Here is a 142,781-nt window from a genome sequence, read left to right as displayed (position 1 = left end):
AAAAAGCAAATAAAATGTGTAAAATGATCTCTAAATCCAAATATGGTGCTGTTTTGTTTTTTTAAGATTTGGTTGCTTGTCGAGTTGGTCTAAAAATTGATCTCAAATTCTTGAACATTTTTTAAAGTGTTGTTCTTAACCCTCCTTAAAGTGATAATTCGCCCAAAATTCAACTTTCACTAATTTTCTTCTCACCCTCTTGTTGACTAATGGTTGGGATTATTTTCAGAATAATCCCTTTTAGGAGTTTTTCGCAGAAAAGCATGTCAATTTTAATGTTGAAATCGGTACTCGGTTGTCGTCGTATTCATATTCGCTACAGACAAACTTAAAATATAGTTATATAACTTGTTAAATTTTTCGGGAGGTTTTTAAGTTCGTTAAAAACTGTGGTCATTTTCTATCCTTATCAGCTGGTTCTGTTTTTTGTTCTATTTTATTATATCTTTCTCTGGGTTTTATCGTTGGTTTTATTCCCTTTTCTACTGCACATGGTGGATTTGTGTTTTTATTTGTTGATGAATAAATATGGTATATTATCTTATTTTTGTAATGATATTAATATTCCCTTTTCTCATGATGTTTTCCAGGTGTCTTTAGAACAGAAGAATGCAACGGTCATGTATGACAGCGCCGCACATACTCCAGAGACTTTGTCGGAGGCCATTGAAGACATGGGCTTCGAATCGAGTCTATCTGGCTCCAGTCCAGTCACGCCAGTCTCCACGGACACTCAGCCAATTCTTACCTCAGGTCTAACAGCTGAGGCCCAACAGGAAGCTGTCGAGAGACTTTCCCAAAAGCCAGGAGTTCTGGATGCGAGGCTAAACCCAAACCAGGCTGGACTTGTGGTCACGTTCGTCCCATCTTTGACATCTCTGCAGCAGCTCACCGAAATCGCGGCGCCTTTGAACCCCGGCACGCCACACGACTCCCCTAAAACGCACGGACCCGTGTCTCCGTCTCACAAGACGGGAAGTGGAGTCTCGCTCCTGAAGATGTCCATTGAAGGAATGACCTGCCACTCCTGCGTCACCACCATTGAAGGCAAGATGGGGAAACTAAAAGGAATCCAGAAGATCAAAGGTGACTGTCATGTTTCAGTAACCTATTAGCTCAGTTCTGTTAAACCACTCTAAAGATCACCAGCAACTCGTGCTCACGAGTCAGAACACTTAATGATTCATGAATGTCATCTCACACCTGAGCAGATGTAGTACAAGATAAGAGTGATAACAAGCAGATATGTGGAGCTGTAAAAAGATTTAACCTGCATTGAAAAATAATAAAAAGAAATAGTGCAAGGTTTTCATACCAAATGTCAATTATTTCTCCACAGTTGTTCTGGACTCTCAGGAAGCAACCGTCGTGTACCTGCCCTACCTCGTCACTGTCCAGACCATCATCGATCAGATCGCCGCCGCGGGCTTCAAGGCGACGGTCAAGTCCAAACCGCGACTCCTGCAGCTGTCCCCGAGCGAGGTGGAGCGTCTAGCCGAGTCCCAAAACTCCACACCGTTGTCATCGGAGACTTCAGAGGAGACGGAGATATTTATCGACGCGGCTCCGGTCGCGCTCCGGGTGAAAGGGATGCACTGTCGCTCCTGCGTGGTCAACATCCAGGACAACATCTCCACGCTGCCGGGCGTGTCCTCCGTCGAGGTCTCGCTGGAGAAGGAGAAGGCCACGATCTGTCACGACCCCGAGAAGGTCACGGTGATGCAGCTGCAGCGGGCGATCGAAGCTCTGCCTCCGGGGAACTTTAAGACCCAGCTCTGGGGATCTACTTCCTCGCCGCCTTTGATCGCCCTGGCACCTTTTGAGGCCCTCCAGGCCAAACCGACCCCCTCGCAGCCTTGTTTCAGTCAGCCTCTGGCATCTGCGGTCAAAATCCACATCGAGGGGATGACCTGTAATTCATGTGTTCAAAGCATCGAAGGGATGATCTCTCAGAGGAAGGGTGTGATGTCGGCACGGGTGTCTTTGTCAGAACATCAGGGGGTGTTTGAGTATGACCCCCTCCTGACCTCCGAAGAGGAGCTGAGGGAGGCCATAGAGGACATGGGCTTCGACGCCTACCTGCCTGGTAAGAATCAAGTTTAAAATAAGAGTTGCTGATGGAATTAAATCATAATAAAGTAGGTTTATTAAACTCTAAAATCATGTCCTTACAGAGACCAACTCTCTGCTGCCTAAACCCGAGCCCAGTATCTCCAAGTCCTTAAGTCTCACGCCTGTCAAAGACAAGGAGTTCAGCGACTTAAAAAAAGACACCGAGGGCAAACGGTCGAAGTGCTTCATTCAGATCGGAGGCATGACTTGTGCGTCGTGTGTCGCCAACATCGAACGGAACCTCAAAAACGAACCAGGTCAGAACAAAACATAATGTCTCGAATATTCTCAAGCGTTTTTTTAACCATTATCTAAAATCTAAATGGCAAACTTCTCTCTCTGTGCAGGAATCTTTTCGGTTCTGGTCGCCCTCATGGCCTGTAAAGCAGAAGTGCGTTACAACGAGGAACTTATTGACCCTGCGAAGATCGCTGACTGCGTGAAGGACCTCGGTTTCACTGCCTCAGTGATGGAGAATTATGAAGGCTCTGATGGAAGCTTGGAACTTGTGGTGAGTCAGGTTCAATGTTCATTTCAATATCGCCAGCTCAGCCATTGGGTTTTTCATGTTCTGTACAGTTTCTATTTGAGTAGTGATTTTTATGCTCATTAGGTATCTCTTGAAGAACTTTGAAGTCTTTGCTTAAAAATAACCTTCACACCAGTTGTGTTTTTTTTATTTCAGATGGTGATGAGTTCTAATATGAACTTTATCGTCTTTGTTGTGTAGTTCTATCCTATGGATAATGGATTTTCTCTCTGTTTCTATGTTCCTCTTCATCAAAAGTTAGTTCTGGTAGTATTTATGGCTCTAAAAATAACCAACATTGTCCGTGCTATATACTGTAAGTAAACCTGACTCTCTTCTCAAACTATGGTTATTCCAGTATTTGTGTTTTCACAAACCTAATATAAAATATAATATTAGTGTTATATGCGCTTATTCATTCTACTGTATCTTGCATTTGTTCATTCTAACTACATTTGTTTTAATTTAATATGCTACATCGTGCATTCCTGTAAGTTGTTGTAGAATGTCAAGCAAGAAGCCAAAAATTCGCCTTACTGATGCTTGTATCTAACAATTTTATGTTCTCTTTGTTCAGTTAGGACCAGTTTCTGTCTAACCAATCCCAGACCCCATTTCCCTTTCTCTGTTCTGGTCGATTATTTGTAGAACTCCTTTGTATTGTAAATATAAGTCGAGAACAATTTGGGTCCCAGTACTGTGCCTTGTGCTACTCCCCACTATATTTTCTTCTTTTTGCTTTGTCTGCTTCCATATATTGTTTTCTGCGTGAACATTTTGTGGATTTGTTGGGAATGTAGGTTTTATAATTATTGTTTTAGCAAATATTTATTGGCTTCCAACTTGTGTTGTTATTGCGTAATTGAAAGATCTTTTTTACTTACCTGAAAAAAGGGCAAACATGCATCCATTTTTTTTATTTTTTATTTTTTACAAGATGTCATACCTGTACATCAGGTGTGTCCAACTAAACTTTTTTTTTTTTTGTTGACAACTGCCACTTTTCATGTCATAAAAACGAGCAGGAGGCCAAATGTATTCATTGACATTTACCGTCTAAATTTTCAAAATAAAATCTTTGTCCGTTAAAGGTTTTTCTGGTCCATCCAGTTCAACAGAAAACTTCTTGAGTGTTAAGAAATTATCTTCAACACTTCACTTGAGCAGCTTCACTTTGTGGTTTTTTTATTTGTCACTTTATAAAAGAGACCCTTTGTTATCTACTTAACGGCTGCAAATGGCCCCAGGGAAGAACTTCGGACATGTCTTCTGTAGATGTTGGTTTAGGAGCTTCATTGCAAATGTGTCTGTAAACTAGTTACTTTGGTGCCACTTCCTATCGCTGTGGTTGTTGCTAGGATCTAGAAAACCATCTTTTATACGAAACCTGACACCAACCTGCGAACAAGTTACTGAGTTGAAGTCTGAAGCACAGACATAAGGTCAGACATTGTTGTTGTTTTATCAGAACACATTTAAGGTGAGAAGCATATTTTGTGTTATTCTGGGCATTGATTGCACGACTCAAGAAACTCTGATTAACAACCATTAGGAGGCAAGAGCCACTTATCCTCTAGTCGACCTTCGTCCTCTCTTTTAATCAGACTATTTTAGATGAATCTGCTCTATATATGGAAGTCTATGGAAGATTGTTCTAAAACCACGACATAATCTTGATTTTTTTTTTTTAATCCTCTGGTCCCCTTGTTAATATCTCGACAGTTACCTGCCTAACGTCCGCTTCTCGTCCGCTCTCAGGTCCGAGGAATGACGTGTGCCTCTTGTGTCGACAAAATTGAATCCAACCTCATGAAAGAAAAGGGTATCATCTACGCATCCGTCGCCCTGGCGACCAACAAAGCGCACGTGAAGTACGACAGTGAAATCATGGGGCCGAGAGACGTCATCAAGCTGATCGAGGTATCTCAACTTTTAGAAATTAACCATGTATTGGAGGTAATTAATTGATCAAAAACGGATGTTAAATGTTTATATTTTCTTTTGCGTATCTACAGAATCTAGGGTTTGATCCATCTTTGGTGAAGAGGGATCGCAATGCAAGTCACCTGGACCACAGCAAAGAGATCAGACAGTAAATTAAATTTCTATAATATTCCTTTAAACTTCTGTGTCAATCGTCAATCGACCGTGTTTATAGGCTGAGATATCAACATGAACATGAATATACTTTTTTAGAGAAGTTAAAATGACTTGGTGGGCCAGTGTTTGCCTTAAATATTGCACAAAAGCTGGAGATCTAGGGGCTTGAGAGGAGAGGTGGAAGCAACAGAATTAGTCGAGTTGTGTTCGTCGTATTTTGGAGATATTTTTGTATTTTGTCAGTATTGTTCTGGGTTGTAATTGAAGCTTCTACTCTGCAAGGTGGAGGAAGTCTTTCCTGGTGAGCCTGTTCTTCTGCGTACCCGTGATGGGGATGATGATGTACATGATCATCATGGATCACCAGATGGTTTCGCACAAGCACAACTCGACCAACGAGGACCACAACATTTACCACTCCACCATGTTCCTGGAGAGACAGCTGCTCCCAGGCCTGTCGATCATGAACCTGCTGTCTTTCCTCTTTTGTGTCCCAGTACAGGTGAGCCTCGGATCACACGACCCGGCCTTTAAAACTGATGCAGAGTAAATGAGGAAGTTTATCGATCAGAATATTGGTTGAATACAATATTTCAAATGATAAAAATCTTAAGGTTACTTTTAATCATTTATTTTTATTTTTTTAAATAAAAGATTTATTGTGTTGAAAGGTGTTATTTTTTTTATTTTGATCATTGTATTCAATAATTTGTATATTAAAAGTTTTTTTAAAATATAATTATGTAGTTTTTAAGTATATTTAAGTAAAAACATTTTAATGTTTAATAAAATAATCTTTTATTTTACACATACAATTTCTTTGATTCAAATACAAATGTTCTAAACACAATATTTTTTAATCTTTTAATCAACTTTTTTATATTTAAAAGGCTATAATTAAAAAAGGAAGATAATATTTGTATTTATTATTTTAGAAAATTTATTTTTGAATTATTGGAATATAGATATATATTATATATATAAATTACCAAAAAATATTAATTCATTTTGAAAGTATTATGTTAAATTAAAAAATGAATTTATTATTATTAAATTATTTTTAATAAATGGTACCACTCATTATTCGCAGGCACTGATAATACTATAAATAAACGTTCACGATTATGTTCTTTTCTCAGTTCATCGGAGGTCGCTACTTCTACGTCCAAGCCTACAAAGCGCTGAAACACAAGTCCGCCAACATGGACGTGCTCATCGTTCTCGCCACCTCCATCGCGTTCACCTACTCCGTCGTCGTACTCCTGGTCGCCATGGTGGAGAAGGCCAAGGTCAACCCCATCACCTTCTTCGACACCCCGCCCATGCTCTTCGTCTTCATCTCGCTGGGACGCTGGTTGGAACAGATCGCCAAGGTAAAGACGGCTGGTCTGAAATGTACAAACTTGTTATTAATTTTTTTTTGCTTTTGATTTTCAGAGTAAAACATCTGAAGCTTTATCGAAGTTGATGTCTCTTCAAGCCACAGAGGCCACTGTGGTCACTCTGGGGAATGACCGATCGGTTCTAAGGTAGTAACGACTGCATATTTGTATGTTGTGTCTTAGTAGTTGTTTAATTTTTTTTAATTTTTTCATGGTGTTGTCTCTTATTTTGTTTATTGTATTTTACTTTTTTATTTAATTCCTATTATTTCATCTTTATATTTTTTAATGCCACCACAACAAATTGCTGTGTTGTGTTTACAACGCTTGAAATAAAAGTTTTTATTTATTTACTTTATAGACTAGATCAGAGGTGTCGAAGGGAATTGTCTTTTCATTGTCCTTTGACTAAACAAATTCAAGTTGTACTGCCTGATGAGGCGCTTCTCTTTACTCGAGGGTAAAATAACACATTATCATGTCCATAGTCAAGTATTTATAAGCATTCCATTTCTGAAAAGAAAGCTTCAGGGCAAAGACAACCTGTTTGGTTTCTTTTGGCTTGTAAGTTGAAACGCAAAAAAGCCAGTCATTTTTTTTGGTTGCAGTAACTCGCATGCCTAGAAAAAAAGAGGATTTGAAAAAAAGTCCTTGAGCGAATGAAACAAAGTCATAGGTCATATATATAATGATGTCCACGTCACCTTTGACCCCGAGGCCTTTGACCCTGAAATTCCTGCTAAAGAATTATTGAAACTATTTGTTAAACTTGTCCTTGGATGAAAGTCATGTTGACGGTTTATTGACATTGAGCTTTATTTTGCAGTGAGGAGCAGGTGGATGTGGAACTGGTGCAAAGGGGCGACGTCGTAAAAGTCGTACCTGGCGGGAAGTTTCCTGTCGATGGCAAAGTGATCGAAGGGCATTCCATGGCCGACGAGTCTCTCATCACAGGTTTGTGATCATTCTTTACTTAATTTTGGGTTCTTGTAATCCACAATAAAGTGATTTTAGGCGCCTTGTTGTAACTTTTATATCATTTTGAGAAGATGCATTGTACTCTAAATCAGGCTTACCAAACCTGTTTTGCTTTTCAATGTCTGCATCGGACCGAAGTCGTATAAAGTTTCTGTTTCACTTTTCTCACTAGTTTACAGGTTTTTTGAGTAATCTTGACTGAAAGTATAGAGAGTCAAAGGCTAATGTTATTTCAGATATAATGCCTTTCAGACGGTAATAATCAGTGGAACAGAAATTATAAAAATGATGCCTCATGCATCGATACAGTTACAGAGGCAACAATATGATATACAACCATGTATTGTGTACTGTAGGAATAAGGATATATGTGTAGTATTGTCGAGTACTTGACTCTGGTGTTGCAGAATTTACAGACCACATGACTCTTGACGAAGTCGTTACTGCTTTCATTTGTTTTGAAACCAAATTATGCCCGGACATCAGCTTTATAAGCTGCTGAAGTCCACTGTATCCTCTCGTCCTCAGTCTTCGCCGGAATCTTGCGGTATTTATTTGTTTCTTTAGTTGCCATCTAATGGCCGGAAGTTTAATTGCAACAGAAAACTAACCACTGCTTTGAGTATTTGCATGTTAATTGTAATTTAAACAACAAAGAAAAGTGTAAGCTGCCGGAATCGACTTTATCCTCTTGTCCTCAGTCATGGTCCTCCAGCGACTTGAACCCTGAACCCTATAAACCATAAAAAAAAACTATAGTAAAACTTAAAATATGATTTGCAAGCCAAAATGAAAAGATGAAAGATCGATAAAGTACTGTGGAATATAGATAGTATTGTGGAAAATAATAGAAAGTATATTTACGGCGATATATTGTGTCGTTGACTGGAACTCTTTTAATAGGAAGAGAAAAAACCTCTATTTGAAGTTTTCCAGATTAATAATGGACATATAAAGTCTTCACTTTCTATAAAAGCTGTCATATGAAGACTGTTTTTTAAGTTGTCCACCAGATCATCTGGTCTTTTATGTTCTGTAGATAAATATTAAATTAAATTTATACTTTCATCTCGTCTCAACGTCGAACTCAAACACATTTGTTAGACAAAATTAAATTTTTAACCAAGCTGTCTTTTACTGCAACTGTTTTTCTTCTTCACCAAAAAGTACTACCACAAAATGTATTTTGTAGCGCACAAAATAATCCTCCTCTTTCTACTTTTTTATTATTTTGAGAGTTTCTATATCATTGCTGAAATTGACTTGTCTTAGCTTAGCTTAAACACTAGCATCTCTGGATGTTACATGAACGTTAGTCATCTTTTCTTTTTAAGTTCCATTTTAAACCAACTTGGACGGTTGTAATGTAGATGTTTTCTCGCAGGCGAGGCGATGCCAGTGACCAAGAAGGCGGGCAGTCTGGTGATCGCAGGTTCAATCAACCAGAACGGCTCCCTGCTGGTCAGCGCCACTCACGTGGGCCTGGACACCACGCTGTCTCAGATCGTCAAGCTGGTGGAAGAGGCTCAGACTTCAAAGGTGCGATCTCAGCTCCGCCTCCGCTGCTGCTTCTCAAGCGTTTCATTGTCGTCTTCCGTCGTCTGCAGGCTCCCATCCAGCAGTACGCAGACAAGATCAGCGGATACTTCGTCCCGTTCATAGTCGGAATTTCTCTCCTCACTCTGGTGGCCTGGATCATCATAGGATTCCAGAACTTTCAACTGGTGGAAAAGTACTTCCCTGTAAGTCTTTTTTTTATTAATGGAAGTAAATCAGTGCCATCAGAATATTTAATTTTAAACTAATTTTTCATGGTTTTATATATTTTTTTGGATTGAATTTATTTTTTAATTCAATCATTTCTATTTGTATGTTGTTGTTTTTTTGTGAATTAAAAAAAAAGGTATATTTTCAAAATGAATGTATTAATTTACACCTAGAGTTTGATATTCGTAGTCCACTTATTTATTAATAAATTTTCTAATTTCAATATTAAAAAAAATTGTAGCCTGTTAAATTCAATATAAAAATGATATAATTACCAATTGAATACTGAGCTACTCACAGACGCACCGTGTGATTGGCTGAAAGTTTAAGTAGCTCGGTAATCGTTTGGTATTGTCTGGTGGAATTATTATAACAACATTTTTCTATTGGATTAAAAGGCTATTCATTAAAATGTATTGATTTTATAATATGTATATTTGAGCTAAAGGAGATAGAATATCAAACTCTATGTGTAAAAATAAAATGATTAATAATAATAATAATAGTTCATTTTTAAAATGTTCCAATTTCAAAATTAATTATTTAAAAAATCAACCTTTCAATATAGAAACAATTGATTTTTTTTTTAATAATAATTTAATGCTTAAAAAACACCCAACAGTTTTCAGTTTTTCATAAGAAAGTTAAACGTTTCAACATTTGAAATGTTTAACTAAATATATTGAATTTACTTCCGTACTAAGTCTGTATTAAGTCCTTCTTTCGTGTCTTCTCCGGACAGGGTTACGACAAAAGCATTTCTCGGATCGAGGCGGTCGTGCGCTTCGCCTTCCAAGCGTCCATAACGGTGCTGTGTATCGCGTGTCCCTGCTCTCTTGGCCTGGCCACTCCGACAGCCGTGATGGTGGGCACAGGAGTCGGCGCCCAAAACGGCATCCTGATCAAGGGAGGGGAGCCGCTGGAGATGGCACATAAGGTGCGACAACGACCATGATCCGATGCCTCGAACGGTTGTGAAACATGAAGCTGTCGTCTCACCTGCTCGTCTTCCACACACAGGTGCAGACGGTGGTGTTCGATAAGACGGGCACCATCACGTACGGCGCGCCCAAAGTCATCCAGGTCAAGATCGTGGTGGAGGGGAACAAGATGCCTCGGTCTCGCCTGCTGGCCATCGTGGGAACTGCAGAGAACAGCAGCGAGCATCCCCTGGGAGCAGCTATCACCAAGTACTGCAAACAGGTTAGTTGGACCAGACATTTGCTCACTTTTAATCCGTAAATAATTAAAACTAATACACGTTTATTACTTTGTCATTTAATTAGGATGCAGTTATTATTTCATAGTGTGTGAGAAACTCTCGCACTATGAGGGGGTCAAGATGAACGACCTCCACCACTGCACATGTATTTATGGAAGCCAGTGAGGTCGTTGAGCTTGACCCATAGGCAACACAAGGGATACCACAAACACATTTGTTTTCGGGCCCTCGGGTCACCTTGACCCAGAGACAACATAAGGGTTAAAATGTCTTAAATCAATGTCTTAATTTAAGAAATATATATAAATATTTAGTTTCAATTTTCATAATATCTGGTCAAAATTAATTTATTATTAATTTATAGAGGTACTAACTAATCAAATTTTATTTAAAAATCATGCTTGTATCAATAATGGCTATGGTGTGGTTTTTTCTCTTATTCTTTCAACTTTAATTTAATATCAAATGATCTTTAAAAGTTGAGAATTGAACTTTTCTTAAGCTGAAGGATGTGTGGGAACTGGTCGGTGAGAACCTGAGCGTCTGACAAGAACGTCAAAGTGAAATCCAGTTTTGCAAGAATTTTTGCCGCGTCAGACCTAAGAACACATAAATATATCAAAGGAATTTGTGCTAATTGTGAGGTGAATATGTTTTTTTGCAGAGCTGTCTGGATATATATATATATATATATATTATATTGTGTATATTCATTCATTCATTCATTCGATGCATTCTAATACAGTTTCCAAGTGAAATAATGCAAGAAATAGAATCAAAACATGGCTGCTTTTGTATTAATGTAAAATACATGACATTTTTAAAAGTTAGTTAAACACACTCTTCTAATTCTTTCATAATTACCATTGATATTGGGATAAGAAAACATGATTATTGAAAAAGAAATGGTGAAAGTCCCAAATGCTACACTGAGACCTAAACTTCTCACAGAGGTCAAGAGGTCAGAGATCATGTTTTAGTTCCGTTCTGAAAACACTGAGGGGAAGAAGAATATTGATCATTTTTTTTAGAAAACGAGTTCAACAGTTAAAAGGTCAAGTTATGCAACGTGTCTAAAAGCTTCGTGTCAAACGTAAAGAAGTGAATAAAGTCATGTCTAACGAGGGACATTCTGTCTCAACGTCAATCTCAACTTCTTTAGTCCTGTTGAACTGGATCAGGACGACCCTGAGCTCCTTCATAAGTTACATGTTGTCTTTCAAAGACATTCTCAGGATCCTTCAGCTCGTCTGTTTAGACTTAGAATGTTTCTTCTCAAGTGTGTCTCGACAGTTTGACGACGGGAATGTCGACCCGACATTCTTTCTCCGTCAGACAGTCACGCTCTCTGCTCTCTCCTGCCGTGTCATGTATTATCAGCGAGACAATATTGATCGTCGCTGTTAATCCGCGTGTTTCGCAGGATCTCGGCACCGAATCCCTCGGCACGTGCACCGACTTCCAGGCCGTGCCGGGCTGCGGCATCAAGTGCCAGGTGAGCAACACCGAGTCGCTGCTGAGACAAGCGGACAGCGACAGCGAGGACAGTAACCAGCGCGACAGTGTCCTGGTCCAGATCAGCGACACCCGCCTGTCCACCAGCGCTCACCCACTCATCATGGACCCGCAGCCGCTCAGTACGTCCCTCGTGGTTCCCTTTGGTTTCTCTCTGAGGCTGACATGTGTTCTGTGTGTGAAGGTTCAGTGCAGACCTCGACGTATGTGGTTTATATCGGCAATCGAGAGTGGATGAAGCGGAACTGTCTGCAGGTCAGGCCTGAACTAGATGAAGCCATGACCGAGCATGAGCGCAGGGGGCGCACTGCTGTTCTAGTAGCTGTGGACGGTGAGTTTGTCGCCATCTGCTGACCGTTTTAAGAAGTGTATTCATTTTTGACTGAAAATCTATTCGAATATTTTTCTAAATGTTTTTTTTTTTTTACAAATATTTTTATTTTCCCAATCCAATGATTCAAACGTAAATATTCTAAATTCAATATGTTTTTTTAATTGGTGGTCTTTTAAATTCAATAAACAAATCTATATTATTGTAATATTTTATATTTAATTTAAAAGGCTTCTTATTAAAATATATAGAATGTGAAGAAATAATTACTAGAAAAACATTTTTATGTTGAATACAAAAGGCTACATATTGATATTAAATGTTGAATTTAGAATTCAATTCAATTATTGGAATGAGAATGTTAAATGTATGTTGGCACTATTGTTATTCTAACATTTTTATATTTAATTTATGTTGAATTAAGTGGAACATTTTAACTTATTTAATTTGGATAAGAATAGTTAATGTATAAAGGAAAATAATTACATTATTCCAACTATTGTATTTCCAATTTTAAAAGGCTTTGAATTATATATATAATTAAAATGTAATTATTGGAATTATATTATTGATCTCATGCTGGAACTTTACCATCATTTCTTTATACAACCAAATACAAATATAGAGTTTAAAATATATATTTTTGGAATGTTTGAATTATTGTACCAACATTTTCATATAGAATTTAAAAGGCTATCAATTAAAAAATATAGAATTTATAAAAATCTATTCCTCAATTATTGCAAAAAAAGACAACATTTCAATAAAAAGTTTAAACATTTGAAGTATAAAATAAAAACTGCTCACTTCCGTACAGATATGTTGTGTGCCATGATCGCGATCGCTGACACGGTGAAACCAGAAGCCGAGCTGGCCGTCCACACTCTGACCGACATGGGTCTGGAGGTGGTTCTGATGACGGGCGACAACAGCAGGACGGCTCGAGCCATCGCCGCTCAGGTGAAGGATCTTCGGCGCCGTCGCCCTCCGGGTCACGTGACTTCACGTCCACTTTCCGCCGCAGGTCGGGATCAGGACGGTGTTCGCCGAGGTGCTGCCGTCACACAAGGTGGCCAAGGTGGAGCAGCTGCAGCAGGCGGGCAAGAGGGTGGCCATGGTGGGCGACGGCGTCAACGACTCGCCCGCTCTCGCCATGGCTGACGTGGGCATCGCCATAGGAACGGGGACGGACGTCGCCATTGAAGCGGCAGACGTGGTGTTGATCAGGGTGAGCCTTTGATTTGTCGTTTCTAACACGGAGAAGATTCACCTGCAAGTGAAGTAAACGCATAGTATAATAATAACTGAATAATAGTGTATGATAACTGTAAAATCAGCTAAATAGCAAAGCTACTGGGATGAGTTCATTGAGAGGGAATGAGACACAGCTCAGGAAAGCACATTTTCAAATTAAAGTACTTTTTTAATGCTTTTCTTTTGAGCCAAAGGCTACATTTAAGGACAGCACGTGAGTGTCTGGTCCCTCGTTTATAGCAGAGGTTACATTCTTACCAACGGAACAGATGTCGCGATGCTTTGCCGCCCAGCCAACCAATCACAGCGTTCAAATCAATTTTGAAATTGCAACATTGTCGTAGAATTAAAACAGTATTGTAGCGGTCAGCCGTCACTAAATAAAGAAGCGTGTAGAAAGGCATCATGGGAGTTCACCAGGAAAGTGGGTGAGGTAGTTGGTACCTCATTATATAATAAGTATGTGGTTGTGTTTAAGTGCTAGAATATTAATAAATATGCAGAGATATTTGTAAAACCAAAATATTCCAGATGAACCGCAATAATTACGTGGGACTACTATCTTAGCTTCTCAATATTAGCCGTGCTTTGCTTTCCTAAACATACATTTTCTTCTTCTTCCTGATGTGTTTCTCACCTTCTGTTGTTGCTTTGAGAGCCTCTGGCATGAACTGTCTTTCTAAACCCTGCGTACAGAACGACCTGCTGGACGTGGTGGGCAGCATCGACCTCTCCAAAAAGACCGTCAGGAGGATCAGGATTAATTTCGTCTTCGCCCTCATCTACAACCTGATTGGTATTCCCATCGCCGCAGGTCAGTGGCTCCTTCTTTAAAAAACCCTTGAACTTCATCGTCCTCGCTCTGATTGTGACGTCGTGCTCAGGTGTGTTCATGCCCGTGGGTCTGGTCCTGCAGCCGTGGATGGGTTCCGCCGCCATGGCCTTGTCGTCCGTGTCGGTGGTTTTGTCCTCGCTTCTACTAAAATGGTAAACACTCATGTCACCGTCATGATAGTTGGATGTTTCGCTTCAAAGTAGATGAACGTTCATGTTGATAACTTGATCTATAAAGCCGTCAGTGTTTAAGATAAGATGGAGGAACAAAGATTATGGATAATAGACTTCAAAAAGAGGTGATAGGAAAGACAAAAGATATTATTTACATTCCAAATGTAATTTATTTATTTTTTATTTAAAAAAATAATAATAATTTAAATACTTTATTTAATTTCTATATTAAATGATTTAATTTGTCTTTATTGAATTATTAAATTCAATAATGTGTATATTGAAAGGTTGATTTCAATTTTTTAAATAATTTTATTAAAAATGTTGAATATTTTCCAAATGTATGGATTTTTTTTAAAGAGTTTCATATTTTAATTCCAATATTTCAAAGATATTTTTGAAAAAAATTATAGCGTAGATAGATAGATACAGTATTGTCTAGTGGCACAGTTTTATATTGAATTTAAAAGCCAAGGAATTAAAAAATATAGAATTTAGAAAATTTATATTGAAATTATTGGAATTAGAAATCATACTGTTTAACTCTAGAATAATTGGATTGTTTTATTCAATAAAATCAAATTCAACCTTTTAATATTGAAATTAATTAATAATTCAATGCTTTAAAAAAAGAAGTGGGTAATGTTAAGAAAAATCAGTTTAAAACATAGTTTAAGAATTTATTTTTGTTTCCCCTCCAGTTACACTAAACCCAGCGCGGAGATGCTGGAGTCCCGCCTGAGCACCAGCAGGAGGCAGAGCAGCCTGTCCGCGGTCAGCGTCCACATCGGCATGGGCGACCTCCGCCGCCCGTCCCCCAAACTCGGCCTCTTCGACCGCCTGGTCAACTACAGCCGCGCCTCCATCAACTCGCTGCGCTCCGACAAGCACTCGCTCAACAGCCTGGTGCTGGTGGAGCCCGACAAACACTCGCTGCTGGTCGGGGAGGCGGCGTGCGACGAGGAGTTCTGCTGAAGTAAGTCGCGGGTCGCTCGCCATAATGACTCCACCTTACGCTGACGGCGCCCTCGGGGTCGTGTCGGAGAAAAGCGCTCTTCTTTTTTTTCCCCCCACCGCTTTTAGCGCGACCAGCATGCATTGCTGCGTTTTTCCGGGTCACTTCCTCTCCGTCGGCATCTTCCTTTTGTGGAGGTCGCCGCCCATGAGGCGCCCTCTTCTGTCCAGCTCTGTTACACCAGTGACTCCGTCGGTACAATCATCCAAAGATCGTTCTTAGGTTTTTATCTCCTCGTTGCTGATTATTTATATATTCTTCTTATTTATCCGGTCGACGTGGTGAAGTTTCTGAATCCAAATACACACGTTCACGTCGAACCCTCCACACCAAGTGCTCTATGGAACCCGGCCACACATTCCAAAGACGGCGCCGCTTCACGACCTGAAGTTTGAAGTCCAAAGGTCGGGGATCGGTCGCTGACGAAGCATTTCAGCTCATAAGTGAAGACATTGTTACGTCCCTAGAGGTCAAAGCCGGCGCATCACGAGGCCAACGTCTCGCGTGCGTCTCGAAAAACCAAAAGTGTCGATGTAGCTGTTTCTTGTTTTCGGGGGTCGGGAGCCGGAACCAGCGCCGGCGCCGCTTCAAACCTCAGAAGAAACATCATATTTGTATCTGTGTGTTCAAAGTTCACCGTGTTGTTCTTGTGCAACTTTTAAAAAGTTCTGCTGCGTCATCGTGCCTTGAAAATAGTCAAAAGAAATGCCTTTTTTTTGTAGTCACAAGTGCCGCGTCCACTGTCGACCTGTAGGGGGCGACAAAGAGCCGGACACCGTTGTTTCTCACTATCTTTATTGACATAAATTTGAAAAAAAAAAACGAAAAAAACTCTGGTTTCGTCAGATGTCGGCTGTGATTTAATAATTGACTGTCATGAAAGAGGAATTAAAAAAATAGGCTGATCATTTCTAACCGCAGGAATATTGTGCTTTTGTTCTGTGGAGAAAAGAAACGCAAGATGCTACATTCATGACCTTTTTAGCACGAAAATCAACCTCAGCGAGGGGGGTTTGGGGGTCACATCGATTGACAGCATATTTCACATGAATCACTTTACAGACCATCATGATCAGAACAACACTGGATGCATTTCTATCCGTAAACATTTGAATGAGTGAGTCAGACACTAAATCAATATCAAAACCAGTTTAATCTGGTCCCTGATTTTTTTTTTTTTTCCAAGTCTGGCCCGACATCATCGCGACTCGGTTCAGTCGTTCTAATGTTTAACCTCCGTTATCAGGTCAAGAGATAACCGACCGTTACGTCACCATCTTGAAGACTTTTTTTTTCAGAGCAGCACACGTTATACTGTGAATACTTTTCTACACGTTTGATGTCAAACATTTACCCACATTTGTACACAATACTGCGTGAAGGTCACTATACTACAGAAGTACGTCAGTGGCATCAGAATATATAGAATCATTTAACATTAAAAATGTTACTTATTGAATGTGTTCTGGTTTTTATTGAAAGGTTGTTTTTATTTCATGTATTCAATAGCTTTTAAATGTACTTATGTTTTTATATAGTTTTAAAAAATCGAATATTTTCAAAAATAAATAATAATTTCTAATTCCAATAATTCCAAAAAATATATATCTAAATTCAGAGCATTTTTAATTCAATATAAAATATTTCTGAATGTAAATGTAGTGCCAACTTGTTTATATTTATGCTAAAAATGCATGAAAAAACATTTTAAGTATTAGTTCATTTAAATGGGGAAAATGCAATTTAATAAAACACATGGTTAAAAAAGACAGAAAAGGCTTGTTTTCATCTGTATTCCCCAGAATTTGGTGAAATAATTGACTTAAATGATTTAAAAATATATGTATATTCAATCTAAAAAAACAAAACCCAACGATTCTCACTGAGAAGTTCCACATTTGAAATGTTAAATTCAACTTATAATATTCTGACGCCACTGATCGACTTCCACTCCAGCGTCTGAACGTCGTGACATTTTAATACTGCTGCTCAAAATATCACCTGAAACTCTCTAAACCCGAGTCTAATGTCAACTTTATTTCTCTGAGGGCTTCGCCCACAAGGGGGACCCGACGAGACGGATCAGGAACACGCCCCTTAATACATAGTCCTGGATGTTGCAGTGCATTATGGGACTTGTATTGCGAGGCGAGTGCATCAGCAATAAATAATCATCGACTCTCTTGTTAACAAACGGAGAGAGTTTTGAAATAAATTAAATGTGATTTAATCGTAGATCAAACATTTTAGTGCGGGGCCAAAAATTAATTTGTCTGATTTCAAGTCGTTTTTTGTTTCTTCAAAAAAATAAATATTAATCCAAACTGTTTCCTCTGCCAAGGAGTTCATGTTTTTGAGAAAAACTCGTTGATAACGGATGACGACATTTTGCTTTTTATCATTATGAGTTGTATTTGGTTTTGCCTTCCGTCTCGCTTCTATTTGAACTGCTGGTTAAAAACTACGGTGGCCTCGGAGGACGAAAATAAATAAACTGCTAAGGTCACAACATTTTGTCATTTTAAAAAAAACTGCTGTTAACCAGTAGATGTCATCAATCATGGGAGTTGTTTTATTCTGTTGATTGTAACGCTGTGTTTGAATGAAATAGTGGGAAATGAGGTCCTTGGCAGAGGTATGCACTGCGTCAGCGCTCTATCCATTTACGTCGTTATTCCACTGAAAACAAGCTTTTTTATTTTGTTCTAGATGTTATGTTTGAAAGCATCGTCAGTTGTTGTTTTTTTGGCAACAATTAAAACTTAAATTATTTTAAACATTTTTAAAGTGTAATTTTGTACCGTTGAGGTGGTAAGTAAAGGGGGAGGAGCTTCTCGTGGGTGGAGCTGATTGGGCGCCGACAGGAGTGGTGTGTTCATGCCTGAATAAATATGAGCGGGTTATTGACGTGAGAAATAGCACCATGTTCGCTGGAACCTCGCGTGGAACATGAAGTCAAGGTTTAGAGAATCACAAGATCAAATCGGACGTGATCGGACGAATGAAATGACTTCTGAGGGAACTGAAGACTTTGGCACATTGAATGAGGAAGGCCAGGGTCGGGGGGGGGGGAGGGGGGTCTGGCAGTGTTGGGACTAAGGGGTTCTCGGCACTCATAGACCTTTGTTGAAGTAGACCCTCTCCAATCCCGGGTGACTGGCCCGGATCTTCTCCTGCAGCTCCGGCTCTAGACGACCGACCGATATGGAGCTGCGAGGGACGAGGAGAACCACAGGGCTCAAGGTTTGGACACATGTTTTTTTACTTTTTTTTTTTTTTCACTCACCTCTTCTGAGGGAAGAGTGCGCAGCAGAGAGGAGTGGCGAACACAAGACTGCAAGAAGAAGAAAAAAGTGTAATGTAAAAACTACATTAGGTCATTAAATTTCATATGAATTATTTTTCTTTATCGGATATTCTGTTTTGTTTTCCTTATTTTATCTTATAGGAAATATAATGGAGCTTTTACATGTAATTGAAAACATTATTTTACCATATTGACCTTTTACATTTTTTCCTCTCCATCGGATTTCTTGTTTTTATCATCGAAAAATATATTTTGAATTGAGGTTTATGGATGTGCCAGGGAGAGGTGAAAGAATCTGATTAAATGTGTAATTTATTTTATTTATATTTGTGTTGTTTTGTTTCGTTATTGTTCAAATCAAAAAATGTGTTATTAAAATTTAAAAAATCTGGAAAAATAAAGATAATTTAAATCCAAAAAGATAATTTGAATGAAAAGAAAGTTGCTTCAATAAAATAAATGAAACGATAATAATAGATAAAAGTTTTTTGTTTAAGTAACATTTCTTATTGAAGCTTCTTTTTTATTGAATAATAAAGAAACAAATCTACATTTTATACATTTGGACTAATTTACTTAATCATAAAAACTATATTTTCACCTATTCCATCCTTTACTACGTTTATTCCTTATCTACGATTTTAATAATTATAATTTTTATAAAGTTTAATTTAACTACCCGAGTTCTACGTCTCACTAGAGAACCGAGCGTCAACCACCATCAGACTGTCTTCTGCGGTGAACTCTAGTAACCTGATGATTCAAACAGGAAGTACTTCCTGGTTGTGTCGCAGGTGGTTCTTCTAGTCGAGTCTATGACTGAGAAGTTACTCCAGACATGACGGTTCAGAAGGTTCTTGATTCATTCGTTCTCTCTTTCGATCTGAGTCACTCGGGTTCAAGATTAAGGAACTAAGTTTGCCAACAGAAGCTGAATCGTCGACTTCTTCCGAGCATTTAAACGTCGGTTCACTTCCCAGAATCCCTCTTGAACTATTTACGAAATACATCAGAAATACTTTGTGTCTTCTGTGTGCAGTGATTCCTGGAGTTCCACAGATTCCGGCGACTCACCAGAAGCCCACCAGGCCCACTTGAATGGGTGCACTCATCCATGGAAACCTCTGCGGAAAGAAGACCAAACGATGAGTTTCACGACTCAAAACCTCGAACTAAAGCTTTGTAGAACTGAACGGGTCATTCTGACCCACCTTCATAAATGCCTTCTTCTCCAAGTAATTCATCAGAAAGGGAGGGATGGCTGAGAAGAGAAAGATATGTTTAGCTTTGATAGGACTTTGATCTTCTTAATGAACTTAAATTAAATCCGAACTAGTCGGACCAGGTTCACCAGAGTCAACATTGACGTCGGATTTTAATATATTACTTTTTTTTCTCATGGAAACACATTTTAAACATTGAAAAAAATCGTACATTCGCTATTTAATTGTCCATATCTAACAAAACAGGCCCTTTTCAAGACTCAACACTTGTTAGCGCCCCCTGTAGTGGTTTATTGTTTGTATGTATGGAAGTACATCAGTGCCATCAGATTATTGAATGGTTGCATTATTTTTTTCTACAAATATTAAAAGGTTGAAATCATTTCAATTATTCTTTATTTGTTATATTTTAATTTCGATTATTCAATATTTGTTATATTTTAATTTCTTTTTTCTTTTTTTTTAATTCGAAGCATTTTAAATTCAATATTAAAAATAAATACAAATCCTTTAATATTCAGCAGTGCCAGCAGACAAAACCAAACGAGCACCGAGTTACTGGATCATACTTGCTGCATAAACGATCAAGTGACGTCATCACTGCTGCATCAGGTTAGATATTTTGATATTAGTGATCACCTGATCGTTTATGCATGTAAGTACTAAGTAACTCGGTACTCGTTTGGTTTTGGCTGGTGTTTTTCTTTTTTATATTGAAATTAAAATGCTTTGAATATTTTAAATTGATCATAAAAGGCTTAGATTGTTTCATATTGAATTTAAAAGTCTACAAATGAAAACCTATTGAACAATTGAAATTAAAATATAACAAATATTGAATATTTTTTATTATTTTGACCTTTCAATATTTGAAAAAATAAATTAAACTATTCAAAATCCTTATGGCAGTGATGTACTTCCATAGTCCTGGTCTTATTGTTAGCATTGAGCAGCAACTGTTTCAAGGGCCATCGATCTGGAGTTGAGTGAAGGCGTAACAAAGTAGTTTGAGATCAGTTCGACATGAATGATGTATTTCTAAGAAACATTTAAGAGATGTTTCCTCCACTTTCTGTGACGAATGGTGTCAGGAGTGGGATGTTGATCAACGTCTTTACGAGGGGGACACTTGATTGATCCGAGGGCTGAACCATTAATGGATATAATCGATTACATCTGATATATATTTATTTTGATTATAGTTCATTTGTTTTGAATTATCTTTATTGGCGAAAATGTTTTGTTCATTTTATGTTTGTGTTAAAACATATATTTAATGACAATGTTTTTTGAAACTTTTATACACATTATATTCAGATTTTAGTCACAAAAAGAAGAGAATTTTGAAGAAAATGAACAATGAAATTGAAAAATAAAGTTTTTACGGATTTACAGATTGATTGATTTAAAGATCGTTAAAAATGCATTGGAATGAAAATGTTCTTTATATATAAACAAAAACCTTTCAATTTCCAAAAATGTTTTCTTTTTCTAGAGATCAAAATTGAAAAATAATGTGAAGAAAGAAAAGATTTTTTTTATGTTTAACACATTGTGACCTGCTTGTTTTTTGGAGAACAATACAAAAAATTGAATGTTAAATGAACCTTTTCTTATATATATATATATATATATATATATATACACACATATAAAAAATGTACATAATATATATTTAGAAAAACTAAATTTATAATTTATATATATATATATATATATATTTATATATATATATAAATATATATATAAACCTAAAGTTTTGATCTATTTAAAATGATTTTTACTCATATTTTCTGAAGATCAAGACTCAAGCTTGGGATGACTTTCACAAATGTCTGTGACAAATGGTGTCAGAAGCAGGATGCGGACCATCATAAGGATGAAGGAACGATTTAGAAACGTTGTCAAAGGACGACATGATTGACAGAAAAGGTGTTTTTCGTACCCATTCCTGGAGACGCCATGAGGATCCTGGAGACCACGACCTGAGAGATGGCCTGTTGTGCAGCTTTGGTGGACTCCCCTAACCTGTTGTCGTTCTCGTCGGTGATGGGGATCCCGTGTTTGAGCTCCCTGGAATAAAAGAGGGTTGTTAAGTGAGCGGGGGGTGGTGGTGTGGGGGGGGGGCAGTAATAAAAGACTGTAATAGTCATTAACGGTGACATTCTGATCAAGTGCTTTATGACCAGCGAGGCGTGACCGAGTCCACTGTTACAGAAAAAACGCTGACCGCGTCACTTTTGCTTCTCACCGTTGCCTCATCAGCGGGATGTTGATACAGTTGGCCGCCGCCACGGCGGCGAAGGGAACAAAGCGTCCGATCAGTGGTGAGACGTGCTGGACAAAAAGGGGAAGGAAGTGAGTCTCGGGGAGCTTCTGCAGAATGTCTCATTTTTAAGAGAAGACGCCAAACCTTGGACAGAGAGTTCAGGCCCAGAGCGGTGACCACGGCTCCCGTGGTGGCCGACACGTATGCCGTGCCCAGCTGACTGCACACACAATGAGGTCAGGGGTCATCTGGGGGTTAGAGGGGGGGGGGGATGATGAATGAGAGACTCACCCCACTGTGAGGGGAGCGTCACCGCTTCTGTTGGTGTAGTTGACGATGGCGTTGAAAGACTGATTGATCCACTGCCAGAGGAGGACCGCCGGAGTCGACCTGAGGGCCAGAGAAAAGATCAAGTCATTGGTAATGACTGAGGACGAGAGGATACAGTCGACTCCAGCAGCTTTTAAAGCTGATGTTTGGACATATTTTGGTTTCAAAACAAATGAAAGCAGTTGCGACTTTGTCAAGAGTCATGTGGTATCATCGATACTTTACAAGGTAAAAGATTCAGACAGGTTTAACATGTGGTGTTGGTAATGAAATAAGGGTTCATAAGATAAGATAAGATGGCAGATAATTCTTCTTAAAATTAAAAAAGAATATACAGGGTACACTGAGAATATAAAGCCTATCATGTTTTTTTTTTAGTTCACTTTACTTTAAAAGGACAATCATAGGTTCTTTCTTTTGAAACAGCTGTGGAACAAATAAACACAGCGGTGTTCCTATAATGACTGAGGACGAGAGGATACAGTCTACTCCAGCAGATTTTAAAGCTGATGTTTGAACATATTTTGGTTTCAAAACAAATGAAAACAGTTACGACTTCGTCAAGAGTCATGTGGTCTGTAAATTCTGAAACACCAGAGTCAAGTACTCGACAATACTACAAATATATTCTTGATACTACAGTATCCCACTATACCGCATTTGTATCGTGATACCTACCAACTACTAAATAAACGTGTGAGAGTCTCACCGGTAAAACGTCATCATGCAGCCGGTGATGGTCATGTTCATCGGGACTTGCGCCGACATCCGACCGATCAGGATCATCTTCTCCCCGGTGTCCGGATGGAACGCCGAGTCGAACACGTACTTGGCCCTCCAGAGCTCGTCCTCCGTCAGCCCGGGAGAGACGACGCCTTTCCTGCCGGGTCAGAGGAATCGGCGGCCATCAGTCGGCGTTACCCAGCGTGGCCATGAGCAGGAGACTGCTACCGTATTTTCCGGACTATAAAGTGCACTTTAAGACATTTAATTTAATTTTTATAAATACAATACCTTGTAATCCAGTGCACCGTATAGTGCTGAGAATACGGTATATGGAATGGAATATATCTAATTTAGTTTAACGTATATTCTGAATTGAAGTGTTTTTAAATATACAATATATATATTATTTATATGTAGCATTTCACAACAAAATTATCAGCAAAAAAAATTACATTTCCTCAATAATGGCCAGTAATTTCTAATAAATATCTGTATTTTTAACAAAACACAATCAAATCTTAATCTACTATTCGAATAAATATTTTGAATACTGAGGTGGTACATCTTTCAGAATGAATGGGAATGTTTAATTGTATTTACTAAAAGTAGAAGATAAAGTAAAACTCCAAATAAGAATTTGAAGTATTTAAAAACCCAGACAGCTTTCAAATGTACTGTAGCTCTAGCTGACCTGCTCGGCGCTGAAACCCACCTGTAGTCCGTGATGATCTTGTGCGCCTGCTCCAGCTGTTGGTTGGTGAGGAGGACGTTCCTCGGGTCCGTGACCGTGAAGAAGTGTTTGGCTCGACCCGTGAAGGTGCTCTGGTCCCAGCGGGGCTCCTTGATGTTTATGGAGGTGGAGAGTTCGGAGGCCATTTTTATCTGGAACCCAATAACAAAACCCGTGAATTTTAAGACAACGTAGCTTCAGGGTTTTCTTTGAGGTCTTAAAAAATAACCAAAATTAACTGGCAACCTTTCGGAAGGTCTTAAAAATGTAGTAATGTTTGAAAAAAATGCGTAAACTTTCCCTCTTTTTTGTATGTAAGGGTCTAAAACACGTTAAAGAAACGTGTTGTGGAGTAGCTTTAGCTTTAGCTAAGCTAGCTAGCTAAGCTAACTAGCTAGCTTACAGTTTTTCCTTTCCTAGTCACTCTTTGTTAGTTTCATATAAACATGAATCATTTAGATTTTAATACTCAAAATATACTTTTAACTTAAGTAAAACATTTTTAATTTTAAGTAACAAAATTACACCATTTTACAGTTTCATCATTTGCGTGTTACGGGGTGTTGAGATTGAACTTCATGGACTCCATCCAACAACCAAAAAGAGCAAGTTAATAATTTCAGATTGACCGCTTGAGACCTCGGCTCATCTGCTGTATGGGATGTCACTCAAATAAACAGTGTCTATTGAAATAGCATGAAAAACATTATGGGGTGGCATGGCCATGGCACACCACCTCGTAACATTGGTTGGGGCGACATCACTAAAAGAAACCGTGTCTTTGAAAAAGGCAAATATATATATATATATATATTTTGAAATTTAAAATTTTTTTTTTAAACTAAATGTTTATGTGTTTCATAAATGATGCCTGAGATTTTAAAGTTTCTCTTGAAAAAAATTCAAATCATGATTTATGCTCGACCAACGTTACGGGAAGATACAGTTTGAAAAAAAAACGTACAACCTCGAAACGTTGGTCGAGCATAGCCTTTTTTTTCAAGAGAAACTTTAAAATCTGGGGCATCGTTTATGAAACACATGAAAATGTGGTTTTAAAAAATTAAATAAAAATTTCAAAATAAAAAAAAAGAACTATAATCTAGAGTTTGTCCATATCTTTAGTTAAAAAAAACCAATATATTAATGTATATAAACACTACATTTTTACCAGTTTATATATATATTGACATGTTTCTTCTTGAGCAAACGCAAAATACTCGAGTGTGCTGTAAGTAAGTAATTTATATTTATAGAGTACTTTTCTAGACCAGGGTCACAAAACGCTTAAACAATCAATTAAAAATACTCAAAAAATATACACTAAAATCAAGATCAAGATAACACCGAGAATAACACAGTTTCCCACAAAATCGAGAGTGTTCTTAAAAACTCGTGTCACTGAACGAGCTCCAATGTGACCCGCCATGTTGCTAAATCAGTATAGTGTTGCCATGGCGACGACTGAACCAACACCAGGGTCGAGAAAACAGTTCCAGGGCTGATGTGTTGGGGGAGGAGGGTGAGGAGGGCGAGGAGTCAGAAGTGACTCGTCAGACATGTTTCTTCTCCTGACAGGTGAACGAGGCGAAGGTGATGATGAAGATGATGATGAGGATGAGGAGGAGGAAGATGATGATGAAACTCCAGAGGCAGTTGCACCAAAGATGGCTGCGCGCAAACTCCGCCGCTTTTTTCCCCAGAGATGAAGGAGCCGCTGACACGTGACTCCCAGTCCACATTAATTAGGGACCAGTTAATGAAGACCCGAGAACTTTGGAACCGAATAGACCTTTGAGCCCTTGAACCCTCTCAGCCAATCACGAGCGGGCACTGCGTGGCTACACATTAACCTGCGACCACAAGAACTCGATCTTTACCAGAAGAATGAAATAAAAAAAATGACATCATTTCATTCAAACACCGATTCCTTCATTCCAGTCTCGGCGTCCCCCCCCCCTTTTCCTGTCCCTATCCACGGGACCACTCGCTGGTACCGGTCGGATCTGGACCGGGGGAGTGAAGAAGGGGGGGGGGGGGGGTGTCACGGAACCTCTCGAACCAATAATCGATTCTTATTGATCCACATCTGCGACGTTTTTTATTCCAGCTGTGCGTCCAGATTCAACTCGTATCTCGTGCCACATCCTCACAACATCAAGCGGCGTCTCTCCCCCCTCACACGCACACGCACGCACACACACACACATATATATACGTGAATATATAACTTACTGCACGGTGGGCTTCTGTGGAGAAAACACGAGTTCAGCTGCAGCTAAATCTACATGCAGCGGCGTCAGCGGAGCAGTGAGCACACACACACTCTCACACACACTCTCACACACACACACCGAGAGAGAGAGTGAGAGAGAGAGAGAGAGAAAAAAAGGACACATCCCCCCCAGAGGAGGAGTGTGTAGCTGCAGCCGCACTGTCACAACCCACGTCAGGGACAATAGTTTCACGCACTCAGGGGCCACAACATTCCTCATGAATCTCTAAAGAGAAATAGAAGAAAAAAAGGGGTTTCGGTGCCAGTCACGTGTTCTTTTGTTTTGTTTTTTCAGGGCTCAGAGATGAAGCATGTTATCCTGAAAGTGTTTTTTTGTTATAAGTTAATTTCAAGCAAGTTTTGGAAGATGAGTTATAGTATTAAATTATTGCAGGACGTTTAGAAGTCATATATATTTATTTTGTTGTATGGCGTCCATTATGTTGTATTATATTGATCTAATTTTAAAATTATAAGACGTTGTGTTAAAAATAAGCGACGAATAGATGAACAAATTTAACATTATATGTTCAGGAAATGCTGGTAGTTGAACAAGGAACGGATGCTTGTATTTTGTTAGGAAATTATCTGGATCCAAAAATAAATAAAATAATAATAATAACATAAAATAATAATAATAATAAAATAAAAACAGTGAAAAAATACTTGCATAATATATACATTTTTTTAATGTCTCTGAATGTATATCTAAACTAATATGTGGTTTAATGTCTGACATGTATTTAAATACAATTATACATCATATAAATTAAGTGTGAGCTAATATAGGCTTATTTTATTGAAACATAAATAAATAATAATACTGTACTGTAATTATACTGTGCTATTTTTTTCCATTGTGTATTGATTTTCTTGTAATGTGTTCTTTACGTGTTTTTATGATGTTAAACCACATTTTTGTTTTTTGTTTGGCATTAAGTGGGACCAAAAGTTCCTTTTTCATGTCTTCATGTTTTTCATTTATTTGTGTAGATTTTTCTTTTTTTATTGCATGTATTACACTTTGAATATGTTTTGTTTATTTTGTTGCAATGGTATTTGCGTTTTACCCACGGATTTACTCATTTTTATGGACTTTCTCTAATTTGCTGTTCCATTATTTTCCACTCCTCAAACAGCAGTTTACATTTGTCATTTGTTAGACCAAACAATAGGCTTCTGACTCTGTAAGTAAGTAAGTAATATTTGTAGAGCACTTTTCTAGACCAGGGTAACAAAGCGCTTAAACAATTAAACCGAAAGAAAAATTCCTTAAAGGTCAAGACACCACCTAGACAAACACTCTGTAGGGATCATCAGTAAAATAATAATGATGGCATTATAACAAGAAAAAGGTATTTTTGTCTTTATTTGCTTGTGTCGACTCTGGGGTTTACTCTAAGTTATGGCCCAGTGAACGTCCCAGCATTCCAGAGTCACATGATGCCAGATATAATGCAAGTTGACACTAGAAAAAGGAACATAACCTTTTTTGTCGTCCAAATCATTCCTCGAAGGTATGTTGTAATCTATCTGAGTCATATGAGGATATTTTTAATCTTAGTATCAGTAATAGAGAAGTTGTTTATGGGAATTTGAAGTTAACTCACCAGCAGAAATGACAGAATTTAATCATTTTATTATTAAATAAGTGTCACATAGATATAGTCAAATTATGCACAAGTAAAATAAAGTTGTTTCATTGGTTACTGTTACAAATTTCTCTACCATCTAAATGGGAAGTTCAGTTTAAGGTCAAAGTGACCAGTTTCGTTAATATCTTTTCACTAATCGGTTATTGGTGGAGTCTTGGACAGAGACATGAGCGCCTCAAACTATACAAACTATAACAATGTAATTTATTATGAGACTCTTAAGTCGGTTCAGGTTTTATTTTTATGACAGAAGCCATTTTATTGTCTGATTTATTTATTTAATAAATAACTCAAAACAGAAACCCCCAATTACAATTCAATATGTGCTCACTATTTTTAAAATAATAAATTCTAGATCAGATGATATTATCAACTACAATTTATATTCGGAACTTGATTTATGGTTATGTATTTCTACCAATGTTTTTTTTTACACCGAAACATTGGTCAGTTATACTTTTATATATTAAATCGTATTAATCCTTTTTTCCAGAACTTTTTATCTCTTTTAACGTGCGTCTCCTTTGTTCGCCCAGCTGGTGTCGCTCTTACAACACTGTACGTTCACTCTCACCTTTAAGATTGTATAAAGAAGAACTTCCATTTCCGTGGACGCAAAACGACTACATTACCCAGACGTCCTGGCTTTAACTGAAGTGCACATGCGCAGTAGAGCGTTCTATCGCAGACAGCTGTAGGAGAAAATGGCCGCACACATGCTAGGACAGCAGGTAAGGCGATCAATGATTTCATTATAATATACATGTTTATGGGATTATTGTATCGCTTAAATGCTGCATTATGTTTATTATCATTCTGTGAAGCTTCTGCGTGTTTAAGGAAATATCTGGAAATTGATGCAATTCATTGCACTTGAATGACTGCTAACCTGTTAGCCGGCTAGCTTGCTGTCTCTGCCGTCATTTGACAAGTTCAATAACTTAAATTCTGTCAACTATGACTTACTAACACACATGCATTGACAGGCTCGTCAATTCAGCACGTCTGTGATCAGGACTGGAACCCACCTGGTCAGGGTAAGACATTAGCACTGGTAGCTTTAGCATGTTGTTGTGGGTCATATTATGATTGACACTTTTTTATTTTGTTCCCCTTCAGCCTCCCATCCAGGTGTACGGTGTGCAGGGTCGCTATGCTACTGCTCTCTTCTCAGCTGCCAGCAAGAACAAGATGCTGGACCAGATCGAGCAGGAGCTTGGCAAAGTCTCGGTAACTTAAACATGTATTTAACTAAACTGTTTATAAAAGTTAACGTGGTATTAGTGGTAGAGAGAAGTCCGATTGGAGTTGACATGTCTTCAGTACGTGACCTCGTACTCTTAAATACTAACGGCTTATTCTGTATGTTAATGTGATCTGAATGGTACAGTTGTTTGTCTTTTTTTTATTTCAGGCTGAATACACTCTAATGACTTCGAAATGGGTTAACAATTCCCATTAATATGTATATTTTTGTTCCCCCTAGACCATCATCCAGGACCCCAAGATGGCCAGTATTGTCATGAACCCTCATGTGAAGCGTAGCCTCAAGCAGAAGACCTTCAATGCCGCTCTTACAAAGGCCAAGGTGTCCCCCATCACCATGAACCTCATCAGTACGTGTCATTAATCCTGAATACATTTGGTCCAGATTGAAAGTCAAAGTTCTTGAGTAAATATACGTAAATCACATTTTATATTCAACATGGATGGCAGACCTGTTTTTTTTTTCTAGTTTTCAAAAGAAATCTATCTTTAGACCTAGTGTCATCTAGGACGTCCAACCTCAAGGTCACCTTCTGTGACTTGTCATTGTGTCTTAACACGAGTGTGTCTTCTGTGATCTGCAGATGTTCTGTCCGAAAATGGGCGTCTGACCTACACTGGGGAGGTTATCGCAGCTTATCACAAGATGATGAGCGCCCACAGGGGAGAGGTCATCTGCTCCGTCACTACTGCTCAGGTATGTTTTTAGAGTCTGGCCGTTGAGTCCACAGCTGTTGAGCCATGTCTGTCTTTAGGTCGTGTTCCAGCGTACAAGGGTACGCTGTGTAGTCATTTGTAATGACCTGCTGCTCTTTTAAAATATTTGCATTTGATTCACAACATTACATTTTTATTTCAGCAAGAACATCTTGTCTTAATTAATTTATATTTATTTTTATTCTATACTGTCATTACCAAAAGAAAAAAATGTGGAATGAATTCTGATTCTGAGAATATTAAGTATATCTTTGTTCAATCCAACTTGTGAATCACAAAGATCCAGAGAACTACAGTATTTTGTGTCGCAGCACTACACAAGGTTTTTGTTCTAAAAGTAAATCAAACTCTTAAGTTTTGTCCTTTTTTTTTTGTTATGAGGCTGGAATTGGTCAAACCATTATCTTGCTCTGTCTGCTCTGAGTGGTTTAACACGTCTAATCATTATAAGATTGACATCAAGGTTTAATGTCATTACTTTGTGGCACCTTTTTTGGGTGGTTTTACGCAACATGAACTGAAACCATTTGGTCTATTAAATCACTTTTTATATAAACCCTTTTTTTTTACTGTTATTAAATTACACCTAATTGGCAAATAACAGTTGTTGTTTTTTTTTCTTTTCAAAAAATATTGAGTATTTGGACCTGTTAAGTCTTATTCAATAATGTACTAATATATTTATTTGAATCATCATTTTTGTACTGTTTTATTCTAGACTTTATTCCCTTCTGTGGGAGTAGAAATGTGATTGAATTGATGTTCTACTGATAGTTATGGACAAACAAAGGATATCAGAGATGGAAACAAATATTTATTGGAGACATTACAGGCCTTGTACAGCGTCATCATATCGAAATGGTGCAAGTTTATATTATGACATTTAATCCAAAGTTTTGCACAATCTATACTTGACGGTAACAATGATTTATTTTTCTATGCATCAGCCTCTGGATGCAGCCAGTCTTTCAGAACTGAAAGTGGCGCTGAATGCCTTCCTCCAGAAGGGGGAATCCATCAAGCTGGAGACCAAGGTAAGGCATGAAAAATGAAGGGAGGTGGACTCATGCTTTAGCATCTAAGAATATTTTTTAAAAAAAAGGACTATAAGCAACTAGGTCAAAAGTTGCAGAGCGACTGGAAATGAAATGTTAAATCTTAATTTATTGACATCTTTCTTTCCTCACCAACAGTTGGATTCTTCCATCCTCGGAGGCATGATCGTCAGCATTGGGGACAAGTACGTGGACATGTCCACCAAAACCAAGATCCAGAAGCTGACCAAACTCATCAATGCCACATAAGTTTTAGTTTAATGTATAATGCAGTGCAGTCGCTTCCATGAAACCAGTTCCTGTGCTTCAGTTCCTATGGATGTTAATAAAAATCTATTAAAACATTTTTTTCCTGTTTTTTTTTCATCCATTGATTATGAAGGCAGTACTACGTGGTCGTATGCATCACGTTTGGTTGTATTTGTGCTTCTTTTGTTCTGAACGTCACCACGAATGAAGAAAAAAAAAAACCATCAGAGGCTGCTCCGTGGAGTCCCCTCCGCGCATGCGCGGAGAACGCATCCTGTTGTGTTTTTTTTTCTCCTCCTCGGGAGAAAATGGCTGCTTTCTCATCCCAACCTCTGTGAATCTGGATTAAATGTAACAAAGCGCCGCAGTGGTCGCAGGACTGCGCTTCTCCCGTCGTGTCATGAACGTCGCCGCGTAGTTTTTGTTCGCCGCCATCACGAGAAACATTGAAGGAAATGTGTTTCATCCGAGTTTAACCCTTTCCTCGCCAACATCTGCAGACAAATGAGGTACGAGCTAATGGATGCTACATGTCTCTTTATGCATCGAGCTTTAATCTTTTAATCGACTGTGACAATAATTTAGTATCATACCCTCTAAAAGAATCATCTTGTAACCCTTGTATCGATTGTTGATCTCCACAGCCAACCATGAATCAAGTGACCAGCAGCAGCAGTGACTTCTGTATGACTGGACTGGCAGTGGACTGTCATGCAGCCAGCCATTTTGATGTATGTAGCACACAGTCCGGCAAGTTCTACCCCACGCCGACCCACTCAGGCCTGCACTTGTCCCTGGCCGGATTAGCCCCCCTGCCTCAGGGGATGCACAAGGTCATGGCGTGTCAGATGCAGGAGAACCAGAACAGTTTCGAGCCCGAGGCGGTGATGGTCCGGGTGGGCGACCCTTTAGAGACGGACGGCTCCAAGAAGAAGAAAGGGTTGCCCAAGTCCGGCAGGCGAGGGAGACCGTCGGGGACCACCAAGCTGGCCGGTTATCGCACGAGCACCGGACGCCCGCCCGGGACCACGAAAGCCGCCGGTTTCAAGACCAGTCCCGGGAGGCCCCTGGGCACCACCAAAGCGGCCGGGTACAAGGTGAGCCCCGGGAGGCCGCCGGGCAGCATCAAGAGTCTCACCCGGCTGAAGAAGTTCGAGTTCTCTTGTGACAAAAAACTAGACTTCGGCGTCTGCGGAGACCCCAAGAAACTAGACTTCGGCGGCTGCGACGGTCCGGCCTTTCCCTTCCTGCTGATGGACAAGAGAGACCCCTGCGAGTCCGCCGACAAGGTCGACGACGCCGGCAAGAGATCCGCCGCGTCGTCCGCCGAGCTCATGTGATTAATACGCATCCCATAATCCAGAAGTTTCATTTGAGAAAAGAAAACGTTTGTTTCTACATGACGCATGATGACGAGCATGCACTTGATTCAATCAGTGGAGGAACTTTTTATCAGTTTCTACTTTCAATACTTGCACCTTTAGCACTTGTTTTTGTATCATAATCTTACATTTATTTATTCTAAAATGAGATCAGCCTGTTTTGTTTTTTTTCGCTCATGAACATGTAGATGTGTTTTTGTTGTCTGCAGAAGTGTATCGCACTAAAAAAAAAAAAACGTCAGTATTGTTTCCACTTGATCAGCACTTTTAGTCTGAAACTAATTGTCGTGAACGCAGTAACTGTTCTTTCATTACTGTTGATTGTTGTGTAAAGTGAAAGCCCTTGTTGAATTCATCTGTTCGTGGCCGTGCTGTTCCGGAGTAGGAACGAAATTATGCTTTTCAGACAATATCTGTGCTGTCAGAAAAACCAAAATTAAAAACATTTTTCAAGGAACTTTCATTGTTGATCCCTGACTTTCTTCCAGCTTTACCTTTTTTTTTTACCTTTTGTAGATTTGATTAGTTTTCAACTCCAGCCAGATTCTAATGGCTAGTTTAATTTCTGATATAATGAGCTGATGGTTGATATTGTTTGTCAATATTAGGAGTTTGTACTTGAACTCATACTCTTTAGATCCCTTTAAATTAACACAAAATAAAACATTTATGTGTTTTTTTTTTTTTTTTAGGTTACTGGGAATTAACAAATAATATTGTTGACCAATACCTATCAACTACTAACATATCTACCCTGTTAATACAGCTGTTATTATTTTACTTTAAATAGAAAATAATACTATATAAACTAAATTTCCATCAAAAAAAGTACGAAGCTTCATTGTGACCCACAAATTGAAAAAAGTGTATTTAGGTAGTTGTCATAACAACATTCATTCATTTTCTTCGACTTATTCCCTTATGAGGGTCTTAGGGGGGGCTGGAGCATATCCCAGTTTCTACAGGTGAGAGGCAGGGGACACCCTGGACAGGACGCCAGTCAGTCGCAGGACACACGAAGACGCACAACCATTCACACACACCCTCATACCTACGGACAATTTCTCCAAGTTCCCAATCAACTTCTGTATGTTTTTGCGCTGTGGGAGGAAACCGGAGTGCCCGGAGTAAACCCACGCAACACAAAGAGGTCAAGAGGCCTCCCTGGAAGGGAACCTGCAACCTTTTTTTCATCAACTATATATGTTATAAAGGATAAATGGCTGACGATGCTGACCAGTACTTTAATCTTAATGTGTTCCTGGGAAAAGACTTCACAAAAATATGTATAAACTTTCATTCATTCGTGTATAAACGTTAGAATAATGAAGACAATAAACATTTGTGAAATATTAATTTAATATAAACTAATATTCCAACAATGTAATAGTAATAATAACGTAGTAATAGTGACATTATTGATTACTATGACTATTTATTATTTAAGTGTTATTACTTCAGATGAATAACATTTTAACTTTAAAAGTACATTTGTGTTGGAAAATTACTTGAACTTTCATTCAAGTCGTGTTATAAGCTATAAAAAGAGCAGAGTCCTACACTGCAAACGTCCAAATCCAGTCATAACATATTAATAACCTGCCTTTAATGATGAATGGGTGCTGTTCTCTCTTCCGCCACTAGGAGGCCAAACTCCCTGAGCGAGCCACCGCCTGGTAGTAACACAGTTATTATTTATTTATGTCCATGGTACAAAAACATTTATAGTGTAATAATAATATGTAGTTTACATAAAAACTTAAAACCACATTTATTTTCATTTTCAAACGTGTTTAACTTGTAAACACCGGTTTGTAGTTTCTCGTTATAAGCGCTATAAGGTTGGTAGTTATGACGTTTAAAAAAATATTAATGTAAATAGAATTGAAAGTTAATCGTATGGTGAGATGTAAATGAACCCGGACACGTCGTGCGTGTGTCTGCTCTTTGTCTGGTCCTGAGAGACCGACTGGCCTGCAGCAGCTATTGTGCCGCAACAGCAGATGTTTTCACGTCAAAGCGACACGAACCGGAACATTTTGAGTCCGATTCGTGCGCGTGTTTGAACCCTTTTTAAAAAGGTAAGACTGACACGTGTGCCTTTTTGTTTTTAAAAACATATATTAATCCCCGAGTGCACATCGGCCTTGTTTTGTCTTTTTCTCTGTGTGTGTGTGTGTGTGTGTGTGTGTGCGAGAGAAGAACCAACATGGCGCACGATCCGTGCTCAGAGGCCGAGACTTGACTTCCTGTTGGAAAAAAAAACACAAACACGCGCATCTTCAAGAAAGACACCCGGGGTCACCCTTCCATTGACGCTCTGAGATTTCTCTATTTAAGGGGTCATTCTAAAGCGAAACTTTACCTGGACGTGCACGCGCACGGTAGGTTCAAGCGTGCACGGATAGGGGGGGGGGGGGCGGTTGTGCCGATTGGCTCACCAGCAGAACCGTGTGTGTGTGTGTGTGTTTTTTTTAAACACAAACCAAAGGGACACTTCGACAGAAAAGCATGTAGTCAATGGTGTGTGTGTGTGTATGTATGTGTGTGTGTGTGTGTAGAGAGGCTTCACGGCGGCCATGACTCTCTGTCGCCGCGGGTTCCGTGCGTGAAGTGACCGGGACGAGGCCGCCTGACGCCGCGGCGATGGGAACCAGATCCTCGGCCTACAACTACTACTGCAGCCGGGGTCGTGCAGCCGCACACGCACGGAGAGAGAAAACACACTTTTGCACGCACTCTTCTCGCCTCGCGCTTTTATCGTGACCAAGATCCAAATGGTTAGTTTTCCATCTTTTTTCTTTTTTCTTCTTAACTTTTGTGGATGTGCTAGTTAATCGCAGCTTTGTGTGTGTGGATGTGTGTGTGTTTATGGCTCAGTGTCAGCACCTCTGATACACAACAAGCTCCTCCTGGGACAAAAAGCTAGTCATATAAAGATGTTTTTTTTTTCCTTTTGGGTTTTTGTGAATGAAATAAAGGCAACACGGAGACAGTGCCGGTGTTTGTCCTTGTTTTGGACCGGCCATGCTTTTTTCTTTTCTTTTTTTTTAGTGTTTATGTATTGAGCTCTTCCTCTCACTGGGTTAGCTTCTATTTCCGCTCCTTTTTTTGTGCGTGTTTCCTGATCCAGTGTTAGGATTGTTTTTGTTTGCGAGTGATGGGGTGAAACCCCTGTCACCACAATGGAGTTGTGATTTAAAAAGTAAACAGTTGCTATTATGAGATGCATTCTATCCACTGATTTACACTGTCGTCGGTGAGAGACTCGGACTAGATCCGCTCGAGCTGTCATTGTTTTGGTTTTTCCCCAAATGACCAAATGACAACAACATGTCAATGTTATACAGTTACAGGGTCTTAAATATCATTAAATACATGCAATTTAAGTTAAGCTTTAATTGGCATTAAAATCTTTTCAGACTCAAGCTGTTTCCCCAAGTGTTAGAACACCATTCTTACATTGTTTTTGTTCGCAAGTGATGGGGTCATAACAGATGTTTGCTTAATTGAAATCTGACCATCGGATTTAAAAAGTACTATATGTCTTGGAGTGAGATGCATTCTGTTAACTCCATATATATGTATTTATTTACAAATATAACCTCTGTCATTCTTTAAATCAACTTTCTGTTGTCTTAAACGCATGTTAAGTATGATTTAATGTTGCTTTTTAATTTAATTTAAAAATGGCTTCTGACATTTTACACAGTGAGTAAAATGACAAAACAGTGGTTGTAGCGGTTCTACCTCAACGTGCTTCGTTTAGTTACTCTGGAAAGATTTGTTTGCTTTTGTAAACATGGGAAGATGTAAATTCAATGCAAATTTCCATTATGTATTTTAGTGTAGGACTCGAGTTGGTCTTAAATTCAACTTCTAATGGTATTTAAAAGTCTTATAATGTAACTTGCTTTACGCTGTAGGAACCCTGTCGTATATGATTGATTCTTGATTGATAATCAATCGTATTTGTGACCTTGTCCTTTTCTTGTTTGCCAGGATCCAGTCATGAAAACATGAGTCAGTCATACAGACCTGGCAGGACGGTGTTTGGCTCCAGTCAGCCAGATCTGGGGTCCCACAATGGCCAAATGAGCACCTCTTACGGAAACCAGGGTAGCATCTTGAAGCGAAAGGCGGACAAGATATCGACGCTACAGCCACCGCCGCCGCCCTCGTCCGGTCTGAAGCAGCCTGTGCTTCTGGGGTACAATCATTGCTACAGCCCTTTGAAGCGATTCCCGAACTTCAGGAAGGACGACCCGGCGAAAGACCCCCTCACTCGGAGTCACGTGCACTGTGCCAGCCCCGTCAGCGACGATGAGTTCGAGGCCCCGGCCGTCCATCTACCTCCTTCTCCCGAGGACGGGGCGCCTTACGACCCCCTGCAGGGCGTCAGCCGCAACGGCTTCTCCCCCGGCAGCCCCGACAGCTTCGAAAGGTGCTCCCCGGTCCCCAATGACTACCTGCATTTTGAGTCCACGCTGTTCGCGACCCGGGACAAGCACGAAGAAGAGCACGGCAGCGATCACGAGCTGACGCCTTTCGAGCGGCCCCCCAAATGGGGTAGGGGCCGAACTGTGACGGACAATACGACGACCTTCAGCTCAGGGATGGACAAAGTGACTTACAAACCTACTGTCTTCAATCTGATGTCAAAGACGATTTCCGAGCTCAACCCTACACTAAGTCCGAGCGCGCTGCCTGAAATCATCATGAGGGATGAGTGGACTGTGGGCGAGGAGTCGGGCAGTGATCGTGAGCTGGCTTCTCCAGAACCTGGACTTGTTTCACCCCATGGCACGGATTCTAATGTGAGTTTGGAGTGTGAGCCAAGACTTGTTATACATCGATAAATATATATATATATCATCAGACAACAACCTCGAAAAATCCCTTTTGAACATACAACAGAAATCTACTTTGACAGATTACAGTGTTTTTCAGATAATAAGGCACATTAAGTGAATCAAAACAGTCAGATATGTCAAGTATATTCAACTCATTTACAATAACTCTCAACATTGTAATGCTCTGACAGTCCATCAAGCTGTGCGGCTTCGTAGCCAACGATCATACTTAAAAAATTTGACAGATTTGAGTGCTGTGAACCACATTTAATCAGTTTCGAAGGTCAGGTCAGAATGACTCTAATACATAAGGCATTGTGGATTATTTTTTGTGAACGTTCTAAGATATTAAGTGCGTGTTATGATCCAAAGAATACGGTAATCTATGAGTTTTAATTTGAGTGGGCCTTACAATTACATCAGCGATTTCACCAAGCACATGATATTATTCTTTAGTAAGATTATATTTGGCAACAAAACTGCATCAAATGATTTTCTTAAATATGATTCATGAGCTGTTTTAGTTTTTATTTTCATGACATGTTTTCACAAACATTGACCTCAAAACATGAGATTTTACATAAGAATCTGTGGAACTTGAAACAAAAGAATTATAATTTAGTCCAGAACAGAAAGCTAACTGGTAACATTTGCTAAGGATTTCCCTGGAGTTAGTTGGTCTGGTCCAAAAAAAGGAGAATTCTAGGATCGTATAAAACTGGTAAATAATGAGCCAATTACTCACTGGGTTTTGGTGATGATTTGATTGTCGTTTACCTGGTTTTTAAGTTATTGTATGGCCTCTAAGGGCTGCCGCGTATCCATTCAGAATTATACCGATGTAACAATAATCATAAAAACGATAACAAAATGTGTTATAGTTGATTTACGACATGTTTTAGATTTTGCAATCGTGTTCTTGTATGCTGTGTTTATATATGTAGGCATGTAAATGAGCTCCTTGGCAGAGGTTTGCCTTGGATAAGTGCTTTTTTTTAATATATATATATATATATTTGAGAAAATGTTTTAATCGGTTGCTTCACTTGTTCTGATCAGCCCAACAGTCCAAAGAAGAAGCTTTCTCCGACAGTGAAGTACGTCGAGGGGGACCTGGTCTGGGCCAAATTCAACCGGCGACCCTGGTGGCCCTGCAGGATCCAGTGCGACCCCGGCCTGGGGATCTACACCAAGATGAAAGGTTGTGTCATGTGATATAAAAGAATAAGGGGGAACAGATGTGTAACCTCTTATTGTGATTTTTGTTTTTCCCACAGTGCCACATCCTCGACCGTGCCGGATGTATTTCCTGCAAACAGTCGGGGAGATGTCGGAGTGTGCGTGGGTCCAGGGGAGCGCCGTCCTCGCCTTCGAAGGTGGTCATCAGTTCGGTGACTTACCTGTTCTGAGGAGGAGAGGGAAGCAGAAGGAGAAAGACTACAAGTATTCAGTGAGTTACAACCTTGAGATGAAGACTCTAGTATTATAAGGCTAATGGGGAAACTAGATCTTCGATCAGATACATTTCTAGTAACGTCTTCTTCATGTGGCAGATACCCAAAAGTTTACTCACTGCTTGGAAAGTCAGCGTGGCAGAAGCGGAGTACTTGCTTCCGAGCCAACAGCGGAACATTGCGATGGTGCCGACGCCGCCCACTAAAGAAGACGGACTAAAACGACCGAAGGAAAAGTCGGAAGAGCAGCTCCCTCTCTCCACGGATTCAGGCCAGACCACACCTCAGAGCGTCCCCCGCTCTCACGGCTCCACCCCCAACGGCGCGGAGACGCCTCGCTCCGCCAAGAGCACGCCTTGTCGGAAGAAGAAGAAGTGCTTGTCGGACATATTCGGCCACATCGTCGGCGGGTCCAACGACGCCTCCGTCTTCATGGACCACTCTCACACATCCATCAGCGCACTGAAAGAGCCTCTCGTCGACTCTCCCTACGCCGACCTCGACACTGTCCCGATGCTCCACCGACCCAAACAGAAACTACAAACCAGAGACTTTCACAAACCGGTCGCAAAAGAACTTGAATTGCCGGCGGTTGATCATTCTTTTAGAGAGAATCGTACGGATTTGTTTAACCCTTCACTGCACTGTTACACGAGTTATGAGCCAAGTTCCGGCAGCTATCAAAGACTTTCTGACGCCTTCGGCGTAAAGTCCTCCTGCAGTCTTCCCGACAGGAGTCCTCCGATCTCCAGAACAAGGGACGTGGATGAGGAGGTGGTTCTGGACCGAGGTCCGGCCAGGAGCCAGTTCTCGGTTCACGGCCACGTCAACGGTCGTCAGTATAAAACGCCTTCTCCCATCAGGACCGGAATCTCTTCCGACTGGAAACCATCCGTTGGGATGTCGTCCTCCCCGAAGAGACGGTCGAGGAAGCCAGATAAGAATCAGATCCGCAACGGCTCGCTGATGAGATCTAAAGCTGAGACGCCGGTGGAGCGGCCCAAAAACATCAAGTCGGAGAACATCGATAACGCCATCTCTCCATCGTCTTCCCCGACCTCTTCCCCCTCTTTTATCGCGTCACTTAAGGATCTAAAGGAAGTGACGTTTCAATCCTTAGCGAGAGACGATGCCAACAGTTCGAACTCACCCGTGTTTCGCCCGAAATCCGGCTACAAATACAGCACCATCCTCATGCTCCTGAAAGACATGCATGACACCCGAGAGAAAGAAGGGAAGCCTTTGATTGTCCCGACGCCACCGGGGCTGATCAAGGAGGAGCCTCTCATTATTCCTACCTCCACAGATGCACTAAGGTGTTCCGGTGCTGCTCGCGGGATCAAACCGGAGCCGTCGGTTTGGTCGGATCGCACCGAACTCACGCCCGGGAAAAGGAAAACCAAGCCCCTCATGAAGGCGGACACCTACCACGTCGACGACGCTTCCGGTCACCTGGACAAACAGCGCCGAAAACGGAGTGCCCCGGCCAGACTGGAAGTGTCGAGCCGGGCCTGCGACCCAACCGATCACGCGGACGACAAAGGCGCCGTCGCGGGTTACCGCGGCGATCCTAGATCTGGTCAACCGTCGTCCACTAGCAATCCCAGCAGCTTTCCCCGAAGACATCCGGACACGCTCATGGCGCCGAAGAAGCGTTGGCAGATGCTGAAGAAGAATTCTGTCATCAGAGAACTTGAGATGAACGGCTCACGTTCACCAGAACCAAGCGTTGAAGTCGGCAAACCCGAGCAGACCCTTTCAACAACCATCGGTGAGATATTAATGTTTGTGCGCAACTTGATCGTAAAATAATTCACTTATCAACATAAACGTTGTCCCTACAGCAAGTCCACACGCCAAGCAGCCCCGCAAGACGATAAAAAGACCTCTGGAGTCCAACAAGTTTGAGCAAATCATTGTCGCCAAGACGAATCCAGCACTTGACATGATGGACAATATGGTACGTGTTGTTTTCTCATCTCTTTGTTTCAGCCGGTGGTTACAGGTGTCAGTTTCCTGAGCTGTAGGCTGCTTTTAGAAACTTCAAAGTGGTTTAAAAAAAATACATTTCAACACGGCTATGACGAGTGGCTGGTGATGTTAACGTGTTGCGTAAAGTAAGTCCTTCGCCACGTCCTGGTTCACCTTGAGCGCTCTCACTTTTACACTTTTACACTTTTTTTTTTGCAAGTGGTGCATATTTTAATACAAGTTGCACTCAGGAGCTCCTTCTCATTTTTCTTACTGTTGATACAAAGGCAGCCGCAGAACTATGTGTAAGACACTAATTCCCAGACCCAACCTTACTTATGGTGCCAACAAATCTCCCATGATGCCTTTCTACACACTTTTCTATACAGTTTTTATTGGTTGGCTGGGCGACAAAGCATTACGTAGGCTCTTTCGAAGGTAGTTGAGAGGGATGGCTCTTCATTGCTAGGTCAAATACACATTGTTAATTTCAGTTCAAAATTAAATGGTCTGTCATGTAATTTAATGGGGTTTTCTGAATGTAACACCCGGAAAAAACGAGGGACGGCTGTATCAGTTTACCAGCCATAGTATTTTGTTGTTGTGTTGTTACCACGGCGATGCATTTTTAAATGAGAATGATTGATGACTCTAGCGACATGTGGAATAATGCAACATACCAACTAGCAGGCCTAGTATTGAGATGCTAGTTTTCTTGTTCATCTTTCCTTCTTTAAATAAAAAGCAAAAGGTCTGCTTGATTATGACTTAAAGTGCAGCTGATGGATCATTTATTGGTTAAAGAAGTATTTCAGTTTTGGAGGTTTGTCATCTCCACCGTCTGCTGTGTTCTGGCAGAAAGTTGGGCAGAATGTTGACGGGCTCTTGTTTGGTTTCAGGACACCGATGCGTCCGTAGAATGTGAAACCGAAGACATGCACACATCGGCGTCTCTCCTCGACCTCAGCGTCGCCTCCACGGCATCGTTCGTGGACGACGCCGAGACGGAATCTCCTGAAGAGAAGAATCCCACCGGTGATCCGTCAGACTTTCCTACAAGATCACAATCCCCTCTCAGCCCTGCAGGAGAAACGTATCTACCTTCTGAATCTGGTAAACCTCTGACTAAACACAGCACAGATCTTTGCGATGGTGACAAAATGTAAAACTTTTTTGGCGAATGTGCTATAGTTTTGGAAAGAAAGAAGCCACGGAAGTCGTCCCACAGAGTTCTCCCCTGCAGCATAGAGGAGGTTCCTTCTACTGAAAAGGTACATTTGAACCAACCTTTGAGTCTTGATGTGTTTGAACCAATGTGTTTGTACTTTACAGCCAAACGGTCACAGCAGAGGCTCGTCTAAACAGAAGGAGCCTTACAAGAATCATCAGGTAACCTTAAATACTTTGGATTGAAATGGTCTTTTCGCTAATTCTGGGGGGTTGAATCCCAAAACTCCCCCCGTATGAAACGAAATCCCTGAAGTAAAGAACATTTTTATTTGTCATCTATTTATCAACATCTACTTTCTCACTTAATATTGAACCTGAGGTGCCATCCCTCTTAACAACCCTTTCGGTAACTCTGACCTGAGCAGCTCTCATGATGCTTTGCCGCCCAGCCAACCAGTCATAAGCGACAGGCGTAGAATCGAAGTGCAGCCGCTACTATAAGTAGTAGTGTGTGGAAGGTATCATGGGAGTTCACTGATTTTCAACACCATAAATAAGGTGGTTGTGGTAACTGTTTTATCTGTTTTAATAAAGACATGGAGCTCTGCCATTCCAGATTGCTGCAGTATTTTTTAACATGTAATTTAATTCAAACATGTAGTACCGAGTGGCAACATTTTCATTTGTATTATTTATGTTATTACCAATATTTATTTATTTGTATGTTGATATATTATGTACAGATGGAAATTAGCATTGTGCTAAATCTGGTGCAGCCATCTTTTTAATGTAACTGCACATTGTCCTTCTAAATAAACTGAAACTGAAAATACATATCTGTGAAATGGCGAGAGCATGAAAGGTAGCCCGCGATACGGTGAGGGACCACTGTATTCCTTTGAATGGCCGCTGATGTTCGGGAGACCGTCAAAGCTAAATGCTAGTTGGCTAATCGCAACATGTCATTTCGCAGGTCGAGTCGGTCAAGAAGGAAAAGCCAAATCCATCGTCTTCCCAATCTCTTGCCGCTCTGCAAAAGGAGCTGAAGAACGTCAGAGTCCAGGTCCGAAAGAAATCCTTCAGCCCTCGCCAATGCAAGAATCCCAAAAAGGAGGTCTTCGACGAAGAGGAGAAGCAGAAAGACCAGGCTGACAAAGTCACGACTAAACCCGAGGTGTGAATCTTGCGTCCATGAAATCAATCCGGTGTCAGTGGACCTAATGTTTACCATCTTTCAGGTGCAGCCGGTTCAGATCTGCGACACCATGTTGGTGGACGTGAAGGGGAAGATCGGCGCCGCGACCATCAAGGAGAACGTCTGCCAGGTTTGAACGGAATCATAACGTTTTATCCTGGGAGTGTCGGTGGTTGACGATGATGCTCGCAGGTGTGCGAGAGAACCGGGGATCTGCTGGTGTGTGAGGGTCCGTGCTTCGGGGCCTTTCATCAAAACTGCATCGGCTTATCTGAAGCACCGAAGGGGAAATTCATCTGCCAGGAGTGCAAGAGCGGTGCGTCCACTCACACCAACCCTTGTCGGTCTCATGGTATCGGGTCCAGAACCTTCACCTTCCTTGTGTGTTTTTCCAGGCGTCCACACTTGCTTCGTGTGTAAGGAGGCTGATGGTGGCGTGAAGCGTTGCATGATTCCGTTGTGTGGGAAGTTCTACCACGCCGACTGTATTCTGGCCTACTCTGCGACGCAAACGCACAACAAAGGGTTCCGCTGCTCGCTGCACGTCTGCCTGTCCTGCCACATCACCAACCCTCTCAACATCTGCTGCTCGAAAGGTAAGAAGCTGCACCCTAAGAATGTTGTTATCATGATGTCATTGATCATTATTGAAGGTTAAAATATCACAATATTGATCGTACTGGTTTAATCATTTAATTATTTTTTATTTATGCATTTTCTTGTCACTAGATGAAAAGTGCAATTAAACACAATAACCAGTAGGTCTGCAACAATTTCAAGGTCAACTAATGTGTTGATTTAAGTGTGTCTTAAGTTGACGTTGGACTATATTGTCCTTTTGTACAAACTTCTCTTTTCATTAGAAAAATTACTTTAAGCCCCGGCCACTGAAAACGTTTCGTTTTTCTGGAGATTAAATCTTGTTTACCATAACCACACCCACTCTGCTGTGATTGGTCAAGCATGGAGGTTTGTCATCAATCCCGTAAATCTCCACCTCCAAGGTGCTCTATTTATAAACAAAGCAGGGCATGATTACAGCTGGCTGGAGGAGGAGTGAAGCCATTATTGCATCATAATGGACTCCGCTCTCGTAACTTCTTGTTCGCCCAGATTTGATGGATTTACTGCTTCTTGAAGAGGAAGACTTCAACATTTCAAACATGAGTCATTCAGGAAAGTTGGAGTTTTATATAAGTTGACCTTACAATTCAGTGATAGTTGTGCAGTAGAGAAATGTCCTTGTTTACTTTTAGGAAAATTGCACATTCGTTTCCAAAAAATTTTTTGTTTAAAATGACTTATGGAAATATGTAGTAAAGTAGTTTAAATTCAATATACATTTGGTATATTAGTGCCACCATTGTGGCTGAATGATAGCGACTTTAAGCTAAGACATTTTTTTAAACAACCTTGAAATGCACAAAATATTGAATTCAATAATTGAAAAAAAAACAATTATTTTCTGTTTTTCTGCTATTTATAATTTACTTTTCTGTTATTTTCTAAAATAGCTGGATAAAACCTTTTTAAAAAATCATTAGGGGTTTCCCCAATACCGAGCTGAGGAAATGGGATTGTGGCTTAACAAACCACAAACTCACCAAACCAAAAATTGTGTTTATCTTTAAAGGGCAAATAAGTAGCTGAACGAACTGCTGTAACTACCATTTTAACTGAAAATAATTGTCGATAAAATCGATAAAATTTCTGCCTTTTGCAAATATGTTATCCGCGACACAACACTTAAACCCCCAAAGAAATCTTTCTTTCTTTTGTTAGCCTCCCAGACCCCTTTTTATAAAGACTCGTAATGCTTGTTACCCATTAGCCATGCTAGCTTACTGCTGTGCTGCGTACCACTCCGTTGTTTTTATGCTTTTATTTCCATTAACAGTGGTTATATGACAGCTGTTCTTGTATTAAAAACAAAGGTTAAGTTACAGTGAATTAAAAAAAATATATATCTGTTAAGCTGACTAAAGATGTTAGCCATCATTTTGAGCAGTGAACCATTTAGCCTTTCACGTGAAGCTAACATGCTAATGTAGCGATGTGTGAACAAAAGAATATTGGTTTGGTTCTGATCTTGAATGCGTTTCTAATAATGCACATATCCACTGTCAACATATTGAATTAAATCTATTTTAGGCACATGATGGCTGTTCTGAATGAAAGTTTCCAGGTTCTCAAGGGTGTAAATGTATCAAGGCTGGGCTGTGATTAATGGCTTTGTCATGTTGTCTGCTTTCATTCTTGTCAAATCCTTTCAAGGTCGCTCAAGCGATTCAAGTATTTGACTTCCTACTCAAGTTCAGAGAGTTTTCTTTTAAATAGCCGCCATTAAAACCTCTCATCTATAACCTATATCTCCAAGTATCGTCTCCACAAATTATAGTTTTTTTTCCTGTGCGTCCTTCAAACTAAAGTGTTGTCTCTTTTATTGTGACTCGCAGGTCGCTTGGCTCGGTGCGTTCGCTGTCCTGTCGCCTATCACGCCAACGACAACTGCATGGCGGCAGGAAGCCTGGTGCTCGCCAACAACAGCTTCCTCTGCTCGAACCACTTCACCGCCCGTAAGGGCTGCAAGAACCACGAACACATCAACGTCAGCTGGTGTTTCGTCTGCTCTGAAGGTAGGACGACATTTAACGTGACACCAGGACTGTGACTTATGTTTGTTCGATGCATGACTTTAATCAGATGAAGGTAAAACTAGGGTTTTTTATCGACTTTAACAACCCATGTTTACATTACGGTTTATATTTCAATGTTATTATGATTTTATTTTAAAATAATTACCAAAGAAGTATTTTTTTCAACTGTTCAGATGACACGGGACACTTTTAAATCACAGAAAACAACACTCGAGATTTCTATCTTATATGTTATTAGTATTTAGTTGTAAGTGCTGAAATAGCAGCCTAGTGCTTAGAGGTGTTTTCAGAATGTTGTGATCAAGATCTTTCGTTGTATTTCATGGTAGAGGGCGGGACATCTGTTGAGTTTGATTGACGTATTGTTGTCTAATAATCCTGAAAAGTCCACTGAACTATGATTTTTACAGTACTGTTCTACAATGGAAGTAGATTTTGTTACTTTAATATTTAATGTAAACAGTTGCTTCAATTAAAAAATAAATAAAAAAGACTTAAATAAAATAAAAATATTATTATATGTATTATATTCAATTTATTCAGACACAAATGTTGTGTACTTAATGTACTTAAAAAAAGATTATTTCCTAAATCAAAGAAAACTGTTGTTTTTTTTTAGGTGTTTTTACTTTTTATTGAAACAACTTATAGCAATGCAACCTTTTTTTGTATAGATATTTCAGGGATTGAAGCAACATTTTAGTTATTATTCACGGAATAATGTTTAAATAAATCGATCTAAATATATGTTCCTCAGGTACATATTTTTGTGAAAGAGTACTTCAATAATTGGCTGCCATGGAGGTGTTTTCAGAAGTAAAGTATACAACAAAATAATTATTTTAAAAATCATGGGCCATAGGTTTGTATCCTAGCTCAGGCTACACAAGGCTTCTTCTTGTGACTGTATGATGTGTTTTTTACAAAATGGTGTTTGTCGAAGCTCCTTGGTGGAGGTATGCCTCGCCTGGGTGCGTCTCCAGAATCTGATGATTCTCTGTGTTCCAGGTGGAAGTCTTCTGTGCTGTGAGTCGTGTCCTGCTGCTTTCCACCAGGAGTGTCTAAACATCGAGATGCCTCAAGGCAGCTGGTTCTGTAATGACTGCAAGGCAGGAAAGAGGCCTCGAATCAAGGATATCCTGTGGGTCAAATGGGGCCGTTACCGGTAAGGGAACCGCAGACAACAGCTTAAGAGTCTAAACTCCCGTCTAACGCTGCGACCGTGGGGCTGCAGGTGGTGGCCTGCAGAGGTGTGTCAACTCAAGGACGTGCCAAACAACATCATGAGGATGAAGCACGACGTGGGAGAGTTCCCGGTGCAGTTCTTCGGCTCCAATGATTTCGTGTGGACGTATCAGGCCAGAGTGTTTCCCTACATGGACGGAGACACGCAGAACATCGAGAAGATGGGGAAAGGGGCCGACGTCGTTTACAAGAATGGTACGTTTTTTTGTTTCTCTCATTGATAAATTAGGGTAAAGTGTATATAAAAATATAACCAACATTTTCATACACACTATTTTATATTATGTTTTTGGCAAGATACCATATTGATACTTATCATCTCTATATCGATATTAAAACAATTGTGATTTATTTATTTTTCATGACTTTCTTTTTTGGCTTTCAAAGAGTATTTTATTTTTATCACAGTTCTTCTATGGTTTATATTTCATTAAAGTATGTTAAAAATAAAAATAAAACTGCTTTCGCACTAGGGTTTAAAACAAGAAACTATTCATTTATTATGATTTACTTTATTTATTTTTTCACATCACTGTATCAATATAAACCAGCACTACTTTGACTTTCAAATCATATATATATATATATATTTTTATTGTAGTTATTTTATGATTTATATTTCAACATATAATGTATACACTGAAATAAATAATTAATTTGTTATCTTTATAAATTTAAATTAAACTTGCAAACATTCACAGCGTTTTTTTTATTTTTATTATTGTTTTGCCATCCATTTTCCGGCCACCAAATGGCTGCATAAAATCCTGCAAGATTCTGGTGATGACTGAGGACGAGAGGATACAGTCGACTCCAGCAGCTTTTAGAGCTTATGTTTGGACATATTTCAGTTTCAAAGCAAATTAAATCAGTTACGACTTCGTCAAGAGTCATGTGGTCTGTAAATTCTGCAACACCAGAGTCAAGTACTCGACAATACTACAAATATATCCTTGTTACTACAGTATCACAGTATATCGTATCGTTGCCCCTTTATCGTGATGCGTATCATATCAACAGATTCTTGCCGATACTATTGATAACCACCTCAGATTCACAAAGCTTCATCAACTGTTGTCTCTCACAGCACTGGTCGACGCAGCTCAGAGATTCAAAGAGCTTCAGGCAGAGAAAGAGATTCGACGTCAGCAGGAGGACAAGAAGAACGACAAGAAACCTCCGCCCTTCAAACAAATCAAGGTTTGAAACATCTCAGACTTTAAAGGGAAGAAATTAAGAAGTCAAATGACAATCAATTTTCCTGGCAGGTGAATCGGCCGTTTGGGAAGGTCCAGATCGTAACGGCCGACTTGTCGGACGTTCCTCGCTGCAACTGCAAGGCCACCGACGAGAACCCGTGCAGCGTGGACTCCGAGTGCATCAACCGCATGCTCATGTACGAGTGCCACCCTCAGGTGTGCGCCGCAGGGGAGCAGTGTCAGAACCAGGCCTTCACCAAACGACAGTACACGACGGTGGAGATTTTCCGGACCTTGTCGCGTGGCTGGGGTCTGCGGGGCTTGTCCGACATCAAGAAGGTGAGTTTGTAGCAATAGAACAAATGACAAATATATGATTGAACATTAAATTACATTACATATGATGCATTCAAAGACCTCAGGATTGCTATGGTGAGTTCAAGTCTAGGGCTGTGGAATATACATGAGCGACCTGTGTTCAACCCCCACGACCCCAAAATTGGCTTCCAACAACAAAGACGTCTGTGACAAAATTAGTAAAACTAAAATAATCACTGACTTTACATGCATGATTTAAAAGCCTTTTTTACTGATGGTCGTCGTAGAATCAGCTGGTACTTGGTAGTAAGAAACTCGAACTACACTATGTACGGATGAGTGAAACATTATTTCCTGTATTGTTAAACATGCAAAACTTGACATTTAAATAAAAAAAGCATTTAGTAAAGTAGAGAATCTTTATAAACCTGACATTGATATTACTTTCACTTTTTCGAAACAAAAATCTCACTGATGGTTTATGTTATTTTACATTTTTTTTGTATTACAATAATATGTAATAGGACTTAAAAGTTTTTATTTTGTTTGTATGATTGTGTTTTTTCACATTTAAGCCCAGCTACAGTTATGGTAATACCTTCGGTTCTACTAATGTGCAAGGAAACCTATAGCAACAGCCTGTAGAGGGCTGAGCATGCATGAAGTAGAACTGTTAATAAAGTACATTGTAACACAGCTAAGCCATTTTCATTATTCAAGAGCAGATTCTTGATCCAATCGAAATGAATCGGTTCAGAATCTTATCTATTGAAATCGAATCGATTTAGGAAACTGGCCATGATTCCCAAGCCCAACTCAAGACTGAACATAAATGGAGAGGTGAGGGAGAACATGAAGGAAATAAGTGATGGAACATGAAGGAGAAAAGAGGGAAAAAATGAAGGATAGAAATCCTTCATTTTTTTTGTTCATGTAAGGGAACATGATGGAGAGAACATGAAGGAGAGAAGTGAGGGAACATGAAGGAGAAAAGAGGGAGAACAAGAAGGAGAGAAGTGAAGGAACATGATGGAGAGAACATGAAGGAGAGAAGTGAGGGAACATGAAGGAAAAAAGAGGGAGAACAAGAAGGAGAGAAGTGAAGGAACATGATGGAGAGAACATGAAGGAGAGAAGTGAGGGAACATGAAGGAGAAAAGAGGGAGAGCAAGAAGGAGAGAAGTGAAGGAACATGATGGAGAGAAGTGAGGGAACATGAAGGAGAAAAGAGGGAGAACAAGAAGGAGAGAAGTGAAGGAACATGATGGAGAGAACATGAAGGAGAGAAGTGAGGGAACATGAAGGAGAAAAGAGGGAGAACAAGAAGGAGAGAAGTGGGGGAACATGAAGGAGAGAAGTGAAGGAACATGATGGAGAGAACATGAAGGAGAGAAGTGAGGGAACATGAAGGAGAAAAGAGGGAGAACAAGAAGGAGAGAAGTGAAGGAACATGATGGAGAAACATGAAGGAGAGAAGTGGGGGAACATGAAGGAGAGAAATGAGGGAACATGAAGGAGAAAGGTGGGGGAACATGATGGAGAGAACATGAAGGAGAGAAGTGAGGGAACATGAAGGAGAAAAGTGAAGGAACATGATGGAGAGAACATGAAGGAGAGAAGTGAGGGAACATGAAGGAGAGAAATGAGGGAACATGAAGGAGAAAGGTGGGGGAACATGATGGAGAGAACATGAAGACGAGAAGTGAGGGAACATGAAGGAGAGAAGTGACTAAACGTGTAACAGAATGGTAATCACTTCTAAGGACAAATGAACTCACCGGCAGTTATTGAATTGATTAGCAACTGCACTACTTTTAATTTAGGTTTTCGGAAGTGATTTATTTTCTTTTTAACTGGATTCTGTCATGATCGGCCCATTGAGGGTCTTTTAATTAGTTTTCAATTGGTATCATGATGAAATGTTATGTTTCTCGTCAGGGTGCTTTTGTGAGTGAATACGTGGGCGAAGTGATCGACGAGGAAGAGTGCCGAGGGAGGATTCGACACGCTCAGGAGAACGACATCTGCAACTTCTACATGCTTACACTGGACAAGGTGACGCACGACCCACGCTACCTGTGGACCACAAAGGATTCTGACCACCTGTCTCCTCCTCTTGTTTTTTTTCCAGGACCGGATCATCGACGCCGGGCCCAAAGGAAACGAGGCTCGCTTCATGAACCACTGCTGTCAGCCCAACTGCGAGACCCAGAAGTGGACTGTGAACGGAGACACCAGGGTTGGACTGTTTGCACTTCAGGACATCCCAAAAGGGGTGGAGCTCACCTTCAACTACAACCTCGAGTGTCGTGGAAACGGAAAGACGGCGTGTAAATGCGGGGCGCCCAACTGCAGCGGCTTCCTGGGGGTCCGGCCGAAGGTAGGAACTGCATCATCAATGTTTCTCTCTTTATATTAACACATACTTTATTTTGTGTGTGATAGAACCAGCCGCCCGCCGATAAAACAAAAGTGAAGGAGGGAAGGAGGAGGGTCGGCGTGAAGAAGAAGAACCAACCCGTGACGAAGGAGAGGGAAGACGAGTGCTTCAGTTGTGGGGACAGTGGACAGATCATCACCTGTAAGAAACCCGGTTGTCCGAAGGTTTATCACGCCGACTGTCTCAACTTGGCCAAAAGGCCGGCAGGTATGAAAAGTTACTTTAAATCACTTTCATTTCATAAAACTTGATTTATGAGGCTGAGTAATACAAAGTTGCATCAACATTCTATTTGGCAACATTGAGCAATTATTTTAGTACAACATCATCATTGTGTAGGACTTCAAGTGATCTTTCAACAGATCTTTTGCTCTGTTTTCGAGCTTTGGAAATGCTATAAACTGGGTTAGAGAAGTTTTGACCAATCACAGTTGTAGTTGTGAACCATGGTATTGAACAGGTTATATTGTGATACTGCAGTAACAAGGATATATTTGTAGTATTGTCGAGTACTTGACTCTGGTGTTGCAGTATTTACAGACCACATGACTCTTGACAAAGTCGTAACTGCTTTCATTTGTTTTGAAACCAAAATATGTCCAAACATCAGCTTTAAAAGCTGCTGGAGTCGACTGTATCCTCTCGTCCTCAGTCATCACCATGATGAGAGGGCGTAATGGCTGGACCGGATGTTTAATAGCGACACAAAAATTAACAAATTTCATGAATATTTGCATGTTAATTGTAAAAGAAATTGGAATATTTTCAAACACAATTCATTGAATATAAACCACGATAAAACTAGGAAAAAATTGATGGCGTATCAAGAAGAAAACTACATTGCGATATTTGAGGGTATTAAAGTATTTAACGTATTTTCGCACGCCACTATTGGACATTTTTTTAAAGAGTTTTTTTTTTCAAAAGAGTATTTTGAAATGTAAGATCTCTACTAATGAAAACTGGCCACCAGGTGGTATGTGGTCGGAACACTCTACCACTACTGTGATGCTTTAATTAAAAGATAAAACATTTTTATCCACTGTAATCGGAAAAAGTCCGACCACAAAAAAGCGTCCACATTCTTTAGTGATAACGATTTGAATATTATCTTCTCCAGGTCGATGGGAGTGTCCGTGGCATCAGTGTGACGCGTGCGGGAAAGAGGCGGCGTCCTTCTGCGAGATGTGTCCCAGCTCCTTCTGCAAAAGCCACCGCGAGGGGATGCTCTTCATCTCCAAGCTGGACGGGAAACTGTCCTGCAGCGAACACGACCCCTGCGGCCCGGACCCCCTGGAGCCGGGGGAAATCCGGGAATATTCGCCGGAAGGGAACTCTGCCAAGTCCACGGGGGAGAAATCTTCGTCGTCCACGTCCAGAAAAACCAGGTCTACTTTCAACGCCGCCCCTCAACCCTCCCCGCCGCCTCCCCCCCGTCTCTACATCAACACTAAGACGGCCACCTCCAGCTTCGTGCCCACCAGCGTCTCCTTCGTCTCTGGGGCGTCCGAAGGGAGCTCCAGCTCCTCCAAGGAGGACGGGGAGGTGGAGGACGGAGAGGTCTGCAGGTTCGAGGACGACGACGAAGAGGAGTACGACGAAGACGGGGACGATGAAGAACACGACGTGAGGGAGATGGTAGAAGATGAAGGAAGCCACCTGATGGAGGAGGAGGAGGAGGACGGGGACGAGCGTGGGATTTGGGGCGACTACGTGGACGTGGAGGACGGAGAGGTGGACGGGGAGTACTGGGATCAGGATGAAGCGTAACTTGTCCTAACTCTACAGAGACTTGGAAAAAACTGTCTCATACTTTGGTACCTACTTGAACGCAGCCCTGCCTTCGCTCCGGTACTGTGATGCCTTCACATCCTCGTACTGCTGGACTTGACGGCGAGGATGGTTAACTGGTGCTACAACTCCACGACCGATGCAATCGGTCCTCTTTATTTGTGTCGTGTGTCTTGTTAGGTTCTCATTCTTTCAACACTGTTTACATTTTTGCTCTTTTTAAGAAAAGTATTTGTATGGAAAATAATGTTTATCTGACCAAAACCGTCATCAATGATCATCATTGGCATCTGATGTTTTTAAATGTTTTACATACTGTAGAAAAGATTGTTTTCACTGTCTTCATGTTACACTTGGAAGCGTCGCTCAGGTGCTGTTTCAGACAAAAGCAAAAAAATAAATCACTGGAGTTGTTTCTCATGTCAAACGCCTGCGCTCGGCTCTGGTTGATTTGCTACGAAGGTGCTTTTGTTCTTCGAGGTAAAGCTCTTATCGCAGAATCAAAGCAGTCGTTTTCTAAGCTATTAAACTCGTGTCTGTCCTCAACTATGTTCCTCAAAGGAACCCGATTTCAGTTTGTTTTCATCAAAAGACCACGAATCATCAGCGAACATGAGCCACGGACACTCCATTAATAATATATTATAGATCTTGCCTTTTTTTTTAAATTGGATTGCTAGTTTTGTAACTCAGAGAAAACCATATTTACCTCTGCAGACAGTTTTTTTTAAGATGCACAGAAAAATCTTTTTGTGTGAGGTAGTACCCTAATTCCCCCCATAAAATTCCCAAGGCAATAATAATATTCTATCTATATATGCACTAATATAAAACAAGGTTAAACACCTCCCTTTTTTAAAAGGATGCTCAAAACACATTTCCCTATGAAAGTAAAGTTGTGCCATCAGACTTTTAATATGACACAGAATTTTTTACAGACTTTGAAAATAAAAGTCAAATTTCGAGCACTATTGTTTATATATATATATATATATATATATATATATATATATATTTTAAAACGTGTCAACACATAAAAAAAATATTAAATCTGAAAATGTATTGTAAAAGAAATGTGAAATGAAATTCAGTGAACTATTTAGGAGAAGTAATCGATCACATCTGACAAGTAACAGGAAGTAGATGTGAGCCGTTGCAACCAACACTTCCTCAGTAGCCCGGATGTTAACACAGATTATTATTTTTTTTTTACACTAAGTTTATCTACATTATTTTTACCTTTTTTTTTTCATTTTTACATTAAATCTACACTATATCTACACTGAAGTTTTAATTTTTCTTTTTTATATTTTATTTTCCAAATTGAATTTTACACTGAATGAATACATGCATTTTGGGGAAAATATAAAGTGCTTGAAATTTGATGCAGTAATAAAATCGGTATTAGAAATTAAGTAGAATCCGGTGACATTTACTTTCATATTTCCTAGTCATAATAACCGCATTCAGAATAACAAAATACGTTCTTTAGGCTGATAAACCGAAGCAAAGTTAATAGTCCCATAAAGAGTGATTATTTAAACGTGATCATTGTGTGTATTCATAGATTTGTATTGAACAGAAATAAAATAAAATAAAATAAATATATATATATAATATATGTAATACCGCGGCGTATCTGTAGTTCTGACCACTAGGTGTCGCACAAAGTCTATAACGTGGTCTGTTGGTACACTTTAATACCACCGAAGAAGAGCTTGTGACGTAGGCGTGTTTTTTTTAAAATGGCGACCGTCTCTTAGCCTCGACCAAAACACATTTTCCTGCTTCTTAATCTTACATTGAGGTGTTTAATCACACCACAGTGTGAGAAATTTGGATTTTTAAAAGCGGATAGTTGGATAAAAGTAAGTCAACACGTGTATTTTGTCCTTTAACTCGTTACATGTATTTGTAATGCGATTCTCGGAGTGGATGATGAAGCGCTAATAACGTGTCGCTATAAATTATTATAGTGATTTGTTGTTTTACATTTTTCTTTTCCTCTCTTGGTAGAGTCATCATGACAGAACCAGCCAACGGTAGTTCTGAGGCCACCTTGGGTTTGGATGAGCCCAAGAAAATGACGAGGGAAGACTGGAGGAAGAAGAAGGAGTTGGAGGAGCAGAGAAAGTTGGGAAATGCTCCTGCTGAAGTGGACGAGGAAGGAAAGTAAGTTGACCAGCTTTGAGAGGCTTGAAACCAGGATTATCAGACAGGTCTTGTAAAGACGATTCTGCTGATATAAGTATTGTTTTCCTTTATGAAGAAAGTTATTAAAACCTGTGGAAATGTACTAATTTCTTTTGAACTTGGATCCGTCTTTCAAAATGTCATAACTTGCTTGATATTCACCCTGTTTTGAAAAGGTTGGCATCATTGGAAATCTTGCTTAAGAGAGAAAGCGTATGTAATAATGATGTTTATAATTTTGGTAGGGATTCCAATGTACATTTTACTCTCCTTGGATGTTTTGGGAGGAATTTTTGTCGAGTGAAAACCTGGAAAATGGTGTCAACGTTTGGTGGCTCGTGCACTTTGTCAATCCAAAATTTAGGTCATCAGTAAAGTCATCAATATAGTGTTGATGAAAACAACACAAAGGCACTGATTGGCCACTGCTGATCTCCAGCACACGTCAACTACACACATGCCTACTTTACCCGCCAATATTACATGTGGAATAATGTCTATCGATTTTACGGTATAGAGAAACAAACCTGTTCCTTATATGAACTTCATCTTTTTTTTTCTCCAGGGACATCAACCCTCACATCCCTCAGTACATTTCCTCCGTTCCATGGTACATTGACCCGTCCAAGAGACCCACTCTTAAACATCAGCGGCCACAGGAAGAAGAGCAGGAGAGGGTATCGTCTATTTGCGATTGGTACAGAAGAGGAGTACAAGAGGTGAGGGCGTACATTTGTGTCCTCAACTTGAAATAACTTCCTCGGTATTAAGACTCTCATGTCGTGAACCAGAGTTCCATCACCACCAAATACCGGAAAGGAGCTTGTGAAAACTGTGGCGCGCTGACACACAAGAAGAAGGACTGTCTGGAGGTACATGTTAAATCACAGAGTCAGAATTAGATTAGAATTAGGAGAATTCTAGAAATATTTCATGTTGTTTTGAATCTTATTTGTTAGAGACCCAGAAAGGTTGGAGCGAAGTTTACCGGCACATCTATTGCTCCGGATGAGCATGCGCAGGTCCAACTCAACATGGACTACGACGGGAAGAGGGATCGCTGGAACGGGTATAATCCTGAGGATCATCAACGCATCGTTGAAGAGTACGCTAAAGTAGATTCGGTAAGAATGGAGCAGCAATGATCAGGGTTGCAAATTATTTTGATTTGTGTTTCAAACCGTCCTTTTTTTTCATCTTGAAGGCTAAAAGGACACTGAAGGCACAAAAGCTTCAGGAAGAACTGGCCTCAGGGAAACTGGACCAAAGTGTGAGTGGATGGTTGAGATGAACGTTGTTAAGGAAAGAAAAAAACAGATTAAAGCAACTTTTCTCCATGCACAGGAACGAGAGCACGACAGCGAAGGCGAGGATGAAGACAAGTACGCGGATGACATCGACATGCCGGGGCAGAACTTTGACTCCAAACGACGAATCACTGTCAGAAATCTTCGTATCAGAGAAGACACGGCAAAAGTAAGTGACTCATGAACAGTTTTCCTTCATGTCTGTATAGTTTCTGACTCATCATGGAGGTTAATTGTTTGAATAAACATTGAAAGTAATTTACATTTTTCTTTCAGTACTTGAGAAATCTGGATCCAAATTCAGCGTATTACGATCCAAAGACTCGAGCTATGAGAGAGAACCCGTACTCCAACGCTGGCTTTAACCCAGATGAGTAAGTCACAGCTGTCAATAATCAATATTTATAAATCTTGCAATCAGAATACATGAACGTATTAATCATCATTTGATCTTATTTTGCAGAGTTTGTTATGCAGGAGATAACTTTGCGCGCTACAGTGGAGACACAATTACAATGGCTCAAACTCAGTGTAAGTAAAGTCAAACATGTGCATCTTTTACCTTCACTTTTCACCCCATTATTGTTAAGGATTTAAAATTTAGTGCTACACAGTTAGTGTTAGTCTATTTCCTGTTTATAATTTCATCATTTTTAACTCTGAGAAATGTGTTTGGGTCGACAGTGTTTGCGTGGGAAGCCTATGAGAGAGGGAGTGAGGTGCATCTACAGGCTGACCCAACAAAACTGGAGCTGCTCCATCGTTCTTTCAAAGTCAAGAAGGAAGACTTCAAAGAGGAGCAGAAGGAGAGCATCCTGGAGAGGGTAAAGTTTAAATACTCATGTTTGCGTCTGTTATACACTCTTGAATATTTGCATTGGTCTGTCCGTGTTAGAGTGAATTAAATAAAAACATGGAGAGGAAAATGAAGCTTAAGAAGATGCTGAGCATGTCTTAAGTGTTAAATTTAATATTATTTTGGCTTTAATTTTGCCATTTCAAATTGAGTTTTTCTCTAAGTTGTAACTTACTGGTTGAGATAATACAATTTTAAGACGATCACTAAACCAGTTTTATAACAACATTAATGATATTAAAACTGCAAGTTTAAACGTGTAGTATCTTAAATTTGCAATTGATCAGATCCAATGACTGTGATAAACTTTATCTTTTAAATCGTATGATGGCACAAACCTACAAGATGTTTTTGCACTAATATCTCTGTGCAAGTACCCAAAATAAAATGAAAAATGTAACCCTTGTGTTTTCTTAGGGTCAAGTTGATCTGAAGGCCCAAAAACAAATGTGTTTGTGGTACCCCTTATGTTGCTTCCTTGTGTGAATTACCTCCCAGGCTTTCAGAAATGCATATGTCGTGCTGGAGACAACACAAGGTATACCACAAACCAATTTGTTTTGGGGCCTTCCGGTCACCTTGACCCTGAGACAAAAGAAAGGATACCACAGGGAGAGAAGTCCTTCCAGGCTGTTGCTCCTAAGCTTTGGAATGATCTTCCTCTTTCTTTGTGTTTAAAATTGAATTGAATCTACTAACTCCTTCAAGAAATATCTTAAGACTTTCTTATTCGTTCAGGCTTTTCCTTGATTTTCTGGGACATCTGTGTTTTTCTCGATGTTATCTTGATCTTTTTGAGTATTTTTTTGATTGTTTAAGCGCTTTGTGACCCTGGTCTAGAAAAGCGCTCTATAAATATAAATTACTTGCATACAAACACATTTGTTTTCGGGCCTTCGAGGCACCTTGACCCTGAGACAAAACAAAGGATACCACAAACACTTTTGTTTTGAGGCATTCGGGTCACTTTGACCCTAATAACACAAGGGTTAAGCTGCAGTCTAAAATAAATTATTAAGTTAAAATTATATATTTATATATTATATCGTCCTGTCCCTCCAAAATAATGTGTGGGGGGCCAGATTCGGCCCTCAAGACTTGAGTCGACATAGCCGGGCCTCAGCTAACGTTGTCATCGTGTCACGTCGCCGTCAGTACGGAGGTGAAGAGCACTTGGACGCGCCGCCGCGAGAGCTGCTGCTGGCTCAGACCGAGGACTACGTGGAGTACTCGCGCCACGGCGCCGTGCTGAAGGGTCTGGAGAAGGCCGTGGCTCGCTCCAAGTACGAAGAGGACGTGCTCATCAACAACCACAGCGTGAGTAACGAGGAAGACTCTCTTCTCCCCGAGTCCAAGTGGGTGACGTGTGCATCTGTGTGTGCAGTGTATTTGGGGCTCCTACTGGAAGGATGGATTCTGGGGCTTCAAGTGCTGCCACTCTATGGTCAAGCAGAGTTACTGCACCGGACAGTCAGGAATCGCTACGGTAAGAACGTTTATTTTCCTACATTCATGCTGTCGGGGATTTATCTTACTGAACGACTGACTTTAACTCCTCCATATGAAGAACAACACGGAGATGGTTCCGTTTGAAGAAGGTCCGAACGAGCTGGAGGAGGAGGAGCCGAAGACGTTGCTGGAGGTCAGTGTCTTAAACCGGTGCTCAAATCGCATACTTGCGTACTCAAAGTTATTATTTTTAGTGTTCAAACAGCTGGTTGCAACCATCGTTAAATAGAAGTAGAAGAAGAAGCTGTCGTGTCATTTCCTGTTAGTGCGTAGCAGCAGTGTTTGATTGAAGACATGCTATCTGTGGAGAATTTGCGTACTAGTTAGTATGTACACTATCCTGATGCATACTAACTTCTAGTATACTAAGAGAAGTATGCGATTTGAGACACGGCACATGTCTCCGTCGCCAACATGTATATTTTACGTTTCTGTCGTCGACCTCCAGATGCACCAGGATAAAATGCAGAAAGAGAAGAAGAAGAAGAAGAAAAAGAAGTACAGGAAGAACAAGAATAAGAACAAGAAGCCTGAAAGCAGCGATTCGGACTCAGAAGACGAAGAGAAGAAGAAGGAGAAGCTGAAGACGGTAAAGTGTTTAGTGAGAGTCTTGAGAGTCGTAGCGTCGTACTCACCACGTCTCTTCTTTGCTCAAAGGCACTGGAGGCGGAGGACAAGCGCGTGAAGCTGGTGGACGCCATGATGCAGCTGGACGAGAGGAAGCGGCCGTACGGCAGCCTGCAGGAAGTCAAAGCCCCGACGGAGGAAGAGATGGAGGCGTTCAGGATGAAGCGCTGCCGGGCGGACGATCCTATGGCTTCTTTCCTCGGACAGTGACCGACTCGGACGCGGCTCGACTCGCTCGCATCAAAGGACTCGACCAGAGCACTCGCTCGGTGACTGAGGCGTCACTTTGAAACATCTGTGTACAGCTTATGTTTTTTATTTTAGCCGATTCATGTAGATCATTGTTTTTGTTTTTTAAATAAAATGACATCATCAGACAAGACTCGTGTTGTGTGTTTGGAGAAAAAAAAAGAAGTATTTTCACAAACATTCCATGATTTTCCTTTTATTGTCCTCCAGGAATTCTAGTTTCTTCACACTGTCCAAAAACGGAACGTAAATTGTGTCTAGGTATGTCTGTTTGAGTGGTTGTCCTCTGAAAGCCTGTCCAGGGTGTCCTCCGTCTTTCACATCTTTAAATCACTATCATCAACACTGAAAGTAGAAACTTTTCACTTGATATTTTAGTTATTGTACACATTGTTGTACACCGTGGTACACATTGTGGTAAACATAGTTGCTTATAACTTATTACATCAAGTTATCTTGATCCATATGTCAAATTATTTACTTTGTGTTCATTTACATTAAATCTATAAGTAAAGGAGAGATTAGTTTATATTTATGCACTGTTCTTTTGTTTCCCTGCCTAGAAGAAGAAAAATACAGTTATTTATCAGACTTTTATTTAAATATTGTTCATTTTTAAACGTAAAAGTGGATTATCTCTGTTCAAGATTTCACAGCAGTGTGACAAAAGTATGACTACAATCTCATCGAAAGATTATTCATGTTGTTGTAGACGTATAATTTCCACTGACAGGTTATTGCAGTTAATAACTTCTCCAGAATATGTTTTAATTATATCTAAATGTGTAAAAGTATAATGTATAATTAAATTAGAAAACCTGTAATGATAATGCTTTAAAAAAAACTATAATTAATAAGCTGAGGCGAGAACATGACAGTAGAATATTTGTTCGAAACTAAGTTTGAAAGGATTTTAAAAAATATGGACAAACTACTAATAAGTCTAATACATAAGAAAAACAATTGAAATATTTAAAAACTAAAATAATTTTCATCTCATTTAAGGTTTGTAATAATAAAACAAGTTCCATTATTGGATTTTAAAAATAAGGAAAAGTGTGAAAATTATCAATAATATAATATAGCAATAGTTTGAAATTTTTCATGAGAAATGAGGAAAATATTTAAGGCAAATTTCTACGTTAAAATGTAATTAATTTTGTTTTATTTAAACTATTTTGTGATCATGACAAAAGTGAGTCTCAACAACCGTCGATACACCGTCGACACAAGTGTTCTTCTCGCAGCAGTTCCTGGGCTGCAACACTTTCACACAGCAGTTGAATGACATCATGTTGGAGGTATTTCTGGCAGACGAGCAGCTCAACAGGGCGGATGTTACCGACTGTTATTCACTCTTCTCTGCAGATCGTCTCAAGGACAAGACCATTGAACGCGCTCGGAGGAACCATGTTCGAGGATGAGGACGGATCATCTGGAAGCTTCTGAAGAGGCCCCGCGGGTGTTTATCCATGTGAGTTCCTCCTGTGATGACGAGCGAACATGTCCTGGAAACAGTTTCATCTCAGACTAGTTTCATGTCCAGTGTCCGTCATGGTGCAGACCTGGTTCTGGATCTTCCTGCTGCCGCTCGCGTTCTCCCAGTCCTCGCTTCCCAAGAAGGGTCGGAACTTCACGATCCAGGCTTCTCAGCTGGTGTGCAGTTTACCGGGGCCAGCTGGTCCAGATGGGTACCCCGGGGCACCTGGGTCACCGGGGGCCATCGGGCGGACCGGGCCCCCTGGGAAGGATGGACCGGATGGGAAGGATGGTGAAAAGGGCGCCAATGGAGATGCAGGTACATTTGAGTCCAAACCTTTGGGTTCTTTGGATTCTATCTTCTCTCTATGCTCTGCTGGAATATCCTATAAACTCTTAGCCCGGGGGCCAAATCTAGACCTCCTTGACATTTTACCTGGACCGCCAGATGGTTGGCTGAAATCGAAGTAGATGAATATTCATGTTCATATAATGACCTTTAAAGATGTTGTATTTAAGATAAGATAAGAAAAAAAACATAGATATCTAAAGTTATAGAGGTCGTAGAGGTCGCATCGTTGCACACATTATTGTACATATTAATGTACATATTATTGTACACATTATTGTACACATTGTTGTGCACAACGTTGCACACATTATGGTACACATTACTGAACAAATTATTAAACACATTATTATACACATTATTGTACACATTATTGTACACATTGTGGTACACATCGTGGTACACATCTTGGTACACATCGTGGTTCACACCGTTGTACAGATCCTGGTACACATTGTGGTACGCATAGTTTTACACATCGCGGTACACATAGTTGTAGAGATCGTGGTACACATCGTGGGACACATCGTGGTACACATTGTGGTACACACAGTTGTACACATTGTGGCACACATAGTTGTACAGATTGTGGTACACATCGTGGTACACATCTTGGTACACATCGTGGTTCACACCGTTGTACACATTGTGGTACACATAGTTATACAGATCGTGGTACACATCATGGTACACATCGTGGTACACATAGTTGTACAGATCGTGGTACACATTGTGGTACACATTGTGGTACACATTGTGGTACACACCGTTGTACAGATCGTGGTACACATTGTGGTACACATAGTTGTACACATGGTGGTACACATAGTTGTACAGATCGTGGTACACATCGTGGTACACATAGTTGTACAGATTGTGGTACACATTGTGGTACACATCATGGTACACATAGTTGTACAGATCATGGTTCACACCGTTGTACACATCGTGGTACACATCCCTTTACACATTGTGGTACACATCTAAAACACATCTATTGTGTAACCACAAAAAGTGAAATGTTTTAATGATGAACATTTCTTCTTCTACCAGGGGATCCGGGGCGGACGGGGAATCAGGGAAAACCAGGCGTCAAAGGCAGAGACGGTGTGATCGGCAAGGCGGGGCCGAGAGGGTTGAAGGGTCAACGTGGAGCAGCGGGCCTGACGGGCAAGAGAGGACAGAAGGGGGACGGCGGAGACAAGGGTGAGGAAGGACACGCCGGACGCTGCAACTGCGGCACGGCCGCGCGATCCGCCTTCTCAGTGGCGGTGACCAAGAGTTACCCGAAGGAAAGACTTCCCATCCGCTTCACCCGGGTCCTGCTGAACGAAGGGAACCACTACAACACCAGCAGCGGGAAGTTCGTCTGCGCCGTCCCGGGGGTCTACTACTTCAGCTACGACATCACTCTGGCCAACAAACATCTGGCCATCGGCCTGGTCCACAACGGTCAGTACAAGATCAGGACTTTCGACGCAAACACCGGGAACCACGATGTGGCGTCCGGGTCCACCGTCCTCCACCTGCTGGAGCAGGACCAGGTCTGGCTGCAGATCTTCTACTCGGAGCAGAACGGACTCTTTTTCGACCCCTACTGGACCGACAGCACCTTCACCGGCTTCCTCATTTACGCCGACCAAGACTTCCTCGCTGAGGCGGACAGTAAAGCCAATGCTGAAGACAGCGGTTGAAGGTTTTTCCACTGTTTGTGTCCCAGAATGCACAGCAACAGCTCCAGAAGGATGGGTTTAAGGTGATCCACTGGTGCCACCATGCCTGCACTCTCTTCTTCACATGCCTCACTCTAGATGACTGACCCCGAATATTCTTTTCCCTCCTTTTGATGAATAAAATACAATCTATCTTTGTCTCATGTCTTACAATTACTGACCTTCAGACTTCTGTAAGTCTTTTGATAATCATTGCCTGGACTGACATAATGTTTACCAACCTTTTAGGTACCATATTATTGTAAGTATATTAACGTACGGACATTAAAGTAAAAAATAAACAACTTAATAAATTATATAGAGTTTATGTTTCACTTATTTTCACTAGTTCACACACTTTTGAGACACTAATAATAGATTGTACATAATATGAATTATTCTTTCTCTTTGAGCGGCCTGGTAACATATGTTTATAACGTACTGGTACAGGTCCGGGAATATTTTATAGTTTCTATTTCCCTGAAGTTATCATGTGATCGCAGAGGCTCTTATTTACGTGACTTATCTCTTCACTGGCTGCCAGTTTTTTTCACCAGCCTTACACCCCAGCTCGGGCTCTGAGGTCTGTGGATCAGAATCTACTGATGGTTCCTGAACACGGTTCAGGACCAGAGGAGAGAAATCCTTCCAGGCTGTTGCTCCTAAGCTTTGGAACGATCTTCTTCTCCCTCTGTGTTTGATGGATCTACTGACTCCTTCAAGAAACATCTTAAGACATTTTTATTCGTGCAGGCTTTTCCTTGATTTTCTGAGACTCTGACTCTGTGTTGGTCTCGATGGTGTCTTGACCTTTTAAGTATATATTTTATTGAGTATTATTTTGATAGTTTAAGCGCTTTGTGACCCTGGTCTGGAAAAGCGCTATACAAATATGAATTACTTAATTAGAAGGAATCACATTTCTCCAATCCTTAAAACTCTTCACTGGCTTCCAGTTTCTTTCAGGATCAACTTTAAAATTCTGGTTCTTACTTTCAGATCTATTCATGGTCAGACTCCTCCTTACATCACTGATCTGACCCAGACTTACACCCCAGCTCGGGCTCTGAGGTCTGTGGATCAGAATCTACTGATGGTTTCTGATTCCTGGTTCAGGACTAGAGGAGAGAAATCCTTCCAGGCTGTTGCTCTGGAGGGTTGGAAGCTTTGGAACGATCTTCCTCACTCTTTGCGCTTGATGGATCTACTGACTCCTTTAAGAAACATCTTAAGACGTTTCTATTTGTTCAGGCTTTTCCTTGATTTTCTGGAACTCCTGTTGTGTTATGAGTGTTATCTTGATCTTTAAAGTACATACTTCATTGAGTATTGTTTTGATTGTTAAAGCGCTTTGTGACCCTGGTCTGGAAAAGCGCTATACAAATAAAAATTACTTATTTACTTACTTACCAACATCTGACACCAGGAGGCGCTAAATGAGAGAGAACCCGAGTCAAAAGTCAACACGTTACCCAAATGTTTTCTTAATACATAAACGTATTTAAAATAGTAATTATTTACTATTATCTATATCTAAAAAAAATTTTAGGAACAGAAATTCACGATACAATTAAACATCTTGACGCTTGTTTAAATTTGACAATGTTTTTCTTTTTTAAAATAATTGATTTAATTTTACTAATAGATGGATCGATTGTGCAATGACGATAGAATAATTGGATCAAACTTAATTAAAAAAAAATGTGTCATCTTTTCTTCAACGTCGTTAAAATATATTTGATTCCTAAAATAATAATAAAAAATAATAATAATAAAAATGAAAAATTAATAAATATCTTAAAATTATAAATGATAATAACATGTATTAATTTAGTTTCTTTAATATGAAAGAAAAATAAGAGTGGGCGAGTCCCGTAAACGTAGCTCCGTTTGTGACTACAACTCCCACGATGCAGCGCGGTGGCGTGACGTCGCACGCAGCCAGCCTCGCACGCCAGCAGCTGGTGCAGCCGAACAGACTCTGTCGAGCAGCACTGAGAGCGTCAGCGGCGGAGACTCACTCCACTCGGAAAAAGTGCGAACCGCGAGAAAACGCCGCGACGAAAAAAAAAGAAGCTCCCGTGTCTTCTCGCCTGACTCGAGACCCCCACAACGAGTGGCTTTAAAGACCCCGGAACCGCACTCGACGCCGGGAAAATCCTCTTAAAGTTGAAGCCGAAAGAGGACTTCTCTCGTTCAGGATGTCGGACTGAGACAAAGGGGTCTGGGGGGCATTCCTGTCGAAGCGGTGAGTGACACGAGCATCACCCGGATGTTTGGAAAAAGTTTCTCCTTCCTTCTGCTCCACAATATTCTCCCGTTATTCGACTTATCGCTATTATTGTTGTTTTTTTTCGACCCGGGCGAGCGTTAGCTTCGGTGGGCGAAACAACTTGGACGAGCTCCGCTGCTTCCCCCCCTTTAAGTTCCCTTGTTTTTCTCTCTCGGTGACCCTGAAAATATTCCACCCGTTAAAGGATCCTTTGATCCTCGTGGACCGACCGCGTCAACGGTCCATTTAAATTTCCTCGTCAGACGACGCGAGACTTTTCCAGCGCCTTTGAAACGCGTCACACACAAGACTTTTGTCAACTCGACCACATGTCCGCTTGTTGTGACTCCATCAAAAACCTTTCTTTCTCTTGAACAGGGTCTGGATTCTTCTTGGGCAGGGACATCAGATTCTGGAAAATCTCTCCTGGATGGGAAAAGATGGAAAGGGAGCAACTATGGTGGAAAGGACAGCTAGCATCCGACATCCATCAGTCTCTCCGCATCAAGGTGAGTCCAGAAAAACAGGGTTAAAATCCACTATTATTGATCTTACATTAGCCTTAATGTAGGAGCTGCATGGGTTCTGTTTTTCTACTGCTTATTTTTAATTTAATCTTCTACGATCTTCCTCTCTTTCTTTGCGTTTGATGGATCTACTGACTCCTTCAAGAAACATCTTAAGATGTTTTTATTTGTTTAGGATCTTCCTTGATTTTCTGGAACTCCTGTTGTGTTCTCAGTATTATCTTGACCTTTAAAGTATATACTTTATTGAATATTGTTTTGATTGTTTAAGCACTTTGTGACCCTGGTCTGGAAAAGCGCTATATAAATAAAAATTACTTACTTACTTACATTTATTCTGAGCTGGCACCACTAAAAAAAAATGTTGTGTTTACAATGCTGGCAATAAACGTCTCTGATGTCTCAGCTTCAACTTCAAAACCCCAGCATTGATACTTGGATTATCGCATTCTCCTCGGCTCATAATCCCAGTAAGACCGGCCGGTACAGAGCAAAGTTCAGTTATTGACTTACAACTTTGCTTATTTGCAACGGACGTGTCGCCATAATGCAAAATAATATGACGTTTTCTTTAAGATTGTGGCGCTTTAATAGTAGTAATGTTCTTTTAATGCATCTCAGATTGGTTGTGGTTCCTTCAGGAATACTTTTGTGTCGGTTAGACGTCACAAGTGTGTATTAATTTGACTATTTCAAGCTTTATTAAAGGAGGAAAGACGAAGAGTATACAAAGAATTTCTGTGTTTTTAGGGGTGTTTAACTTTTTTAATAACGGGTGCCACAGAATCATCTTAAGACGTTTTTATTTGTTCAGGCTTTTCCTTGATTTTCTGGAACTCCTGTTGTGTTATCAGTTTTATCTTGACCTTTAAAGTATATACTTTATTGAGTATTGTTTTGATTGTTCAAACGCTTTGTGACCCTGGTCTGGAAAAGCGCTATATAAATAAATACTTACTTACTTACAGAATGGCTGCGTTGGTGCTTTGGTTCTATTATCGTATTTAATTCTGTACTTGCATCACTGGCAATAAAAGTTTCTGATTCTGAATAAAAACATTAATAGTACAGTTTGTCAACCTCGTGAAGTGGACTTGTCGCTCCGCCAACATGGATTGAAGATACGTTTTAAATCAAGATTCAGTCGTAACATTTAGCAACGGAGAGCTGAAGCAGAGTTTTTTTAGTCTGGGAAGCTGTGTCACCGCAGCCCGGAGCTAAACTTCCTCACGGGGGGATTGATGTAGTTCAAAGCTATGAAGCGAAGAACATTCCTCAGAGACAATTGTTACAGTAGAGGCGATGTTTTCGAGCGACGGATAAGACATGTCGGTGCGACGCTGCTGTTTTCCATGTCGTCAGGTGATTTATACGCTGTGTTTTTATTTGTTGAGTTTCTCAGTTATATGTTAAGTTTAGATAACAACACAATATTATAATATAGATTGAAGGTGCGCGATGATGATGAAACTACCCATCTTTTTGCGGATTTAATACATTTGAATATTTACTAATCTAAGTAAGTAATTTTTATTTATATAGCGCTTTTCCAGACCAGGGTCACAAAGCGCTTAAACAATCAAAACAATATTCAATAAAGTATATACTTTAAAGGGCAAGATAAAACTGATAACACAACAGGAGTTCCAGAAAATTAAGAAAGTAAGAACCAGAATTTTAAAGTTGATCCTGAAAGAAACTGGAAGCCAGTGAAGCGTTTTAAGGATCAGAGAAATGCGAGTTCTTCTACTATAGCGGGTCAGAATTCTCGCTGCAGAGTTCTGAATCAACCGCAGGCGAGACAGATCCTTCTTGTTAAGACATATGCTTTTTTTATTTAATTGTACAAATTCACAATTTTATTCTCCAAAAATAATGAAATGTTGCTTTCTAGTAAAGAAGAAATCCTTATTCGTCAGTAGCGTTACGAGGTCCTGAAATCTGGGATTTAACACGTTTTATTTAAACGGAATGTTGTCTCTATAATCGCGTGAATAAATCAGATTACACGGAAGATTCGAGGCTAATTAATCGTCGACGTATTCATTAACGCATCGTATGGTTTCACTCCGAGCCGGAGCCGCCAGTCATCCAGACACACGACGAACGTATCTGATTTGTTTCTCCATTAGTGGCTCATCTTCGTCGTGTTTCTTCTGGAGAATTAAGTGATCTGGTTTTCATTTCACATGCTGGTGGTGATTTGAAACCAGACACTGGGTGGTGAGGAAGAGGTTGATTGACAGATTCCTGGCATGTTTACCAAAATAATATAGGGGTGGGGGGGGGGGGTATTTACATTCCCAGAGTTGCTGTGAAACAAACATCATTTAGATCATCTTAAAGATGTAGTTTGTTGGAAACCAAGAAAGAAAAAAAGGGTTATAATCCTCTTGGAATTCACGATGACTTCTTCTTGTGTACCGCAGCAGATTATGAGAGGAAATGACTCGAGCATAAACGGTAATGATGACACAATTTAACCGAGGGGTTGACGGACGACTTCAGCTTTAGATTGATTCGACTTCATTGTCTTTCCCGTAATTGATTCGCGTGAATCGGTTGCGGGCTTGAATTCAAACCGCCATGGAAAGGTGACTTTTAAGGTGCATGTTAATTAAAGCGCCCTTCTGCTGCGTTCAGATATCCTGCCACACACACACACACTGGTTTAATGACGTTTGCTGCAGCAGTAATGCCCTGATGTGGGAGATAGTCGTGTTGTGTAGCATGTGGCGAATTATCAGACATGCAAATCAGCCGGAGGCAGCTGTGGAATCCCTAATTACGATGTGGGTCCCCCACAAAGGCACCTCACGTCCTGCAGCCACCCCCCCTCCCCTACCACTCAAAAACCACCCCTCCCAGACTCTGGTGGTCTACCCCCCACCTCTTAGCGTCAAGTCGTACCCCCAGACGGGCAGATGGACCAGAAGCATGGGTGAAGCTGTGGGAGGAGAGTTTTTTGGGGACGGGATGAGGGCTGTTAGATGAGGGGGGGCTGGTCTGTGTTTATTTCTGGATTCCATTGAAGTTCTTTAGTATCTTTTAATTCAGATTAACCAACCAGTTGAAAGGAAACGGAACGAAACGCAACAATTTTGATACTGACTTTAATTTATTTAATTAACCAACGAAATTATTTATATGTGAGAATAAACTCCTGTGAAAACATGAGAAAACAATCATGGATCTTGTTAATAAACCTCTTAAATAAACTTTAACAGATTTAAATACTGAAAGAAAGAAAATAAGAGCCAATAATTTGAACTAGTACGTGTCACTATTTTTTTAATGACGTTGCATAAAATACTTGACGACTGGGCAATAAATAATAGTTGTTTATCTTTTTGTTTTCATTGTTAATACATGGTTCCCAACTCCTGGTCTGAGAGTTTGTTTCTGGGCCGCACAGAAAGAAAAACACAATTCTATTACTTTTGTTTCCATTGATTATTACTGTCTGAGAGGACAATTGTTTGTTTGTTGAAAAAATTGATTGATTTTCCTCTGAAGCCAAGATGCTAGCTTAGGTTTACTCTATAAAAATAACCTTGTATAGTATACTAGTAAAATGAGTGAAACAATCTCTATAAAATATATTTTCAGTTTATTTGAAGGTCGTTCCTTGGATGTAATGCTGACATTAAACAAAAAAAAAACTTGGGGACCCCTGATCTAATTCGGCAAAAATATTATTTCAACTTTCTTATCTACATAACTAGTTTTTGTTAAATCTACAAAATATTTATTTTTATGTAAAGTTATTGTTGTTGCCAGATTCAACGTTTGTTTTAACTCTGAAAGGACCTCTTTGCTGTAAGGAGATTAAACCTCCAGCCTCAATCCCTTGTCTCCAAATTGAAAGCTTTTTTTTCCCTTTTTTTTGCAGGGATTTGCTCAATATTTCTGAAAACAAAAACAATTTCCTCATATAAGCAGCTTAGAAGCAGAAGGGGCGCGAGCCCGAGTCCAGACAAAGTAAAAAAAAAAAAAGAAAAGTCTCTTGTTTCCCAGAGTGTCGAGAGAAACCGGAGCTCGGGGTCTTCTCTCCGCGGCTGATTGGGGAGAAACCCGAATCGTATTCAATGCTAATGCCCCTGAGTATCTTCCTTCCACTTTGAAACACATGTGGCTAATTGAACATGAATAGGAGATGTGCCCCGGGTGGAACCTAATCCTATCTACCACTCAACCACCTCAGCAACCCCCACTCTCGCACCATTAGCACGTTATTCAGAGACCCTAGCCACGATCCACATTAAACCCCAATTAAAACTTCAGAAAACTTTAGTTAAGCAGGAAAAATAGTTTGTTTAATTAAAGATTTTCGCTTATACTTCGGATTTAAAGTGCCTTTCATTAATGTCTCTTTCCGATCTCTCTCTCCAGGAGCTGAAGCTTCCGGTGTTCCGGGCACATTCGCCGCAGATCGGCATGCGGCGCTACTTTGCAGATCTGTTGGCCATCCTGAGCAACCGCTACCAGCTGTGCCCCACCGCCCGACACCTGGCCGTCTACCTGCTGGACCTGTTCATGGACCACTACGACGTGGCCGTCAAGCAGCTTTACGTCATCGCCCTCTCGTGCCTCCTCCTAGCTAGTGAGTACAAACGTTCATATGAAACATCTGCCCGACAAGTATGGAAGTTGATCGGTGCCATCTTAATGTTGGAGGGTTGAAGTTTTGATTTATTCTTTTATTTTAAATTTGGATTTAAACATTTTTAAAGTGTTTAATTATCTTTTTTTTTTAATAATAATTTAATTCAATACTATGTATATTGAAAAGTTAGATTTGCTTTTATTGAATAATCGAATAAAAATTGAAAATATTTTCTACTAAATACTATACATTTTCTCAATTCTGTATTTAAAAAAAGAAAATTCAAAACAGTAATCTTGGTGTTCTGTACTGGTGTCACCAGACATTACTAAAAGATTATCGAGCTACTTGATCGTGTGCTTTTTTTTGTCATGTTGTGATCGTCTATGTGTCGCATGATTGGCTGAGAGTTGGATTAAGAAGTTCGGTACTCTTTTGGTAATGTCTGGCCTAATATACCAGCATGTTCGTATTTAACCGAAAAAGCTACAAATGTAAAAAAAATATTGAATTAGAAAATATGTTCATTAGTATGTCATTCTGTGTAAAAAAAACAAAAAAAAAAACAATAATTTTGACAATGTATATTTTTTTAATTCATTAATATGACCCTGGTCTAGAAAGGCGCTATATAAATAGACATTATTATTATTAAAAACAACAACAAATTCAACCTTTCAATATACAAATGATTTAATTAAATAGTTTTAAAAAAAGGCTATTAAATGCAATTATTAAAAGTAATAATAAAATGCTTAAAAAAATTTCAAGAAAAAATAATCACAACTTAAACATTTCAAATGTTAAATTCAACCATTCAATTTGCTGATGCCACTGATATACTTCCATGATGAATTTTAATGAAAACTCTTGATGTAGAATAAATTAAAACCAAGGGTTATATTCAAGGGTGAATGTATTCCCCAGGAGTTAAAATGTCTCTTTTGTGCTGGTAATGATTGTTTACATCAGCTCTGAAGCGGCGGCTGTGAAAGAATGCGGCATTGTTTTTAGAAGAAACGGCTCTGGCTGTTGGAGATCGCCCTCGACTCGGCACAACTTCATTTTTATCACTTTGATCTCGGCGGTAAACAACGCGTCAGGTGATGCTGCCGGTGCTCGCGGGGCCGATGGAGTCGCCCAGAGATAAGGCGGTGTTGTTTTTACCCCGCGAGGTTGGACCGTCCTTGTCGAAAGTGTGAATGTCACGTCGGGGTTCAGCTGGCTCGGCTGTTATGAGATCTATATTTAGGTGTTGTGGTCTGAAGCCAGCTTCTCCTTCATGGCAAAAACAGAAATCTTGACCGAAAATCCCCTTTTAAAGAAATGTATTGAGTTGAATGAGTCGTGGAACAAAAAACGTAAATGTCTTATTTTATGATGTTTGTTTTAGTCCATTTCACTTAAAGATTCAAGTCAATTATTGTACTTGCTTGTAACTTATTTTAAGTTAAACATGGCTGATAATGTTGTTGATGTACATTTTTAAATCGTTTTTCTTGGATACGTTCTTGTAGTTTTTAGGCAGAGTTTTTTCTTCTGGTCAAACCACCTGCAGTGTTTTGATTCGCTTGATAATAATGTGAAAATGGATGATAATCTGTTGATTTACGTTCAAATGATGATGATTTTATTGTATTTTATAACTAGAATGTTGGAGTGCAATTGTGACCGTGCCACTTTCCAGTGTGTCCCCCATCTATTCATTACACTTGAATGGGAATAAGTGTCTTGAATGTTTTCATGGTAGATTAAAAAAAAAAAAATCCAACCAACATTCGAAGATTAAAGTATTAAAGGACTATTTTATGTGTAGAATGATGTATTAAAATTGATGAAATGTAAAACTATTTGGTGGCGAAACTGGACCTTAACTCGGCCACATCGTAGGAAACTCTTGACTTGCTTCGTTTGCAAAGCTACAAGTGTGTGGAGTGAAGTCATAAAACTTGTGTGTTGAGGATTGTAAACTTGACTGATTCATGCACCAAAAAGCTTCGACGGTGACACACAGGCAGACTTTTCCCCCTGGAGGGAAAACTCTGAGAAGAACCTCACACCAGATGCATATTTAAAATTGTTTGGTTTCTACTGTGAGAATGACCATAACGTTGAGGCTTGAGCTGCTTCCCTGACTCTGACGCAAAAGCCAAGGTAAACAGGAAGTGTGGCTTAAATGTGTCAAAAATCCCGTCTCCAACATGCGTCTCAAACTTTAAGACGCTCGTAGAATATGGCCTGGAGAACACTCATAGATTTCTGATCTTGTCATAGAATCAACTGTGCCGGACGGCGTACGAACCGTATGTTCACCTCGTAACGTTAGGATGGAATAGACCATCTGTTGTAACACGAGGAGCTACTTAAGTTTTTGTTCTTCCTCGACTCTCTCTCTATCTAGACTTGTACCTTAAGGAGTATTTTCTTACAATTCAATAGGATTGTTTCATCCACTTGTTATCAAACTTTCATTGCTATGAAACCAAGTGAAGTAAAACTAAATTCAATAGAGCCGGATTGTATACTTAGCCACTAAATAACAATACATTTATGGATTTTTTTTTTGTGGTAACTATTCGAACATATTAAGATAAAACAAGTGCCGTAATCATGACCATGTATATGGAATAACAATGTGGTTTAAGTGTTGTTAAAATTAATCATTATAACATTTTATTCATCCAAAAAAACAACATTTTTGAGGGAAATATTATATTACAAATATAAAAATGCTATTATTCAATATGACCACCAACTAAATGCGATTAATCACTTACAACCTGTTGAGATAAAACAAATTTTATATAAAATTCATGATTTTAAAATACTGTTAAAGGATTGTCGAAATGAGTTATTATAAGATTGTATTCATACCAAAAACCTCATCTTTGAGTGAAATATTATATTACAAATAAAAGTAAAATAAAATGATATAATCACCAATAAAATGTGATTTGTTATCATTTACAGATATAACCAAGATCCAGTTTAAGTCTAAATGTTTCCTTCCTGTTTAAACTGTTGTGGCGAACATCATGTCGTCTCAAACGACGTCTTTCACGCTCCTCTCCTGTCGATGCCCAGGCCAGACCGAGTGGAAGTTATTTGGGTCTCTGTCTGTTTGGTGATTAACAGACTGTGAGGTTTTTCGGTACATTAATGCAGCCCTCGGCATCATGGGTAATTAGACTAATGATGCCGTCAAAGTGGAAGTCTGGATCACGCTGCAGAAAGAGGGGGTGCGGCTGTGGGGGGGTCTTGTGTGTGTGCGAGGGCACGATTAGTGACACACATTTAAGGAATCTTTAAAAGCTGCATTTTTTCCCCGAGTGGACGAAGGCGGTTCTCGTGTTATCAACTCTCCGTATCGAGTGACTCCGAGTTGTTGGTTCTCTTCTCTCCGCTTGACTACATGCGACTCCTCCGGGGAGGCTCCGCCGTGATTGATGACGGCATGAAAGTGTGTTTGATTCAAAGTTGTCTTTGGTTTTTATCTGTCCTGAGGTGCCGTGGAATCTGGCCTAGTTATTGAACAGCCTCCCCAGGTCCCATTGCTTACCTCCCGACAGCCGCCGCATTGTCTTTCTTCCCAATCTTCTGCCTTGTGCTCCGGGTTAATTAATTGCTACCTTCTTTATGCCTCTCAGCAGTCGTCGCATAATCCCTTTAGTCAACTGTGTGTGTGTGTGTGTGTGTGTGTGTGTGTGCGCCCCCTTCTTTTGAAGGAGCCGCCCAAATTTCAACAAAGATTATTCGTAAGGGTTAAAGGAACCTGCGAATTTCGACACCTTCTTCAATTAACGTTGCCTCGGTTGCCAGGGGCAACTGAAAATTGAGTCCAAGTCAAGGCCAATTTAATTCTTACTTAAAAAAAAAAAAAAGATTTATTGAAACCCGAGGTTTTTAAGAACTCCTGCAGTAGTGGATCTTTTCAAAGTTTTTTTTTTTTTTTTCGAGGGTCAACTTTTTTTTTCTTTTTTCTTCTTGTCAGGATCACATCTGTCTTCCTTGACAGACCCTGGTCCCTGAAGTCAGGGCTCTGCTTACACAGGTCTATTTGTTATGGTAATAGCATTTTGGGTGTCACTCCGCTGCCGGCCGGGGCAAGAATTTTAGATTAGATTAGTCAAATGTGTCCATTGAGCTGTCGTCGCGTCCCGTTTGCTTACTTGCCCCGGCACTGTTTTGTATGAGTCGGATTTATTTGAGATGTTTATTTTATTAGTAAAACATGTTCGTATTCTGGTCTGTCCCTGTTAAAAACAGTTCGTCTGAGTTTTAGGGGCAAATACTGGCTCTGATAACATTAAATATAAGATTATACTAGGGGTGTACAAGAGGTCAATGTGACTGTTGTGAGGTTCCATCAAGCCCCCCCCTAAAAATGTAGAAAAAAATCAATAATATAGTAGGAAAACTTATATAAGAACTTCGATAAGAAGCTTAAATTTGTGATGTATTGCAGTGTAATTATGCATATCACGATACAGCGGCTGTGATACGATATATTGCTATATAATGTGATAATACAGGAGACCCGGAGCAGTGATGTATTGAGTTTTTATTGCGCAAAAGGAGTCGTAGCTTAGTATAAACACACGGTCAGATGAATTTAAACGTATGGATCTATGTTTGTAATTCAAAAGGGAAGAAAGACGAGCAAGTAAATATATTATTCTAGTTTATTTATATTTAAGTGTGTCAATATTTCTATTATAATACATTTTCTTAACAAGTACTTCATTTTTTGCACAATTCATTTAAAACATACATTTTAAGACGACCATTTCAAAACATGTTAAATATGATTAAAAAACATTTCAGTTTTATTTTGATGGGGGAATATGAAGAAAAGAGAAGCAAAGACAGAAACTAGTAAATCAGATAATGTCAATGAATTGAAAGTAAATCTTCTGTCAAAACTGTCAAAATAGAACATGATCAGTATGTTAGTATCAAGAAGGCCTAACGTACACTAAACAACATCATACTGAACTTGAATAATACGACATGTTTGTTGACGTTTGTTGATGTTTGTTGACGCTGCGTCTCGTCCCGGCCGTGGAAAGATCATCCTGTGACTCGTGCGTGACGCTCACTCGCGGTGACGTCGGAGTTGCTCTTACGGAGGCGTCGTCGGCCCCGGGGTGGGGAGGAGCGCTGAGGGGCACCTGCCATATGCTCTCCGAGTCAGACCTCAAACAAAGACCATCAATGCGAGCAGCCAGCCAGACCCCTGCATGAGGCTGGGGGGGGGGAGGGGAGAGTGTGTGTTGTGTTACTTGCTGGAAGCTAACGTTGCTAACCAGCGAGAGCAGTGGAGACAAAAACAAAGTTCTTAATAAGTTGACTGGAATTTAGACTAGTTCCACCCCGACCACCTCCCTTAGTTGGCCTTGTCAAGGACCAGCTGAAGGGGGGACCCTAGGAACCAGTCGAAACACCCCGTTTTTTTTTCTTCCAGCGGGGGTTGGTAAATGAGTGGAACACACTTCAAAGGAAGGTTGGCTGCTGATGTTAAACAGGGTAGAGAGACGGTGGCCTGCAAAACTGGACATGTAAGAGCTGAACTGCTCAGCAGGGGGGCCCCTGAAATGTAGATTAGTAGGAAGCGCCCCCCCCTCCCACCCCCTCGTGCCCCCTCGCAGGGGTTTGACAATAATTCGGGGAGACCTGCTTTCATGGAGGGCCTGCATCATCAAAGTAATTATGTTGTGTGTCAATATTTAAGCTAAAGTGAATCATGACTTGGCAGCGGATCAGGTTCCTTTGTTCGATCGGTTTATTTGATTTCCTGCGTTCTCTTTGTGATCCAGACTCACCTGACCCTAAACATGACGGAATAATGTCGATCGAACATACACGCATGTGGAAATATAAACGGCAACATGAGCATTTCTATGATTCGTTCATGAATGACTCCTCAAACGCGGGCCTCGATCTTGGTTTCTGACCATCTCCTCGGCCGCCCGGGCATTAGCATGAAAGGTCAAAGGTTGACTCGGCCCCTGCATTGTTGGTGCCGCCACAGCCAGCGGTGGCTACATGCAGATTTCGTGATGGAGCTGCGAGCGATTTCACACTTCTAATAAAAGCTCCGCCGGCGAATAAAAGCTCGAAATGAGCTGTGAGAGTTCCATTCACAGTATTTAGATGCTGCAGACCGAATCACTACTTATGCGCTCGGATCTATATAGAAAAACTAAAGCTACTTTTTTCTTTCATTTTGGTTATCACTCCTAAAAAAAAGTAGCTCTTGTAAGCTTGTTGCATTGGTCAATTTCTGGTTGAAGGACAATCTACTATCAAAAGTCAGTTGATTTCTTTAGATGCTCCTTGTCGGTGATGATTAGAAACTCTTTTTTTCTGGTCAGATTTAACATCAGAACCGGTCGATGACACTATGCACTATGAGGTTTTGATCTTCTATTCCCATAGGGGGCGCTTTAGAGGTGGATGTGGTTAAAGATTATTTTAGCTTCTTGCTTTATTTTATCAGTTTTTTCAATTAACATGACTTCAATTTGAAATTATATACCATTAGTTTACATGCATTACCAGGGGGCGCTGTTGTAGATTTAAGGGTGAAATAATTCAGAGTTGGCACGGATTGAAAGACATGTTGCATATGTTGGTTACCGTACAAATGACAAGGAAGAAGTTGGTTGAAAACACACTGGATTTTTACCCTCGAGGAGTTTTGTAAGAACATAACAGAGTTTCTAAACATCAACTATCTCTGCGTGCATCCTGATCTTAACCCTCGACCCCCAACTATTAGCGCGACCTTCTCCTATTTTTGCCTGCAAGTGCTTCTGTAGAGGATTGTTTGAAATGACGGTTGATGAGAAACTGTTGATAACGTGGTTCCTGTTTAGAACCCTTTGAGTTACTGAAACTCTTCAAACTGATCTTGAGAATCAAAGCTGAGACTTTTGCAGACATTAATATAAATGGTTTTACATTAACATGACGATTTTATTCAGTAACTCCACCCGAACAAAAGTCAGATTGTTGAGCACAAGTGTCACTAAAACACCTGGAGATTCCACGACTCGACTAGAAGAATACATTCATTTTATAGCTCATTTCCTTTGACAGAACAAGCACATTCACCAGTCCAGGATATAGATAAATGTATGACGCCGTTATCCACATAAAGCTGTTGGAGTCGTAAACACAATGGAAGGTAAAAGGGGGTGAATACCTAGAGGTGTTTAAAGAGGTGGGGCCACGGGGAAACCCTCAAAGCAAACACTGGAGTCTGTCAAGAGTGACAATAGAGATTACTGTGGCTTGTAATTAGTCCTTTTCTGACTGTTTGTTTATTCCTAACTTTCTTTAACTACCTATTTTGACCGATAAGTCCAACAATGACAACCATTAGCAGGATTATTAACGTTGGCTTGTTTTCAAATTTTAATTGCACTTTTAATTCCGTCTTATTTCTCGATTGGCCTGTTGGATAAAATAAATGTGAGAATCCAGAGAACACGTGCCAGCTTTCATAGAATCATCCGTCACACCGGCGCTAAGTTGGTGTTGGCAGAGTTTTAAACGTTACTCGAGCCGGTTGATGTTTCTTCTTTTTTCTTTCCTCTCCTCCTGCGGCAGCTGCGCCACTCTTTGAAATGAAACGCCACCACTTTTTTTTTATGAGACAGTAGTGAGATCTGTCTGCCATCCGTCTAACCAGTTTAGGTTTTTTTTTTTTCTCCTCTCTGGATTAATAGTCGTCCCTGATGCGCTTCACGTGCATCACAGGATTGAACAAAAGAGTAATGAGTGAGGAGGAGGCCGGCCACTGTGTCTCAGGAGATCAAAGCCACGGGGCTTATATGGAGATGGCGAGGTATTGATGGCGCTTTATGACCTCGTCTGTGTGGACGGAGCAGCCCTGCGTCCAGAGGATATGAGGGGTGAGAGGGCAAGTGTGGACGAGGGCGACGGAGAGAGAGCGGCGGTGTGTGAACAGCCCTGCTTTTTCCTCCGCTTCCTGTTCCAGACGCCATTACAGCCTCTTTGTTAATTACCCCTGCAGACCCCCCCCCCCACCCAATATACACCCACTAAAACCCCAACAGTCCTCGTAAACCGTCCTAACAAAAGTATGTTCCCGAACGACAGTTTGCGCCTCACTTTGCATTGTCAATGTTTTCCAAAAATATTCGATTTTGCTGTTTGAATATTTGCTGAGGTCGCATTGCAAATTGACTAAGAAGGCGGGGGAATCAACACCTGCAGCGAGTCCCACCCCCCCACTCGCACGCATGTGTGAACCTGGTTTAAAACGAACATACTACTTTAGAAGTGTTGACGCTCAGGATCCATGTCCTTGTTAAGTGACGATAGAGTTATAAACATGAAGTTGATGGAGCTACTTTTGCTCGGGGTTGGTGTTTTCTACGGTGTGTTGAATGGTCGAATAGGACATTAATTTTAAATTTAATTTATTTTTCTATATATGATTAATTAATGAATAATAATCATAATTGAATACGAAAATGGAATATTACCATAAGAATTAATTCTTCTTTTTTTTTTTTTTTACACATGAAGTTTGAAATTCTAGTAATTCAAATGTAGATGTTCTAAATTCCATATTTTTTTCATTTGTAACCCTCTGAATTCAATATAAACATGTCGGTATAATATTGCCACCAGATAATACTGTTCCTTTGCAATCCGCCATGATGAATTGATGTCGGTGCTTATATGTGGTCACATGAGCGTCTGCAAGACGCGTGATTGGCTGAAATTTCAGTCAAGTAGCTCGGTAATCTTTTGGTAGTGTTGGCGGCTCTTTTATACACACATTTTAATATTTAATATTAGAAGGCTATGAATTGAAAAATATAGAATTAAAATGATTTATTTTTTGATTATTAGAATTAGAATATCAAACACTGTGTAAAAGAAAATTATAATATACATTTTTTTAATTAAAAGAAAATGTAATGCTTAAAAAAAACAAAACATTTCAATAATAAAAGAAAATCAAACTTTCAACATTTGAAATGTTAAATTCAACCATTCAATATTAAACTATTAAACTACGAGTATTCAAATAATTTAAGTCTATAAAAAAAGAAATTCAACCTTTCACTATAGAAATGATTGAATTAAATGACTACCAAATTCAAGGTTTTATCATCCTGATGGCACCGATACGCTTCCATAATCCCTGCTCCTCTTCACCTCCATGTTGTCGCATCAGCGCATTAGACTCTTTTGAAAGCACTTCATGGGTCGCTCAGACCTCTGAGGCCTCTGGGCGGTTGCCATGGAGACGGCCGGATCTGCGGGGACTCACTGCGATGGCTCTTTCTGGTGCCGAGCCAGAAGTATGTGAGCTTCTTGAAGTGCCGGTCTGCGTAATAAGCCTCCGGGTGACGCCTCGCAGGCCGGTCGGCGTTGAAGGTTCAGCGCCAGATGTTCGGTAATCGTCAACACGATTGCTCATTGTTTGAGCAGTGCGAGGCTCTTGTTAAATCCCTGGGCAAATATTTGAGGCTGTTGATCGTTTAAATGAGACGCACGCGAACTTGGACAGGTGTTTGCCTTCTTAGAACACATCTAAAGGTTATTCAGACGAGGAATCCTGTCTTTGACGGTTGGACAAGGACTTTTGTTTTGGATCTTTACTCGAACTTAGTGTTAAATAATTTAGAGAACATGAAAAAAATTCTCCTATTGTTTTCTCAAAGGTACCTTATCTTCTAAGGTAGAAATTAAATGGATCAAAATAAGGGTATGTTTATTTTAACTTGACACAGAGCCCTTTATTGTGTTAAATACTTTCATCAGATCACTTCTTGCCGAATTTACTTGCTACATTTTCAAGAATTATTTTTTCAACTCCAAAAGGATTTAATTGGGAGATAAATGCCTGTGCTTGAATTGTATTTGTGTTATCTGTGTTGATACTTATGAGTCAAACCCATGGCTTGCGGGGCCTAATTCAGCCATCTTGGTCATTTAATGTGGCCGGCAGGATGGTTGGCTCAAATCAAAGCCATATAAAGATGTCAGTGTTTAATATAAGTAATTCTGTCTTTGCAGGTAAATTTGAGGAGAAGGAGGACCGGGTGCCTAAACTGGAGCAGCTGAACTCTCTGGGCTTCATGTGCAGCCTCAACTTGACCCTCAACAAAAGGGATCTGATCAAGATGGAGCTCCTGCTCCTGGAGACCTTCGGCTGGAACCTGTGCATGCCCACGCCGGCCCACTTTATCGACTACTACCTCAACGCCTCGGTCCAGGAGGGCGACCTGTACAACGGCTGGCCGCTGTCCTCCCTCTCCAAGACCAAGGCCTTCATGGACAAATACACTCACTACTTCCTGGAGGTCTCGCTGCAAGGTAAGAGCGGTAACGTCGTCCGCCCACGCTCTTGGTCCCATCGCCAGGGCAGCGTCGCTGACGTGTTGTGTTTTTTCTGTAGACCACGCTTTCCTGAGTTTCCGGCCGTCTCAGGTCGCCGCGGCGTGCGTGGCCGCGTCACGAATTTGCCTTCAGATCTCCCCGAGCTGGACGACGGCTCTGCACCTGCTGACCGGATACACATGGGACCACCTCACTCAGTGCATTGAACTCATGCTGCTGTAAGTTACGACCCACACTTCAGTCTTTAGTCAAGTGTTCAGTCAGTCAGTCAGTTGAAATGAACTTTAAGTAACGTCTTATTCAAGTGTTGAGATCGATCAATCCAATTTAATTTCGCCAGATTAAAGCCGGTATAATCTACTTCTAGTGTCTCATGTGAAGTCGAATCGACGAGCGTTAAAGTGCGAGCGGTTTGATTTGTGATCTCACCTGTCAGGTGTAGTCACAGGGGCCAGATGTGGCCGCGAGGCAGACCCGGCTCACTTCAAAGTGGGATCCTGACAGGTCAACAAAACATGCAAGTTATGCCTTTGAAAAGACGAGGGGTTCTGACCCGACTCGGCGTGAGATCACGTTTTCAATAGCAGCAGAGACGTCGAAGATGGTTGGTTAGGTCGAGGGTTTTCAATGTGCCGGCCGCCAGGGGGCGCTAGGAGGGTCTCAGAAAATTGGAGGGAATGGAATTTAATGTTATATAACATTTTAATATTAATAACAATTCGACCTGAACATGCAAAATGCAAACGGTTCGATCTTTGGATTCTCAAGTTCCTTGTTGTACTTAAACACACCACCTTTCATTATGTCATAATCTGTGTTTACCTTTTTGTTTGTGACCATTACCAGCTAGAATATAACTAGCTGGTTAGCATCAAATGGACATGTTTCTGTAAAAATCTCATGGCCGTAAGATTTGAAAATATGAGGCATTATTATGGAAGTGTATCGTCAGAATATTGAATCATTGAATGGAACGTTTTGAATTTTTTTTTTTACATTTATTTCAATCATTTTTATATTTCAAGGTTTAATTTTTTTTATTTTCATATAGTTGAGCAATGAAAAGAAAGATAATTCATTTATTTTTACACATAGTTAGATACCGTAATCTAATTCCAAAAAGTCCGAAATACATTTTCTAAATTCAATGTTTTTTTTTCATTTCTAGCCTTTAAATTCAATGTATAAATGTTGATGAAATAGCGCCCCCATTATTGACAGAAAGTTCAATAAGTAGCTCGGTAATCTTTCACAAACACTTTTATATAACATTTAAAAGGCTATAAATGGAAGAAAAAAACTTTTGCAATTGAATTCTCAGAATTCAATATAGAAATAATGAAATTAAAACAACAACAGTTCAATAAAAAATGTAAAGTTTCAGAATTTGACATGTTATTCTGATGTCACTCATACACTGGTTAATAGGAACCGAGGAATAGTATAATGAAAATAAATGGTCAGTTTCATCATCAAAGGTTCCAGGTTCTAACCTCGGTGTCTCTTCCTTCTCCTTCAGAGCCCATGATAACGACGTAAAGGAAGCCAACAAAGCCAAGTCCACTCCTCCTCACAGATCCTCCTCACTACAGCCTCAGACCTCACACCTCTCGCCGGTGTCGGCCATCCAGAGACCCGCCTCCTCCTCGTCCACCTCCAGCACCCCGCAGCTCCTCTTCCAGCCGGACGCCTTCCCACACCTGGCCCAGCACTCCCCCTCGCTGTCGCAGCTGCAAGCGCTGGCCGACTCCCAGGCTCTGGGGCCGGTCGTGTCTCAGGACTTCCTCCAGAGCCACAGGATGGGGATCCTGACCGGCGCCGCCGCGATCGCCGCCGGCAACGGGTTCCCCTCCTACCCGTGTCTTACCTCCGGCCTCCAGCAGGGGGCCCGCGGACTGCCCATCCAGGGGCCCATTTCTATGCAGATGGCCCTCGCCGGGGAGCCGCGCCACTGCCTCAGCATGGCCTACGGCGGCGGGTACCTCGGCGCCCACCACACCTTCGCCGCCGGCTGCTTCGACAGGTGACGCCAGGCGACGGAGAGAGAGCCCGCCGTCATGCTCCCGCCCCCGAAACACCAGTTCTCAGAACTCTCTCTCTCCGTCGGCGCCGCGCCGCCCTCGGCCACAGCCCCCGCCCCCCAGCAGAGACTCCTCAAGCGCAAGCAGAGGTCCAAAGGCAAGAGCGACCCGGTGGAGGTCATCACGCTGACATGACAAATGGACCCGTTTGAACTGTCGCCGATATCGTTTACGACTCTGCTTGAACGACACTGTTGTCACTGTGAAGGAAGTGGAGGTGTGACCCAGACCCCCCCCCCCTTCACCCACCTACCCACCCTTCGTCCAGTGCACACACACATCCACACTGCCGCTTTACAGCTTTGGAAAATATCAAATTGACCACCGTGGAAGTCACTCTTTTGTCGGGAACACCTCACCTGATACCTGCGTCAGGAATGAAGGGCCCCTCCAGGAATTCCACGGAGCATTTCCCCCTCGGAGGAAAACCAAGTGGGCATTGTTGGGTGGCCATGCTTGGATTCGTCCTTTTGTCCCGAACCACATCCGGACCTCGTTTGTCTCTCTAGATCTCAGATACCGACATCCCCATGAGCTCAACACAGTTCAGCTTTTATTCTGCTTCAGAAACGCACACTAGGATGCTACAGCATTGTGACTACTGCCTTATTCGTGTCACCCTCGCGGTGGTCAGTGTGCGTTAAATGTGGTCAATGGAACAGAAATAATAACAAATGTTTTAGGACGTTTTTTTTTTTGTTCTCTGAACTGTCGTTCACTCGTAATGGACCCTGGCCCCTGCAAACCCACCATGACATCTACACATAAAGTGAAGCTTCTGTGGATGTGTGTTGTGCATCATCTCAACCCCCCCCCCCCCCCCATGCCTCCCTCCCGAGAACACTACTCTGTGACTGGACCGGCGAAGACACGTGGAAGTCGTTTGTGTAAATATGAAATGCTGCTGCCTTCTTGTTAACGGTTGGTTCCATCTGTGTTGATGTTTACAAGAACCACTAAAGTATCAGGGAACAAGATTACTTGAATATGATGCCATTGAAACATGCCATAGCTTTTTATTTATAATTCCTTTTTTTTTTAAACATAATTTGTTACATAGTGAATCCTTTTTTTTTGTTCTTCTTTTCTATAGATTCTTTCTAGTTTTCAGTCTCAGGTTTTCAGCTCACCCGTTTAGTGCTGTTATGCTTTAAGTGGATGCTAATGTAGCATCTCCGGGATCTTAAAACGTCCCTCCTCGTCATCACTGGACCCGAATGAAAGCTTGTTTGTTTTCTGAGTGGAACAACCTTGTGGCCACCAAAAAAAAAAAGAAAAAAGAAAAACATCTGCTGCCAGTTGTCGAAAATTGCTTTCCAGATTTCTAAAGCTCCCAATCTGCTACTTCCTGTCGAAGCATAAACACATCCAGACTGTCAGTGTCGCTGAAGGGGGCTGCACATGCTAATGCCTGACTTTAGCCTAAACTTTAGCCGCGATCGATGGGTGGAGTGATGCGGACTTTAGGGACTTGAATCGTGATGATGTCACTGCGTCAAGATCCACCAAAATTCTATACAGCTAGACCGACTCCCATCCGTAAGGTGCTTTTCACCACGACGAACCAAGATGTTTAGTTTTGCTTTGATGTACAGTTTCTTATGTTTTACATTCCTTTTTTTTAATCTTCTTTACTCGTTGTGCTATGATTTGACTACTCTTGACATGTGACACTGTTTTCATTCGAACCTCCTGGGGTTCAGAAGGTGTGACTCCGACCGCATCCGACCTGTTAAGAAAAACCAAAAGTTGAATTTCCTCATCACCATATCTGTGCTCGACTACAATTCCTATCTTTTTGTCGCGAAAAAAACAACGATTTGGGACGTTTAGTTTTTTAATTTTGTTTTTTGGTAGAAGTTTGTGCTCGACACAGACGCTTCACTCTGAGGTGCGAGCAGTGCAATATGTTTTCTGTTCCAGCTGACTCGGCACATCACCGTCTCACCCGCAGCACCGACTCGTCATTTTTGTACACGATGTGCGTCTCGACTCTCACACAAAGAATATGTTGCATATTGCAGCCGCCGACTTTAAAGAAAAAAACGTTTTCTTTATATATAAACTGTTACGTTCATCGACCAAACAAAAGTGATGAGCTGAACTTTCTTTTTATATTTTTATACTTGTATCGATTTGTAGTTTGACTTTTTGTGACACAGAACATTTATGAGAATGTGCCACGGGGGGAATAAACACATGTAACATGAGACGAGTGTTCGGAGTGTTTGTTCTGGTCCACTGGGCTGCTCCGAGGAGGAAACGGTGACTTCAGTTCACAACCGCCACACAGACGGGGTCACCAGCTGCAGCCACGTCACCATGTCTTCCTTGTTAACATGTTATTTTAACTACAAACCAGATCTAAATGTGAACTTGCATGGATCAGCTTAGTAGCTCAGTCAGACTAAAAATTATTTTATCCACCTTAAAGCAGCAATATGCAAGATTGAAAATGTTGTTTCTGGCTCCCCTACTGGCTAAATAGTGCAACGTCATGGCACTGCCATTGCTCAAAAATGGCATTTGTTCACAAAACCAGATAAGATGAGTCAGTTTCTTATTTATTTATTCCTTAAATAAGGCAGTCAATGTTACGAGGTAATCATTAACTAATAAATTAACTAATGAAAACTATTGAGCAGGTTTAACTATTATCGTAGTGTGCCAGAGAAGGGAAAACCTTACGTCCCTGGTCCAGAGTGATGGAACGACTGACCGGTTGATAGTTATCTAAAGTAAGTTTGATACCACTGTAGCAGTTCAGTCTGTGTATGATTTGTTCAGATTTGAATGAATAAAAACAACAAAAATAACATTAAAAAGTCTAATCATTAAAGAAAAGGGAATTAAATAAACATTTGTTCCATTTGCAATATCCAGTTTTTTTTTATCATTATGAGTATTTAGAGATCAAATAAAATTAATGTATAAATCATAATTATAAGAAATATAATTTACAAAAACATATACATTACCTGGATGGCACTAAGCACTTTGAAACCACATATAAATTACTACTTACTTACTTACTGTAGCTCTATGAATAGTTTTGTGTTTTCCTGGAATACAGTCTGATTACTCACCTTTTAACAGATTAAGTCAAACTACAGTATATTAATGTATTCACAAAATGTGATAATAATAATTCAACCGTATTTAAATCTACCAGCAACCCTAAAACATATAGATTCAAAACAATTTCCAAACCTTCAATATTGTTGATTTAAGAAGTACACTCTCGTCACTCCTCGTACTGGTGTCACTCTCTATCGCATCCTGTGGCGCAGACGTCAGTAAATAAACACTTGGTAATTCTTGACATGCTAACGCAGGCATGTTGACATTCCAAGGTCCCAGTTCCACCTCACGAGCACTGGAATGCTGCATCACTACGTCCTTCGGACTGAGCCTCCCTTCAGTTTGGAGTGAGAGCTGAAGGCTTGGAGAGGCTGATGGTCGCCTTTATTCTAACATTCATCCAGAGGAACTCTTGTCTTTCGTCATGTTGCACAGAAGACACTTGTTGGGAAGAACAGAGGCTCCAGTCAGTCAAAGACTACATTGTTTCAGGACCATAATGAGAAGAATTCAATACTCAGTACTGTAGTTTTGTTCTGACTAATATTTGACTGACTTACATTTATTTATTTTAATGTGTTTAAATTGATCTTTACAAGGAATAGTGGCATGGACACTTGGTTGGAAAGATCTATTTTAGCATCTGTTAGGTGAGAATAATAATATCCCGATGCACGCAATTGAAAAATAGAAATATAAATCCATTTCCATGTCTCTTATCTGTATTACCAGATGATTTAAACCAGGGTTTCCATATATATCTGGTTCACAGCCATAGACAATTATTTAAGATCAGAATCAGAAATTTTTACTGCCAGATGTTACAGCAATAACATCTTATAATTATAAAATGAATTAAAAATTATTATTATCATTACTACTACCACTACTGAGAGAAAGCACATATATTGACGATTTGTTTTGAATGATTAAGTAAAAATAAAAAATGAAATAAACGTTATAAATAAGCTATCTGTTTATTTGTCCAAAGCTGCTATGAATGCATTTTTGCTACTATTAAAAGATCAATTCTTTAAACGTTAAAATGTTGCGGTAAAAATATTTAATTCAATTAAAGGTCATTTTACCCTACACACGCCGACGACTTCTTCTACGGTTGATTTGAGGCACTGCTTTTGGCCGCCATGATTCCTCCAAGCAAACGCGGTTCCTCCACACCTGCAAAAAAGGTAAACTATTGTTTATTTGTGAAAAGTCAACATTTAATATAGTTCTAATAAAACGAATTCCGAAAAATAAATAAATTTTAAATAAATAAAAATATTTTTTCCTCGTGTTGCTATTTTGGTCGAACTTCACTTTTATTTCAATAAAATACTCCTCAATACGTTGTTTTATTTTAATTACATTTGTTATTATTCGCGATCTGTGAATGTTCGAGGAAAACCTATATCAAATCCGTTAACAAGTTACTTTTCGACGCACTTTCATTCATTTATTTAACGAAGGAACGACAGCGCCACCGAGTGGTTACATTTGTGATTAACGCCTTTACAGAAAAATGGGTTCGTTCAGGTTTTTTACTTGTTACTCTCCTGAACCTTATGGTTGATATTGTTTTATTAAAGGATTCAATTTATCTTAAGACAATCTTATTTAACTCACTCAAACTTCCTGGTCATAGTTTCAAGGTTTCCTGGTTATTTCCTGTAAAAAGGAAATGTTGTAATTTTGCAACACAATGAACTCCTTTTTGTAAATATGTGCCAAAAACCAAGAGCTACTGATGAAGATCAGCTCCTTATAAGTTGTTCAAATCAGATGAAACGTTTTTTTTAACTAGACTGAGAAATATGTTCTTATTCTTTAGCTTGAGAGAGATAATATCTAGTAAATATATATATATTTTTAATGATTTAATGTGTCGTGCTAGTGCAGTTTAGGGAGAACTAGCAAGATGCTAGCAGATAACAAACCCTTAAAGAAGTTGTTTAACTTACATTATTATATTCTAAATAGAGTTTAGAATGACTGCGGTTAATTCACTTAAATAGATAAACTAATGATCTCTGTTGATATGATACTCATATTTATATTTCAAGATATTTCCCCAGACAACTATGGCAGAGGCCAGAACTTGTATTATCCTTCGAGCAACTATATAGACCTTTTTTTTTTTACACTTGTTGCTTAAAAATAAAAAAAAATCTGTGAAAGTATCTTAGTTTTGCTATCATTCAGGCATTTTGTCCATGTGGAATAATGTAAAGCTAAAAAAAAAAGTGGATTTACTTATAGATTTAATAATACTTAGTTGAGATGTTTTAACTGAAAAAGAAAACATTCCAAAAAAAACTACTCCTACAACTTCACACTCAAAAAAAGTATTATGGAACTATCTTAATAAATGTTTTTACATTCAACAAACTTGACATGATAAATTCCATTAACTCATCATGTTATTTATAATGTTATTTATGTTTATTTTTGTGAGCTCTTAAACTTTCTAAAACACAGTAACTTTTAAACAGTTTTTGTGAAACCACAAATTCATCATAAATAATCAAAGAGTTTCCATTTTAATCGTGACTCTAGTTTGGAAAAGAAAACCACGTGCTGTGGCTCAGAAAAGGCAGATGTCGACGAACAAACATCTCAAAGTGTAAACATTAGAAACATGGTTTTTATTGAGACATGTGGCACTTTAAACGATGATGAAAACAAGCTTCTCGGATCAAACGCTTCTTGTCACGCTGGTTTCACTTCTCCTCGCAGCGGCTTATTAAACTGTTTGTCTGGCATCAGCTGAAGAAAACGACAAACTCGTGACATCCATCGACTCTTTTTTTCCGTCCCTGAAGCATGTACGGTCTCGCAGCGTCAGATCCGTTTGCTGACTCGGGTGAAAGTCACACCCTTTTCTCCAGGTGTTACACAAGTCTGGAAAAGAATGGAAGGTTCATACAATTCTCAGCGACGCTCAGAGACCCGAGTGTGTCTCACCATGACTAGCTTGCCGTCGCTGATGTGCGCCGAGAGATGATAGTCCGGGAACTGTATCAAGAGTTTTCCATCTTCCATGCTGACGGGAGCCTGTCAATCAAACTTCTAGAGTCTCTCTCTTTTACAAGTTTATTTTTTTTTTTACTCACACTGAATTTGACGCCTGTCATGGTCTCCAGCTCGCACTCCTGACCCACGGTGAACTTGTTGGACCAGCACCAGCCGGGAATCTTCTGAGTCCACGAGAAGTTGTTTCCATCTTGAAGCACCTCTGTCACCACTTTGTGGTCCGTCTTAGCTTTTCCTAGACCTGGAAGGAGAGAATCTTAAACCTCCTCTGTACGTTATTTAAAAGCGGAAGAAGAAGAAGCTGATACCTATAGCTTCCAGGAACTCTTCATAGTTCTCCTGACTCTCCAGCTCGTACGTCCCGGTGAAAGCCATGATGGAGGAAATAAGAAACTGAAAAATGGGAAGCAACCTGAGGGTCATGCTTATGACTCGCCTTCTTCTGCTCCTCCCACTTCTTATTCATCAAGTCCAACCTGCTGCTCTTTTAATTCAACAGATGGCAGTTATTTTGTCCTGTCCCAGCGATGAACCGCATCAAGTGTTTTAGTAGAAAGAACAAAGAGTACTTCATGGAGTTTAGACCCGTTTCTTCATAAGAAAAGAGTTCACTGACCTGCGGGAACATATCTGTTTATTTGAAACTCCTATTTAATAGGATCATTTCCCAGTTAAAACTTGTATGATTTGATTGTCTGAAATTCTTCTTCCCCAAAACTGAATTGATATTCAACAACTTTGTTTTGTTTTGTTTTTCCATTTTTAAAAAAATCAAATTGTGTTGTATTATAGTTCTTTTACACTTTATATTTTAATTAAATGTCTAAATTCATTTTTACAATTATCTTGCAAACATAAACACCGTTTGATCGTCTTTTCTGTCGGGATTAAACTTCTGGCCATCATTATGTCCTCATCGACTAAAGAAAGTATCAAATCCTGGTGATGACTGAGGACGAGAGGATACAGTCGACGATTTTAAGAGCTAATGTTTGGACATATTTTGGTTTGAAAACAAATGAAAGAATTTACGACTTCGTCAAGAGTCATGTGGTCTGTAAATAGTGTAACACCAGAGTCAAGTACTCGACAATACTACAAATATATCCTTGTTTGTCGCCAGATTCTTGCCAATACACATCCCTACCTGTGACATGCTAAGATAAAGATGCATCTGTGAAATGATAACCTTTGTTTTGCTAAATAAAATGGTTAATTCATTTACTTATGATAATACCATATATTTTTTTAATTTGAATGTTTTGAAGCCATTTCGTCCACTTAACACACAAACCTTGTGGTTAATTTAATGTATTATTTAAACATTTACATATCACTTGTTTAGTTAACAATACATATCATCTCATGCTTTACACTCAAATAAGCAAAGGCAATGAGGAGTAAAATCGTGGCATAATTCAATTCAGTCAATTTTTTTTAAGCGCAGACTCTTCAAAACATGATATAAAAGGTTCCTGATAACAAGTTCTAACTCTGACCACTAGATGGCGACATTATCAAGAAGCACAATTTGCCTCATCGCCCAGTTGATGTTATCTCACTGTATTGCTACATTAAACGGATACTTTGTCTTCGTGTTTGCTGTTGTTGCTTTTCTAAGTTTAAACCAGAGCCTGAATATAGTTCTTAAGAGTCGTTTCATTAAAATGACGCACGCTTGTAAATATCTTCAATTAAAAAAGGGAACAAAAAATGAATGAGCTCAAAAAGTTAAACATTGTTTCCTTCAACAAGAGAAACATGAGTGGCAACTGTCGAGATGACAACACAGAAGAAGAAGAAGAAGAATGACTGTCACAGCAGAGCTTCAATGCAAAATTGATGTGCTGCTGAGACGAGTGTCTGAGGTGTAAAATATTCCTAGAGAAACATGGAGGATCCATCTGACACTCATGGAAAGATTCCCCTTCGCTGTGACCCTGATCGATCTGTGACGGACGGTTAATGTGCGACTGAATCTCATCAGCTTGATTAGAAGTGACTTTAATGAACGTCGCTTCTCCAGTCGTATAATTGTTGATTTATTCGGCAGCTGCAAACTGACAGGCTTGTTTTTCCGGTCACTTGAGTTTCGTAAACTACTCTGAACCTCGAGAGAAGCGATGACATCGCTGCCAAAAACTTCACAGGGGCTGTCAGGGCGGTTGAAAGTTAGTGTTTGTTGTGCGACGCGAGGGCGTATTTAGTGTTGTCGTGCAGGCCACAACAGTGCGTTTGTTCTATTGGCTGTCAAGAAGAGGATATAAATTAAAGGGAGGCTCAAGAAAAGTGTGATTAGAAGGAACGCGATGGGAGGGAAAGATTTTCTTTTGTCAGATAAGGAGTGAGAGATTGTGTTGAGGTGTGGAGAATGTTGATGTCTTTTTGACGTTTGTTTTTCACTTCATTCGTCATTAGCTTCTGTTGTTCAGATGAAGACTTTTCTTCCTTTGCCACCTTTGATACATGTTGAAAGGAAAGGACTAAAAACGTATTACAATATTGCTAAATTAAACCAATACATTAAGTTATAATAGAAATATGATCAAATTTTATTTTAATTCATTTCTTTTCCTTGAGCCCTAATGGGTGACTATGGCCTATCCAAGCCATTTTTATCTATTTTCATCTGCATATTTTTGTTTTTTGAGCATTTTAAGGATTTCTGAGATGAGTTGGATGGTGACTTGAATCCATCTGGATTCAGGATGGTTTTGAAGGATCGGTCATTCACTTGTATGGCATCTTATCGCTGCAGTGCAAGTTAGCTACTTTCAGAACTAGCAAAACTTGACTTTATAATAGGATTAAATCACTAAAATTGTGTGTCTGTAGTAGCTTTTCTAGTTTTATGTATAATTTGAAAACGGGGTGATAAATGTATAGAATAAAAATCTATGCAAAATAAAATTGGAAAAAAATCAAGTTATAGTTAATGTATAATAAAATGGTAAATTATTATATGATCTAGAGCAACTATATGTAACATTTTGTCATTTTTTTTCTCTTTCATATTTTCTGTAATCGTAACCGTCATCATGTATTGGACGGTAAATACCTTTTAAAAATGGCATTTAAATTGAGTTCATTACGTCTAAAATGATTAATCTTCATCTGGAAACATGCGTTTAATGCTTTTTTATTTCAACGTCTACAACAAACACCTCAACAACATCTGAATTAAAGTCCTGATAACATCTTTAATATTAATCATCCACTGATTTTTTTTCAACTTCAACACGGCAAACGAAGCAGGTTATACTCACTGTTCACGACATATTGTAGTGATATCTGGTAACAAACGGGTGATCTATTCACATCATACACTTTACACAACTAATATACAGACTTTTATATACTGAGGTGAAGGAAAAACCAAAAGTTTTTCATTTCATTATTTTTTTTTTCTCCTTTTTTAAACCAGTGCACATTCTCCTCATCCAACGCGTGTCTCGGTTCGTTTCACAGTTTATTCCGAAGAACACGATGGAAACAGCAGCTGGACTTCTTCCTCCATAACAACGTTGAAAAGCCGCCGACGCATCGAAGACCTACAGTGATGGCAGCGGATCAGTGATGTCCTACATTAACATTCAGCGACAGCGGACGTCGCGCTCCATTTTGTTTCCTGACTCACACCTTGTCGTCTGGGATGATGCAGTCTTTGTTCCGGCCGCCTTCACCCTTGATTCTGGTGAAGGAGAACGAGAAGACGCTGGCGGGGGCGTCCTCGGCGGGTTTGACTCTCCTGAAGTCGCCCCTCATAGATCCCTGTGCGCAGTCCATGTGGCTGCCGGGCAGCAGGTTGGGCGTCGAGGGAGTGGGCGTGCTCCCGCCCCAGATGTAAAGCGGCTCCCCCTCCGGACAGGGAGGGAGACCCTTGCTCAGGTAGCTGGGGCTCGGGCTGGCCGAGGACGGCAGGGTCCGCTGGCTGCCGTTCAGGCAGGTGGAGTTGTGGTCGGTCGAGCCTTTGCGGGAGTGTCCGGACGAGCTGAAGTTGGAGGAGCGGTAGTTGTACGCCCTCCAGCCGGGCCGCTTGCGCTGGTGCCACTGGCAGCGCAGGATGCGGATGAAGGCGAGCTTGAACTCGCGGTTGTAGCAGGGGTAGATGATGGGATTCAGGCAGCTGTTGAAGTAGCCCAGCCAGAAGATCACCTTGAAGAGAATGTCGGGGGGCCGGAGCTCCTGATTAAAAGACCCTGGGAATAGAGAAGACCAGCGTTAGAGGTGCAGTTGAATCTCTTTAAAGACGAATATAAGCGACAAAGTACTTCAAGATCCTCCTCTACACTAAGAACTAAAACGGACAAAGAAGGAGTCACTTCCGGGTCTTAATACTTCGCTTTGTGGAGATAAATGGTCAATGCAGAGTGTCACGGGTAGTTTATTCGCCGCTTCAAGTCAAAAAAATTACAAGCTTTACGATCGATCGGACGCGCTTTCTGCCGGCGACTTTACAATTCAATAGCCCCGGGAGAAACGGTCTCGAACTGTAGAAACATCGCTATATTTAAGGCAAATTTCCAGACCGGGAGGTCCTCCCCCTATCGCCATATTGGTTCCTTCAAGCTTCCTGTGCCACGATCCCCCGCGGAGAGCTCTTCACAATTTGTTTCCTTTTCTAATCATTCAAATGTTCTTGGGTGGGGGTTTCTGTCTCCTAGCCCCCCCCCCCCCATGGATGTGTCCCGCTTCGTTCTTTTGATCCACGACCCAAGGTGTGAAAAGGCAGACAAACGTACGTTTACATAACCGGTGTCATGTCTCTAATTCTGTTCCAAGCTTGTCTTGAGACAGTGTGTCAGTCTGAGTGAAATGTTGATTGTGTATTCAAACGTTTAAGCTCTTAGATGAAGCTAGTAATTTATACTTTATATTTTTATTATCTTTTAGCATTAATTTACGTATGGCGTATACGTATAGTGTATAATAATTTTTAATCTAACAGAACAGAGCCCCCACCCGCCGAAAATGCTCTACTGAGACCAATACCCTCCCTCCCATCATCAGAACCAAGTATGGCATCAATGGGGGACAGAGCTTTTCACCCTCTGGACCTCCATCTGTAATGCTGATACAATAGAACCTTTCAAAAATCACCTCAAAAACCGTCTCTTCAATATAACCTTCTACACCTGATGACTCATTTTCCACCCTCCATCCTTCTTAGTATCCCGTTCTGTATGTGTGTCTTCTTCATTTTTAAAGCATCTTTGTGTTCTTTGAAAAGCGTTATCATAAAAACCCATGTGATTATAAAATCGAAAAATTCAGCTCCAGTGTTCTCAAGATCCCTCCTGGTCCAGAGCAGCATGTTTCCACCCAAAAAGGACTCAAAACTCGGGCGCCAAACCCTCGAGCTGGTAGCGATTTAAAAAAGAGACTTGGTGGAATGAAAGAATGAATCAAGTCAATTACGGGGAAGAAAAAAAATCTACCGTTTCTTGAAACGTCCCACATTTATTCAATTTGAGAGAAAACGGCGGGTTTGGCAGCGCAGAGATGGTTCTGATCCAAGTATCTGTGGAACCCGAGCCTCGTGTTCTGGGACGTCATCCAAGCGTTCATTGCATCAAACGCAACGGACATGCTAACGTAGCCAAAGTGTCTCAGGCATTTGAATGGATTGAACGACTTCAACTGTACAATTAAAGAATTGATTTGTTCTTTAATCGCTGTGGTTGCAGTTCAAACTCCAACCAGAGGGAGGCAGTGTTTGTCTGAAATACAACCGAAGCCTTAAACTGTCTCCAATAATAATTATATTTATTTTAATTGAATTGAATTGTGTTTTATGAGTACTTGATGAAGCATTGCATTTTGACCACCTGTGTATTATTGCTTTGACTAATTCACCACATGTTATCCTTCACTCTGCAGTGGTTAGTTTCTATTAAAAGTGGTGAAATAACAGAGATTTGACAAAGTCTTATTCATGAACATTAAACATAGATTATATAAAATAAGCAAATTCTTGCAAGATCATGGTTCACATTTCATTTGTTTTTGAACTTCATATTTATTCATTTGTTAACTTGTATATTTGATTTTAAATGACACTTTAATGCAAATAAACCCTGAATTAATTGAAAATGTATTTACCATAGTTGAAGTGAGGGGTAAGGGTTGTTAAAAAGGTAGAAGATGCAGCACCCGAAGAAGAGCCCGATACCGGTTTTTGTGTCCTTTTTGTGAATGTATATGATATTGGGAGACAAATCTGTTACTTTCACTTTAAATTGTTTAAAATTAGTGGTGGAAGAAAAAAATCAACACACTGTAAGATCACAATTTTCTTTTAACCATACTGTATCTATTTCAAATAAAACAATATAATAATAATAAAATAAAAAAAATGTTTATGATCCTTCTTTTAGGGATAATAGTTAAATGAAGTGTGTCCAAAATAAAATCATATTTTTCTATTCACAAATTAACAGGAAAACGTTTGCAGCGTTTCATCTCTGCGATGACTGAGAACGAGAGGATACAGTGACTCCAGCAGCTTTTAAAGCTGATGTTTGGTCATATTTTGTTTTTTTTTAAACAAATGAAAGCAGTTACGACTTCATCAAGAGTCATGTGGTCTGTAAATTCTGCAACAACAGAGTCAAGTACTCGACAATACTACACATATATCCTTGTTACTACAGTTTCAAAATATATCGTATTGTTTTATCATGATAGGATACTGCTATATGATCATATTGGCATATTCTTGCTCAAACATTCAGATGTTCTTGGAGAACAAAAACTTCCACCAAACGTACCAGAGCAATTGAAAGTGATACAACTTTGTGCGTCACGATGTGTGTGTGTGTGTGTGTGTATATGTTTGTGTGTGTGTGCGGACTCGTTGCCAGACTCTGATGGAACCAAAGAATGTCGCCCGAGAGAGAGAGAGCGCCTCGTCTTTATCCGCCGCAGATGAATGGGTCACAGTCTCTGGTATTTTCACACGATATTTCAACCGAGCGGTCGCTAAACTGTCTTTGCGACTCGCTAACTTTTTTTTTCTTTTTCCGTAAGGCCTTTTCATATTTCTCTGCCGCTCACTTATCTTCCTCCTCGAATGTTTCTCCGGAGCAGACATGTTTGTGTTCAAGTGCGGCGTTTGTCTGGAAAGGTTGCGGAACAACAGCAGAGGATGTGAGCCCTCCAGCCTCCACACAATGGCTGAGCAGATAACCCTGAGAGGTTTATTGTTGCTGGCGTGCCCTCTTCTGTTAAGAAAAAAAACTTTGCACCTCCTTCCTGAAAACAGATACACCAGCAAACACCGGAACGTCTTAATAGAAGAACATCCTGTTATTGCGTCTAATTGAAGCAGGCGATGCACGTACGCCCGACACACACCTGTAATTACTTCCATTAGGATTTGATTGAAAGGGACGTTTGGCGTTATTGCTCTCGTTCGCGAGCGTCCACGTTACCATGGCGTGAGGCTATTTTCGGAAAATTGGGGTGACATCTCCTCGAGCCCTCGTCCCACACGAGCCGCCCCGCCACGTCGCTCCGGGTCGCCTCGTTTTCCTTTGTGTCGCCTCAGGTGTCGCGTTCTCATTATTTCTAGCCTTCAAGAGTCGTTTCAATTAGCGCCGAGAGCCGAGGAGCACGAGTTCCTCTGCACCTTCATGTTTTTAGAGAAGACCGATTATTGAACGACAGATTTAGGGGTGTTTTTTTGTGTGCAATATAATGACACATGTCGGGAGGAAATATAGTTGGTGCAACACTTGTATCGAGCTTGACCTTTTGAAAGCAAGACATCCTGTATTTTTCTCTGCTGGTGGGAGAAGAAACACTTAATGGATCCCACACACACTAGAGCAGCATATACTGGACACGCCCCTTTTTCTATCATCTTCAACCAGTTTTCTTTTCTACTCGCAACCACCTGCTGATCCATCTGTCATTCCATCTCAACTCATGGTAGGTTTTAGGAGTGTAAGAAAATATCCTTGTCCTTAAATATTGCGACGTCCAAGCGTGTAGATAAGAATATATATATTTTTTCTGTTCACATTTTGCAATTTTATGTACTGTATTTTCGAGACATTGTGTTTTAGCTAATGTAGCGTCTTGGCGGACTTGTTTTTTTATTTAATTTTAGTTTGCAGCAGCTTATTTTATGATAATTCCTGCCTTAATAGAAAGACGAACACAAATCATTCCCAATCATCAACTTTAGTAGTCTATCAATTTGTTTTTTGTAAGAAAAGAGCTTTTTATAAACAACAAGCTTTTTTATTGGTAGAATTACAATATTTATCGATATTCAACAGGACTGCATTGTCTATTGAATAAACAATTAACATGGAAATATTCATTTATTCCCGTTTTATTCCTTTAATGTTAAATACAAATGTAGATACCTCTGCCTGAATTTGATAATCTGATGTAATTTTTTTTTACTTGGCTATGACGGTTTCCTGCAAATAAATTCTTAAACCCTATATACTGTATATATCCCAACAGTATCGCAATATATATTCTATTGTTGTCCCTGTATCGTGATGCGTATCATATCTCCAGATTCTTGGCAAAACCCACTCCTAGTATGTTCCATCGTTTGCTTTATTTAGCGAGCGGTTGTTTAGCCGGCAGCTAACAAAACACAAGGTCAATACAGCTCCTTTGATGTATGTGCAACTCCAGCTTTAAGGTAATTGCTTAAAGACACTTTCAAGATTCATTATCTCCCCCTCGACCCCTTTTACCCAGACCTCGCTCTCACCGAACATAATGACTCGTGGCTTCTTGTCTTAATTGATTTTCTTTTGCTCAAATGAAGTAAGTAAGTTAGTCAAGGTTAGTTGTCTTTTTTTTAAATGAATCGATACTCGCGTAATGTTTTTTTTATATTCTTTTGGCTTTCAAATTATATTTCCATACATAGTTTACAATAGTATTTTCCTATTTGCAATTAACATTTTTGTGTTGCAATTTAACTTCCTGCCACTAGATGGCAGCAGTCATTACATCATCCGCAGCTTAAGGTACAATCAAATCCTGCGAGATCTCGGCTATGACTGAGGATGAGAGGATACAGTCGACTCCAGCAGCTTTAAAAAAAACAAATGAAAGCAGTTATGACTTCGCCAAGAGTTCTCGTCAATACACACCCGCACTCGCAAGGTTAGGGTCACAGTTCACATGAGGTAACGCCAACATGTAGCCACAATATGAGCTATATTCAAGTTTAACAAATGTATGACACATCTTGGGCGGAAGGTTCGCGGCTTCTATGCCTTTCTATCGACACATTTCTGTATCGTCACATGCTAGAGTTGAAAGATCTCAAATGGAAATCAGATCCCAAATATTACGATGTGGAATTGCATCAAAACCTTTTGCCTTTTCACTTGATAATGAAGGTACAATTCTGCGTCTCTGACCCACCAATTTGACTTTCCTCTGCCCTTAGACCCCCCCAGCAGATTAAACGTATTTTTCAGATGCATCTTGAGAGATTGTCTCCAGGATCAAACGACTTGTGAGGTACAAGTAGGGGAACTTTTTCAGGATCTACTCCAAGGTTTGGTCACCAGAACGATCACAGCCTCCTGGAGACTTGAGACGCTGAACAGATCTGTCGGTGAACCTCTGATTACAACCAAAACCCTGAGATTCCTGAACTCACTTCCAACCGGGAAATAACTTTCTATTCTTATCCAACCGAGAACCACGGTCACAAACTTGGAGGAACTTCATTTCCCTCCGTAGGTTTGCGTTTCACTGCTCTGTGAACATTCATGTGTCGACCCAAGAATGTGTCTTGAAATTACGTTTCCATGTCGCCGGAGAAACACTTTTGAGCCAGTGAGCTGCTTTTTGTCGAAAGAAAATTGAGTGTAACGTTGAGTTGTGATGATGTTAACATCTGAGGTTTGTGCGTTTTATTTTCAAGAACATGTTGGAAGAATTTTACCTGTAAAAGGAGTTTTCGGGGTCTAAGAATGTGCCGAGACCAGTGATGCAAGTGTAGTGAGGTGAAGATCAACTTCTCGATGAAGCTCAACATCTACAATTCATCCTCACAGTTTACTTGTCATGGCGTCAGGTTGTGGAAGCAGCCGTTCAAGCAAATATTCACAAACTTCTAGGGATGAAAATAAATCAAAACTTCTCCATCCTGGTACCGTCACTTTGATACCAGTTTCTGATCAATACTTTTCCCCTTATCAATTTTATAATATACATTTTAACAAAAGATGAAATGGCATTTACACATGCTGAGAAGGTCGTTGTCAAGGGTATCCTAACTTTGCAACAAAAAACGAAGAATGTTGCGATGGTAGGTTCTAATGAAGCAAAGAACCAAAGCTTTCCAAAACGAACGACAACAGAGAGTGTTTCCTGGGTTCAGCTACAGCTCTTATCCATTAAAAAGACAAAAGAAAAAAAACAAAATAATAAAGTCTCAGAGCTGTGATTTTTCTACAAAACATCTTCTCAAAATAATACCAGTTATTAACAAAATACATAAATTAATAGAATAGAATATCAGTTGTTATCATCATACAATTATTAGAACCAAAAACAAGTTTTTATTCATATTTTCCGGTAAAAAAATACTGTTCCCTCCATTATTATTATTACCAATTTCCCAGAGGAGATTAGTAAAGTTTATCCATCTATTAGAAGTCTCACTTCAACAGGAGACTGCTGTTATAGCTCAAAGTCCAAGACCATGGTGCTCACATAGTGTTTAAGTATAGTTTGCATAGGTTCAACCGATTTGTTTCTGGCCCCCCCTACTGTTTGAAGGATGTAATTGAAGATGAAGGACGATAAATGACATAATTAATTCAATGATTTCCGATTTTGTTTTTGTCAAGGAACGCTGCTATTTTTGTGTGTGTGTGTATATATATATATATATATAACTTTGTATATGTACTTTTTTTTTTTTTTTAAGTATTTCGTAATTTCAATATTTATTTATTCATGTTTTTATGCATGTTATTATACTTTTTTTTTTTTTTTTTTGGTGACATTTGTTTGCAGTATTCAAATAGAGGAGGCTAATCGAACTTAATTTTGAGTCAGTGACGTATTTATATACGATTTATATAATTAATAGTCATTCATAATTTTCAACAATGTCTTGAAATTCTGTGTCTCCGGAACCAGACGGGCTGTAAACAGATTTTTGACGTTTAAAAAAAAAAAAAAGAACACTAACAAGGTAACTTTAATTCAGTCCTGAATATTCCTCTTCAAGCTTTTCAGTTTCAACATGTATTTAAATTTAGACCGCAGAAGATCTCCGGTGAAACTTCCTGCTCAGCAGCTAGTGGATGAAATAGCTGCGTAATAAGAAGTGTGAGACAGGAAGTCCCAGTCTGTGGGTGGAAACTAATGAATAGTCCGGCAGCAGCTCAACAGTCTGATCACAAGTTGGGAGGAAATGAGCAGAGAAACAAACTTCAAGTGGAAACATCTCCTAAGAAGCCGCCGTGAAACAAAGAAATGCCAAGTTTCGAGCGTCGTGTACGAGGGTCTCGCTGTGTCGGGTTCTCGTGTCGTGGATCGGAGCGAAGCCATCGACGTGGTCTGAGGATTACGCACAGAAACGCTCTCGTGGGAGTCTCTTGGCAGTTTGTCGATCAGCGTTACGTAAACACCTCCCCCTCCTTGGACCCCTCCATCCATACACTTGGCTCAGTGATGTGAGAACGCAGCGTAAATAATCCTTACGTGACCAGGATCACTGATCCGGCCCTCGGGTGATAATGTGTGGGGGTCCATGTGACGAGGTGATGAGTGGAGCTCAAAGCCAGGTGGGACGCACACTCCCCGAAGACCACCGTCCACACACACACACACACACACCAAACACTAATCCACACAGCAACACGGGAATAGTGTCATAATCTTTACTCTAATCCTGAACCTAATTGTCTAATTTACAGGGTTTGTTTCTTGGCGGGAACACATTTAAGAACAAAATAAAGTCACATTTTTTGGATTCATTATTGTTGGAAGTTTTTTTTTGAAGATGATTAAAATAAAAACTTGGGGAGTGTATTGGCAAGAATAAGGGTCAACGATACGATACATTGCGATCCTCTAGTAACAAGAATATATTTGTAGTATTGTCGAGTACTTGACTCTGGTGTTGCAGAATTTACAGACCACATGACTCTTGACGAAGTCGTAACGGTTTTAATTTGTTTTGAAACCAAAATATGTCCAAACATCAGCTTTTAAAAGCTGCTGGAGTCACTGTATCCTCTCGTCCTCATTCATCGCAGAGATCTCACAGGGTTTCTTACGAGTATGTAATGACTGCTGCCATCTAGTAAGTTTAATAGCGTCACAAAAATGAAAAAAAAAAGATAGATATTTGCATGTTAATTGTAACTAAATTGTAACTAAAAACATTTTGTTTTACACACATTGGAATATAAACCGTTAAAGAACAATGATTAAAAAAACGAATTTGAAAGGGAAATATAAAAAAGTGTTGTTTAATACTATATGTATATGTAACAAATTGTATCGTGAAAAAGAAAGATTTCGATATTAAAGTGTATCGATATTTTCTTCCACTCTTTCTTAAAAGGCTTTAAAATTACTGTGTGTTGAGCTTTTTGAAATAAAAAATTATAATTCTAAATATAAATTGTTATGATAAAAAAGTATGGATTATGGAAAGACACCTTGAATATGTGGTAAAAACAATATATAATAAATCATATTTTATGGTAAAGGCTGTATGTTAGAACTCAATATAAATAAATAAATATTTAAAAGTAATTTATACTGTAAAAAATTAAAAACAAAGTTTCCCTTTTTTTTAGGGAGAATTGTTTTTTTTGTTTTTTTAAGATGGAGGGAACTAAGAAATAGGAAACGTAGTTTTCATATTTGTAGTATTGTCGAGTACTTGAATCTGGTGTTGCAGAATTTACAGACCACATGACTCTTGACGAAGTCGTAACTGCTTTCATTTATTTTAAAACAGAAATATGTCCAAACATCAGCTTTAAGAGCTGCTAGAGTCAACTGTATCCTCTCGTCCTCAGTCATAGCCGAGATAATACAGAGATAACTTTTTTAAATGAAAAATTGAACACAAAATATACACTTATGATAAAAATCTATGGATTATGGAAAGACACAATATTTATAATGAATAAATAATATTTTATGGCATATGCTGTATGATAGAACTCAATATTTAAAACTTATTTATACTATAGAAACTCAAAAATGGAATATGTTTTTAAAAGATTGACCGAGGAAATGCAGTTTTTATATTGGTATTATTGTTATTATTAAAAAATGCTTTACATGCATTAACATTTCAAGTTTATTGAACTAAAATAATGAACATATGTCATGGCTTCACACCAACACTGAAAAGGCCTGTATATTTAAAACGGTACGTATTTATCAAGTTAAATGAACCGTATTATTATTATCCAGCAAACGATAAAGCAGGAGGATTTACGTCCGACAGCACAAGTCTGTTCACTGGCACTTAACGACATGACAAGATATTTATTATCTCATAAAACATCTTCTCTCTCCGTAATTAGGTCTTTTGTGGTTAAAAATGCTCGCGGACGACTCGCGGCGTCATCGCCAGTGTTTGTGTTTCGCACTGATTCACTGCAGTGATGTTTGGCAGCTGAACTCTTGTATTGACCTGATGCAGTGTGTGGTGTGATGTAGGTGCAGAGTATTCATATCTGGATGTGTCATGATGGACACGACTACATCCTGAGCGGTACATGTAACTCCTACTGCGACTTTAATGAGGATGTAAAAGTAAGTGACCGCTATTCATGTTCGGGGGTGCCTCCGTTACGATCCACCACATGTCGGCTTCGACGCCTCTTTTTTTTTATGAGCCTAATAACTTCCCTGGTGATAATTAACTTAAGTGAATAATTAAAGTGAAGACTGGAACTAAGAGGGAATGTTGATTAACGTCAAACCTCAATCAAGATCACAGGTTTGTCTGCATGAGGCTGTGGACGCCATTTTGAAGGAGATTACCTAAGTAGACTCTAAAGAACATATTAACTCAAAGTACTGATTATTTTAAGGGCTTTATTCAATATACATATAAATACTTTTTTTTCTTTCTTACAAATCAACTCCTTTTAACAACTTATGCAACTTATCCTGGCTGTGACTGAGGACGAGAGGATACAGTCGACTCCAGCAGCTTTTAAAGCTGATGTTTGGACATATTTTAGTTTCAAAACAAATGAAAACAGTTACGACTTTGTCAAGAGTCATGTGGTCTGTAAATTCTGCAACACCAGAGTCAAGTACTCGACAATACTACATATATATACTTGAGTTATTACACAATATTGTTTTAAAATATTGCTACTTAAACTACTGAAATGCTCAAGTACTTTTTTATTTTATTTATTTATTTGTGTATTTCAAATAATTGTTGTGATGTGTCAACAATAAAGTAATTCATAGTTTAAAATTCACAAATTTTAAACAATGTTTGTATATATTATTCCACCACTATTCACACTTCACCTAAGACCTTTTTTTTTTCTTTTTAAATCAAAATAGTTTGAGTCTTGTGTACATTATTTTTCAGAATGGCTGCAGCTAGCGCTGTTATAAGCTAGTTACACTAGCAAGTTCACTTCTGTTACAGGTAAACAATAACAAACACACCAAATAAAATCTAATGGAAACTTGTCCTCTTGAGACCTTGGCTCCTACAAAGACTTTAAGTGATGGCTGTATGTGATGAGATATAAAGAAATGGTAAACACTTATCCTAATAGGGTAATTTCAACATGAACATTAATCTGCTTTGATCTGAAAACAACATTATGAAGACTTTATAAAATAACTTTCATTACAAAGTTTTTACAAAGAATTAAAGGTGGCTAAATTTGCTAAAATTATTCTTTTTTTTAGGATTTTATATACAAGCATTATTTCATATACAACTTTTAAATTGACTGTATTTATGTTGGCGCAACAAGTGTTTGTTTTTTTGCTAAATAATGTAATTATATATTTATTTTCTAAATCTATTCTAAGAAAAACATGTTAAATGTGAGGAAAACATGTTCTTGGTAAACGCAAAACTACAAATATTTGTATTACAAGTGATATTAAAACGTGTATCATGTAACTTGCAAAATATAACTTAGTAATATAAAATATAACTTAGTAAAAATGAACAATATTGAGAATTTAAAGTGCATTAAAAGAGCTCATTGGACAGAAAAGACGACGCAACCGAACCTGAAGAGACAGAAGTTTCTCGGGGGGCCAGAACTCACCTATGGGCAGAGCCACGAAGAAGGGGAGCCAGCACAGGGTAAACATGCCCACCACGACCCCCAAAGTCTTGGCCGCCTTCTTCTCCCTGGAGAACTTGAGCAGCTTGACGGTCAGAGAACTCCTCTGCTGGTGCGCGCGGCTCTTGGCCGGATCCTCGTTGACCTGTGACCCTTTGTGGATCCTGAGGGTCAACTCTCCGGAGTTCATCCTCTCGCGCATCACCCCGGCCTCCAGGTTCTTGGTGGTCCTCTTGGCCACGATGTAGACCCGGCAGTACATGGACAGGATGACCACCAGGGGGATGTAGAAGGAGCCCAGCGAGGAGAAGAGCGCGTAAAAGGGCTCCTCGGTGATGAAGCACACGTTGTGGTTCGGGGACGGGGGCTGCTTCCACCCGAGCAGGGGTCCTATGGAGATGACCACGGACAGGACCCAGACCCCCAGCATGGCCAGCAGCGCCCGCTTCTCCGTCACGATGCCCGGGTAGCGCAGCGGGTAACTGACGCCGATGTAGCGGTCGATGGAGATGACGCACAGGCTCATGATGGACGCGGTGCAGCACAGCACGTCCACCGCCGCCCAGACGTCGCAGAAGATCCGGCCGAACACCCAGCAGCTCAGGACCTCCAGGGTGGCGGAGACCGGCAGCACCGTGGTGCCCAGCAGGAGGTCCGCGATGGCCAGGTTGATGATGAAGTAGTTGGTGGGCGTGCGCAGGTGCCGGTTGCAGACCACCGACAGGATGACCAGGATGTTGCCCGCGATGGCGAACACGATGAAGGCGGCCAGGACCAGCCCGAGCGGGACGGCGCGCGTGAGGTCCACCTCGCCGCACAGCGAGAGGTTCCCCGCGGAGCCGCCGCCGGTGCTGGAGGAGTTGCCGTCCCCGGGCGAGGAGCCGTTGTTCCAGGGGACATCCTCAGTGCTGGCGCTCATGGTGAGTCAGCGGGTCCTCCATAGCAGGGGGTCGGGGTCTCTTACCCAGTGGCTCGCGCGGGAGAGAAGATCCCAAGTTTCCATGTGTGGGGTTCGAGTCCCCGCCGCCGCGCGCGCACGCACTGATGCGCCTCCCCGGCTCTCTCTCTCTCTCTGTGCGTGCGTGCGCGCTCCCTCCTCGGAGTCCAGCTGCAGATCTGACCAGTGTCCAGACGAGCAACAACAAAAAAAAAAGGGGAACCAGAGAGCGTTGGTTCCATCAGGGGGAGGATCCTCCTACAAGGTGCTGCCAGTTGCCAACTTATCCTGGCTGTGACTGAGGACGAGAGGATACAGTGACTCCAGCTGCTGATTGGACATATTTTGGTTTAAAAAACAAATGAAGGCAGTAACAACTTCGTCAAGAGTCATGTGTTCTGTAAATTCAGCAACACCAGAGTCAAGTACTTGACAATACTACACATATATTCTTAGTAGAGTTAGAATTTTCTACTTCAACTACGCACAAGTACTTTTTATTAAGAAAATCAAAATCAAGTCAATGGTCCAAGAGACCAGACGTGCAACTAAAAACTTCACACGAGCAACAACTAAAAAAAAAAAAGAAAAAAAAGGGGAACGAGAGAGCGTTGGTTCCATCAGGGGGAGGATCCTCTTACAAGGTGCTGCCAGTTGCCAACTTATCCTGGCTGTGACTGAGGACGAGCGGATACAGTCGACTCCAGCAGCTTTTAAAAGCTGATGTTTGGACATATTTTGGTTTAAAACAAATTAAAGCAGTTACGACTTCGTCAAGAGTTCAAGATTCAGAACTACCAAAAATGAAACTTTATAAAACACAAAAAGCAATGGAATCAATAAAAAAAAAAACTATTTTCATGTGACTTCAGATTTGTCTTTCTCTGTAGTAGCTTCACTTCATATACTATAAGGTTGTATGGAAAATATAGATATATTGAAATGTTTTTCTTCACGATACTATTTCTATATTGAACAACACTATATATATATATTTTTTGCCTTCAAATTATTTTTTATTATCATAGATATTTAATGGTCTTTATTTCAATCATTTGTCTGAAACATAAAATACCTTCAAATCTTCGCAGCTAACAAAACGATGAAAACCTGGTGGTGACTGAGGACGAGGGGATACAGTGGACTCCACTAGATTTTTAAAGCTGATGTTTGGACATATTTCAGTTTCAAAACAAATGAAAGCAGTTACGACTTCGTCAAGAGTCATGTGTTCTGTAAATTCTGCAACACCAGAGTCAAGTACTCGACAATACTACAAATATATTCTTGTTACTAGAGTTAGAATTTTCTACTTTAAGAGTCCAGACGTGCAACTAAAGACTTCACACGAGCAACAATAACAACAACAAAAGAGGAACCAGAGAGCGTTGGTTCCATCAGGGGGAGGATCCTACAAGGTGCTGCCAGTTTGAGACGACACTTCCTGCCAAAACAATACGGCGATAAAAAAAAAACATTTATTCAGGACAAAAACAATACTGTGTGAATATTATTAGCAAAGATAATGAATGAGGGGGAATTCCCGGTTTATTTATTACACTTCTGTTCGTAATACAATATTCGTCCGGAAAAAGGATTAATGACTTATGGATTTTAGCTCAAACATATTAAATATTTATCGTCTCTCCTTCCTCGTTGATCTTTTATGTCACTCCGAATAAAAATCCACACGTTTTTTCATTATAGTTTTATCTAAGCATTACTAACAAGACAATGATTATGATTATTAATTCAAACCAAATCCTTCATACTTTGTAAAAGCAAGTCTTAGCCCTATATGAATTATAAAAAGACACTATTTTTCAAGTGGCTTCCAACACGGTTGATGACGTCACTCAAATCCCTGGTGGAGCCAAGGTCTCAAACACAATTGGGTATAATGTACATGCTCTAAACTTAACCTTTATAAAGCCAAGATGAAAAAGTAAAATGTTGATTTCTGGTGAACTTGATGGTAAAATGAAGGGTGTTGTGAAGTGAGTGATGTACTTGCTAGCTTAGATACCAATGGTAGAAATGGGGTATGTGACCCCAGATTTGTCTTTCTCTGTAGTAGGTTCACTTTATATACTATAAGGTTGTATGGAAAATATAGATATATTTAAATGGTTTTCTTCACAATACCATTTCTATATTGAACAACACTATTTTGCCTTCAAATTATATTTTATTATCATAGATATTTAATGTTTCTATTTCAATCATGTGTCTGTGACATAAAATACCTTCAAATCTTCGCAGAAAAACAAAACAATGAAAACCTGATGGTGACTGAGGACGAGGGGATACAGTGGACTCCAGCAGATTTTTAACGCTGATGTTTGGACATATTTCGGTTTCAAAACGACTTCGTCAAGAGTCATGTGGTCTGTAAATTCTGCAACACCAGAGTCAAGTATTCGACAATACTACAATATATACTTGTTACTCCAGTATACTCCAGATACTATATATCGTACCGTTGCCTCTGTTGCAATCCTGTCAGATTCTTGCCAATACACACCACTAATATGCTTACCTTATTAAAAATGTATAGCTATCCCAGCACAACATAGAAGTCTAGTTGTCCAGAATTAGTCAATAATCCAGTGGCTTTTTGCGAACCTCCATATATCCTCTTATCTATTAAGAGTTTGATCAAGATGAACTGGGTGTGTAACTGATAACCAGCTGCCCAAACAACGACTTAAATCAAGTCAGCATTTCTCTACTGTAACTTTGTTCTGTATTACCCTTCAGTTCGGTGAACTCTGTGCTTTATTGTCAAATGTTCTGACGACGGTCCGCCTTAAGGCCTCTAAAGGCCAATAAAAGCTTTCAAGTGGTCCTGACTGAAGATGAAACGTGTCCCTGTCCAGGTTTATAGATACAGCGACCATGTGCCGGCGGTCTCTCGTCTGCTGAGACGGCGACACGTTCTGCCACGTCAAAACACTTTTCATTGAATTTTCCGATAAAGAGAAGCCCAAGATGGTGAAACCAGAATCGGGGGGAATTGAATGTTCTGCGTTTAATTCGATTGAACCGAACCAGGCGTGTAATCTTAGAACCTCCCGTTTTTTTTGAAAATAAAACATTAAATTCCTGCCCCTTTTTAATAAGATTCACTGAGTTTGTTTTTATTGCGGGGCCCCAAAACATTTTTGGGATGTTTAAGCAGGCAGATTTAGGGGTTAAGCTCGGGAGGTCAGGTGTAGATAACAAAAATCACATACAATCTCTGGGTCCATAACTAGGATGTCTTGTCAAATGGATTCCTCTTTTGGGCAGAAGCTTCGCGCTGCAATCTTGTTTTGGAAGTGAGCTGCGTTCGCCGGGAGCTGCTGATTTAATGGTGGCTAGAGATCAGAAAAAAAATGCACATTCCTTGTGAGGATCGTTCTGCGATGCCGATTTCAGAGATGAGTCTTAGTTATGTGCTTGACTTTAAATAATACTTACTGCCTTTTAGTACACCTTCATCAAAGATGGGCTGATGGTTATTGGTACCATGAGATGATGACAGATAAACACTTAGTGTCTTATTATTTTCCGCTGATATCCTTTGTCATCTGTAGTTTGGATCATGATGGTTCTACTATTTCCATTGTAAATGTCTTTATTAGGGTTCACCATCAACCCGAACCAGGTTACCCTGGTCTGCGTGTCCAGAATGTCTTCGGTAGCACCAGAGGACCAGAGAGATTGTATCATCTTGTTCTTCCTCTTTATTTCTCTGTGTTCTTGTTCTTATTTTTATGAATAATTGCTGAATTGCTGTGTCTAATTGGAAAAAAACAATTTCCCGAAGGAGACCTCCTGAGGGATCAATAAAGTTCTACCTAATCTAACCTATCAACAATTCAGGAGAAACTTGCGAGGAGGTTAAATAGTGGAAAATAAAGAACTAGAGAAGAAACTATTTGTGCTTGATGGAGTCTACTGACTTCTTCAAGAAACATCTTAAGACATTTTTATTTGTTCAGGCTTTTCCTTGATTTTCTGGAACTCCTGTGTTGTTCTCAGTATTATCTTGACCTTTAAGGTATATACTTTATTGAATATTGTTTTGATTGTTTAAGCGCTTTGTGACCCTGGTCTGGAAAAGCGTTATATAAATACAAATTACTTACTTTATCGGTCGGACTCGGACCTCACTGAGTAAAAGCCGGAACATGTGAGCCCAGATTCCCCGGATGTTAACCAGGCAAAGAATATGTTCTTGAATGGTATGTGTTGTCAGGATGTTGTAGGCAGGACCCATGCCAGGTGCTTGCCAATGCAGAGCTGTATTAGTTAGACTTGACCATGAATGAGAATAAACAAAACTTGAGTCTCACTGCTGTACAAGATGGTGTTTGTAGCTCTGTCTTCACTTAGTCATTTTCCCAAACCCTTTCAGTGTTTGAGGTATTTAGAGATTCAGAGAAAACTGGTGTTTTCTAACTGGTGTATGGAGGACTTTGAACGTCCCAATGACCCTAGGTGCTATGATGTTGGGGGTGACCAGCTCTGGTAGGGATCCCAGGAATCCACAAGTGGGGATTCACGAACCGCTATTAGAGAAAATGGTCCATAGAAAGACGATCACAACGAATCTTCATGGAGAATTATAAACATAATCCTGGGGCCTCATCTAAGAAGTTTGTGCATCTTCTACTAAATACAGTCGTTCACTCCAATGCAGAAAATAGTGCACGTACAAAAATATTCAGATGTTTGATTCTGCACTTACACACACTTTTCCTTTGTACATCCCAATCGATGTAGATTTAAACGCAGCCTTGTCAGTCCCTTTCCACGCCTTCATTTACATATCTAAATCATAAGTTTAAATGAACATGTGAAGTCATGATTTTTCTCTCCGCGATCAGAAAAAAACAAAAGAAAACATGAATGTAAACTGGATTAAAAGTTTATATTCGTTCATTTTAAACATTTCTGACATGGATCACACACTTAAATTTAAATTGGTGCAGATGAGCTTCGGTGTAAATGTTTATATTTTACATTCAGGGGTATTAATGTATACTACTTTATAAAAAGAGACGACCAGGGGCTTAACAAGAATAAAACTGTAAATCAGTAACTCAAATTGCGAGTAGTGATGATGTTGTGATGATGGTCTGAGCTTCATATGAATGTCTGGCGCAGCTGCAACACACGCACAAATTCTTGTTATATTTATAAAATAAAAGCGTTTTGTTTACAAATCACAAATGAACAAATCATGTGACGATGTATTTATACAAGTGTGTTTTTCAAGGACACAACATACAACTTTAGCTGCTTTCTTTCTGCAGCTTCACTTCGGTCAATCTGACATGATGTTGTTCCACAAGAACGTCTGTGACTCTTGTAGAGAAAGACTTGAAGCGTCAGACGCTGATCATTTTGTTCCTTATATTATAAAAACAAGCTCTTAATTATTTAGATTATTTTTGAATAATTTAATATCCACTAGTGTAACTACAAACACTTGTGTGTGTGTTAATTTCTGATCAATATTGATCGTTAATGTAACTCTAATGTGAACAATGAGACTAGTGAGGCTGACATGCATCTGAACAGTCAATAAGTACCTACGCCAACTACAAAAGTGTCGGGAAGTCGGAACTTTTTAACACTCTTTTTCCTGATTGATACATATGGACTTTGATGTGGAAAAGAGGTTCTGCATGTTTTTTGTACATACAACCCCTTAGTACAAAAGGCCCCAGGTATTTTTTTAAGGGTCGTGCTAAACATTTTGCCTTTTTTAAAATGAATTCTATTTTGATGTTGGGTTGTTGAAGTTGAATGAGTAGAGAAGTCAGAAACTAAGATGCTAAACTAGTGACTCACTAGCATCATTTTGGTTTATTTCTAAAGTGTTATTTCACTTTCTTAGTCAGCGTTTGAACAGATTGTCGTTTTTCTCGCCGGTTTCTGTTCATTTCTGTGCGATTCACTTCCGTGCTTGTGATTTCCCTTCGAGGAACATGTGGTGAAGCGTGATGTCGGCTTCGAAACCGAGGCCCGGCTCATGATATGATACGTCGGATCATATTTAGAATGACGGAGAACTCTAGCAACTGCTTACAGTGGCCGGGGTGCCAAAAAAAAGGTCCAAGTTCAAATATAGGTGATATGAAATCCCTCCGCATGTACGACAACTGTTTATTTATATCGTTTTTTTCCCACTGTCACCTCGCTGTTGTCGTTCAGATGTTTCGTCAATTATTTTGATATACAGTATTTTCTTAAAATTCTTCGTCTTCCATACTTTTTTATTTTCCTTTATTTGCCGCTTTTCTATAAATATTTTGTATATTTTGGTCATTTTATTTGTAACGACATCATCACCGGGACTTTATCTCGGTGTCAAACGACACAATCTGTTTGTGCTTTTTTTAAGTTGTTTGCTATTGTTGCTCTGACCTTCCGCTGGATTCCAAATGTTGGCCGTTCCACTCTTATCACGAATCATAGTCCCGAGCTGGACTCACGTTGTCTTGCTCTCCATTGTGTCTTTTCACTATTTTTAGACTTTGAAAATAATATGTTAATCAAGAGCGAAAGGGCAGACCTGAGAATTGTGTGGCTCAGGGGCCATGTGGGGCCCTTTGACAGCGTCATTTGGGACCACAAGAAACAGGAAGTTACTTTTAACTTCTTTTGATGATATTATTGCAACTATGGATGCAACAAATTAATCTATTAATTGTCGATAAGAAATTACTTAAAATAAATAAATTGCAATGAATTGTTTTGAACACGTAATCCCTGGCGAGTCTGCATTACGCTCACACGCGACAGAGAATGAAGAGGGCAAGACGTAGAGCAGTTTGGAGTTACTTTAAGTTGGTATATGTTGACAAAGACGCCATTGACGCACGAACCACATCGATATTTTAAAAACATATATATCTTTGCACTGACGTCGCGTGCCAGCTCCCATGAAGCAACTGTCGCTAACATCAGAGCTAACAGCAGCGGCTCTGCTGCAGCGTAGCTGTAAGCAGATGTTTGGAGGAGAAATCACGGTACAAGATTTAACACCACTAACTTAATAAAGTATCTAGAGAAGAATCACCACAAAGAATAAGAGCAGATCGAAGAAACAAGAAAGATGGAATGAAACGAAGCAGTTAACTTTGCTGTTCTGTAGAGACGAGAGAAACTTTCAGTCGACTCATGAAAGTCAACAATAACAAATGTTCTCGTTAGTGTTAATGTGTTGAAACAATACAAGTTGTTCCTGCAGTATCGCAATATATCGTATCGTCACACATATATCGTGATGCCTATCGTATCGCCAGATTCTTGACAATACACAGCCCTATTACATAGTATTGTATTCTTCTGTTCAGGAATATATTTTTTATGCTGCTGGTATTGATGTTTCCAGTGTCCCAGATGAAAGATGAGTAAATTTTCTTTTCTATTCAGAATATGTTTGATACCAAAATGTTATTCCCTGGCCTCAAGTGAGTCCACAATAAATCTTGATTATGGAATAGATGGAAAGATAGATACAACTTTATTGATCCCTCTGGAGGTCTCCTTCGGGAAATATGATTTGCATTTTTTCTTTATACCATAAGGATTTATATCATAAGATAGAATTTTATGTTACGTATACAGTAGATAGAACCTATTTAAATGGAAATTCAGGTTCTAAGAAGAAATCTCAGCTTCAGAGATTCAGTATTATAACTTTTATTTTTATGTAAAACACAAAGTATTGATGTGTCTTAAATGTATCCAGTATATAATATATATAATTATAATGTTTATTTTTGTCTGTTTAAATGTTTTCTTTTACGATGCTTTAAGGAAAATTCTTCTTCAATTAGTCTCACAATTCAAGTAATTTAACATATACTTTCCAAGCACATACAGTATATTCATTTTTTTTTTTTACAGGTATTACTTGTATGTTTCCTATAAGACCTGTTATTGTCGCTTTTCTTTTTACCCTAATACTTTTAAGAACAGTTTCCTTTGAATCGACCCTCATTCATGTGTTTTTGAAACACATATAGTATATCCAGCTTTAAAAAATAAATAAATAAACACTATTACACACTTGTCTCTCATAATTCTTTTTTTTTTCACAATTCAAGAAGTATATATGTATTTTATACATGTATTTTTGTGAACACATACAGTGTACTCTGTATTATTAATTTTCATGCAGAACACACTTTTGCCATTTACATTAGTCCAGATTGTTTACTGAGTCCTGGAGCCCCAGAGATACTACAATAGCTCTGAGCTCTGTTTGTTCATCGGCTAAATAAGTGCAGAAATAATTGATTCGTCAGAAATAATTGATTCGTCCGAGTCGTCGAATCCCGTCATTAGCGCAACATTCAAAGCCGCGGTGTTACGTGAATAATCCTCCAAACGATATGGAGCTTATTTCACCGTCCATCGAGTCCACTTGGCTTTCGAAACCACGTCAAAGCTTCTGTTGCTTCGCCGGCTGCCAAGTGAGAGGAAGAGAGACACATTCTGAAGCTGCCGGATGAAAATCTGTCTGGAACAAAGACTTTATTCTTCATCGCGCCGCGCTTAGGTTCAACATGATCTGATTTTCTTCTCAGCCAGATGGACAATATGAATCCTCAAGTGCATGATGGGGGATTGTTTTTCTCACTGTTGTTTCTCCAAATGTTTCCTTTGGATCGGATTTCTCCAAATGATCATCTGAGAACTCTCGAGACGCTTTTCTTCTCTGCCGTCTCTGCAAACGTTTCGACTTTCATAAAGACGTGAACTTCTTAACAAACCAGTTATAATTGCCACTACAGAAATAATCCACTTGAGTCTGGTTCTGATCCATATTTCTGCTCCGGTTAAAGTCAAAGTGATGACGCCCAAAAGTCAGAATTTTAAATATTAAAAATCCATCAAGAATATGTCAAAACTTCCTAATAAAACAAATCTAACACGATATGCTCTACACTAGTGGTCTGCAAACTATATGGCTCTCCTCCACATTTTCCCGCCCCCCTGATCAATACCAGAGATGTATTTTGATTTTTGAGGGGGTTTTTTAGGTGGCAAAGTATTTATTAGAGAAGCAAAATAAAAGGAAAGACTTTATGTTTTTTGTTGTTGTATTGACCGACCTACATTTTTTTTCTCTCTGGTCTGGTTTGAAAGATGTCCACATTTATGGGCCTAATATTTTCAACCCAGCCTTTTTTTTTGCGTTATTATTTATTCCATAAATATAGTATTTATTTGTTTTCTTATTTTTTTTTCAAACCACGATTTTTGTTTTGGTTACGTGTGACTTTCTGAAAATCAATACATTTCTATGCTTAACACCCGTGTGATCCTCACACTTTTTCTGCGAAAAAACTGACCCATTAGAGAAAGAAAAAGTTTTGTTGTCCTCACAGGAAAAACTTTAGGGACCCCTGATCTACAGGGTGTGTAGTTTCCTCTGGGAACTCTAGTGTTTCCTTCCAAAGTCCAAAAAAACAACATTCAAAGGTGAATAATAATAGATGATTAGGATTAGGATATAATTAGTTTTAGGACTTTTTGCCTTCTTTTTTTTTTTTTTTTGGGAGAATTTATTTTTCCTCAAAATGTTTTAGAGTAAATTGATGAAATGTATATTTTTAAAAAAAAGAAGCCTTTTTCTACTATTTTTATATCTGTGTTACTTACATAAAATAAATAAAAACTGGTAGTTTATGTAACAAATAAAAAAAAAAGATCATTTTCATTCATGGACAGTCCCTTACAACAGTCGCAGTAAATAATGTGGCCCCCGAGGGACTTAAATGATCTAGAATGTGCACAGTTTTGATCGCATATGTCAGTGGTTGTAAGCTTTTGATGGAGACCTGTCCAGGGTGTCCCCCTCTCTTGCACCCTGCAACCCTATTCCTGGAATGCGAACTCTACACGTTATATTTTTTGTTTATGTTTTGTTGTTTTGTGGGGTCACTGACCGACAATCAGATGCAGGATCTGTTTTACAATAATTCTTTGTTTTTTTTGGACATAATTCAATGACTGACTTCCTGGTTTGATATTCTTCTATGTTACAGTCAAGATGTGGTATTGATTGGACCTGATACGTGATCAATGCATTTGTTGTGAGGGTTGTTTACGTCTTCTTGTCTTTTTTTATCGACCAAAAACAAGACCCGTCAGATACTCAAGTGTTCTCTGAGTTCATCAGTCAATGAACTTCGTCTGAATTCCTGAATGTTTTTCTTGCCCCGAGGAGGTCAAAGGTCAGGCCTCCCACCCCCCCCCCCTTTGCGTCCGGCCTCTGACCCATCACATCTGGACATGATGGATCACGACGTCTCTTATGACATTGTTTTGTCTCCGCTCAGAGATCATGTGATCAGTGGCGTTTAAAAAAAAAAAAACAGTGTCGCATTTAACTCATAAAAAAAAAAAGAATCTTCAGACGGTTCTGATCTAGGACTCACAGCTGGTCCAGAATCCCACGCAACACCTGAGTCCGTCCCTCACCATGTATGGAAGACGTTGTGCAACATGCCAAGACTCGTCAGAAGCGAGGGTTCTGAGCGACCATAAATAGAGCCGGGATCTGAGCGGGATCTTGTCGCTCACCTGCTACCGTTTATTTTCATGCGTCTCAAAATCTTGGATAAAAGGTATTAACTGGAGTTTCTCCGACAGACTCGTGCGCTTTCTCCTCCTCGCTGGGATCGTGTTAGTTGAGCTTCAACAACATCGACTTTATCTCCAGGAAAAAATGAAACATTTGTACAAAAACTCAGCTTAACAGGATTTTAACGCTTTGCTTTATAGTTGCAAGAAAAACAGCAAAGGCTTCTTAAAGTGCCCCCCCGCCTAAAATCCCAAATCTAATAAAATATATATACAGTATATACACTGTACTGTATATAAAAGTCATTAATGCACACACGTATCACATTTTTTTTTTTACAAACAAAAAATTACTTATTGATTTTTAAATGTGCTCGTACAACATCAACAAAGAACTTTTGTACAAAAACTCGGCATAACAGGATGTTAACTCTTTCCTTTATACAGTAGTTGCAAGAATAACATCATAGGTAGAAAAAAGTGTAAAATTTTGATTTTCACTTAAAATACGTTACACAAGGCTTCTTAAAGTGCCCCCACCCCCCAAAAAATCGAAATATATATATATATATATATATATATATATATATATATTTATTTACTACCACACACCCCCATCCTACAAAATAATTTATAAAAACATAAATTCATGCACGCGCATTCTTATATATTACTGTTTGTTTGTTTTGTTTTTTTAACAAAAATTAGTTACTTGTTGATTTTGAAATGTGCTTGAACAACATCATCTTGATCTCAGGTAAAAAAAATGTAAATTACTTTTGTAAAAAAAACAAATGCAAAACAGGATTTACGATTTCAATCATAGTAGCAAGAAAAACGTCAAAGGTACAAAAAAAGTTTTGTTTTCGTTTAATGTTTGCAAGGCTTCTTCTAAGTGACAGTAAAGTTTTGTTTTGATTTCTTTAAAAACTGATTTTGAAGTTTGCTTGAATAGCATCAACTTTATCTCCAGTAATAAAAGTGAAACTAACTTTTGCTTAACATGATTTTAACAGCAAGAAATACATTAAATATTTACTTATTGATTTTTTATCTCAATAAAAAAATGTATTGAGCTTAACAGGATCTTTGACTATTTCCGTTGTAGGTGCAAGAATAAATGAGGAACATTTTACACATTTTCGGGTTTTGAATTGTTTTGGTTTATTTTTTTAAAGGTTCCTAAATGTGCTAAAAAGTAGGAATTCCAATTTTATTTTCTTGCAATCTCCCACGCTGTTTTAACCTTCGCAAGTGGCCAAAAAAATGTTTTTCTCTTTAACCCTTGCCCCACCCGAAAAGAAAAGAAATTCACTCCTGAACATATCTATGTATAACAATATAGTTCATACTATATAAAGTCCACTGATATACTTCTATACTGATTCCCCACCATAAAAAGTCATCAACATACAGTACAGTTTATGTCATTAGTAGCAAAAATATTTCCAATTCTCTGAAAATATTTTCTTCATTTCATTTACACTCCCAGTGAGAATGTTTGAGTGTTAAACTGAGAGAGACAACCGTGCTGCGTTCAAAGACACCCTGCAAGTAGGGAACAAATCACTGTCCGTCACGCTTCATAAATATGTCTAAGTTGACGGCAACAAAGTGTTTTCAAAGCCTATGTTAGCTATTAATGCTAAAGGCTTCTTGTCTTTGTTTTTCTTCCACTGACTGGTCTTGTCTTTGAACGCACCACGGTAAGAATCACTACTACATGTGGCGTTCGATGCAATGTTTGCTGTCGGCTCCTCAATATGGTCCAAAGCGGTTGCGAGTACAACGCCTGCCCATGTTCTAGTCAAGCCTTCAGTAGAAAATGCTTTTATTTTAAAAGGTTTTTCTTAAGCCTGGACTCGCAGCTCCTCACACAGCAGCTGCTGGAAGGCAACAGGACACCAGCCGTCAGGTGCCAGGAAAGACATTTGGACTTAATTCTAACACGATTCTCTCTGGTTTAAGCGTCTGCCACTTTAAATTGGCTTCAGTCTACAACGACTCCATGTTGTGTTCGTAGTCAATGAAAATGTCTCCGAGAACAACCGTTCTCTCGTCCGTTCCTCCTGACGGTTAACAAAACACCTCAGTGCTGCTGCAGATTTGAACCGCAAACACAGATTTTGTGGTGAAAGTTCGAGCGATTTGTCTCTTCTGGCCGGACTTCTGCGTTCACTCTTTTTCTCCTTCCACACTTAATAAATGCAACTTATTCCACACGCCGGACGCCAGAGCTGGAAACCGCCCAGTCACGTTAATCCTGAATTATTGATGTTCTTCCTGAGAAACACAGTCTGAAACGGTATTAATGCGAAATGTTCCGACAAGTCTTTTGCTTCTTTTATCTTTCAGCGGCAGAAAGCACTCGGGGAGTGCAGACCTCTGCCAAGAAGCTCTTTTCAAAAATATTTATTACTGTAAGGGAAGTTGAGATGTCGCTCTTTAACGCAAATCCTTCAAAAGATTATTGGACATAGATGGATCTGTAAAGATTGTGGCCATTAGACATTATATGTGTAACACAATATGTAAATTGACGATTTATTATTAATATAACTTACTCTAAGTCTAGATGTAAGACAATATTGATGTGACGACGTACTGAGATTTCTTTCCGCGTTACTGGATCGATACTCAAAATGACTATATATATATTTTTTTTTACTAGTTTTATTTTAAATTTGAATTATTTTATTTATTTTTTAATTTTTCTCTTTCGTATCATATATATATATTTTTTATACAATATTTATTTTCTTGTTTGTAGTTTAATAAAGTGTGTATAAAATAAACTACATTTTAGTTTTTACAATAAACTACTAAAATCAGAGTTTACGGCTTAAAATAATTTTTAAAGTGTTATCATAGTTTTTATGGTTTATAGTTAAATAAAGTAAAGTTATTCGATTTTTTTTTTTTTTTTGCAATTAGGATGTTAATATTCACGGCGTTTTGTGTTGCTATTAAACTACAGTAGCACTTATTACTTCGTCCGCAGCTAAAGGTACAATGAAATCCGATAAGAACCAGGCGATGACTGAGGACAAGAGGATACATTCGCCTCCAGCAGCTTTTAAAGCTGATGTTTGAACATATTTTGGTTTCAAATCAAATGAAAGCAGTTACTACTTTGTCAAGAGTCATGTGGTCTGAAATATATCATCGTTACTAAAGTATAACAATAACGAACACAAATTTTATGTTTTGTTTTCAGTAAACGGTTCAAATTTCATACTTTAAAAAAGGAAAAAAAATATTGACAGCATCAACATAAAAATATAAAACATGTACATTGCTGTCTATGACAAGGATTATGTTAATACATTAAATAGGTATTTTTGGATTGATGAAGTGAGATGAGGATCAGCTCCTCCAAGTTTCAGACCAAAGGAGAATATCGAGTGAGGAAGAGTGAAAGTGTGCGAGTGACGGTCGGTGAAAAAATAACTGTATATTCTCTCATAGGAACCGTGTGAGGAGCTCAGGCGTATGGAACAGGAAAACCAAAGCTTCATTCCGTCCACTCGAGCCAAGTGAGGTGGATTTTGGGGATTTTGGACGCGTCCCTGGTGACGAGTCGCTGGCATGGCCAACTTGAAGGAGGCCCAAGGCGGACCCGGGACACACTGGGGAGATTATGTTGCCATGGGAACGCCTCAGAAGAGCCGAGGGAGGTCCCTGGGTGAGTGGAGTGACACGGAAGTGACCTCGGATGTGAAGAACAAAATGTTGTTCACGTATTCAGACGCATGTTTTCTGTGACATTTATGATCTGAATTAAATCAGGAGGAACTGCATGTTCCGAACAGTATAAAGTGAAAACTACAGTTTAAAAGTAGCAGCACCAACACAAACACTGATCTCTTACACGTACAAGCTAGAAACTGTTCCAATGGGAAGAAAGTTCCGGTTGCTAAGAAGATGTAGTGTTGCTCGAAAAAACTCTGAACTTTAAATACATTTTCACTTTTGGCTTTCATGTGCTGCTGCTGGTAAGAACTATGGCAGCATTGAAGGACCAAAATAGCAAACCATTTTAATCATTCAATCAAGTCACTATGAGGAATCTTTCTGTGACATTATAGACAAACTCAAGAAACTAGTTGTTATCCAACAACCCATCTAGACAATTTTATGTGTGTGTTGTTAACTTTTAGAATTCTTCAAGTTTTGATTTTAAATGGTGTCCTTGGCAGAGGTTTGCCCTGTTTCAGTGCTTTTCTAATTGCACGTGTAATACAAGAGTAAACTTTTGGTCATATTGGCTTTTTCTTGTCGCTGACCACGATTCTTAGAAAGAAAAATGAATGTTGTTGTCCAAGATTTTGTTGTTTGATCCATCGTGAGTTCAAGTTTCTTCCTTTCCGACTCAAAAATGAAGGAAATATGACACACAAATGGACCGAAGGATCCTGCAGATCTGTCAATAATCGGGCCTTAATCCAGGGTCTCAAGATCATCGCCCGTAAAACCATTTGTACCACAAGGGATGATCTTCTGTGGCTCTATTTTTCTGAGTCAAGTAAGTTACTTCATCTTTCCAGCAACAGCTTGGAAGGATTTCTCTCCTCTGGTCCTGAAGCGTGTTCAGGAACCATCTGTAGATTCTGATCCATAGACCTCAGAGCCCGAGCTGGGGTGTAAGGCTGGAACAGATCACTGATATAAGGTCTGACCATGAATAGATCTGAAAGTAAGAACCAGAATTTTAAAGTTGATCCTGAAAGAAACTGGAAGCCAGTGAAGAGTTTTAACGATCTGGGAAATATGAGTTCTTCTACTAGAGAGGGTCAGTATTCTGGCTGCAGAGTTTTGTTTGAACTGCAGGCGAGACAACTCTTGTTTAGACACAAAAATAAACTTTTACAATAGTCTAAAGGCTACATTTTCCCAAACTTAGAGATGATTAATAATGATAATTGTCAGTATTTATAAATCTTTGAATTCTATAGAATTAGAATTCACAGATTTGTGAAAAATATAAAGTTAAACAAAATTACAACTAAATTTACTGTTAAAACCATTTAAAACAATTTAACTAATAAATATGAATCAAATTTGGATCAAATGAAAGTTTATTAGTTATGTTGAGTTCAAAATGTAATCAAGTATCAATCATGTAATTAAGTAAAAAAAAACAAAAAAAAAACATACTGGAGATCGTCGTGTTCAAACTTAAAGAGTCCATATGATGTGACTCTAAGTCAGGATCATAAGTCGAGCCTCTCTTTGGAAGTTTTGTTGGGAAATCAAATCTTTTAATTAATTCTCAGATAAATGTAACAATCAAATGGACAGAGGATTTTTTTTTTTATTGTTGCTACTTTATTGCATCTTGATTGATGCTGTAAAGATGTCTCTATGGATCATTCATTAATTTTCTACCTCTGATTCCCTTTACCCTAGTGCGGTCTCTGGGTCAAAGTGACCCGGTGGTCAGCAACCTTCACCACTGCATATGTATTTATGGAAGCCAGTGAGGTCGTTCACCTTGACCCGGAGACAACACAAGGGTTGACTTAATCGCAGGAGTCTATCCGGGGTACTTTGGTCACGAGGTGGGAACATGTCCCTTGTCTGTTGAAGACACTTCGAGACACACAAATATTTATATACACACGATAGGGGTGTGTATTGGTAATAATCTGTTGATACGATGTATATCACAATACAGAGGCAACAATACAATATTTTTCGTTACTATTGGAACAAGTATTTTTGTAGTATTGTCGAGTACTTGACTCTGGTGTTGCAGAATTTACAGACCACATGACTCTTGATTAAGTCAATCTGTTTTGAAACCAAAATATGTCCAAACATCGAAACGTCGACTGTATCCTCTCGTCCTCAGTCCTTGCTGGGATCTCATGGGATTATTACAATTATTATCTTAATTAAAATGAAATAAAATAAAATAATCAATACAGTGCTGGTGAATATTGATTCATTACGGTTAAAAGTCCACAGTCTAGATATGTTTGTTACCTTTCGCCTCGATATGGATCTCAAAGGTCATAAATAAACGTAACCATCACAACATTCTCTTGTTTTAACACCTGGGAATCTTTTGTTGTGATACTTCCAATTCCTCTTCAATCGTCGCGGTGATGTCATATTTGGCATCAATCACTGGTGTCATTCATGCAACCATCTTTGACATCACTTCCTAAGTGCTTGTTCTGCCCTACACACAGATCTGGTATCGGCTAATTTGGAATCAGAGTCTCAGACTGTGGACTCGTCTTTGTGTGTTTTGGAGCCGAGCAACACGGAGATTTAAGAACAACAAGATCCGGCCGCTTGAATCACAGCTCGAGGACGGCTCAGTGAAGAGTAATGAAAAGCTGAGAAAATAGATTCCATCAATACTGCACAGCTGCCAGCATGCGGAGGAGACCAAACGGTCTTGGCGGCACAAAAGAGCGTACGGACGTCCTTTTCGGCTTCTTCTAAAGAGCCCCGGGGCCACATCCAGCTTATCTGCTGAAAGATATTTTCAGAGCTTTTTACTCGACTTCTATCACACGTGCACTTTGGCCCGCAACTCTCTTTTCTTGTCAATATGACTGACCACCTGATCTGCCGGAGCCAGACCTCGACAGCAATCTGTCAACACGACGTCTCACTGCTTCAGATTTCTGATAAGAACTTTTATTTCAAATGACGAAGACCTTTCAAAAATGTTCCCAGACACAAGTTCCAACTCTCTTTATGTTCTTCTCCGTTACGGCGAAAGAGCAAAAGTTCACCCATGTTAAGCCGAACTGATGAGTTGTTGTGATGGACGGTTGCTTATCTCGCTCTTTCTCTCACTTTAAACTGCAGCGTTCACTTATCGATCCACACCTTCAATACTTTCAAAGTTGCGTAAACACAATCAGTTGTTGTTGTTGTTGTAAACAAAGTGTTTTTCTTCCCCTGGATTATCATATGAACTCTCACCCGTTACGAAAAAGTATTGTTCACCGTCCTAAACACTACGTCTTTCACTTCTTAAAGACTGAAAAGGAAGATTTTGCAACTGCTCTCAAGCATCGATCTACTTTTTTTTCCCCCTATAAAAGTCCATGTACGTGTACTTCCTGATGGTAAAAACACAGATCTGGAGAGGTTCGGGAAATAAAAGACACATCGTTGACTGACCCTCATGAAGTCAAAAACTAAAACAACTGATCATGTAGAAGTAGTTGCAGGGTAACTTTAGGACCTAAAAAATCCTAACTAGTTCCACTTATAATATGCCTTGTTAAGTCATTTTATTAAAAGACTCATTTATTTTTCAGGCAGTATTGTTTGTCCAGCATAAAAAGGATGGCATTGAAAGTTAAAAAAATATTTGAAGTCATAAAAACAAATTCTACTATCAACAGACAGTAAAGTGTTGTTTCAAACATTTTCATTTCTAATATAATTCAGTAGTTTTGTAGACAAGACCACAACAACCAAGACATTATCAAGACAGTTTTTTTGTCGGTCTCGACTGGTCTTAAAGTGTGTGAGTTTGTGTTTATTTGCACAATAAGGGGCATGGTTGACTGACAATGGATTGTGTATTAATCATAATACGGCACGCCCAATCTCTATCTCCTAACCACTGTATGATTAACCTGGTAGACTGTATTTCCAAGATGTCTGTTACGGTGAATCAGTTTCAAAACAATGTAAAAACTATGCCTATTTTAAACCTTTCTGTTTCGTAAAAAAGGTTGGGCATGTCAGTTTTAGGGAACCACTGCCAACTTTTACAATTTAGAACCATCACTTCTAGGGATATCAGGATGCAGGGTCATCACTTCAATATATCGTGATACTGTTGTAGCATTTGTAGTATTGTCGAGTACTTGACTCTGGTGTTGCAGAATTTACGGACCACATGACTCTTGATAGTCGTAACTGCTTCCTTTTTAAAATTGTTTTGAAACTATGTCCAAACATCAGCTTTAAAAGCTGTTGGGGTCCACTGTATCCTCTTGTCCTCAGTCTTCACCAGGATCTTGTGGTATTTCAAGTTTCCTTTAGCTGGGGAGGACGTAATGTCTGCTGCCATTTAGTGGCAGGAAGTTTAATTGCAACACAAACATTAACAAAGGCTGCAATAATTCACATGTTGATTGTATAGTATTAATTTAATTGTTAAGAAAAATGTTATTATTTTATTTTTTACTCACTTTATTGAAATATAAACCTTAATGTCTTCAAGAAGTTCCAAATGGAAGACTCAGGCCGTCTTTGGATTGCAAAACGTATCGCATGACACAACCATGACCTCATAAGTGAGTCATGAGACGACGAGTAAAAGGAAACTGTCAGCTCTTGCAGATTCAATTTTCTGATGGACGCCTAAGGCATGACCGAATCCACCGATCAACTTTTGTTCAAATGGGAAGCGTCGAGTGGACCGGTGTGTGCTGATGAGGAGCTCGGCGTTAGAAATGGAAACCACAGATACGTTAGAATGAGGTTTATGTTAATGTTGAGTGTGAAGAGGCTGATTTCCACATAGATGACTTTCACTTCTCCCTGTGGTTTTTCCAGAGATAATGCGAGTTTGGTTTATTTATGAGTCCACGGGTTTTCGAGTGTTGTGGCGGCCGGTAGCTATCGGGCGGCTATGATTTACGGAAGCAACACGTGACCCGAAGGTGACGTAGACGACCAAAAAGAACTTATCGACTGGCCAAGATGGAACTTTACGGCTGGATTATTGATTCAAACGTCTCTAACTCCCATTTGACAGGAGTTCCAAAAAGGGGAAAAGCTGAGAAACAATGTGATAATGGAGGAATTCTTTGGTGAGTTCCCGAATATATCGGCTCCTCTACTCGAACCTGTCTTCATTCTGCCCGTGACAGTCCATCAATCAAAATCAACAGTTCCGTGTGGGAGTCCAAACAAAGAGATGTCTGGTGTTCTTCGCTGTTCGCACTTTTCGGCAAGCAAAACAAAGCCGCTGATTGTTGAGTAAACGATAAACTTGCGATGCACTCGCTTCATAGGTGGTCGTGTTCAGTGTTTTTCAGCAGCAACGCCAGAAAATGCATGTCAGGCCATATCAGGCCCAGAACGTTTTGGGATTGAATTTCACTTTTGCAATAGAACAGTCGTGTCATTTACGCTTTCAGTGCACGTGAACAGAACCAATAACCAATTCTGTTTTGTTGACTTAACTTTTACCTTTTCTTTCCATTGCCTTTTTATGACTGGATCGCTTTACACACAATTTTTCAAAATTATGTTGACTTTCAGTGAATGTCGTCTTAGGTGCCACGCCCACAAAAAAGGGTTCATATCATATTTACATGTTTTGCCTCCAGTTCTTTCATTGTGGACACTTTTTAGATCTGATTTAAAGTGATAGTTCACCCAAAATTCAAACTTCACTCACTTTCTACTCACCCTCACGCCGACTAAGGGTTGGGATTATTTTCAGAGTAATCCGTTCCTTTTTGGAGTTATAGACCAAAAATTACGTTCATTTTTATAAGCGACTGGTGCTGAGTGGACAAACCTCCTCCAAAAAGACATAAAAACATACTTTAAAACATTGAATAAAACAAACCTAAAAATAGCAAAATACATACATACTACTCGTCTGTAACGTCTATCTTGTAATGAAGAAAAACTTTTAGAAAGGTTTTTCTAATTATATTATATTTATATTTTTATAATTATATTTTACATTTTATAAACAGGAAGTACTTCAATTTAATATCGTGAGCTCTTCCAGAGCGCACACAGTCTACTGCCTAAACTGTAAGTGCTAGCAATATTTACTCAAAGTACTTTCAGAGTACTGCTTGTTTATATCACTATTGTTCTTTAAATGTCTGGCTCAAACAAGCTGAAAATACAGACTTATTTTTTCCCTGGAACACTTACTGTATATTGGGTGAACTAACTCTTTATTAGCAGGTGTAAAAGGGTGTAATAAAAAAAAGACACTTGTTCTTTTGTAGCGACTAATCCACATCTATAGGTGCGTGTAAGGTGCTTCAACATTTCCTGCTACTGGGTTGTGAAACCTGTGCAGGCAACTGGAGCATCAAGAATGTTATGGTTTATTAATGGATGTTTCGTCGCACTCTTACGATGACTCTGTGATCAACCTGTTGTTGGACATCCCTGATTTAACAGCTGTATTTCAGGACATAGTGCTGAACTACTCGTGCATTCCAGGTGTACAAGGATTCACCCCCTGGGTCTTCCTGCAAATTCCAAGATCGGAATTCTGAGAATCTGAACCACCTCTGAGTTGACAATCCTATTAAACTGACCCTATATTTCAGACGACTGCTTGTATCACATCAACACGTTGGATTACACAGACGTATAATTGAGAAGTTGCGAATACCTTGGGACCAATAAAGTTCATGTATCCAACTATTTTTCTATATAAATGAAATATGTTAGCCAAATTTTTTCTTAATTTATATATTACTTAATCTTAGACTGATGGGCAACAGAAAAAAGTTAATGGACGTTGAAATCTTGTTTCCCGATTTGCAACTCCAAGTTCCAATTTCCCAGAAACAAGTTTTTTTTCCATGTTCTCAAGTACACTAAGATGCATCTTTATACTCATCAAAGTACATTTCACTGAAGCAGAACTGATTAATACAACTACAAGACATTTTCTCATCTACATAGATCTATAGGATTTAGTTTGCTAATCTGCTTGATCCGTGAGATTACGATCAGGACCAGTATTAGCATCATCAGCTCGTTTATCAAACATGGTACACGAGTTTATACCGAATAATTGCCTCTGCACAATAAGAATTGCTTAGTTTGCAGAAACAATTCAATTAAATGTTTTTGGTATCTTTAGCAATTACTTTCTAAAGGGTGGAAAAATATTTAAATGTAAACTATTTTAAGTTGTAATCAGCGCGGTATTAATATTGAAGTAAAGTATGCTATTGGATGTTAAATATGAGTTTCACACACTGAATTTTTACGGTATAAAAATCTGACTTTGAATTTTAAAATCCATATTTCAAGCACTATTTACCTTCAAATCCGTGATTATTTTCAGTTTAAAATGTAATCTGTAAAAATAATAAATGTAAAAAACGTTGATTGTAAACGATTCAATGTAAAATAAAATTCAATTTAAATAAATTCAGTGTAAGAAATGCGTAAACAAAATTAACTATTAACATACGGGAAAGGAAAAGCAATCGATCACTTTGACATCACGCCAAGGTCACAGGAAAACGTTTTACTTCGTTTGCATTGGTAACATTGGATATTACTCCAACAGTGCACTTTCATTCATTGAACTTTTTAACATTGAATTTGTTTACACTGAATTTTTATTACTTTAATTTTTTTATAAAAATGTTCATGTATAAAAAAATGGCGCAAGAAAAACAGTGCTTGGAATTGAAGAGTTTTTCAAATTCAACGTCAGATTTTGATGCTATAAAAATGTTGGATTCAAAGTCCAATGCAGAGTCGCATTCAAAGCCCGATGGCACCGATTAAATATATTCATACTTTTGAGTATTGTATCCTTTCTAGTTACAATACTTTTGAGAACCGTCTCACCAATAAATTGCGAAACTTTGCTCAAAGTTCAGCAACGTTTTGTTCTATAAATAAGTGTTTCAGATACGGAACAGAGATTATTAATATCTACAATTATACGGAGACTTCCAATAACTCAAGGTTAACGAACACAAAGATAATTAAGATGAATCCTCCAAACCCTTCCTGTTACAGACAGTTTGGAGATTATGTATTCAGTTCGGCCTGTGACTTGCATTGTTGAAATACTTTGGCTCCTCGCGTGATGAAGTTCGACGGCCCCCCGACTCTTAAATCACGACTTCTTGTTTTCCCTTTGTCAACTTTCTGTGGATCTTTATTTGAAGTTTTATCCGAGTGTGACTGGAGGATTATTGGGGTTGATGAGTGACCTCGGCGAGAGACGTCTCTGCGGTGATTTACGGGCGAGACACGCGGCGCTAACAGCTGCAGGGGTTTTCGTACCTGCAGGAAATGAACCGCCGGGCGAAGACATTTTCAGTCTCCTGAGCAAGAAACTACAGATCCGGCACTTTAAAGATCACTTTTAATGTTCGACAAAAATAAAATCCGAAGGCTGCCTCACCTTTGTTTGATACATTTGGTGCGGCTCTTGGCCGACCTTTTTACCCGGAGCGGTCATAGCCGTATAATCGATGAGCCGGGGTGGGCGGGGGGGGCGGCGCTGATTGACCATCCTGGCGTTGAGGAGCAGAGGGGAGTCTTGGCCGACGGAGCTGGAAAAGAGTCTGGCCGCGGTCCAAGTGCTACATATAGATCGCTGCTGAGTCGACACTTTAGCAGAGCAGTGAGCGCCGACCATTAGATGATTAGCTTTTATTACGAGGAGCCACGTGTTTAAAACTTGAATATTTCCTCCATGTCCAGGGTTTTAAATGTCTCTTGAAGTTATTGACCCTCAACATCTTTTTTTTATATATCATTATGTGGTTTTATATGTCTAGAGCAGGGGTTTCAAACTTTCTCACACAAGGGGCCAAAGTTGCCGTCAAGACGGTGTTGGTTGTCCTTACAAGACATGGGCTTAGTGGGGGCCTTCAACTGTATTTATTCGTCCATTCTTACTATCCGATTATAACATGTAGAAAGATTTGCGACGGCTAACGATTGTATTTTGTATTAATTATTGTATTAACTCTATATAAAACCTGATGAAGTTCTTTGGCCCTCAAAATGGATGGATGGATGGATAGACTTTAATAATCCCTCTATAGATCTCCTTCGGGAAATTGGGTTCCCAGTTCGCAGCAGACGATAGATTCATAAAAAGAACAAATTAAAGGAACAAAGTGCAAGGGATGACAAAATCCAAATATAAAGCATGTAGATAAAAGGAAATAACACGAAGAAAATGATACAAAGATCCATTTTCTTCAATTTTATTAAGGAGTAATTCTGTTTTTTGAATGCCCGTTTTTATGTTTGTACTTATATTTTGTCCTTTCACTTTTCGTTAGATGGCCCCTTACAAAAGTCCCAGTGTAAAATGTGGCCCCTGAGGAAATGTAATTGTCCATCCTTCGCTGACATCCTTTCAGGCTGTTGCTCCTAAGCTTTGGAATGATCTTCTTCTCTCTTTACGCTTGATGGATCTACTGACTCCTTCAAGAAACATCTTTAGACGTTTTTTATTTGTTCAGGCTTTTCCTTGATTTTCTGGAACTCCTGTTGTGTTATCAGTTTTATCTTGATCTTTAAAATATATACTTTGTTGAGTATTGTTCTGATTGTTTAAGCGCTTCGTTACCCTGGTCTGGAAAAGCGCTATACAAATAAAAATTCCTTACTTACTTACTTAGAAATTCTCTTTCTTGGTCACAAACAAACATTAATCTACTTTGGTTTCTAGTGGTTTGTGACATTAAATGTCATGGTCTTGACTTTGATATGTGTTGTCTGGAGAAGTGGTTCCAACCTTTCTTGCACAGAAATGATGTTAATAAACTGAATGTTAACATAGTAAAAATGGTAGAATGATAGAGTTTATGTTTCAATCATTTTTTACTAGTTTGGAGCATTTTTGGGGATACAAGTTGATCAAAAACAAATACCTTGATGTGTCACGATTTAAATAACAGAAACAAAACACCTTTCAGGCATTTCTAATGACAAACATAAATGATTCACTTGTGTTTTCTATTTTTTTGTGGGCCCTGATACACATTCCCTACGGACCAGTACCGTTCCCCTGACCAGGGGATTCATTTTTTTATTTATTTAATTTATTTGTTTTAGAAATTAGATTGCAATCTACTGTGCACAAAATGATTTGATTTCCTTTCCTTTTCTTCAACATTACAAAAAAAACAAATAACAAATAAATAGAATAAAATAAAACATTTAAACAAAAGGAATATAACAGAAAGGGGTTAATGATGTACTGGTCTTGATACTATTGTAACATTTTATTTTGGTGTCCTAACAAGAAGGATCTTTCTCTAGTAGAAGAACTCGCATTTCTCCGATCCTTAAAACTCTGCATTGGCTGCCAGTTTCTCTTAGGAAAGGCGCTTTACAAATAACTATTACTTACAGTAAATGAACAAGGCAGTTAAAAAAAAAGAAAAAAAAAGGAACATTCTCTGTAGATTGTGGCCGAGATGGTTTTTCGTAATAGAAAAATATTTCCTGGCGGTTCATTGCATTGATTTAATTTAGTGCTGATTTGGGCTGGCTCTGAGTGAGGGAATAGGCGGTGAGAAAAAGAAGAGAATATCCTAAAAAAAAAAAAAAAGCAGGCGAACAGAATCCATTTTGATGATGCAAGTAAAAAAAAAAGTATTTCGTGAAAATCAAACTCATAATGTGGTCAGAAGTTTCCAGTTAGTAGGTCTAGTTGGCCCGACATGTCAGATATCCTGTTTCCAAGTCCATCGACTTCCAAAGAAAATCCATCTTTTTCTTTCTTTGCTTGAATCTGCAGTGGCATTCCCAAGTTCTTGAGCAACTGTGTCTGCGCCAGGAACAAGTAGCTGTCGGAGGTCGCGTCACTCGTTCTTATGTGGGCGTTAGTGTGCGATTGATTTTCCAATTACAATTGATCGTCACTTCAGCAGAGCATGTGATTAGAGCGTCTGTGATGTAGACCTGCTGGTTCTTCTAATTGTTGTCGCAGTGAATAACGGAGACACGTTGATGTGCGAACAAAGAGGGTTCTCGATGTTTACTCTTGCACAGAGGGAGGTGAAATGAAACCACAAACAAAGAGACGATCAATCATTCATTCACCCCCCCCCTCTCTTTGTTTTTCTATTTATGTTTTTGTCTCTTATACATCCCTCGTTTTCTTCCGTTTCCGTCAAGTCGTTTGTTGTTTTCTTAATCATATGTTTTGCCTCAGAGATATAGTTCTTTTTTTAATTAATCTCAATAACAACTAGACCATTGAATCATTTTAAAAGAAAAAGTTTATTTTCAATTAACTCTAAAGCAGCTAAGAAAGTATTAAGAAGATGATGCTAACTTTAGCACGTCTGCTAACCCCTCTTTTTAACATCCACCAATCCAAGTACAAGACTTTCATTCAAATTTGTTGTCGTCCTTGTTGTCGCCGAACATTCATATACAGATGTTCTTTGACGTCTTGAGTTACTGCAATTCATTTAATTAAACTTTTACAATTAAATTAACATGTTTTCTTATTGGTAATTACTTATGCGTTTCGACGTGACCACCAAACTCTTTACAGTGATTTGTTTGTGGCTGAATTAAATGGAATAAATTTTTCTTCACTTTTTTGTCATATTGAAAAAAATGAAGCAAACATTTTGATTAAAAAAAACAAGTTTCTTTCAATAATTTAATTTAAAAATCGAATATTTTCAAAATGTATGATTCTTTTTTCTTTAACACAGTTTGATTTTGTTATTCCAATAATTTAAAGAAAATACAATTATTATGAAATAAAAAATACAAAAATTCAACCTTTAAATGACCAAATGATTGAAATCAATTTAAAAAAAAGGTTACAAAAACAGCATTTCAATTTAAATAATTCATATTTTCGACATTTTAAATGTTAAATTCAACCATTGACCATGACACTGACATTTACTTCCATAGAAATACTGAGATTTTTTATGAAGTTACCAAGTTTACTGTATATAAAACGATTAGTAGACGGAACAAGAACATTGATCTTGTTGTGTAAACGAATGCAATGCCATGATATTGCAGTTACATTGTTCAGACTCTGGGGGAGCCAGAAACAATGTTTTGAATCTTGCGTATTAGTGCTTTAAGGTCTGTTTTCAAAGGCAAGAAGGCAAGTCCTGACTAGTATTATAAGTAAGTAAGTAAGTAATTTTTATTTGTACAGCGCTTTTCCAGACCAGGGTCACAAAGTGCTTAAACAATCAAAACAATATTCAATAAAGTATATATTTTAAAGATCAAGATAAAACTGATAATACAACAGGAGTTCCAGAAAATCAAGGAAAAGCCTGAACAAATAGAAACGTCTTAACAAACGTACCATCACACAGGACCAACATTTATTTGAAAACCAACTTGATTTATACCGTAAAATCTTTCTTTAATTGTTGCAGTGCTTAATGGTAAGTCGGAGCTCCAGAAACTCTACAGACACATATGGCTTGTTCAAAATAAATGGAGCTCTTTGGCGGAAGTCTTTCTCGTACGTAAATATTTACAGGAAAGAAAATGACATTTTCTGTGGGAAGAGACCGTCTCTCATACATCTGTTTGGTTAGCTTGAACATTTGACACTGGAAGTGGTTTTTGTAAGCAGCAAGTGGTTTTTGATGAACATAATACGACCCGGACCTCCAGACGGAGGCCGTGAAGCTGAGGTCACTCCACTCCCTGCAGAGAAAATAAACTGTCGACGTATGAAGCCGAGCCTGGAGTGTCTGTGGATCTTGTGGTTTTCCCTCAATCTGAGGTTAAAAACCGGTTCAGAAATGGTTAAAGAGGACTCGATGCGTCCATGAGAAAAGTGCTGCGGCGGCTCGACTGAATGAAAACATCATTTCAGGGACATTGTTGACAACACAGCTGTGGATCAGCTGGTATGTGCTTGAGTTTGAAGGTCATCAGCCCTGCAGCAGATTTCCATCACAACCCAAGAATCATTATCGTGCGCTCAGACTCAGCTGAGCTCCTCCTCCAGAACAAAACACAACTTCTAATTGGATTTTTTAAAACCAATGTCTCGAGTCCTTCAGAAGCTCAGACCTGAGAACAAGTTTAGCAGAATTGTTGTGTTTTTCTACATTTTGATGCTAGTTAAACCATATCATCCATGACTTTCTCTTTACTGTTTTTTTGTTCAACAACTTCATCTTCACTGTACAAGTAAATATTTTAGATTACATTATTCACATCTTTTGTACCTTTTCTCCCCAATTAAATTCAAAAGTTTATTTTGCTGTACTAAGAAAAATGTAAGTAATGAAACTAAATTAAAAGCAGGTTAAATATGTTCCATGTTTATTAATAAAGATATAAAAATAAAACATTAAACTTTATTATTTCACTTTTTATTTCTATTGTTACTTGTTTTTTATTTTAATTTTTTATTTAATACATTACCTTAATTAATGAATTTTTTTTTAATACCGAAAAATAATTAAAATTGTGTATGATGACTAAAAATACAACTTAATGTTTATACCAATTTTTTTTTTTAATTTTAAGTAAAATTAAAAGTAAAATTTATTAAATTACATATTATGTTTTTATTATTATGTTTTGCTTTTCTCCAAGTTTCTAGTTTAATATATTTAAAATAAATAAATGTTAAATGATACAAATATGGAAATAAATAATAATTATTACAACATTTTAATGAAATATGTATTTGTTTTTGCAAATAATTTTTTTATATTTCTTCTTTGACAATGATTCTATTTTCTCGCTAATGGTAACGAATATAGTCCCTCAGTAACTACCCAGCAAGTCATTTTTTACACACAAGTTTTTTTTTTTTTTTTTTATTATTTTAACTCAAAATAACTCCCTTTACTTTGTGATGATGTTGATATCCTTAATATTTGTGCCGTTTTCATCAATAACTATCACTTTTTACTGATTCTCAGCCTCATAAATACATGGAAATTAACTCGCCGGCTCTGACTTGATGTGTCTGTTTGTCTTCAATAAGGATTAGTGGTCGAAACATTGATTGTTTACTTGTCGTCACCTTATCTGTCGTTGCGCTGAAGAAAGCACTTTGTCTTGAACCGACCGCTAACGCTAACTGTATAAAAGGCAGACGGTCATAATGTAACCATGGATTGATGCCAGTGAGAAACTGACCCAGTGTCTTCTGTATGAAGAAGGATCACTAGTCCGAGGGGTCGATTCAGGACGGACCAGAATACATTTACGATCCGCAAACAAACTCGTCTGTCGTCATGATGTCTTTTTTTATCCCCGACGAGACCCGCGTCCGACACATACATCTGAACGGCTGCCATACGTGCCGCCAATAACCTTCTTTATCATCCTGTGTGTGAAGCTTTTAAGTGTGACCTCATGGCTGCTCATCGATCATCTGGACTCTCTGAACCCGGAACGCTGGAGGGTTTTATAGAAAGAAAAAAAAAAAGTTTCTGTAAGGGATCATCTGAGGATCTTTCGAGACATGCTGAAGTGGAAAAAAGTCCAAATAAACCTTTAATGGAAGTTTTGTAAATGCGTCTCTAAATAAAGAGCAACAGATCTCTTGACATCGTTCATGGCCAAACCTCCGAAGAGATATTTTAATCCTGAGAATCCTCGTTAAGAACCAGAGCCTCTTTGTCCGAGACTTTCTTATCTGAACTTCATCTCAAGTCATTTTATACTTTAATATGAGACGACCGCTTGACAGACTTGGAAATTAAAAATAATATCCTTTAAAAAAAAGAATATTTTTAGCCTGAAATGAGTGGTGTAGTATTGGCTCCTCCGAGTCTGAGATCTTGGTTCTCAGATAGAATTGATCAGAATATCATGTCCAGGTTTGGGATCAGATCCTGAGACAGGTGAAGGACAACGATGATCCTGGTTCACGAGTCAAGGAAGCTGTGATTATAATCTTCAGCCACGAGGACTCTGATTGGTCGGTGGAGAAGGACAATAACAAGATGACGTAGCTACGCTTTGGAATAAGAAATATGGATGGTGAAAATTGCGACGATGGTCAATGGTGTCACTGCATTCATAGTGAAGCCCTGTCCTTTTTGGGCCTCAATGGAACTTGTACTTTTTGTAAGTTCATTATTGTAATACTGTTGCATGTGAGTCGGATATATTTTTTAAAAATAAGGAAAAATTTATTGGTTGTGACAGAAATAATCATGTTAATAAGATTTTCTGACCAAAATAATGACGGTTCTTTCCTTCCCATTCCGTGTCCATGTGCAAAGTGTGGCCCAAATGGTATTAAAGTAAAACTGATCCAAGTCTCTGACAGATCTAGTTAAAAATTAATTTATTATCGTCTGAACACAACCTTCTTTTGGCTCTTTTTTACCTTTTTTCATTGTCCTTTTGATGATACTTCTTGCCTCTCACTATAATTTGAGTGAATATCGAGAGCTTTTAAGAAAAAAACAGTTGTTATATATCCATTTATTTAAAACATTTTTTTTTTTTTAATTGTTAGTTTGAAGAGTTTCTAAATATTTTATCAGCATTTTAAGGTTAATTGTACATTTTCCAGATTCTTTTTTTTTCTAAATCAGTTTTTTAAGTCTCATATTTTGTCTCTTCGCTCCTCTCTTGGCTTGACGGCTCCTCACAACAGTGGCCCCTGAGGAACCTGCATCTATCCAGGAATATCTTCATACAATGTTAAGTTTGGAAAGTGCAAAAATAGGATCAATTGATTGATCACCTCATCGTGTCCAAACCTTTGGTTTGATTTTTGAAACCGTTTCAAACTTCATTTATAAGTGAATGACATTTTAATCCGAAACACTTGTTTTTGTGTTCAGAGGAGCACGCCACGTGAAAACACTCCAAAGATCATTAGTTTTCCTCCCTGTCCTCTTTCATACGGACCAGAAGCTGCTCGGTCGTGATTCATGGCTCCTCTCTGGGGTGTGAGGTAAAGAAAAAGTGCATGAACTAAAAACGCGTAATTTTTTTAAATTGACATTTTGCCGTTAAATCCTGGTGACATCAAAGGACATCCGACCGGCCGCTACCATTGATGCGCTTCGGCGACGATATACGACAAGAGACATTGTGGATGTAACTTTTCGTAACCTCGAATGTGTTGTTGTTTTAGCTGCACTACGGCTCAGTCGGGGGTCGATGGTTTCTACTCTGTCCGTGTGACAAGGAGAAAACATTCTTGTGAAAATCTAACATCTAAGGGTGTCCTGGAGAGTCAACCATTTACTCATGGTGCACAGTTAAGTTTGGTTTACTACAAAAAACAGCCACTAAATCATTTTATATCTATTAAAAAGCTCTTTAGTTTTTTCCTGGTTCTGCGTCCGGACTGGACACAGATTTTTCGGCCTTTTTTGGCCTAATTCGTGAGCAAAGGTCACCTTATTATAAGTTTCACAACAGTATGAAAAGACTCACTTTTATTTTTTCCGTTTCATTCCAAGTGAGGTTTTAAACTAAATTAGACTCCGTAGCTCAAATATTAAGCAAGTCACAGCCTTTAAAAATCTCAAGTCCTCCAACGCTTTTTGTCCTTCTTTCAACCCTTCACAGCTTTTGGGTCATTTTTCAGAAACATATCACGATCGGCCATTAAATGACTCGAGCAACCATTTAAAGTCCATGAAAGGCTCTTAAAGGATGATAAATTTAGTCTAAATTACTAATTTACATCGCCTTTCCATTTTTCAACAATTGAACAACGCTGGCTTCGCTCAGCTAATAATGATATATTTCAATATTGTCTTTTCAATTGATATCTGTGATGACATAACAGAGCTTTTGGCTCCTTCAAGTTTTGAGTGATGTCATTTTCTGTGATGTAGTCGTAACATTTAAGCGTAACTGGGTGGTGTTTGAAAAAAACGTGGTAATGTATGTGTCTATTAATGTAGAATTGGAATGTGTAACAATTCATTATTAATATTTTTATTGGGCAAAATGGGGAAATTGGAATGTTCTGTTTTTAAAGTGAAACAGTGAAAATTGATTTTTTTTATTTTTATGCATGGAGCTAAGACATGACATTATAAAACAAAAATAATAATTTGTGGCCAAACAAAAGAATTATTATTTTATATTATTGCGATTTATATATTTGGGCATTAACCACAAAAATAGATGTTTTGAGGAATAACTAAATCTTGAAAAATAGGCTTACTCTCGTTTTTTTTCTTTTTGTTTAGACATTATTTATTTTTTCACATTATTGACACCAGTTTTGAGTTTTTTCTAAAGAATGTACTACAATTGCTTGACTAGAACAAAGATATTACATTGTTATTTGTTAAAAAATCAGAATGTGTTCCCTCATTTATCGCAGGGGATACGTTCTTAAAATGACCCTCAATAGACAAATCCACAAAGTAATAAGCTTAATTTTTTTACAATTAGGAAACGTTTTAAGACCGTAGAGCCCCTAACCACACACTTTACATTTTCTCACTGTTTTCTCTTATTTGAACACTCTCAAAGTTCAAACTTTCGGATTTAAAAAAACAAGTACAATATAAGTAAATGAAACCAAAGAGCAAAACATGTTTTCAGCCATGCTAGTGTCTTGACCGTAGTTAGCCAATCAGGACGCCGAACACAATGAGCGTACATACTGTACGCTGTAAAAAAAAAAAGCATGCAAAATAAAAATCCACGAAACAGCAAGGCAGCGATAGGTGAACCGCGATATAGCCTGAGACCACTGTAACACTAAGTCATGTCTGGGGTTCCATATGATTTGTACTGCACAAAAAAAGGAACGGTAGAATAACAGAGGCATGATATTCCTTTTTAAAAAGGAAATCTAATGCAGAAGTTTAAAAAAGCCAAAGTTCATTGACCACTAGAGGCTGGCGGCGAAAAGACCAGAAATCACGTACCCACTCAAAAAAACAAAAGAAAAATATTATACTGCATTCAAAAGCATATGTTCATAAAACTTCTTAAACACTCATTTCTGATCAGCACAGATTTTACCAGAGATTATTTTTTTCTAACCCTTTGATTCTTAAAACTTAAGACCACATTTCCAAGACTGAAATCATGGATTGGCTTCAAAACTGTGAAAAAACGTGAGAAGTACTACGTCCATATTTTATACAGTCTTTGACAATTTTGTCAAATCCGACCTGGCTTGGAGAGGGTCTCGATGTCCCCTAGTCCAGGCTCATCAATGAGCAAAGAAGACCCGCCGGAGGGGGCAGGGAGTAGAACCGGTCCCCCTGCAACCCTGTTTAAAAAACGAGTGGCTGAACTTTTGACTTCTTCTCGTGGGAAATACTGCAAATGTTTTACATTCTGCTGGAGGATTTCTTGCGATTCTGACCCGCTCACATGGAGCGCTGGGAAGAATATCAAGAACTGAAGTTAATCGACTGATCCAATTTGGCCGGACATTTTATTGAGGACCCGCAGCTTCACTCCTTGTTCAATCTAAATGCTTCTCTTATCACTGACGGCTCTTCAATTACTCTGAGACTATTTAATGTCTGTGAACGGCTTCACTTCATTCAGTTCCCCTCCCTCTTTGTTTTACTGTTAACCAGCATCCTCTCTGTTTCCAGTGGACATCTGCATATCCAGCTACTTTTTAATGAGGCCGTTCTCTCTCTCTCGGCTCGGGGAACGGAACAATGCTCCTCACGATAGTGACGGTAAACAGTTAATTTCAGGGAACATTGGTTTTTGGAGAGCAGGCAGGGACGACTTGAAGAACTCCAAATACATATTCCTAATGTGCGAAGATGACTCAGGTGCCAGCTCTGAACTTTAGACAGGTGTTATGTTGAGACTGAGTCACAGGCATCTATATATACAGACCAATGTTATAGGAAGTGGTGGAAATGGTTGAGCAAAGCTACATTAAGTTACAGTTGGATGGAATAAGCTTTTTTAACAGAAAATAATAGTAATAATAATAATAATAATAATATTAAGAATAAGAAAACAAAACCACAATCTACGAAATTGAAGGTGTATGGACTCCCCAAAGAGGAGCTCCATCATCCAGGAGAAAACTTTCTGATCACTAGTCTTAAGAAAAGAAAAAAAAAGAAAAGAATGGGACTCGGACTATTTATCCGGACCAGTTGCTCGAGTGAGTACTATCATATTTAGGGTGGGATGAAACATACTCCTGAATCTTCAACTAAAACTCTGTTTAATCCTATAAAAATCAACCTTAATTTTGTACCATCAAAAGCCATAAAGGCAATACTGTAGTAAGATCTTCATAACTACTTTTTTTTAAATTAAGAAACGTTTTTAATATTTTAAACTATCTCTGTTAGAAACTAGGAAATTGAAATAACTTTTCAAGTAGTCAAAGGGTTAATTCATACAAAAATTAAACAATAAAGTAGACAGTATTGAGACGGTAAACTGGTAACCAGAGTACTTCCTGTTGTTTGTGTAGCATTTTATTGTTTAAACTTCTGCCACAAACGAGCTTAAAATATAGACTTGTTTTAGTTTTTCTGGAACAATTTCTCTTGTCGATGTGTGATAACAAAAGAAAGATGTTTAAAATATCGAAAACAGATGAGCAGATGAGGTTTTCGGATGATTTTAAGTTTGTCTTTTTGGACAAAGAGTTCTGAGCACCAGTCGCTGAATTAAAATGAACAAATGTGTTGAAAAAGAAAGGATTAGTCCGAAAATATCCCAACCCTTAGTTGCCATGAGGAAAATAAGTGACATTAGATTTTTGGGGGAACCATCACTTTAATTACTACATCCAATTTTATTACCCCAAATGTGTTGTTTTTGTTGTATTCATTACCTTTTTAGCATTTAAAATCGTTTTGACAGTTCAATTGTCAACATCTCCATCAGAGTTTGTCCGACTGTCTTTGATTTCACTATGGACGCAACGGTGTGTTGTTTTTGGAATTAAACGTTGAAAGATACAGATGTTAATATTGTCAAAGCACTGGATACGTACTGTCAATAATATTTGGGTAATGATGAAAATGGGGGCCAAAGAATCAAGAATAATTGAAACCCATTGTTACTGTGAAAGAACGAGTGTGAGGGTCCAGAAATATGTCTGTCATTTCTTGATGATAGTGGACAATGTTGGGTTATTTGGGAACCTTCTGATGTTGCTAGTAAGCCGGTCGAATTAGGTCACAGGAAATCTTTGATGCAATTATAATTATTGTGGGTTGACTTTAGGATGTGACCCGTCTTTGACGCTCGAAAATAAATGTTTTCTCTGAAAACAAACAGCCTGTGTTGCTCCTCTGTTACATCCTGCCACTAATTCACTCATGGACACGTTTTTTTTGCTTCTCGCTTTAAAAACAAAAGCAACGGGACGTTTTCTCTTTAGGTTCAGGAAAAAAGTCACCAGTCGGTTTGCAAAGCAGAAACACATGACGAGTGCTGGTTCATTCTTTCTGAAAATTATTTCATCTTCTCAAGTGCAAGGTGAGGTTCGCCCTCCCTCTATGTCCCCATGTTCTTCCGCTTCAGACGTATTCACTCATGTAGAAATGATCATCTATTCCTTTGAGGACGGCATTAGCATCTCATTGTCTGTGACACTAACAAGGTCATGCTCCTCTCAGCTCTTCAGCATTTGTGTCTTTGTGTTCACGGATTATCTCTCTGATGACGACGTGCTTCACCTGGCTTACAAAAAACCGAATGAACCTCTTTTATTCCACGGTGAACAGCGTCTGACTAACGGGACATAGTCATCATAGAGAAGCATATCCTGGCTTTCCAGACCATTTTGTCCGGAGCGACTACTAACGCTAATACATACCCTGGAAGAGAGTATTTGGGGGGAGGATGTTGGCGACAAAATCAATCACTCGCTCCGGGAAGAGACGTGTATATGCAACCCTTCAGTTTGTTAATCGACATGTTCATTGAATACATACGTTTACACCAATGAATCCTATTTTGCATTCAATACAAATTCAAATACAACACTTGAAGGGAAATGGAGGGACAGGTGGGCCTATATATACTTTACTACCCTCCATCACGACATAGAAGAAGAGAATACTTAAATAAAGTATTACAACATTCTGCTTTTATTATGAAGCTCTGACTTTTCAATCTTTATCTTCACATGGAGTTAGCTCTTCCTGGGGGTTCCTTTCTTGTGTTTATCCATCACGCTGGCTTTTTAATCCTCAAAAACCATGTGTTTTTTCTGTCAAACTTATTTGCACCTTCTTTATACTTGCTCTCTTTGATTGTATATTTTACCATATTTTAACGTTCATTTGCTTATTTCCACTTGTTCCTGGCTTGACAAAAGCAATAAACTAAAGTGTTATCGATCGTCTGTGAGAGTCCAAGTTTATCAATGGTTTTAGATTTGTTTCTAATACAATTATTTCTCAAAGCTCCTTTTGTGAATGACCTGATGTTGCAGTAGAAATTAGACAGAAAAGCGATTCATTTTGGTCTTTCACTATGATTTGATTGGATTTTTTTCAGGATAAAGACCTTAATAATAATAAGATCTCCCTGCAAAGTATATTCATTTGCACATTAAAAAAAATGTAATGTAATATTTGAATCAACTATTTGTTGCACCCAATTCCCTCTTTTCTACAACTGAATTTTCCTGCAACACAACTGAATCCTGCTAAATGAATCCTGACAGAACATAACACAAAGTCTATTAAAATGAAAATAACTTTTTAAAATCGGAATTTAAAAAAAAAACACAAATATATTAGGGGTGCGGATTGGCAAGAATCTGGCGATAAGATACCTATCACAATACAGGGGCGACAATAAAATATATAGCGATATATAGAGTTATACTGTAGAAACAAGGATATATGTGTAGTATTGTCGAGTACTTGACTCTGGTGTTGCAGAATTTACAGACCACATGACTCTTGATAAAGTTGTAACTGCTTTGATTTGTTTTCAAACCAAAATATGTCCAAACATCAGCTTTAAAAGCTGCTGGAGTCAACTGTATCCTCTCAGTCAACCGTCAGGATCTTGCAAATTTTATTTGTCCTTTCATTTCGGAGAATGTAATCTAGCGACCAGATGTTTAATAGCAACACTAAAATGAATTAACTAAATCAATATTTACTTGTTTATTAAAAAGAAATTGGCTACAATGAAATATAAGCCATAAAAGAACTATGATAAGAATTAAAATGTGATTTGAAAGCCAACATTTTTTTTATCGATACAGGACTGTTGAATATCAATACTGTGTCATGACAAAAATATCGGGATATATCAGTGTATCGATGTCTTTTTTACATCCATAAGATATATATTGTCATTGTATTTTGCTCTTTCGGCGAAAGAAGGAGAAACTTTGTGATGAATGTTGAGTTAAAAAAGATAACAATACACCAAGTTAATTCTAGAGGATGATTTTAGGAGGGGTCAGATCTTTTAGAAAAAAAGGGTCACCTTTAATACACCACTGTACTTGACATAAATCAACCTTTTTAAAAAACAGTGAATTTCTTGTATACCTTTTTCGAAATAACTGCAGATTGACCAGTTCTAGGTTTGCAGTCACGAAGCTACATCTGTGTGTCATTAGCTGATGATTGTTTCCTCCCTCACACACACACTCACACACACACACACACCACTAATGTTGCCATGGCTAGCGTAGCGTTCTCAACAAGCATCGAATCACGTCAACACAAACTGCCCTCGCAGTTCACGCCTGGACAAATCAAATATCTGTAAGCATTCACTTTTGCACTGAACTTTCCAAACACTGTGTGATCTCTTAACTTCAGAGAAGAGTTAATAATAGTTCTGAGCGAGCCGTGATTGCTTCCGGACCACACTCGACTGAACTCCCCAGACTCGCCGGGCAACTGTTGAACCTCGGCTTGTTGTTTTGCTGCTCCGCTTGTCTTCTGACGGCTGCCAAGTTGATCGGAAGCTCAGCAGCTCCTCTGACCCGCTACACCAGAGGGCTCGCTTTCTTTTTCACAAAAACATCTTCATGTAGCTTGTTGGGAAAACTTTTATTTCAATGTTTCTCCAGCACTTTGCCCTTTTTGTACAAACATATTTTTACTTTGCTCTAGCAGTTTTGAAAACGTGTGGGGAATATATATTTAAGATCTAGTGAAAGCACATCAGAGGGAATTAAATGACTCACAATAATTTGTGTTTTTTTTTTAAACATTACCTTAGACTATACATGACCATTGTGTCCTGTACTTTTACTGCATGAAGGACCAGTTTAAATGTTGGCATTATAATCACGGAATGACCTCAAGATATAAACGGTAAAAAAAAGTTTGTCTTTTTACTCATTATCACTAGTTTGCAGGTTTATTCTTTGAGTAAACTTGACTGAAAC

General features: G+C 39.2%; 10 protein-coding genes across 12 annotated transcripts in view; 7 read left to right on the top strand and 3 right to left on the bottom strand.

The window, feature by feature from the left end:
- Window positions 1–16,128, top strand: part of atp7a (ATPase copper transporting alpha) — an 18,345-nt gene extending 2,217 nt beyond the window's left edge. Inside the window, exons 3-23 of the mRNA XM_087799710.1 lie at window positions 591–1,086; window positions 1,340–2,086; window positions 2,175–2,369; window positions 2,460–2,623; window positions 4,400–4,561; window positions 4,657–4,733; window positions 5,024–5,243; window positions 5,881–6,114; window positions 6,179–6,270; window positions 6,950–7,077; window positions 8,486–8,640; window positions 8,709–8,843; window positions 9,611–9,805; window positions 9,889–10,071; window positions 11,514–11,727; window positions 11,790–11,936; window positions 12,754–12,896; window positions 12,961–13,164; window positions 13,887–14,004; window positions 14,075–14,177; window positions 14,900–16,128. Coding sequence (XP_087655836.1) covers window positions 591–1,086; window positions 1,340–2,086; window positions 2,175–2,369; window positions 2,460–2,623; window positions 4,400–4,561; window positions 4,657–4,733; window positions 5,024–5,243; window positions 5,881–6,114; window positions 6,179–6,270; window positions 6,950–7,077; window positions 8,486–8,640; window positions 8,709–8,843; window positions 9,611–9,805; window positions 9,889–10,071; window positions 11,514–11,727; window positions 11,790–11,936; window positions 12,754–12,896; window positions 12,961–13,164; window positions 13,887–14,004; window positions 14,075–14,177; window positions 14,900–15,173 — 4,386 coding nt within the window. The 3' untranslated portion in view covers window positions 15,174–16,128. The remainder of the gene's footprint in view (window positions 1–590; window positions 1,087–1,339; window positions 2,087–2,174; window positions 2,370–2,459; window positions 2,624–4,399; window positions 4,562–4,656; window positions 4,734–5,023; window positions 5,244–5,880; window positions 6,115–6,178; window positions 6,271–6,949; window positions 7,078–8,485; window positions 8,641–8,708; window positions 8,844–9,610; window positions 9,806–9,888; window positions 10,072–11,513; window positions 11,728–11,789; window positions 11,937–12,753; window positions 12,897–12,960; window positions 13,165–13,886; window positions 14,005–14,074; window positions 14,178–14,899) is intronic.
- A 2,068-nt stretch (window positions 16,129–18,196) lies between these two features.
- LOC148072068 (sideroflexin-1) lies at window positions 18,197–26,145 on the bottom strand. The gene is made up of 11 exons (XM_087799711.1): window positions 26,034–26,145; window positions 23,781–23,950; window positions 23,052–23,222; window positions 22,304–22,402; window positions 22,157–22,232; window positions 21,995–22,080; window positions 21,689–21,816; window positions 19,732–19,781; window positions 19,595–19,644; window positions 18,500–18,547; window positions 18,197–18,423 (listed from the first exon to the last, which is right to left on the bottom strand). The coding sequence occupies exons 2-11, from the start codon at window positions 23,942–23,944 to the stop codon at window positions 18,327–18,329; spliced, it is 969 nt and encodes a 322-aa protein (XP_087655837.1). The 5' UTR covers window positions 23,945–23,950; window positions 26,034–26,145; the 3' UTR covers window positions 18,197–18,326.
- A 2,233-nt stretch (window positions 26,146–28,378) lies between these two features.
- atp5po (ATP synthase peripheral stalk subunit OSCP) lies at window positions 28,379–31,110 on the top strand. Its single transcript, XM_087799709.1, has 7 exons — window positions 28,379–28,459; window positions 28,715–28,765; window positions 28,848–28,958; window positions 29,215–29,344; window positions 29,579–29,691; window positions 30,659–30,745; window positions 30,905–31,110. Exons 1-7 carry the CDS (start codon window positions 28,433–28,435, stop codon window positions 31,013–31,015), a joined length of 630 nt encoding a protein of 209 aa, XP_087655835.1. The 5' UTR covers window positions 28,379–28,432; the 3' UTR covers window positions 31,016–31,110.
- Window positions 31,111–31,299: 189 nt separating this feature from the next.
- LOC148072066 (uncharacterized) lies at window positions 31,300–32,854 on the top strand. The gene is made up of 2 exons (XM_087798987.1): window positions 31,300–31,524; window positions 31,660–32,854. Exon 2 carries the CDS (start codon window positions 31,666–31,668, stop codon window positions 32,353–32,355), a length of 690 nt encoding a protein of 229 aa, XP_087655113.1. The 5' UTR covers window positions 31,300–31,524; window positions 31,660–31,665; the 3' UTR covers window positions 32,356–32,854.
- Window positions 32,855–34,356: 1,502 nt separating this feature from the next.
- On the top strand, window positions 34,357–53,121 carry LOC148072065 (histone-lysine N-methyltransferase, H3 lysine-36 specific-like). Its single transcript, XM_087799011.1, has 24 exons — window positions 34,357–34,478; window positions 34,600–34,781; window positions 34,959–35,177; window positions 36,400–37,214; window positions 38,310–38,451; window positions 38,528–38,700; window positions 38,804–40,475; window positions 40,549–40,664; window positions 41,575–41,788; window positions 41,867–41,946; window positions 42,008–42,064; window positions 42,819–43,019; window positions 43,084–43,170; window positions 43,233–43,356; window positions 43,436–43,636; window positions 45,497–45,676; window positions 46,706–46,862; window positions 46,932–47,137; window positions 48,030–48,142; window positions 48,211–48,480; window positions 50,398–50,514; window positions 50,591–50,839; window positions 50,905–51,106; window positions 52,020–53,121. The coding sequence occupies exons 4-24, from the start codon at window positions 36,417–36,419 to the stop codon at window positions 52,667–52,669; spliced, it is 6,009 nt and encodes a 2,002-aa protein (XP_087655137.1). The 5' UTR covers window positions 34,357–34,478; window positions 34,600–34,781; window positions 34,959–35,177; window positions 36,400–36,416; the 3' UTR covers window positions 52,670–53,121.
- A 1,297-nt stretch (window positions 53,122–54,418) lies between these two features.
- slu7 (SLU7 homolog, splicing factor) lies at window positions 54,419–59,562 on the top strand. The gene is made up of 15 exons (XM_087799304.1): window positions 54,419–54,558; window positions 54,707–54,862; window positions 55,449–55,602; window positions 55,675–55,755; window positions 55,843–56,007; window positions 56,088–56,153; window positions 56,228–56,359; window positions 56,467–56,564; window positions 56,654–56,721; window positions 56,875–57,014; window positions 58,202–58,363; window positions 58,431–58,532; window positions 58,614–58,688; window positions 59,004–59,144; window positions 59,213–59,562. Exons 2-15 carry the CDS (start codon window positions 54,714–54,716, stop codon window positions 59,390–59,392), a joined length of 1,713 nt encoding a protein of 570 aa, XP_087655430.1. The 5' UTR covers window positions 54,419–54,558; window positions 54,707–54,713; the 3' UTR covers window positions 59,393–59,562.
- A 1,141-nt stretch (window positions 59,563–60,703) lies between these two features.
- On the top strand, window positions 60,704–63,130 carry c1qtnf2 (C1q and TNF related 2). 3 transcript variants are annotated; one of them, XM_087799049.1, is made up of 4 exons: window positions 60,704–60,732; window positions 60,800–60,905; window positions 60,995–61,229; window positions 62,313–63,130. In XM_087799049.1, the coding sequence occupies exons 2-4, from the start codon at window positions 60,852–60,854 to the stop codon at window positions 62,951–62,953; spliced, it is 930 nt and encodes a 309-aa protein (XP_087655175.1). In that variant the 5' UTR covers window positions 60,704–60,732; window positions 60,800–60,851; the 3' UTR covers window positions 62,954–63,130. The 3 variants fall into 3 exon arrangements, with proteins under 3 accessions (XP_087655175.1, XP_087655176.1, XP_087655174.1); XM_087799050.1 differs by lacking the exon at window positions 60,704–60,732 and having other exon boundaries at window positions 60,810–60,905; window positions 60,978–61,229; XM_087799048.1 differs by lacking the exons at window positions 60,704–60,732; window positions 60,800–60,905 and having other exon boundaries at window positions 60,928–61,229.
- A 1,835-nt stretch (window positions 63,131–64,965) lies between these two features.
- Window positions 64,966–85,025, top strand: ccnjl (cyclin J-like). Its single transcript, XM_087799021.1, has 6 exons — window positions 64,966–65,219; window positions 65,622–65,752; window positions 70,163–70,373; window positions 80,439–80,738; window positions 80,821–80,980; window positions 82,282–85,025. The coding sequence occupies exons 2-6, from the start codon at window positions 65,684–65,686 to the stop codon at window positions 82,787–82,789; spliced, it is 1,248 nt and encodes a 415-aa protein (XP_087655147.1). The 5' UTR covers window positions 64,966–65,219; window positions 65,622–65,683; the 3' UTR covers window positions 82,790–85,025.
- A 3,523-nt stretch (window positions 85,026–88,548) lies between these two features.
- On the bottom strand, window positions 88,549–89,397 carry LOC148072061 (gastrotropin-like). Its single transcript, XM_087798847.1, has 4 exons — window positions 89,266–89,397; window positions 89,038–89,198; window positions 88,889–88,978; window positions 88,549–88,825 (listed from the first exon to the last, which is right to left on the bottom strand). The coding sequence occupies exons 1-4, from the start codon at window positions 89,378–89,380 to the stop codon at window positions 88,766–88,768; spliced, it is 426 nt and encodes a 141-aa protein (XP_087654973.1). The 5' UTR covers window positions 89,381–89,397; the 3' UTR covers window positions 88,549–88,765.
- A 2,700-nt stretch (window positions 89,398–92,097) lies between these two features.
- Window positions 92,098–105,884, bottom strand: LOC148072060 (alpha-1A adrenergic receptor-like). The gene is made up of 2 exons (XM_087799019.1): window positions 104,239–105,884; window positions 92,098–93,156 (listed from the first exon to the last, which is right to left on the bottom strand). Exons 1-2 carry the CDS (start codon window positions 105,173–105,175, stop codon window positions 92,591–92,593), a joined length of 1,503 nt encoding a protein of 500 aa, XP_087655145.1. The 5' UTR covers window positions 105,176–105,884; the 3' UTR covers window positions 92,098–92,590.
- Window positions 105,885–142,781: the final 36,897 nt, after the last annotated feature.

Source organism: Callionymus lyra, chromosome 9 (assembly GCF_982586985.1).
Source record: "Callionymus lyra chromosome 9, fCalLyr1.hap1.1, whole genome shotgun sequence".
Classification (NCBI taxonomy): Eukaryota; Metazoa; Chordata; class Actinopteri; order Syngnathiformes; family Callionymidae; genus Callionymus; species Callionymus lyra.
This window is presented reverse-complemented; position numbering and strand designations above follow the sequence as displayed.

Coding starts and splice junctions, on each gene's coding strand:
- ccnjl (XM_087799021.1), top strand. CDS start 65,684: ATGGAAAGGGAGCAACTATGGTGGAAAGGACAGCTAGCATCCGACATC. Junction 65,753..70,162: donor ATCAGTCTCTCCGCATCAAG/GTGAGTCCAGAA, acceptor CTCTCTCTCCAG/GAGCTGAAGCTTCCGGTGTT. Junction 70,374..80,438: donor CTCGTGCCTCCTCCTAGCTA/GTGAGTACAAAC, acceptor CTGTCTTTGCAG/GTAAATTTGAGGAGAAGGAG.
- LOC148072061 (XM_087798847.1), bottom strand. CDS start 89,380: ATGACCCTCAGGTTGCTTCCCATTTTTCAGTTTCTTATTTCCTCCATC. Junction 89,199..89,265: donor AGAGTTCCTGGAAGCTATAG/GTATCAGCTTCT, acceptor CTCTCCTTCCAG/GTCTAGGAAAAGCTAAGACG. Junction 88,826..88,888: donor GCGACGGCAAGCTAGTCATG/GTGAGACACACT, acceptor ATTCTTTTCCAG/ACTTGTGTAACACCTGGAGA.
- LOC148072068 (XM_087799711.1), bottom strand. CDS start 23,944: ATGGCCTCCGAACTCTCCACCTCCATAAACATCAAGGAGCCCCGCTGG. Junction 22,403..23,051: donor TGCATGATGACGTTTTACCG/GTGAGACTCTCA, acceptor TCTGGCCCTCAG/GTCGACTCCGGCGGTCCTCC. Junction 19,782..21,688: donor CATGGCGTCTCCAGGAATGG/GTACGAAAAACA, acceptor TTCTCTTCTCAG/CCATCCCTCCCTTTCTGATG.
- LOC148072060 (XM_087799019.1), bottom strand. CDS start 105,175: ATGAGCGCCAGCACTGAGGATGTCCCCTGGAACAACGGCTCCTCGCCC. Junction 93,157..104,238: donor CTTCGTGGCTCTGCCCATAG/GTGAGTTCTGGC, acceptor CTCTATTCCCAG/GGTCTTTTAATCAGGAGCTC.
- c1qtnf2 (XM_087799048.1), top strand. CDS start 60,935: ATGTCCTGGAAACAGTTTCATCTCAGACTAGTTTCATGTCCAGTGTCC. Junction 61,230..62,312: donor GGGCGCCAATGGAGATGCAG/GTACATTTGAGT, acceptor TTCTTCTACCAG/GGGATCCGGGGCGGACGGGG.
- slu7 (XM_087799304.1), top strand. CDS start 54,714: ATGACAGAACCAGCCAACGGTAGTTCTGAGGCCACCTTGGGTTTGGAT. Junction 55,756..55,842: donor AGAAGAAGGACTGTCTGGAG/GTACATGTTAAA, acceptor CTTATTTGTTAG/AGACCCAGAAAGGTTGGAGC. Junction 56,565..56,653: donor GCTGGCTTTAACCCAGATGA/GTAAGTCACAGC, acceptor CTTATTTTGCAG/AGTTTGTTATGCAGGAGATA.
- atp5po (XM_087799709.1), top strand. CDS start 28,433: ATGGCCGCACACATGCTAGGACAGCAG. Junction 28,766..28,847: donor CTGGAACCCACCTGGTCAGG/GTAAGACATTAG, acceptor GTTCCCCTTCAG/CCTCCCATCCAGGTGTACGG. Junction 28,959..29,214: donor AGGAGCTTGGCAAAGTCTCG/GTAACTTAAACA, acceptor TGTTCCCCCTAG/ACCATCATCCAGGACCCCAA.
- LOC148072066 (XM_087798987.1), top strand. CDS start 31,666: ATGAATCAAGTGACCAGCAGCAGCAGTGACTTCTGTATGACTGGACTG.
- LOC148072065 (XM_087799011.1), top strand. CDS start 36,417: ATGAGTCAGTCATACAGACCTGGCAGGACGGTGTTTGGCTCCAGTCAG. Junction 38,701..38,803: donor AGAAAGACTACAAGTATTCA/GTGAGTTACAAC, acceptor TTCATGTGGCAG/ATACCCAAAAGTTTACTCAC. Junction 42,065..42,818: donor AGCCTTACAAGAATCATCAG/GTAACCTTAAAT, acceptor GTCATTTCGCAG/GTCGAGTCGGTCAAGAAGGA.